The 144,179-nt window shown below is 36.8% G+C and overlaps 1 protein-coding gene, 2 long non-coding RNA genes and 2 pseudogenes across 3 annotated transcripts; 2 read left to right on the top strand and 3 right to left on the bottom strand.

Moving 5' to 3' along the window:
• Nucleotides 1–6,999: 6,999 nt before the first annotated feature.
• LOC114471675 (uncharacterized) lies at nt 7,000–8,151 on the bottom strand. Its single transcript, XR_003675007.1, has 3 exons — nt 8,066–8,151; nt 7,892–7,965; nt 7,000–7,316 (listed from the first exon to the last, which is right to left on the bottom strand). It is a non-coding gene; the product is annotated as an uncharacterized LOC114471675 (long non-coding RNA).
• Nucleotides 8,152–11,330: 3,179 nt separating this feature from the next.
• Nucleotides 11,331–13,410, top strand: LOC114471563 (kelch-like protein 10 pseudogene; annotated as a pseudogene).
• A 1,780-nt stretch (nt 13,411–15,190) lies between these two features.
• On the bottom strand, nt 15,191–32,443 carry LOC114471647 (uncharacterized). The gene is made up of 3 exons (XR_003675002.1): nt 32,396–32,443; nt 15,405–15,469; nt 15,191–15,283 (listed from the first exon to the last, which is right to left on the bottom strand). It is a non-coding gene; the product is annotated as an uncharacterized LOC114471647 (long non-coding RNA).
• Nucleotides 32,444–46,043: 13,600 nt separating this feature from the next.
• On the bottom strand, nt 46,044–135,845 carry htr4 (5-hydroxytryptamine receptor 4). The gene is made up of 8 exons (XM_028459519.1): nt 135,722–135,845; nt 116,585–116,645; nt 115,558–115,671; nt 110,219–110,419; nt 104,991–105,144; nt 101,397–101,953; nt 78,080–78,146; nt 46,044–46,617 (listed from the first exon to the last, which is right to left on the bottom strand). The coding sequence occupies exons 2-7, from the start codon at nt 116,629–116,631 to the stop codon at nt 78,083–78,085; spliced, it is 1,137 nt and encodes a 378-aa protein (XP_028315320.1). The 5' UTR covers nt 116,632–116,645; nt 135,722–135,845; the 3' UTR covers nt 46,044–46,617; nt 78,080–78,082.
• On the top strand, nt 49,435–52,263 carry LOC114470821 (uncharacterized; annotated as a pseudogene).
• Nucleotides 135,846–144,179: the final 8,334 nt, after the last annotated feature.

Raw genomic sequence — 144,179 nt, 5'->3', positions numbered from 1 at the left:
GATTACAGCTACTTTAAAGGACTGTGGCACGTAGCCTATTGATAGGGATATATTTATTGTCTCCAACAAAGATGGGCAGACTAGGGGAACAACTTCTTTAAACAGCTTAGTTGGGATCGGATCTGAAAGGCAGGTCGATGGTTTGGAGGATGAAATAATAGAGTTAAGTTCCTGAAGTCCTATATGTGTGAAACAGTTTAGGTTAGGTCTATTTACATTTAATGGTACAGCAGGCCCAGGTGAAGGCAGGGAGTGGCTAATTTTATCTCTAATCTTATGAATTTTATGGTTAAAAAATGTCATAAAGTCCTCACAGCTGAGGGCTAGAGGAATCATGGGCTCAATAGAGCTCTGACTTTGTGTTAGCCTGGCTACAGTGCTGAAAAGGTACCTCGGATTATTTTTATTTTCTTCAATTAGTGAGGAGTAGTATGTAGATGGACTATGTCGTAAGGCTGTCATGTATTTACTATGGCTTTCTTGCCAGAGTATTCGTGACTCCTCTGTTTTATTGGAGCGCCACATTCTCTCTAATTTACAGGTTGTTTGTTTGAGTGTGTGAGTTTCAGAGCTAAACCACGGAGCTTTCCTCTGACGTTTAATAGTTTTTTCCCTCAATGGGGCAATTGAGTCCAAGGTGGATTTTAGTAGACTAGCAGAGCTATCGACAAGCAGATCCAGTTGAGAGGGGTTATAATTAATATCATAGTTATTTATTGGATGGTGCACTGAGTTTAAGGCAGCAGGAATGGCCTCTTTAAATTTAGCCACAGCACTATTGGACAGATTTCTACCCGTAACTATTTTATTGCACAGTGCGAGATCCTCTAGGATAATGTTAAAAGATATTAAAAAGTGATCTGATAGCAGAGGATTTTCAGGGTAGACTTTTAGTTCATTAATATCAAGGCCATATGTTAGAACAAGATCAAGAGTATGATTTAAACGATGAGTAGCTTCATTAATAGTTTGAAAAAAGCCAACTGAGTCTATTAGGGACATAAAGGCTGAGCTCAGGCTATCACTATCTTTGTCCACATGGATATTAAAATCTCCTACTATCAGTATTTTATCAGAACTGAGGACTAAGTTTGATATAAACTCAGAGAATTCTGATAGAAATTCAGAATAAGGGCCTGGAGGACGGTAAATTATCACAAATAAGACTGGCTGGCAGGTTTTTGATTTGGTATGAGATAAATTTAGAACCAGGCTTTCAAAGGAAGTGTAACTGGCCTTTGGTTTAGGATAGATTAGGAGAGAGGAATGATAAATAGCTGCTACACCACCTCCACGGCCTATGTCTCGTGGCATATGAGTATTTAAATGACTGGGAGGAGTGGCTTCATTTAAACTAACATATTCATCTTGATACAGCCATGTTTCAGTTAAACAGAATAAATCAAAGTTATTTTCTGAGATAAGGTCATTTACTAGTAGAGATTTGGATCTCAGTGATCTAATATTTAATAGAGCACATCTAATGCTTTTATGTTTTGGTGTTTCTAGATTTGAGATTTTAATTTTTTTCAGATTTTTATAATTGATAGCTCTTTTATTTGATTTTATGTTAAAATCATTGTGAAATATGGGTCGGGGGACTGACACCGTCTCCATAAAATAATATTCATCACCATCACAACAGTTGCCATGGTGATGAACACAGCTATCATAATAGCAATGGGAGGGAAACTGTCCTAAGGCAAGCGCAGAGGGGCGTGGAGGACTCCACCTCTGTAACATGGTCTCATTCATGAGATGTCATAAATGTGACTGTACCATGTTTTCTGATAGTAGAGATGCTCCCTCCAAAGTAGGATGGATTCCATCTCTTCCTATCAGGTTCGGTTTTCCCCAGAAGGATCTCCAATTATCAATGAAGTCCACCTCGTTTTCTGGACACCACCTCGATAGCCAGCGGTTAAATGATGACATGCTATAGGCTATACATGTCATCACTGGTCAGATTTGGTAAGGGACCAGAGAAAATTACGGAGTCCGACATTGTTTTAGCATAAGCACAAACTGATTCAATGTTCACTTTGGTTGCTTCCGACTGACGACGTCGGGAGTCATTAGTGCCGACATGGAGGACTATCCTATCAAACTTACGATTACTCTTTGCCAGCAACTTTAGATTTGATTCTATGTCGCCCGCTCTGGCCCCTGGGATGCACCTCACGATGCCCGCTGACTTCGTTAGCTTCACGTTTCTCACTATGGAGTCGCCAATTATCAGAGTTTGTTCCCCGGTGAGTGTGTTGTCCTCACGGAGGGGGGAGAACCTGTTTGAGACGTGAACATGGTGGTGTCCCGAGCGGCTTTTTGACCTTCGACTATGCTTACCACGGACAGTAACCCAGTCATTGCTGGCCGGGGGGGAGGCTAAGCTAGAGCTAGCACGGTCCGCACCGGCTAGGTCCTGCTTGCTAGCTTCTGTTTTAGTGTCAGGGGTGTGGAACCGCTTCTCCAGATTGTTGATCCTCGCCTCCATATCTAACAGTACGCTACACTTTATGCAACTACCATTGTCCCTAAAGGAGGACGAGGAGTAACTAAACATCTGACACACCGGGCAGGAGAGTGGAGGGGAGGAGAGAGAAGCCATAGGTGCTAAATTTAAGCTAAGCTAAGCTAAGGACAAAAGGAAGTTTAAAGGAGATTACACTGCCTATAAGAGGCGAGATTGCTTTTTACTTAACCTTCGTACGTTTAACTGTACGGTAAAAAAATTAAAAAAAGTGTTTTCAAGGCTAAAATATCAATGACAACAAGTTTGATTAGCGTTAGCAGAACACAGTAGTAGAGCGCTGCAAGCAGTGGTAGAGTGTAAACAGGAAATGATCGATACGTCACCACGTCAGCACGTCAAAGGCCTTATGAAGGTCTAAGAACACTGCTCCAACCACATTCCCTGTGTCCAGGTCTTTTTTAATGGTGTCTATTAAATAAGAAGTCGCTATTTCTGTTGAATATTTTGGCCTAAAGCCAAACTGCTTTGGATGAAGAATATTATTCTATTCAAGATAATCGTTTAATTGATTTCCAACTGTTTTTTCTAGTACCTTGGAGAAAATTGGAAGAATTGAAATTGGCCTGTAATTACATGCTTGATCAGGGCTGATAAGACCTTGTTTTAATTTCTGTGAAATGTCTCACTAGTGGTTGACAGGTTTACCAGATGGGTCAGGGGGCCACATGAAGAATCTTTGTGCTTTCTGACAAAGTCAGAGTCTAATCCGAAAACATCTTTGGCGTTAGATGGTTTAAGATGACTGATTATTTGTTTAATACTAGACTCATTTGTTTGTGCAATAGAGAATGTATTTCATTGAGCTCTATTCATTTAAAAGATGCTGCTATTTGTTCCACTGATGTCACAAAATAGGTATTGAGAAAAGATGCCATTTGCATATGGTCAGTAATCAGTTTGTCATCAATATTTAGTTGTTTTTTGGCTCTGGCGTCTTGTTTGGAATCATTTTTAGTCAGTCTATGAATATGTTTCCAAAGACAAGCACTGTTTCCTTTGGATTCTTCCATCAAGTGCACAAAGTATGCAGTTTTAGCTTTTCTCATCTCACTTACCACTTTATTTCTAAGGCTTTTAAAAATTGCATTATCTGTGTTTAGTTTTGTTGAGATTTCTTTTTTACGAGCGAGATCTCTTTGTTTTATTAATTGACATAATTTACTAGTAATCCATGGTAATGCCTGACGTTTTTTCATAATTTTAATAGGCTTTGAATTACTTGGGCTACATTACTTGTCAGCATATTGCATTAATTGTTTTAAATGGTGCATTTTAAGTGCTGGCTCCCAATTAATATTGCACATATCATTGTCGAGATGAGGCACATCATTTTTCCTGATGCCTTTTGTTATTTTAGTACCTGAATTTTGAGTGAGACACTGCAGCCGTTTCTTAGTCAGTTTCCTTGATATTAGTGTCAAATTATGGTCAGACTCAGTCCCAGTAACAAGATTATTTGGCCTTTTTGTAAACATTAGGTCTATTTGAGTTTGACTTGTATTTGTTAGTCTTGTTAAACCCTCTGTTAATTGATGTCATTTATATTTTGATGTTATTGCTTTTAGTTTTTGTTTTCCATGTTTATCGAACCAATTCATGTTGAAATCTCCAAGCACAATAATTTCACTATCACCTTTTAACTGTTTAAGCATTTCATCCAAGTTACAATAAAAAGACACATTGAAGGATGGTGGGTTATATAGAACAACAACTTTAAAATTCATTCTTGGTGATAAAACATTTTTTAAAACTAGACATTTTAGGTTATTAGTGTTCACATTGATTTCAGTGCATGTTAGGGTTTTCTTCACATATGTTAGAACACCTCCTCCTTTTCCTGTCTTTGCGAAAACAAGCATATTCTGGGATTTTAATCATTTGAGTAGCGTTTAGCCATGTTTCACTCAGAGCCAGAAAATCCAAGTTTGAGTCTGTCAGCAAGTGTTGAATTTGCTGTCACTTTGAGACGAGGCTCCTTATATTTGGTGGCCTCCAAGAATTCCTCTCCGCTTACAATCGCGATCCCATATCACTTTAGCGTGGTTAGCAGTTTGGAAGTACCTGTGTTTTAAATCATTCTAACAATTGATGTCAACAGCAAAACGCTCATGTGTTCATGCTTAACAGTGTATGAACATGCACCTTTATAAGGTACACTTAGCACTATCATAAGGCACATTTGATTAAGGGTGAACCATGTGCCAGCCAAAAATATAGAAAACATGTATAGAAAACACCTATCTATATTCAGCAAGTATGAAAAGTCTGGTTCTGTGTGATTTTTAAATCCATTCATGGTCTGTAATCAGAGTTATGACTCTGGGATTGACTGTTAGGGCTTTTCCACCAGGCAGGAGCTGGTGCTAACTTGGAGCTAGCGCGTGTTTTGGCTCCGGGCCATTCTGTTTCCACCAACATAGCTCCAGCTCTCAGAGCCAAAAACCGGGGCTACGCTAGCCCCACATAGCTTCTGGGCTACAGCTCAGATCTGAAGTGGGCGGGTGGTAGGCAGAGTTATCCACGGTCCTCCAAAAATGAAAAGCAGCCATTTTTTTAAGCTGGCGAGCGGCTGGTCACGTTAGCGCAAATCCGACAAAAAACATTTAAAAGTGAGTCCAAAGTGAGTGAAAGAAGACAGAGCAGTGGTCAGAGGAGGAGAACATTGTTTCCTGGTTCTGTGGGTGTCTGAAGAGGGTCAGGGGAAGTGGGCGGAGCCCCACGGACTGAACAGAACTACAGCCATGGAGGAGCTGGTCCTGTAGAACTGTTAATAATCCTGGTAAGTTTTATTTCACCTGTTATTAAACTACTACCAATGTTAACTTGCTACAATATTCCCTCATTAATATTATGAACGTTACCTCTAACGTGGTGCAGGCTAGTCAGTTAGCCTCTGGCTAGCTAGGAAACCATAACAATGCTTTAATATTCCTGAAAGCAGCAGTAATATTTTATTGATCTGTATTCAGAACTGATCTTATTGTTACATAATGATAATATAATAATATTAATGTGGTAACAACGTTTCTGATCATTTCACAGTTAGATTTAAAGGTTCATCTGTAGCTCAGCTCGTCTTCATCTCAGAACAAATACACTTAGATTTATTTATTTTATGCAAACATGTACAATATGATCTGTTGGTCCATCCTAAAATATCATTTGTTTATGAACAAATGAAACTATTATTAATAACTAATATTGTTTTCTATTCCTGGACAAAACCAGGCACTTTCTTAATCAAAAAGCATTGCACACTCTTTATTGTACAATTCTTTTACTATATTTGAGATATTATCTAGAGGTTTGGGGAAATACATACATGACAAACATCCAATTGTTATTCATATTTCATAAAAAAGATCCATCAGACTCAGACTCAGTGTCACGGCCAGTATTCAGAGGCTCAAGTGCACGACAACCAATGATCCTTTGCAGTATTTAATTCAACTCAGATATAAACTCACAAACAGAACTGGGCACTAATCTTAACGTGCCAAACTCAACTAAAACTACTTATCTGCGCCCGCAGAGAATAGGGAACAGAGCTGGTGGTTTGGGTGATGGAGAGATGGTGACAGAGGATCAGGAAACAGGCTGACTGAGGTAGTGGAGGATGATGGCTGAGCAGAGCCGTGTGAGGAAATCCAGTCCAGAGGAGAAGCAGAGGCAGATGGTGGAGTTGATCCTGGGAGATTTGAAGCAGTGGTTTCTCTGGCAGATGATCTTGCAGTTTCCAAGCAAGTGGGTAGAGAAACAAAACTGGAGACACAGAGAATGAGGTGAGAGGCTGGCAGCAGAACAGCAGTCGTTCTGACTCTATAGTTGTTAACAGTCTGACACCAGAAAACACTGCCTGCAGCTTTTATGTGAGGACCAATGACTCCTGCTGCAGTTCACTCCCAGGTGTGTCTCATCCACTGATTAAGGATGTGCAGCAGCCAAGGTAAACGCCCACCTAAGGAGAAGGTACCACTACTTGGTGCTCCCTGTAGTGGCTGTGACACTCAGACATAACGCTGGATACAGAGACACACACATGGATTATTGTTAAAAACACCACATTTAAAACTCCAGATCTCATCAAACTCTAAACTGTCCAAATGATTTATAAAACAAGCCAAGGTTTATTTCCAAAAGTGTTGCAAAAAAGATTTTTAGAGAGAGAAGTGGAAAATAATTAAAGAGAACTACCTTTCAAGATGAAAAATACTAGAACAACAGTCAAAAGGATGAATATAACAATATCAGGGATGAAACATAACAACATAAATCAGTTTAAAAAGTTTTTTAAAATCATATATTGTTAGTAAATATAAGAATTAAGAGTAACAATTTCACCAAGTACATGTCATATATACATTCATGTGTATATGTGTTTGATGTGAATGTATACACTGTATATAAAACTTGTGTAGAATAAATAGTTAAAATAGTAATATAAGCTAAATATTTTGTGTGTGTGATTATCTAGAGAACCTTGTTTAGTTTTATTGTGATAAGGTAGGTTTGTATAAGCTTTGCTTCAAACTACACACTTTAAGGATTACACAGTTGAGTGTTTGTTTTTGTATTTTCTTATTGTGGAGAATGCTGGAATAAATAATAAATTAAATATTATTTTAATGCTTCTATGCAGTAAAAAAAAGGAGGAAGATGTTAATGCAGATGTTCTTCATGGAACAGTCAGCGACACGGTTCATGGACCAGAACCAGGACCAGGACTACGTCCATGGTCCATAACCTCCAGCTCATGATGAACTCCTCAGCACTGGTGTTGATTCTGGAGGAGATAAAATCAGACTTTGGTCCTTTCTAATAGAAAACTCACTATCATTTAAGTAAATGTTAATATATATTGAGTTGATTTGTAAATCTATTTTTACTTTGTGTAAATAAAGTTATTTATTTTGTATTCTACAAGGACTTTGTGTGTTGTGTACTTGTAAACACACACATGTATTTTATTTCTATTCAGATCATTTAATTACTCTTTACATCCACTTTTTTGCCCAAAGATAGAAACATAACCTGCTGTAACACTATTAGGTTTGTATTGTTTTATTTTGATACATTTATAGAATTGAAAAGTTCATATAATAATCACTTATTAAGTAGGACATTTAAATAGAATGTAATTATGATTTCTTCAATTCAAAATGTATTGAAACAAATCAAACAGCAGCAATAGATATAAAACATGTTGGATCAATAAGGTGTCATTGATCATTAATAACACAAGTTGAACAACACAAACATTTTAATAAAGCATCTCTTCAGTCACACACAGTAAGTCCTTGGTCCAAATATATACAGTATGAATGAAATGACATCAGGACTCGTTAGTTTGACACAAACTTGTTCTGATTCTGGTCGTATTGAGTCCCACCAACAGCATGGTCACAGACGTGCACAGTCAGCATTAAGAGCATCTATAAGGATAAACAAACATATCAAAATCAACTTATTGTCTTTATCTGCTGTACTTATGCAGGCTGTTGCAGATTCCTGTGACTCTGATGAAGACGTTACATTTGTTCAGCAGAATCTTTACGTAGGATAAGATGGTCTTCATACGATGTCAACAGTCAAAACATGGGCTTCATCAAGTGCTCATGGGTAAACTGTTACGTAATCAGTGACGTACTGACGTATTGTGGTGACGCAAGGACGTGGCTCCAACTTGCCGCAGCTGCAGTGGAAAACCAAACCGGTTCTTCAGCTAAACAGGAGGAGCTCTGAAGTAGCTCTGGCACCAACCCCAGCTCCAAAAAAAACCTAGGTGCTCTTCGTGGAAAAGCCCTCTGAGAGTACTTTCTTGTTCTTTTTCCATTCAACTTCAGTCCCTCTCTCAGGATTAATAGAGAAGAAACACCTTCATGACAAAGATACAAAAGGAAAGACTTATAATAGAGATATTTTACATTGTTACACTGACGCTCACACAGCGATGCAGATCCACATGGACCAATCACCTGAAGTGCGCATGAACAGAGAGTATTAATTACATCTAGGTGCGTCTAACGTGACGCAGAAGCTAAATGAAATCTAGCAGTACAAATAAAAGATGTGTAAACCTCAATATAACACACAGGAATACAGTTTAAAGCTGAATAAAGTTAGCTACACATTTCACAGTCTACCACAGCTTATAACACAGTCACGTGACCTATTAAGACCTAAAATACACCCAGAAAATATTCTAACATGTACATAAGATACAGGAAAACAAAGCAAGTTGGAGTAAACAATTACCAAACAAGTCAGATGATATTATTGGAGTCTTAAGCAAAGCTAAGGTCAGAACATTGTTGGTACTTTCTACAGTGAATGGAACAAAAGGAAGGATTGACTTTGTGGATGCTCCTCACTGAGGATGTTCTGAGTTGTTGTTGTTGTCATTTTCTCCATGTTTCTGTGTTTCCAACACAAACAACAGATGTGCTGTCGTGTCATGAGATATATGTTGTTAGTAGAGTATGGAGACTATATTAAATAATTGTTTATGTTTCTTTAATGGTGTTTATGATGTTGATTTTGTTAGATTAACACGACAGCAGAAACATATGGAATTGTCATTGGTGGTCTCGGTTTGCAACGTGCCTACCCAACCCTAGTGGTCACGGCACATCACTAGAAAAGTGCTCTATATATATATATATTAAAAAAAAAAAAACTCTTCCTCACCCTCCGCGGGCGGTCTCTCTCTCTTTGTCCTCCAAGCTCAGGTCCTCTACCAGAGGCCTGGGATCTTGAGGGTTCTTCAGTATCTTTACTGTTCCTAGAACTGCACTTTTCTGGACTGAGATGTCTGATGTATTTCCTGGGATCTGCTGGAGCCACTCCTCCAGTTTGGGGGTCACTGCCCCGAGTGCCCCAATGACCACGGGCACCACTGATGTCTTCACCCTCCAGACCTTCTCCAACTCTTCTCTGAGCCCCTGGTATTTCTCTAGTTTCTCGTGTTCCTTTTTCCTGATGTTGAAGTCGCTCGGTGTTGCTATGACAACCACAACGGCTTTCCTCTGCTCTTTGTCCACCACCACAATGTCTGGTTGGTTCTCCATTACCATTCTGTCCATCTGTATCTGGAAGTCCCACAGGATCTCTGCTCGGTCATTCTCTACCACCTTTGGAGGTGTTTCCCACTTTGACCTTGGGGTTTCCAGCCCATACTCTGCACAGATGTTCCTGTACACTATACCAGTCACTTGGTTATGGAGCTCCATGTAAGCTTTCCCTGCCAGCATCTTACACCCTGCAGTTATGTGCTGGATTGTCTCATTGGCCTCTTTGCACAGTCTACACCTGGGGTAGACTGCAAAAATAATACAAAATGATCTAAGAAATTATCTCTCATTTTTGTGGCATTTAGCAAAATGAAATAATTTTGCTAATTTTAACTGACCTGAAACAGGAGAGGTTCAGTCTGATTTAACTTCCTTTTTCAGCTGCTGGTGCCTTTCTTCATCTTTCTTCAGGCGCGAGACCAGGGGGACTAAATGTATTAATAATAAAAAAATACACATAATTAATTAATAAATAGATATATGAATAAAAGTGTCTGAAATGACTAAATAAAGAAAAAGAAGAGGAGAAATAAATTATTGAGACACAGTGTGAACCTAATGTTTGTGCTGATTATTGTTAACTGACTGCAGAGCGTCAGTAGTTCAATGAGGACGTGAACCAGTTTCCACTGAGGATCCAGTAACACTAACTGCTCTGATCATAACCAACTCCCCTTTGATTGTTAGAGCTTTTCATTTGAATCCAATTTCCTTTGCTGTGTGTTTCTGTTTGACCGTTTGTGTCGTACTTTGTACCTTCTACATTTCTTAGTTGAGTTTCTAGGTGTCAGTTTTATTTATTTTTTCCTACAAAGTATTGTCATTGTTTCCACTAGTTTGGTTTATTGCTCCATTTGGTAAATTAATAACTACGTTGTTTGGTTTTTACACCATTCTAACTGGTCATGTGACTCCTCCTTGACTCTGAGAACAAATGAGTCGTTACAAGGTTAACATTTAATTGTTTGGTTTCCCGTATGTTGCACAGTTTGGTAGTTTGTTAAAATGAAGGTGTAAAAAGTCAAACAGGAGTATTATCTCCAAGTCCTTTTTAGAGACAGATACATTCATTGTACCGTACAATGCAAAACTGTGTTGAAATGAATGACCAAAGGAAACCCTACACATGATCATTTTAATTAACACACCCAGTTCAAACAAGAAACAACATTACAGCATGCAGAGCTGAAACACACCCTATTTGGCTACTGGACGGAAAAAAAAAGAACACCATCCACCAATCAGGAGCCAGCAGATGGAATGTCAGTGTGACATCATCACACACTCTGCTGATGACATCATCAGGAGCTGGTCACACATCAAAGGACTCAGCAGCAGATTGAGTATTCATTAATGAGGGAAACCCTTCTGAGAGAAACACTATAACCTACAAACTCCTTGGACTCAGTGACTTTACGTTTTCTCTGACAACAGTTATATTTTTGATCTAATGATGGAAGTGCATCAGTTCAATGTAAAGAGTCTGGAACAAACATGCTTTGAATTCCTTAGGGATCATCTCTGCCCAGCCAATTGCATTGGGCTGTGGCAGATTTCAAAATGCTGGGGTATTTACATTTTTCTTCAACTGAAGTATGAGGCCTTTCACTTTATCTGTGAGAATTTTGAGGATGTTTCACTCTGTGAAGAGTTTTTGAAGCTTACGAAGGAGGAGCTGGCTGATATCCTGGGTCAGGATGACCTTAATGTGACCCAGGAGAGCAAAGTTTATGAAAGTGTTTTAAGATGGATAAACCACATGCCTGAGGAACGACAGGGAGACATTTCTACTCTGTTACCAAAGGTACGACTGGGGCTGATGGACAAAAGTTACGTCAGACGCAATGTGCTTAAGAATGATGTGGTGAAAACAAACCCTGAGTCCCACCTATTGGTCTCTGATACCCTTAAAGTCATGTCTCAACCTTCGTTACTCTGCTCTGAGTCTGGGATCAACAACACCTTGTTTTGCCTTCGTTTGCCAAACGCCGTCTTACTGATGTTTAGATTAGATTCTAAGACCATAGAGGCCTTTGACTACATAACTAACAGCTGGATCACAGTTCACAATCATCTCAGTCTGGATATAATGACTCACTTAAGCTTATACAGCACCGTCTTCCTTGATAGATGCTTCTACATTGTGGGTGGTGGTTTAAGATGGACCAGCCCCTTTAACAGAGTGTGGAGGTATAACCTAGTCAAACACACTTGGAAAGAGATGTCACCAATGCAGGAGTCACGGTACTTAATGAGTGTTACCGTGCTAAAGGGATGCATCTACGTTATGGGCGGCTACAAGAATCGTACCTCACTAAGAACTGCTGAACGCTACCAGCCCAACATCAACCAGTGGACGTTCATTGCATCAATGAATGAAAGGAGGAGAAACGCCAGCTGCACCACACTGAACAACAACATTTACATATGTGGAGGATGGAATAACTATAGATCACTGAATACTGCTGAGTATTACAACCCATACACCAACCAGTGGACACTGATCACTCCTATGAGAACACCTCGGAGTGGACTTGGAGTTGTTGCATATATGGACCACATTTTGGCAGTTGGAGGCAGAGATGGGTTCAGACCTCTGAGGTCTGCTGAGGCTTATAACCCAGAGACCAACACCTGGTACAATGTCTCTGAAATGGTCCACACACACAATTACTTTGACATTGCAGTGATGAACAGACGGATCTTTGTTGTCTCGTGTAAGAGAGGAAACAAATTTGTTGAGTGCTATGACAAGACTACAAATACTTGGTCTGTGGTATTTTCTGGCACAGACAGTGAGTATGATAGGGTGAGATGCTGTGTGATTTCTAGACTTCCCAACATGGCTGAGTACTGTTCCCCTCGTGAACCCATCACACCCAGGACACAGGTCTAAAAAAAGTCTAAACATGGTAAGTAAAAAGTTTTGTTTGTTAAATTATCGATAAAATTATTAATCCTCAACGTTCACAGTGTTCAGACGAGAGAGTCCAGCTGCAGACTGTTACTATTAGTTTCTTCAGATGATCTGTTGATGTAAAATACAATCACAACTTTAGCACAAAGCATTTTTTTTTAAATGAGGCCGAGCTAACGTGGGCTATTTTTCTTTTAATAGGTACAATTGTAAAGCTTTCTATTATGTCATACCATTGAACTTAGTTGCATGGCTTAATTTTGATACCAGTAGATTGTAATAACAGGGTTAGGGTTGTTCATGGTAGTTCTCTAGGGTTTCGGGTGAAACCAGTTTTCAGACTGAAAAAGAGGGGAAGCCAGCTCTGAGGTTTGTCATTTACATGTATATATTTTGTACATCTCTGTAAATATCTACATCTGTGTGCGTTTGTATTAGATACATCTGTTTTTTTGAGAAATATATTGTGTTCAAGAAATTGTTCAGTTGCTCTGAAATAAATGGGAAAGAATAGGAACATTTTAAATTGATCATGGATCTGAATCATTGACCAAGACATTATTTGGAACAGGAACAACAAGAACAAGACTCTTCAACATCATGGTGAGGAAACGGTTACTGAGGAGGTAGAATCAGAACCCTGTTAAGCCCCGTAGGGTGCTAAGATGAATATTAAAGTGTGTATCTTTGTTGTATTAAAGGCTTATTCCCTTTGTTTACATAGATGACTTCACAGCAAAGGATTGTGGCAGACGGCAGAAAAGCTGCACAGTGGGTTGTGGAAAATAAACACCAGTTTGCAGCACAGGTGGAGGTACCAGAGACCCTGCAGGTTGAGGAGGAGGAGCTGGCATATGCTCTTCAGCTTCTCAATGACTCTACACGAGGAAATGGACGACGACGAAAAAGAGTTGATTTTGGAGCCATTCAAGTTTCTTTTTTATAACATGGAGGACATGGAGCAATTTCTTGAAGAAATTGTGGACAAGAGTCAAAACCTGGTATTTTGTGAAAGAATAGATGGTTGACAATAAAAGCTTTATTAAAAAAGTGAGATTTTTTCCCTTCTTTTCTCCACTGTAACTGATGCTTGTTTATGTGGAAATGTTTTCCTCTTAATTTTATATTTGGTTGTGAGCACTATGATTCTTTTAGTTGGCTTTGTATTCTCCATGTTACTTGCTTATAACTTCAACAAAACTGATGTGATACTTTGGAACAAAATTGTCCTCAAGAATCTTTGTAACATTCACTGTTAGTGCTCACCAAGGTAAGTTTTAGTGGCTCAAATGTATTTGCATCTGGCATTGGGCTTCTTCTTTTTTTTTTTACGATAAATCATAAATGATAAAATATTGCACATTCCTAGTTTCAATAAGCATTTGTGGAGGTGATGTGTTCATCTTTTATAGTTTTGTAGTTTGGAACACTTTTATACTTGCCATATCCCGGAGTTCAATTCTTCCCGGATACTCTCCCCGGTCATATTTGAAGTCCTACAAATAATTTCAGCAGTTTGCATATTTCAGTATACAATTCATGGCTCATAGGGTGACTCACCATACCCAGGACAGTTAAATGCAGTGTCCCTAACTCTATACTAGGTCCACTTAAACCTTTTCCCCTCTGTACCAATTGTCTCATCATAAATGGCTGATCTACTTTGAAGATAGAGACAATCAAGATAAATATTAAAAACAAAAATCACTTAGTGCACATAACATTTTATTCTATCACAATAAAATTAGAATGAGTTAGAAAAAGAAACACACACACACATATATCACACAAACAACATTTTAAACATCTCTATCTGAGTCTTCTTCCACCTCACTCACATGCAGACAAATAGATGTTTTATCTGAATTAGGGCGGAGCCTTTTTGAAAAGTGTCCACAGTCTGTGCATAAGTGAGTGGATCTTGGCTCAACACTTTTTTTTCTGTTATTACCCAGTGCTTTTTCCTTCATCTCTGACAGCTGTGTTGCTTTGGTAGAGGCAGATTTATAAATAGTTTTTTCTTCTGGAGAGAGGATCCTCTGTCCCACTTTGACCCATTCCTTGAAAAGCTGTGTGACAAATGTGAAGAGAGGTCAGTATCCTGAGCATTTTTATTTCAGCTGTCCTAACATGAACACAAGACCCACTTTAAATATTTAATCCCATACATTTCTTGGCTAACACAATGTAACAAAACAATTATGGGTCCTTAAATTATGACAATAAATGATAACAGAAACAAATCCATTGCTGTTATTAATTGTTCCAATTAGTTTATTGATGCATTAACCTCAGCTCAACAGCTTGTCACAGGAAATTAAAATGTCTTAAAGAGTCACTTTAGAAATAGCCTGTATACACTTTGTTTACAGGTGATTGATAAATACCATGATCAATAAATGCAGCAGTATGGAGCACGGCAATAACACTGGATCTCCTGGAGGTAAGAGTCTTCCTACTCTTTACATCCTCCTTGGTCCCATTCAGGTCCTGCTCCTCACTGGCCTCGTAGGATTCTAAAGCCATGTTGCAGGTCCTAGTGAATGAAAATGACAACACAAATACTATGTCATGAATTCATACTAAATGTATTATTTTAATGCATCTGAAAAGGATATTGATCACTCAAATACATTAAATTAGGTCCCCAGATGAATGTGATCAGACTTACTTCTAACTTGGCTTGTGCCCCAGTGTGGCTCAGCATCTTAAATGGCCCCCATCACAGCCATGGTCACTTTTTCATTGTGATCAGAACAGAATCTGTGGTGGTGGTGGTGGAGGTAGAAGATACTCATCATTCAGCAAAACATGTTACAACTAACTGTGTTTTGTAATTTTCACAAACAGTGGCAATTCAGAGGGAAAAAGACCAAAAACATACTTGTCCTCTGGCTAGACCTTCCATTGCAGCTCTGTGAGGCTTCTATATGTATGACGGACCAAGCCCTGTATGGATATAAATACAGTGGTGATCAAATGTGTGCAATGTAGAGGAGAGACATAAATACATGCTTGGACATACAATCTAGCCATAGTACATGGATTCTTGGACATGCAATACACCAGTGGTTCTCAACCTGTGGGTTGGGACCCTTCCACTCTATTAGGGTGAACTCACACTGGCAACTGGGGCCGTTCCAAGCTCACAGCAGGAATCCCCCCCCCCACCCCCCCGTCCCTTTTCTGACACGGTAGAACGGACGTGATCACCAGCTCAACTCGGTTCCCACAGAGAAACACATCATCACGTTAATTTATGACACACGTATGGCGTTACGTCACCATTAAGCGACTCTGGGTTTGTTGTTGACAGTACATTCTGTTAATTTCATATTTTCTGTTGCGTAGGGTAACTATAAACCAAGATTTACCCAGACACGTGCTCTTTTCACGGACTGGGTTTCCCAGGGCCCCTGAACGCATCACGTTAATTTAAATAACTGTAATTCTGCTCATATTTGTTCTATCGGAGAAATTCCACCAGTTTATGAAAGATAAGAAGTTGCTCTTTACAGCCAGTGTCGGTACATTGTGGTAATTTTACTCACACGTAACGGAAACATTAAAGATGCTGCTTTGTTTTGACGAAATTGACACAAGGAACTAGTGTTGTGGTGGTCCAGACCGGTCTTGGTCTTGAGACCAAATTTTAAAGGTCTTGGTCTCGTCTCAGACTCTGAAGCATTGTGACTTGGTACAGACTCGGGATTTTCCGTCAAGACCGTTAGAGACCAGCACTAATTCCTGCTATTTTTAAACTTTTTTAATAATGTGATAATAACACAGAGAAGAACGGGATAAAACAATCCTTTATTCATTATTTAATCCACCCTGTTATAATGACCACAACCTTCCTTAATGTGACTGAGTGACGTGTGTGTGTGTGTGTGTGTGTGTGTGTGTGTGTGTGTGTGTGTGTGTGTGTGTGTGTGTGTGGCTACGGTGTCAGTTTGGACCGTGGAGAGCAAGGGAGAAATGAACTAATCACTGGTAAAACTCCAGAAAACAATCACCAGTAATAAATATTATCTCCCTGGTAAAGACAGTAGCTCTAATAACTGGTAAAATGATAAACTGATGATATTACAGTCTGTGAAGGCTGGATAGGGGACGCACTTACTCTGCTTCTGGGTCCTAGTGCCAGCCGAGCGGTGAAGCCTGTTCAGTTTACTGTGTTTAATAAGTCTGTGTGTGTTTAATAAGTCTGTGTTTAATAAGTCTGTGTGTTTAATAAGTCTGTGTTTAATAAGTCTGTGTGTGTTTAATAAGTCTGTGTTTAATAAGTCTGTGTGTGTTTAATAAGTCTGTGTTTAATAAGTCTGTGTGTTTAATAAGTCTGTGTTTAATAAGTCTGTGTGTGTTTAATAAGTCTGTGTTTAATAAGTTTGTGTGTTTAATAAGTCTGTGTTTAATAAGTCTGTGTGTGTTTAATAAGTCTGTGTTTATTAAGTCTGTGTGTGTTTAATAAGTCTGTGTTTAATAAGTCAGTGTGTGTTTAATTAGTCTGTGTGTGTTTAATAAGTCTGTGTTTAATAAGTCTGTGTGTGTTTAATAAGTCAGTGTGTGTTTAATAAGTCTGTGTTTAATAAGTCTGTGTTTAATAAGTCTGTGTGTTTAATAAGTCTGTGTGTTTAATAAGTCTGTGTGTGTTTAATAAGTCAGTGTGTGTTTAATAAGTCTGTGTTTAATAAGTCAGTGTGTGTTTAATTAGGCAAGGCAAGGCAAGGCAAATTTATTTATATAGCGCATTTCATACTCAAGGCAACTCAATGTGCTTTACATGATAAAACATTCAATTGTTTAAAATCAATAAGAACATTTAAATCAATAAGAACATTTAAAATCATCAGTAAAATCAATTAAAATCATCAGTAAAATCATCATTACATCAACAACATGACAAAAAATCTCTCTCTCAATCATATGCAGTAGAGAAAAAAAGTGCCTTTAACTTTGATTTAAAAATGTTCACATGTGATGCTGACTTCAGCTCTGCTGGCAGTTTGTTCCACTTCTTTGCAGCATAACAACTAAAAGCAGCATCACCATGTTTACTGTGAACTCTGGGCTCCACTATCTGATCTGTGTCCATAGATCTGAGAGACCTGCTGGGTTCATACCTGACTAACATCTCACTGATGTATTCTGGACCAAACCCATTCACACATTTATACACCAGCAGCAGAACTTTAAAGTCTATTCTGAGGCTGACTGGGAGCCAGTGTAAAGACTTTAAAACTGGAGTAATGTGCTCTGACCTCTTTGTTCTGGTTAAGACCCGAGCTGCAGCGTTCTGAACCAGCTGTAGCTGTTTGATGCTCTTTTGGGGGATTCCTGTCAGAAGACCATTACAATAGTCCAGTCTGCTGGAGATAAAAGCATGGACCAGTTTCTCCTGGTCTTTCTGAGCCATTAAACCTTTCACTCTGGAGATGTTCTTTAGGTGGTAGAAGATGTTTTTGTGATAGATTTGATCTGATGCTGAATGTCAGATCTGAGTCAATCAGAACACCAAGGTTTTTGACTTGGTCTTTATCTTCTAAAGATCCAGACTCAGATACTTGCTGACAGCAGTCCTCTTTTCATTGTTACCAAAGACAATCACCTCCATCTTGTCATGGTTTAGTTGAAGGAAGTTTTCACTCATCCATCAGTTTACTTTTTCTAAGCAGTCACACAACACCTCAATGGGACCATAGTCATCTGGGTTCAGTGATAGATATAGTTGTGTATCATCTGCATAGCTCTGATAATCAACCTTACAGTTCTGTAAAATTTGTCCTAAAGGAAGCATATAAAGGCTAAACAGAAGGGGTCCAAGAACAGATCCCTGAGGAACCCCACAGGACATTGGTAATCTGTCAGATTCAAAGTTTCCAATGCTTACAAAATAGCTTCGCTCCTCCAAGTATGACTTAAACCATTGCATTACTTTTCCATTTAGTCCAACCCATGTTTGCAATCTGTGCAACAAAATTGTATGATCTACAGTGTCAAATGTAGACTTAGATCCAATAGAATGAGAACAGATACTTTTCCTGAATCAGTGTTCAACCTTATGTCATTGATCACTTTGATCAGATCAGTTTCAGTGCTGTGATGAGAACCAAAACCTGACTGAAATTTATCAAATATTTTGTTGAATGTTAAGAATTGACTCAGTTGGTTGAAGACCACCTTCTCAATGATCTTGGCCATGAATGGAAGGTTGCTGATTGGTCTATAGTTAGCCAGTATAGAGGCATCCAGTGTTCTCTTTTTTAACAGCGGTTTCACAGCAGCTACTTTCAGGGATTTTGGTACGGTGCCTGATTGGAATGATCAGTTAATTATCTGATACTAATCAGTGACAATTGACTTTACAACAGTTTTAAAGAAGTTTGAGGGTATTGTGTCAAGGCAACACGTTGATGGATTCAGCTGCTGAACAGTCTCCTCTATTGTTTTTGGGTTCACTGTAATAAACTCTAACATTGTAGTTGACTCCTCCCTCAGTGGTTGAAGCTGTTCAAGCTTTTTGTGATTTTGCTGGTTTGTTCTGATGTTTGACCTTATTGATTGTATTTTTTCATTGAAATATACAGCAAATTCATTGCATTTTCCAGCTGACAGTAATTCAGGGGCTATCTGATCTGGGGGGGTTGTGAGCTTTTCAATTACAGAAAACAACGTGCGAGAGTTGTTGACATTTTTGGCAATAATTTCAGAAAAGTATTGCTGCCTTGCTTTGAACAAGCCATCATTGAATTTTCGCAGACTTATTTTGTACAGTTCTAGATGAATTTGGAGTTTTGTTGATCTCCATTTACGCTCAGCTCTTCTACAGTCAGATTTCAAATTCTGCATTATCTCAGTCCTCCTCCAAGGTGTTTTCTGTGTGTTTGGTTTTCTCTTAGTTTTGATTGGAGCCACCACATCTATGACATCACAGACGTTTCTATTATACTCATCCAGAAGATCATCAACTGTCTCAGCACTCAATGTTGGTGTCATTGCTATGGCTTCCATAAACTGTGCACTTGTGTTCTCATTTATGTACCTTTTCTTTAAACACACATAACTAGGGGGAACAGATGTTACAGTCTCTAGGTCAAAAAGACACAGAAATGATCAGATAGAGCTAAGTCTCTTACATCAACAGCAGAGATATCAACACCTTTAGAGATAACCAGATCCAAAGTGTGACCTTGAGTGTGTGTCGGACCAGTCACATGTTGTGTAAGACCAAAAGTATCCATTAAAGCATACAGTTCTTTGGCAGTATTGTCCATGTTATTGTCTACATGAATATTTAAGTCACCTGTTATTATTAAAAAGTTGTATTCAGTGCATACAACTGACAGCAGTTCAGCAAACTCATCCATGAATTCTCCAGAATATTTTGGGGGTCTATAAACGACTAAAAACAGAACTCTAGAATCACCCTTCAGTAAGAATGACATATATTCAAAGGAGATAAAATCACCAAATGTTATTTCTTTGCACTGAAATATTGATTTAAAAATGGCAGCAACTCCACCACCTTTCCTGTAAGTACGACACTTATTGAAATAAATAAAGTCTTGTGGTGAACTTTCATTGAGAATAGTATTACTGATACCATCATTCAACCATGTTTCATTAAGAAATAAAAAGTCCAAGTGATGTGTCAAAATAATATCATTAATTAATAGTGACTTGTTAACAAGAGATCTAACATTAAGAAGAGCTAATTTTAAAGACTTTACTGGAGACACTGGTGGACTTTTTGGATGACATGTTATAGGAGTCACATTTTTATCTCTATTAAGCTTTTTGTTTTTCTTTAATTTAACAATTTTACCTGTGTTACCTGTCACCACAGGAATTAAAGAAGCTGCATTAACTCCATAGGGCCCTGACTTTTTCTGGTTGTTCCTAAAAATAGAGCTATTGCAGTCTGGACCCAGCACACATCAGACCTGTGTCGCTCTAAGATGAACACAGCTGGCCTGAGGAGAAGAGTGATCCTGGGCCTGGTATCATGGAGGAGGGATGGGTGGTGCAGATTGGTTCTTTAGAGGAGATAAGATGGGACCATGGTGGGGTAAAGGGTGGGGTGTCAGTCTTGTACCAGCCAGAACCAGCTCGTTCATCTGGGCAGTTAAATCCAAGAAGGCAGGGGTAGGAGAGAAGCTGGATGAGGTGGAAGTAGGTGAATTTTGGGGTGAAGCAGGTGGGTCCTGAGATGTGGGGGTTGGGTTGACCTCTTCATTTTGGTGATTTTTATTTCTTGCTGGAAGCTCATTGACTCCATGTTCTTTCCTTGTTGTTTTGTTCTCTGATGGTACATGTTGTCCTCTGTCTTTATCAGAACTGATAGCAGTGTGACTGGTGAAGTAAAACAAGTTGGATGTGAAGAGTTTTACTCCAGCCTTGTTTAGACACAGTCCATCTGCTCTAAAAAGATGACGACGTTCCCAAAAAATAGGAAAATTTTCTATAAAATTTAGTGAAAGGGCAGCACAAGCCGAAGACAGAAATTTATTCAAAGAGTAAATCCTTGAGAATTTCAGATCTCCTTTGTGGACTGGAGGTATCTGGCCACTGATGAACACTTCAGGCTGTATACAGCTCACAGTTTTTAGCAGATGGGTGAAATCCTGCTTTAACACCTCAGACTCCTCCTTGGCTAAATCATTTAACCCAAAATGAATCACAACATTTTTCAAATGTGGGTAATCTGCAACGATATGCAAGATTTTGTCAGCCAGGTCTGATACTGTGTCATTAGGTAAACAGATCACTTTCACGTTGCTGCTAAACATCTTCTGAGCATCTTTAACAGAAACGTCTCCCACTATCAGTGTGTGAGGTTGTTGCTTTGGCCTACCATGTCGCTTTTGTTTTCCTGAAGCACTTTCAGTCTTCACAGTTCCAGAAGGTTGTGTGTTGACCTCATTAGAGCAGATCCTAGGTCATTCAGCAGTGGGACGAATCGATTACCCAGTTCTACATGAAACTGGGTTTGTGACTTGGTGATAATCCTGCCTTTAGCAGATGTCCACTTTTGTGCCTGGGCAGACAAGGGAGTTGATGTTGAGGCTGCAGTCTGCGAAGCCAGTGCAGGCCAGTCCGTCTCATTATTGATATCAGGGCGCTTTGCTCGGCCCGTTAGCCTTTGAAGTGGAAATGACTTTTTCTTAGGCTTAGCTCCCAGAGTATTCCAGGGAGGACTCACACCTGTTGGCTTATCAACGGGAACAGGATCCTCCCTAGGCCTGATAGCTTTGTTAGCACGGGCTGGTAGCGAGTTAGCTTTATCCACTCCGCTGTTTTGAAACAGCGGCACAGTCGTATCATTATCATATCCACAGTGTCCATTAACCTCAATGTTTACTTGTATTCCTCGCACTGTAGTCTCCAGTTCAGTAATCTTTTGGAGAAGACTGCTGTATTCTGTTGTGGAAAGAGCCATTCTTCTGCTAGTTAGCTTGCTACTTGTAGCTAGCTAGCTTGCTACTTAGCTTTCCAGTTGAGCCAGCAAATAAAAAAGCAGTAGATGATTACCTCAGAGCCAGAGTCAGATGGTAAATGATAGAGTTTGATGTTGAGGTATCGTATCATTTCTCAGAAGAAAAAGTTCATGTTTAGTAAATAAATTCCTCTGTGAGCTCCGCTCTGCTCTTTAGCTGCTGTCAGCTCAGCTGCCGGAAGTTAGTAGTTTCCAATGAGCAGAGTCTGTGTGTGTTTAATAAGTCTGTGTTTAATAAGTCTGTGTGTTTAATAAGTCTGTGTTTAATAAGTCTGTGTGTTTAATAAGTCTGTGTTTAATAAGTCTGTGTGTGTTTAATAAGTCTGTGTGTTTAATAAGTCAGTGTGTTTAATAAGTCTGTGTGTGTTTAATAAGTCAGTGTGTGTTTAATAAGTCTGTGTTTAATAAGTCTGTGTGTGTTCAATAAGTCAGTGTGTGTTTAATAAGTCTGTGTTTAATAAGTCAGTGTGTGTTTAATAAGTCAGTGTGTGTTTAATAAGTCTGTGTGTTTAATAAGTCAGTGTGTGTTTAATAAGTCAGTGTGTGTTTAATAAGTGTGTGTGTTTAATAAGTCAGTGTCTGTTTAATAAGTCAGTGTGTGTTTAATAAGTCTGTGTGTGTTTAATAAGTCTGTGTTTAATAAGTCTGTGTGTTTAATAAGTCAGTGTGTGTTTAATAAGTCAGTGTGTGTTTAATAAGTCTGTGTGTGTTTAATAAGTCTGTGTGTGTTTAATAAGTCTGTGTGTGTTTAATAAGTCTGTGTTTAATAAGTCTGTGTGTTTAATAAGTCAGTGTGTGTTTAATAAGTGTGTGTTTAATAAGTCTGTGTGTTTAATAAGTCAGTGTGTGTTTAATAAGTCAGTGTGTGTTTAATAAGTCAGAGTGTGTTTAATAAGTCTGTGTGTTTAATAAGTCAGTGTGTGTTTAATAAGTCTGTGTTTAATAAGTCTGTGTGTGTTTAATAAGTCTGTGTGTGTTTAATAAGTCTGTATTTAATAAGTCTGTGTGTTTAATAAGTCAGTGTGTGTTTAATAAGTCTGTATTTAATAAGTCTGTGTGTTTAATAAGTCTGTGTGTTTAATAAGTCAGTGTGTGTTTAATAAGTCTGTGTGTGTTTAATAAGTCTGTGTTTAATAAGTCAGTGTGTGTTTAATAAGTCTGTGTTTAATAAGTCAGTGTGTGTTTAATAAGTCTGTATTTAATAAGTCTGTGTGTTTAATAAGTCAGTGTGTGTTTAATAAGTCTGTGTGTGTTTAATAAGTTTGTGTGTGTTTAATAAGTTTGTGTGTGTTTAATAAGTTTGTGTGTGTTTAATAAGTCTGTGTGTGTTTTATAAGTCTGTGTGTGTTTAATAAGTTTGTGTGTGTTTAATAAGTCTGTGTGTGTTTAATAAGTCAGTGTGTGTTTAATAAGTCTGTGTGTGTTTAATAAGTTTGTGTGTGTTTAATAAGTCTGTGTGTGTTTAATAAGTGTGTGTGTGTTTAATAAGTCAGTGTGTGTGTTTAATAAGTCTGTGTGTGTTTAATAAGTCTGTGTGTGTTTAATAAGTCAGTGTGTTTAATAAGTCTGTGTGTGTTTAATAAGTCAGTGTGTGTTTAATAAGTCTGTGTTTAATAAGTCTGTGTGTGTTCAATAAGTCAGTGTGTGTTTAATAAGTCTGTGTTTAATAAGTCAGTGTGTGTTTAATAAGTCAGTGTGTGTTTAATAAGTCTGTGTGTTTAATAAGTCAGTGTGTGTTTAATAAGTCAGTGTGTGTTAATAAGTCTGTGTGTGTGTTTAATAAGTCAGTGTCTGTTTAATAAGTCAGTGTGTGTTTAATAAGTCTGTGTGTGTTTAATAAGTCTGTGTTTAATAAGTCTGTGTGTTTAATAAGTCAGTGTGTGTTTAATAAGTCAGTGTGTGTTTAATAAGTCTGTGTGTGTTTAATAAGTCTGTGTGTGTTTAATAAGTCTGTGTTTAATAAGTCTGTGTGTTTAATAAGTCAGTGTGTGTTTAATAAGTGTGTGTTTAATAAGTCTGTGTGTTTAATAAGTCAGTGTGTGTTTAATAAGTCAGTGTGTGTTTAATAAGTCAGAGTGTGTTTAATAAGTCTGTGTGTTTAATAAGTCAGTGTGTGTTTAATAAGTCTGTGTTTAATAAGTCTGTGTGTGTTTAATAAGTCTGTGTGTGTTTAATAAGTCTGTATTTAATAAGTCTGTGTGTTTAATAAGTCTGTGTGTTTAATAAGTCAGTGTGTGTTTAATAAGTCTGTATTTAATAAGTCTGTGTGTTTAATAAGTCTGTGTGTTTAATAAGTCAGTGTGTGTTTATAAGTCTGTGTGTGTTTAATAAGTCTGTGTTTAATAAGTCAGTGTGTGTTTAATAAGTCTGTGTTTAATAAGTCAGTGTGTGTTTAATAAGTCTGTATTTAATAAGTCTGTGTGTTTAATAAGTCAGTGTGTGTTTAATAAGTCTGTGTGTGTTTAATAAGTTTGTGTGTGTTTAATAAGTTTGTGTGTGTTCAATAAGTTTGTGTGTGTTTAATAAGTCTGTGTGTGTTTTATAAGTCTGTGTGTGTTTAATAAGTTTGTGTGTGTTTAATAAGTCTGTGTGTGTTTAATAAGTCAGTGTGTGTTTAATAAGTCTGTGTGTGTTTAATAAGTTTGTGTGTGTTTAATAAGTCTGTGTGTGTTAATAAGTGTGTGTGTGTTTAATAAGTCAGTGTGTGTGTTTAATAAGTCTGTGTGTGTTTAATAAGTCTGTGTGTGTTTAATAAGTCTGTGTGTGTTTAATAAGTGTGTGTGTGTTTAATAAGTCAATGTGTGTGTTTAATAAGTCTGTGTGTGTTTAATAAGTCTGTGTGTGTTTAATAAGTGTGTGTGTGTTTAATAAGTCAATGTGTGTGTTTAATAAGTCTGTGTGTGTTTAATAAGTCTGTGTGTGTTTAATAAGTCAATGTGTGTGTTTAATAAGTCTGTGCGTTTAATAAGTCTGTGTGTGTTTAATAAGTCAGTGTGTGTTTAATAAGTGTGTGTGTGTTTAATAAGTCAGTGTGTGTGTTTAATAAGTCTGTGTGTTTAATAAGTCTGTGTGTGTTTAATAAGTCTGTGTGTGTTTAATAAGTGTGTGTGTGTTTAATAAGTCTGTGTGTGTGTTTAATAAGTCTGTGTGTGTTTAATAAGTGTGTGTGTGTTTAATAAGTCAGTGTGTGTTTAATAAGTCAGTGTGTGTTTAATAAGTGTGTGTGTGTTTAATAAGTCAGTGTGTGTTTAATAAGTCTGTGTGTGTGTTTAATAAGTCTGTGTGTGTTTAATAAGTCTGTGTGTTTAATAAGTCTGTGTGTGTTTAATAAGTCAGTGTGTGTTTAATAAGTCTGTGTAATTAATAAGTCTGTGTGTGTTTAATAAGTCTGTGTGTGTGTTTAATAAGTCTGTGTGTGTTTAATAAGTCTGTGTGTTTAATAAGTCTGTGTGTGTTTAATAAGTCAGTGTGTGTTTAATAAGTCAGTGTGTGTTTAATAAGTCAGTGTGTTTAATAAGTCTGTGTGTGTTTAATAAGTCAGTGTGTGTGTTTAATAAGTGTGTGTGTGTTTAATAAGTCAGTGTGTGTTTAATAAGTGTGTGTGTGTTTAATAAGTCAGTGTGTGTTTAATAAGTCTGTGTAATTAATAAGTCTGTGTGTGTTTAATAAGTCTGTGTGTGTGTTTAATAAGTCTGTGTGTGTTTAATAAGTCTGTGTGTTTAATAAGTCTGTGTGTGTTTAATAAGTCTGTGTGTGTGTTTAATAAGTCAGTGTGTGTTTAATAAGTCTGTGTGTGTTTAATAAGTCTGTGTGTGTGTTTAATAAGTCAGTGTGTGTTTAATAAGTGTGTGTGTGTGTTTAATAAGTGTGTGTGTGTTTAATAAGTCTGTGTGTGTTTATAAGTCTGTGTGTGTTTAATAAGTCTGTGTGTGTTTAATAAGTCAGTGTGTGTTTAATAAGTGTGTGTGTGTGTTTAATAAGTGTGTGTGTGTTTAATAAGTCTGTGTGTGTTTAATAAGTCTGTGTGTGTTTAATAAGTCAGTGTGTGTTTAATAAGTGTGTGTGTGTGTTTAATAAGTGTGTGTGTGTTTAATAAGTCTGTGTGTGTGTTTAATAAGTCTGTGTGTGTTTAATAAGTGTGTGTGTGTTTAATAAGTCAGTGTGTGTGTTTAATAAGTCTGTGTGTGTTTAATAAGTCTGTGTGTGTTTAATAAGTCTGTGTGTGTTAATAAGTCTGTGTGTGTTTAATAAGTCAGTGTGTGTTTAATAGTGTGTGTGTGTTTAATAAGTGTGTGTGTGTTTAATAAGTCTGTGGGTGTGTTTATAAGTCTGTGTGTGTGTTTAATAGGTAAGTCTGTGTGTGTTTAATTAAGTCGGGTGTGTTTAATAAGTCGTGTGTGTGTTTAATAAGTTGTGTGTGTTTAATAAGTCAGTGTGTGTTTAATAAGTCTGGTGTGTGTTTAATAAGTGTGTGGTGTTTAATAAGTCATGTGTGTGTTTAATAAGTGTGTGTGTGGTTTAATAAGTGTGTGTGTGTTTAATAAGTCTGTGTGTGTGTTTAATAAGTCTGTGTGTGTGTTAATAAGTTGGTGGTAAGTGTGGTGTTAATAAGTCTGGTGTGTGTTTAATAAGTCTGTGTGTGTTTACTAAGTGTGTGTGTGTTTCATAAGTCTGTGTGTGTTTAATAAGTGTGTGTGTTTAATAAGTCTGTGTGTGTTTAATAAGTCTGTGTGTGTGTTTAATAAGTGTGTGTGTGTTTAATAAGTCTGTGTGTGTTTAATAAGTGTGTGTGTGTTTAATAAGTCAGTGTGTGTTTAATAAGTCTGTGTGTGTTTAATAAGTGTGTGTGTGTTTAATAAGTCAGTGTGTGTTTAATAAGTGTGTGTGTGTTTAATAAGTGTGTGTGTGTTTAATAAGTCTGTGTGTGTGTTTAATAAGTGTGTGTGTGTTTAATAAGTCTGTGTGTGTTTAATAAGTCTGTGTGTGTTTAATAAGTGTGTGTGTGTTTAATAAGTCTGTGTGTGTTTAATAAGTCTGTGTGTGTTTAATAAGTCTGTGTGTGTTTAATAAGTCTGTGTGTGTTTAATAAGTGTGTGTGTGTTTAATAAGTCTGTGTGTGTGTTTAATAAGTCTGTGTGTGTTTAATAAGTCTGTGTGTGTTTAATAAGTCTGTGTGTGTGTTTAATAAGTCTGTGTGTGTGTTTAATAAGTCTGTGTGTGTGTTTAATAAGTCTGTGTGTGTTTAATAAGTCTGTGTGTGTTTAATAAGTCTGTGTGTGTTTAATAAGTGTGTGTGTGTTTAATAAGTCTGTGTGTGTGTTTAATAAGTCTGTGTGTGTTTAATAAGTCTGTGTGTGTTTAATAAGTCTGTGTGTGTTTAATAAGTCTGTGTGTGTTTAATAAGTCAGTGTGTGTTTAACCCTAACCCTAACCTGAACAACTCAAAGAATCAGAATCAATAATCATTATTTATTGGTAGAAATACTTTTAAACACTTGCTGTACATTCAGCTGACATAAAAATATTGTTTTCAAATATGTAGAATAATTGTGAATTTATCAGTAGTAGTTTTAATATTTTAGTTAATTTTTTACAGGCACCTTTTTTGTCCATGAAATGTATTTAAAATAAACTAAAATCGAAGAGATGTTATTTAACTGTTGAACCTTGTCATAATTTTATTTATTTATTGTTACGGTTTGGTGTTGGTGTTGGACCCAAATGCAGGGAAAGAAGGAAGGTAGGATCATAACATATCATTCCTGGAACCACTCCATGTTTTTATTCCAAAATCCAAACTCAAAAACAGGGGAGTAATGATGACTCCCCTGTTTTCACTGATGATGACATTGAGATCTCAATGTCATCATCAGTGAACTTTATTTTTTTTTTTTTGTAAATTATTCACTGGAAGCTTAGATATTGTGTGACAAAGATATCAAAGTTTGTTGTTTTGAGAAGAGTCATATTTATGATTAAAAGTTATGATTGTATTATATTCTAAAGTTTATAATTATCTGACTCGTCTTCCTTTCTTTCTGTTCACATCATAACTTTATATTTAGTTCTACAAAATGTGTTTACAGTTAATTTTACTGATTATTGTTACACATCATCCTGTATGTGTATTATATACAGTATAAATGTGTAGATTTAACTGTTAGAGAAACTATTTTATTAAATACAAAGTAAACAACATGTAAACAGAAAAACAAAGGTAGAAATAGTTTATTTAAATTATGTAATTAGTGAGTTGTTAAAGTGCTGAGGTGCAGTGGAGGGTCTTCTTCTGCAGAGACGTGATGATGAGGGGTTTGAGTAAAACACATAATTCCATGGTAATGTTGAGGGTATAAATATACATATAAACACATTACTGGTATATTAACTCATATAAACCAAAACATATAGAAATGGGACATTTTACAGCTGTAAATGTGTAACATATTACTGGTATTATGAGAACAGGACACGTGTAGATTTCTGAGTAATTCATTATAGTTGAACAGGACTAACAGGAACTCCACATACTGATAATTGGTATTATCACATGTTCACTAACACGACACGACCTAAGAAGAGAAATAAAATAAGATTAAAATAAATAAATAGTTTACAGTCTTGTTCCAGGTTCTGCTGTCATAATATTCCCATCCTTGTACTTCCAATGTTTAAATGTTTTGTTTTTAAGGTTCATGTTACATTTTGCAAAAGGTTGCACTTTATTTCTGGCTTATTGATTTTTGTTTGTAAAATTATGACCTTTCTTTCAGACATTTCATTTATTTGGGCTTGTATTTGTGATGTTCTGTTTATGGTTACATTTAGATGAATAAATTAATACACTACACTTTGTTTTCATTCTACAGAGTTAGTGAGTATGTGTCCCAGAACACTGAAACACCATATATATATATATTTATATTATTTATACATTAGCAGCAGTACAATGTACCATTTCCATATTTTCTGGTTTATATGGGTTAATATACCAGTAATATGTGTTTATATGTATATTTATACCCTCGGAAATACCTGGACTTGATGATGAGCTGCTACACTCCGTTACTGTCCCACTGTCGGCTGAACAAAGAGAAGTCAAGGCAAATTTATCTATATAGTGCATTTCTTACTCAAGGCAACTCAATGTGCTTTACATGATAAAACATTCAATTGTTTAAAATCAATAAGAACATTTAAAATCATCAGTAAAATCAATTAAAATCATCAGTAAAATCATCATGACATCATCATCATGACCATAAATCTCTCTCATTCATACACAGTAGATAAAAAAGTTCCTTTAACTTTGATTTAAAAATGTTCACATGTGATGCTGACTTCAGCTCTGCTGCAGTTTGTTCCACTTCTTTGCAGCATAACAACTAAACACAGCATCACCATGGTTACTGTGAGCTCTGGGCTCCACTATCTGACCTGTGTCCATAGATCTCAGAGACCTGCTGGGTTCATACCTGACTAACATCTCACTGATGTATTCTGGACCAAACCCATTCACACATTTATAACCAGCAGCAGAACTTTACAGTCTCCTCTGAGGCTGACTGGGAGCCAGTGTAATGTGTTCTGGTTCAGACCTGAGCTGCAGCGTTCTGAACCAGCTGTAGATGTTTGATGAAGACCATTACAATAGTCCAGTCTGCTGGAGATAAAAGCATGGACCAGTTTCTCCTGATCTTTCTGAGTCATTAAACCTTTCACTCTGGAGATGTTCTTTAGGTGGTAGAAGATGTTTTTGTGATAGATTTGATCTGATGCTGAATGTCAGATCTGAGTCAATCAGAACACCAAGGTTTTTGACTTGGTCTTTATCTTCTAAAGATCCAGACTCAGATACTTGCTGACAGCAGTCCTCTTTTCATTGTTACCAAAGACAATCACCTCCGTCTTGTCATGGTTTAGTTGAAGGAAGTTTTCACTCATCCATCAGTTTACTTTTTCTAAACAGTCACACAACACCTCAATGGGACCATAGTCATCTGGGTTCAGTGATAGATATAGTTGTGTGTCATCTGCGTAGCTCTGATAATCAACCTTACAGTTGTGTAAAATGTGTCCTAAAGGAAGCATGTAAAGGCTAAACAGAAGAGGTCCAAGAACAGATCCCTGAGGAATCCCACAGGACATTGGTAATCTGTCAGATTCAAAGTTTACTATGTTTACAAAATAACTTTGATCCTCCAAGTAGAACTTAAACCATTACTTTAACATTTAGTCCAACCCATGTTTACAATCTGTGTAACAACATTGTATGATCTACAGTGTCAAATGTAGACTTAGATCCAATAGAATGAGAACAGATACTTTTCCTGAATCAGTGTTCAACCTTATGTCATTGATCACTTTGATCAGATCAGTTTCAGTGCTGTGATGAGAACCAAAACCTGACTGAAATTTATCAAATATTTTGTTGAATGTTAAGAATTGACTCAGTTGGTTGAAGACCACCTTCTCAATGATCTTGTCCATGAATGGAAGGTTCTGATTGGTCTATAGTTAGCCAGTATAGAGGCATCCAGTGTTCTCTTTTTAACAGAGGTTTAACAGCAGCTACTTTCAGGGATGTTGGTACGGTGCCTGATTGGAATGAGCAGTTAATTATCTGATACTAATCAGTGATAAATGACTTTACAACAGTTTTAAAGAAGTTTGAGGGTTTTGTGTCAAGGCAACACATTGATGGATTCAGCTGCTGAACAGTTTCCTCTATTGTTTTTGGGTTCACTGTAATAAACTCTAACATTGTAGTTGACTCCTCCCTCAGTGGTTGAAGCTGTTCAAGCTTTTTGTGATTTTGTTGTTTGTTCTGATGTTTGACCTTATTGATTGTATTTTTTCATTGAAATTTACAGAAAATTCATTACATTTTCCAGCTGACAGTAATTCAGGGGCTATCTGATCTGGGGGGTTGTGAGCTTTTCAATTACAGAAAACAACGTGCGAGAGTTGTTGACATTTTTGGCAATAATTTCAGAAAAGTATTGCTGCCTTGCTTTGAACAAGCCATCATTGAATTTTCGCAGACTTATTTTGTATAGTTCTAGATGAATTTGGAGTTTTGTTGATCTCCATTTACGCTCAGCTCTTCTACAGTCAGATTTCAAATTCTGCATTATCTCAGTCCTCCTCCAAGGTGTTTTCTGTGTGTTTGGTTTTCTCTTAGTTTTGATTGGAGCCACCACATCTATGACATTACAGACGTTTCTATTATACTCATCCAGAAGATCATCAGAGAAGTCCTGACGGTCATGTTGTCCTCTTCCTCCATGAGTTCTCTGTGGTGTTGTTCATATATATCAGGTAACGCCAACTCTGAACTTTTCATCCGCTAACGAGCACTTCTGATACCGCTATCATTGTGGAATGTGGATGTTTATGTGCTGTAAAGCGTCGAGCGGTACCAACGTCATCACATTTTGCGCGCGGGTCGAGTTGTGCGTGCGCATGCGCGGCCAACCGTGCTAGTCTAGCACACTGTTTGGACCACCTCTTCCAGCAGGACCATCGGGCCTTTAACCCCCCTGTGGTGCAGTTCACACCTACGCAGGCCAGACAATGGCCCCCCATGGTTTCACACATGTACAGAGCTGGTTAGGAACGGCCCTGGTTACCAGTGTGAGTACACCCTGAGAGTTTTTTTTTTTCCGATTGCTAACAAGTATTGGTTGAAACTGAAGTCACATGTTCAAAACTCTAAACACAGCCTGCATATCCATCAGTCATCTCAGCTCAACAGTTACTCTCATCTCCAAAAGTGTTTCTCACCAACAAAACACTTCATACACGTCTCAAATGAAGCTCATTCAACCACAACACTAACAAATAATCTCATCTAGTCACTCTGAGCTCACTGAACTACTAAATACTAACAACAAAGAGCATTACATTGTCAGGTACATCAGTATTTTAATACAAAATAAGATCTTTGCACAAAAAAATATAAAAATGACTGTAAACAAAAAAATAATCTATAGGGTACAATTATATAAAACACAAAATACTATAATCATTATATTTCATTTAGCTGATGTGTTAGTGTGTTAGCATTTTAAAAATGTGCTGTAAACGTTTAGTGTTTTACAGGTGAACTAATTATAATATTAATAATTAAAACTAGTGAGTGAGAAAAGAGTTGATGAATATTGTTGACTGTGGTCAGTGAATGTGTTTTGTATGAAAACAATGAAAAATGAGTCACAGTTTATTCCACATGGACTGAGAGATTTGCAGACCGTGTTCAGAGTTTTGAACATGTGACTTCAGATTAGACCAATGCTTGTTAGCATTGAAAAAAAACACTAATACACATGAAAAATAGTCACACTGACCAAAAACAAATCTAATATAATAACACTTACCCTCCTTGATCTTAATCGGTCACGTCTGAGCTGAACTCTTCACAGCTGTGATGAAGATGTGGTTTGTACTGAAAGCAGTAGAAGTTCCCCTGCTCCCCTGATTTACATGTGTAGCTCACAGCATTTTCATTTACATGTTAAAGCCTCTCCTATTGAGGGGAAAGGTCATGGGGGTCCTCCCCCCAGAAATGTTTTAACAAAAGACATGCAAATTCCTGCATTCTGGTGAATTTTAGCTGCAAGAACAAGTAAAAAATCTTAATAAAAACGTTGGTACAATAATTTTTCTGAACTCAGTCACACTTCTGTCACAACCAGTGTTGTTCTAGTTACTGAAAAAACATAACTAGTTACTGTTACTAGTTACTTCATTCACAAATGAACTGTTACTATTTTGATTACTTACCCCAAAAACTAATGAGTTACATGAAAAAGTAACTTTTAAGTTACTTTTTCTTAAAGAATGCATTATTTTTTGGGTCATCTGTGTCTGTACAGCTTCATATCAGCGCTGTATCAGAAAAGAATCCACTGTTGATCAACTCTGTGGTGGAGGAACAGTGGTTAATGAAGCTGACTTGTAATCAGAGGGTCAGAGGTTTGAATCCCTCCTACTCCTACTGTATTAACATTGCTTTGGATAAAAGCCTCTGATAAATGAAATGTTATTGTATCAAACCCTACAGTTTATAATCATTTACATTAACAGAACTAAACTCTGCTCAGTATTAATCTTTACAAATACCAATCTGACTCAAACACTAAGTATTCTATTCTTTCATTACCAGTTTATTTACCTGAGACCAGCAGAAACTGTAAATGTTAACAAGGAATTCTGAAATAAATAACACAAAACAACCTGAATATTATTCAGAATCAAAGATCAAAACTTAACGTGGCTTCAGCTTCATAAATCAGTTGTGTTTAGCTCTTAGAATGTTCCTTTACAGGCATCAAAGAATGGAATGGGCTCCAAGATCATCTAAAGAACAACACAGCTTCTCATGGACAGTCAAAGATTGACTTTAGCACAACCATGTACGTAAGCAATGAGACTAATCAGATATAACTGAGGCAGATTGAAACTAAAAAGACAGTTTGGAAGAAAAATACACAAAATCTAAATTTTTAACAAATAATTCTAATTTAAATACTAAACTTAATACACATTAAACAAATCACATACAGATACCAAATGTCACGGGTAGCAGACAGGACCCAATTGCAGGACTCAGAGGCAGGATTGTGTTACAAAGTCTTTATTTTAACCACATATAGCACCGACTGACGTGAGGAACAGGGCGATCCTCAACCTGGGGTGTGCGGCTGACCTGGACTCCAGACTGACGAGTAGGACGGACCAGACGTGAAAGACTAACAGACCAACAAGGAAGATACACACAGACAGGATATATATAGGTGATTATAGCAGATTGACTACAGGTGTGGTGCTGACAGGAACGCCCAGAACATGTGACCCTCCCACTAGCTGAAGGTGATCCTCAGCCTAGTCCCTGACACCAAATACATCAAAGCAGGCACAATAGACCCCTATATGAAAAATAATAATAAATCAATTAATAGATCTTTAACATAATTTGTGTTGCTTTAAATCAGCAGTAAATTTAATCTTTAACTAACTACAAGAAATTGATCATTTGATTTGTAAATGTAAAATATCTTCTAATTAAAAGAATACTGTAGATATACACTTTTGAAATCTATGATTTGGCCTTTATAATTTATGTGTGTCTTTATCTTTGATTTTTGCCTAATGGCAACAATTACATGATGTTTTTGGAATTATTTACTCCGATTTAAATCATTCAGAATTAAAGTGGTAATTCCGGTTTACATGGAAAACAGGTTTATTGGTCTTTAGATAATTCCGCTTTAGGGCTGGGGGTTGGGAAGGCTCTGACTGGACAGGGGGACAGGGGTTTATCAGGAAAAACATACAACAAACATTGTATTGTCGTCTATGAAACAGAAGACCACACACGAGAATTGTTTTCACCTTTATTTTGATTTAGTTTTGAAGCATCAGCTCAACAATAACACACGGCTTCAGTTTGGACCACGAAGCTGAAGGAGATATGAACTAATCACTGGTAAAACTCTGAAAACAATCACCACAAATAAATATTATCTCCCTGGTAAAGACAGTAGCTCTAATAACTGGTAAAATGATAAACTGGTGATATTACAGCCTGTGAATGCAGTACTGGGACGCATTTACTCCGGGGGGGTCCTAGTGCCAGCCCTCCGATGAAGCCTGTTACGTTTACCGAGGTCCGTGTGTGTTTAATAAGTCCGTGTGAAAGTCTGCATGTTTATGCCTTTGTCCATCCACTCTTTTCATTATTTCCATGTCTTTTAAGGCTCTTATTAAATAGTCTAGGCTGGAGTCTGGGCCGTCGCTATCTTGGATTAAGTTGTGGAGGCTCAGCTCTGTGACTTCCTTCAAAACAACAGCCTGTTCGAGGACTTCCAGTCAGGTTTTAGAGCTCAACACAGCACAGAGACTGCTTTAGTTAAAGTAACTAATGATCTACTCTGGGCTTCAGATGAAGGACGACTCTCAGTGCTGGTTTTATTAGATCTTAGTGCAGCTTTTGACACTATAGATCACTATATTCTACTAGAGAGATTAGAGAAAATTACTTGGAATCACAGGGACTGCCCTAAACTGGTTTAAGTCCTACCTATCTGATAGGTACCAGTTTGTACACGTGAATAATAGGTCTTCTGTGTACACTAAAGTAAGCTACGGGGTTCCTCAGGGCTCTGTGCTAGGTCCAATCCTCTTCTGTATCTATATGATCCCCCTTGGTAATGTTATGATAAAATACTCTGTTAACTTCCACTGCTATGCTGATGATACCCAACTGTATGTATCAATGAAGCCAAGTGAGACAAATCAGCTATCTAAACTTGAGGCCTGTCTAAAGGACATTAGGGCCTGGATGGACCAAAATTTTCTTCTTCTTAACTCAGACAAGACTGAGGTCATTGTACTGGGCCCGCGACACCTTAGAGAAACCTATGCTAGCCTAACTGCCCTAGATGGCATTACTCTGGCACAAAGCACAACTGTTAGAAACCTTGGGGTTCTATTTGATCAGGACTTATCCTTCAACTCTCACATAAAACAAACTTCAAGAACTGCCTTCTTTCATCTCCGTAACATTGCTAAAATCAGACCTATCCTGTCTCAGGGCGACGCCGAAAAACTAGTCCATGCTTTTGTTACCTCTAGACTGGATTATTGTAATTCTCTTTTAGCAGGCTGCCCGAGCAAGTCGCTTAAGACACTTCAGCTGGTTCAAAATGCTGCAGCACGTGTACTGACTAAAACTAGGAGAAGAGATCACATTACTCCTGTATTAGCCTCTCTGCATTGGCTTCCCATAAAATATAGAATAGAATTCAAGATTCTTCTTCTCACTTATAAAGCCCTAAATGGACAGGCACCAGTCTATCTCAAGGAGCTTGTAGTGCCATACAATCCCCCCAGAACACTACGCTCTCAAAATGCTGGACTACTCGTTGTTCCATTTGTCTCTAAAAGTAGTATAGGAGGAAGAGCTTTCAGTTATCAGGCCCCACTTCTCTGGAACCATCTACCAACCACGGTTCGGGGGGCAGACACCCTCTCTACCTTTAAGGTTAGGCTCAAAACATTCCTCTTTGGTAAAGCTTTTAGTTAGGAACCAGCTCATAGCTCATAATTAAGATACAATAGGCATAGACTGCCGGGGGGGGGGGGGGGGTCTGGCATGCTCGGTTGGAGAGAGGTTGGAGAGGGCGTTAAGAGAGAGGTCATTTAGGTTAGAGAGGGACCGGAGAGGGTCCCATTCCTCTCTCTAACACTCCCTCTATGTCTGCTTCTTCCCTTGTGTGTTTGCTCCTGTACTCCTTCTGGCTTTTGTCTTGCAGGTCCGTGGGATCCTCAGTGTGGAGTTACAGAGTCTCAACAACTCTGTCTCCACCCTTTCCTCTGCACACACCCAACACAGCATAACGTGGATGGCTGTTCATCATAGGAATGGGATCCACACAAGGTTCCTGATGCTTAACAGAAGGTTTTCCTTGCCGCCATGATGAATTCATGTTGGGTGTGGGATACATATGTATGTGTATATACGTATATATGCATATGTGTGTATCCATAAAATGAAGAGTCCGTCCTTAAGACTGCTCTACTGTAAAGTGTCTTGAGATACCATTGGTTATGATTTGGCGCTATACAAATAAAGATTGATTGATTGATTGATTCCAAGCAGAGGTAGAGCGTAAACAGGATCGATTTGTCACCACGTCACCATGCGTCACCTCGCATAATTTCTGACGAAGGTACACGGTTTGGTGGGATACGAATGACATGCGTCGGCCCGAGCCTTGCCTTTGATTCCCTATTCCAAACTGGATGGTCCAAGGACTGTTCGGGAGGTTTCATCGATTCACAAAACTATTTTACCAAACCCTAACCCTAGATACACACACTCGGGATTTCACAAAGTGTCAGGAGGAACTGACACCGCGTCGGGGAGATATTTGCTCCAGGCACGCACACACACACACCACTTCCAAAACTGCAGCCACCATTTCCCCTTCACCTGTATGGAGTTCAACGTGTTTGTGATGGAGAAGAAGAAGAGCTGGAAGGAAGCTGTTGACCACTGCAGAGCGCTGGTCCTGGACCCTAGACACCCTGGAGATCAGTCCAAGTACGAGCTACTCAGTGTCCAGGATGGACAGGACAAGAACTTCATCAGAACTAAGGTTTTAGAGGCCCACACCAAGCAAATAAGATCCATCCATCCATCCATCTATCCATCCATAGGTGTGGGTGGGTCTGAGGTTCTTGGGAGGGACCTAGTTCTGGATTGACGGGGTCCCCATGGAGTACCCCGGTCTCCCTCCGTGTCCTCCCCCTGGGAAACACTGTGGGGTCATATCCAAGACGGTGCCCGGCGTGGAGATGGCCGACTGGAGAGAAGAAGAACTTCCTGTGTTACAGGTTGTCAGCAACGATTTTCATGGAGACCAACAACTGAAGAGAACCTCTACACGTGACAAAGATGCTGCTGTGCATAAGAAACAAATGTTCATTTCTATTTGTTTTTATATAGTTTGGAAATTAAAGTTAGATTTAGGTGGCGAGAGACCGGAGAGGGCGGTTCAGGGAAAGATTCTGACAGGTAAAAAGTTGCTATAAAACACTTACTTTAAAACTTTTTGTCATAAAACTGAAGATAATTTGCCATTGTAAAACAGCAACAATATCTGGTAAGGTTTTCTGTTAGGGTTAGTGATTACTGATTTTTTTTTAAAAATTTCCTACTTGTCTGCACATGATGTCAAAGGTCAACACTATAAGAAGTGCAATCATTATGAGACAGTAATAAATGTTTTGTTATTGAACTAAAATACATTGATTTATTTTATTGCTTAATTGTGACCATCACCAGCCCTCCCTAAGAAAGGGTAAGAACTCTTTTATTATAGGGAGGATATAAAAAGGGAGAGCAGTGTTACACCTGGGTGGAGAGGGAGGGGGAAGGGAGCAGGGAGGAGAAACTCAAGGTAGGAAATAAAAAGGGTGGGGAGAATAGATTGTTTTACAGTGAGGGTGAGATGTGAAGTTGTAGAATATATTGTGCTTATTATGTTGTGTAATCCAGCCAGTATAGTGACAAGTGTGAAGTTTAGCTATAATGGTGGTGGCTGTGAACAGGAGGAATGAGTGAATGGTAGTACCTAAAGCAGGTATTTGGGATTAACGTGTCTAAGGTTAAGCCCAGTATGAGTTTTATCCCACATCCCACATTGTATACCAGTATATGTGCAAAAACTGCAACAGCTACTGATTTTTTTTTCAAACTTAGGAACATAAAAGGCCAATAATCTGAATCATTGGTTGGTATAGTGTTGATAGAGCTGCATTTACTAAAGGTGTGTGTCTGTGTGTAATAGTGTGCACTTACTTTACAGCAGAGTGTAGAGCTTTTAGAATAACGACCAGGAAACAACAAAAAGTTACTGCATGTTTATGTTGTTGTTTTGTGTGTTTTTGGAGACTTTCTTTGTATGTTTTGTGTTAAGACTAATTTTGTGTATTTCTGAAGTCGTTTTGTGTGTTTTGAGTAATTTTTGTGTATTTTCTGTATATTTGATTGTTATTTCGTGTATGTTTTTGGAGTAATTTTGTTTGTTTACTTTAAAGACTGCACAAAAATAGTCGAAGGGCTGCAAGTGGTCCCCGAACCGCCTGTTGTCCATGTCTGATTTACTGTGTCATTGAACGGGATTTGCATCTTGTTTCTCTTGCGTTCACACACACACATACCCCTCTGTCTGGAGGAGGAAAAGCAACGTGAGGAAATAAAAGCAACAAACGCCAACATTTTAAATTTGAATCTCATTTTGTTTAGGATGACGTCCTGAAGCAGGGGTGCCTTTGTTAGTGCTACATACAGATTTACAATTGAGCTGCTTTGAGAGACAATCCTGTGGCACAGAAGCTCATCAGGATAAATGTGTTTTCCTGACCGGTGTGTGTGTGCGCAGTGAGCGAGCAGAGTGGGTGAAAGAGGTGCTCTGAAACAACCGTAAATAATAAACTTATAACTGGATATCCAATCTCGCAGTATGCGAGACAACGTAATATTCTCAGGTATTCCAGAAACCCCCAACGATGACCCAGAGGCTCTGCTGAAAAACTTCATGTCGTCTGTGCTTAAAATCCCAGCAGAAACCGTGAAAAACATCACCTTTCACCGTGTCCATCGTCTCGGTCCACACAGAGGTAACCACCCACGCCCTATCATTGCCAAATTTGAACACTTTTAACAGAAAATCCAGGTTAAAAGTAAAGGTCGGGAACTTAAAGGTACGCAATTCGGCATGAATTATCAATTCCCTCGAGAAATAAATGAACGCCCAAAAACCTTATATCCTAACTTCAAAGAAAACCGACAGAGAGGCCGTAATTCCAAACTGGTCGTAGACAAGCTTTACATTGATGGCCAACTATTTAGGGATTCTAACATCACCCCCTGGCTCTACTAAGAAAAATTAAATAAAATAAAACATTTAATAAAATAAAATAAAATAAAATGAATAAAAGATTACAAGAAAAAAACCCAAAAAAAAAACAGGTGATTTATGAGTTAATATTGAAAGGATAATTCTCCACTCATGGTGTAGTTAAGGTAGCACTATTTGAAAGGTAAAGTGTGTGTGTATATATATGTAGGTATGTGTATGTATATCTATATATGTGTATGTACGTTAACAAAAAACAAAAAAAAAACACAGAAAAATGAAATAAAAAAAATAGCAATTCAAAATGTATGTAAATGTATGTATATATACATCTAAAATAATTGAAATAATTCAAAAGAGAAATAAAATAAAATCATGGATATGTGTGTATATATACGTAAGTGTGTGTGTGTATGCTTGCACAGATGTTGGTAAACACGTATAGGCTCGTACAGTTTCACAGGACACTCTCTACCCCCCATGTCACCTCTTTCTTCTCCAACCACTAACCATATTTTTTCTTTCACAGCCACTCAATACCCCCCCCCCCCCCCCCCCCCCCCCGTCTGACAGACTCAAATTTTAACAAAATATATAATTCGTGTTTCAATTCCAGACAAAGAGGAGTCTCGGTTCTTTTCAACAAAAGGTTTCTCTTTAACATAATCAACTCCACCATAGACCCAGAGGGTAGATATATTATTATCAAAGTGGTAATCTATAATAAATGTTTCACAATTCTAAACCTCTATGCCCCCAATAACGACGACCCTGAATTCTTCCACAGAGTTTTTTCAGTTATCAGACCTTTCTGCTGACTCATCATTAATCATTGGAGGTGACTTCAATCTGACACTCAACACATCATTAGACAGATCCAGTAAGTGCCCAAATACAAAACCATCTCGATCTGCTAAAGTATTAATGAATTACATGGATGATCTTAGAATAGGTGACGTATGGAGACTGAACAATCCAACTAAAAAAGAATACACCTTCTTCTCCCCTGTGCATAAATCCTTCTCCCGAATTGACTTTTTTCTTTCAAATAATTCCATCACACGTAAGATTTCCTCTAAAATACATCCTATAATCATTAGCGATCATGCCCCACATCCCTCACCCTGCAGTGTGACTCTAATCAGAAATGATCCTCTCTATGGCGCTTTAACACTTCATTACTTAATGACAGTGAATTTGGTAAAATGATAAGAAAAGAATGGGAGGACTTTCTATTAACAAACCATTCTCTGGAAGTGTCACCGTCCTTACTCTGGGAAACTGGCAAGACTGTCATCAGAGGGAAGATTATATCATACTCTTCTTATAAGAAAAAACAGGAACAGATAGCAGAAAAAACCATTGAAGAAAAAATGAAGAAACTTACAGAAGAACACGCAGCTAACCCTTCTGAACTTTTATGGAAAAAACTCCAAAATACAAAACTTAATCTGGACATAATTTTATCTAAAAAAAACGGATTTTATTTTACAGCAACTACGGTACAAAAACTTTGACTACAATAATAAATCAGGCAAATATTTAGCAAATCAGCTTAAACACAACAAAGAAAACTATTTCATAGCAGCAATTTCTGATAATTCAGGTCAAACTTTAAACTTACCTCAGGACATTAATAAGGTTTTTCATGATTATTATCAAAACCTATACTCATCAAACTTAAACCCTGACCCTGAAGATATGAAAACCTTCCTCAATAACTTAAACCTACCACAGCTCACCATAGAGCAGAAAACCACCTTAGACTCACCATTAACCTTACAAGAACTACAAAATGCTTTGGATAGCATGTCAACAGGCAAAGCACCAGGTCCAGATGGGTTCCCTGCTGAATTCCTAAAACACTTCTGGTCAATGCTGGCTCCACTATTTTTCAGAGTAGTAACAGAGATTAAAAATAAAGGTTATGTAGGAGGTCACATGAATACAGCAAACATTAAATTACTACTTAAACCAGACAAAAACCCCATGTTACCCTCAAGTTACCGTCCCATCTCACTTATTAACACAGACATGAAAATTATTTCCAAAGCACTCACTTCCAGGTTAGAGAAAGTCGTACAGTCAATTATATACCAAGACCAGACAGGATTTATTAAAAATAGACACTCCACAGACAATGTTAGAAGACTGTTTAATTTGATCAACATGGCACAGAACTCTAAAAAGAAAACTATAATCTTGTCACTAGACGCAGAAAAAGCATTTGATAGAGTCAACTGGTCGTTCCTCCTAACTGTCCTTGGCATATGTGGCTTTGGAGAATCATTCATACAATGGATCTCCACCCTATACTCTAAACCTAAGGCCTCAGTAACCACAAACAAAATAACATCCCAAAGCTTCACACTGCAGAGGGGAACCAGACAAGGTTGCCCACTCTCACCTTTGCTTTTTGCAATATTTGTTGAACCTCTCGCAGCAGCTGTTCATCAGAACTCTGTTATTAAAGGAATCCACTCATCCATCTCAGAACACAAAATTAATCTTTATGCAGATGACATTTTACTCTATTTAGAAGAACCACAATCCTCTTTAGAAGAATTATTTAAACTAATAAACAGCTTCTCTAAACTATCAGACTATTCCATTAACTGGTCAAAATCATCAATCCTTCCTTTAACGAAAAATTCATGGAACCCAGCAACCCAAAACCCACAACACCCCTCCCCCACAAATATAATTAAATATCTAGGCTTAAATATATCACCAAACCTAAATGAATTAATTAAACTGAACCTAGACCCACTGTTGGATAAAGTCACAGAAGATCTGAGGAGATGGAACAATCTCCACATCTCACTCCTTGGCAGAATAGCCTCAGTTAAAATGAAAATCTTACCTAAAATAAACTATCTGTTCTCTATGATCCACTGAAATCACCAACACAATGGTTCAAAAGATTAGATTCTGCAAATACAAAATTCTATTCTAGGAATAAAAAACCCAAAATAAGCCTTTCAACTCTTCAAAAAAATAAAAGCGAGGGAGGGTTGGAAGCCCCTAATTTCACGCATTATTACCTAGCAAACCAAATTCTATATTTAACAGAATGGCTAAAACCAAAAGAATACCACAACACCTGGCTAGAAATAGAACAGTTAGACTGTAAACATATTAAACTCTCTGATCTCCCTTTTATCACTGTGACCCTCAAACGTCATAACTGCTTTAAAAACCCACTGATTGCCTCCACCCTGACTGCGTGGTGGAAAGCCCTGGACATTACAAATGTTCAATTAAAAACTAACATGCTGTCTCCAATCTGGCACAACCCTGACTTTAGAAACAGAAAAACACCGCTCTATCTAAAAACATGGGAAGATAGCGGAATTATTCATCTCCAAGACCTCTTTGAAAATGATAAGCTCAGGACATATAACAATCTAACCCAAACATTTAATATAAATAAAAGTAATTTTCTTCAATACCTACAAGTAACAGAGACGATTAAAAAAAATACGGCAATAGATTTAATCACCTTACAACCTCCAGAACTGGCCATATATATGAAAAATATCTCAACAAAAACAAAAAACTCTCAAAAATATACAGAGCACTCTTAAACACTAACTCTAATCACTTACCAATCACTAAATGTGAAGCTGAACTCTCAATCACCACGAACACCGATTTCTGGACAGAAATTTGTTGTAATACCTTTAAGATGACTAAAAACACAAATCTTCAGCTAATTCAATACAAGGTCCTCCACAGATCCCACATTACCAACAGAAAATGTATAAAATGGGCTTCTCCCCAACAGACATCTGCTCTCAGTGCACCCAGGGAACAGCTGATTCATATTTACATGCCGTATGGCTTTGTTCGCCAGTTCAACAGTTTCGGTTTCTAATCACTGAAAAACTGTCCTCCATTTCGGACTACAGGATTCCTCTATCTCCAAATCTATGTCTGTTAGGAGACCTGACTATGCTTGATATTCCAGCAAACCAATCACAATCCATCCTTGCGGCACTCGCCATAGCAAAAAAAACAATATTAGTGAATTGGAAAGATAAAAAATCGTTAAGCATAAACCAATGGGGAAATCTCCCCATAAAATTTATTTCCATGGAAAAGATGTCTGCTCTCAGAAAAAATCAAATAACCTGCTTTGAGGAGCGTTGAACTCCTTTTCTAATTGCATTGAATCTTGATTTTTCATTTTTAGCCTGATGATCGAGCCTGCAAGCAACTGCCAGCACCACTCTTTACTAACACACTGATCTAACTGTAGTCCTGGACCTCCATGGGCTTGTGGGGTGGCCTTGACCTGGGTGGCTTGAGTGGGTTGCTGGGGTGTTTTGGGTGCCTCTGTGGGGGCGTGCGTCTCTTTCGGGTGCTCTCGTGGTCCCTGGGCGGTTTGGTGTTGCTCTCCTGCCCCCTTCGTGCACGTCTGGGTGGCCCTTGGTTCTGGGGGCCTGCGTGTCTCTCTGCCACTCTTTCCTTTTGCTGTCTGTCCCCCTGTCTCGTCCTCCCCCCCTCCTCCGCCTTCACTCAGCGCCTGCTCTCCCATTGGGTTTGGCGTGGGGGGCTCCTGTCGGCCCGGGATGCTGGTGGGGGGGCTGTGGCCTTTGCTTGGGGGGCGGGCATTGCTGCGCCGGGTGGGTAGCTCAGGGGTTGGCTCGTCTGGGGGCCTGGGGTGGTGGGGTTTTTGGCTTCGGGACGGGGGGTCCGGGATGGGGGTGGCGCTGGGGGTGGCTGCTCTTGGGGGCGGCGATTGCGTCCTGGGTTGTTGGGTGGCGGGGTGTTGCCGTGGGTTGCTCCGTCGGCCGGTCTGGGCGCCTTGGCCTGGTTCCCTGGGGCGCGCCTTCGCTGAGGGTGTCGCTGGTGGGGTGGGCCGAGCCGCCCCCTTCCCCCCCCTCCCCGGGGGCTCACTTTGGGGACCGCAGGGGTCGGCTTGTGTAGCTTCGGGGGGAGGGAAGGGTGAGTTGTGGGGCCTCGCCCGCGCTGGGGCCTCCCCTGGGTCGTGCTGGGTGGGTGTGTGTTTGGGGCGAGGCCGGTGGCTCCTGTCCTGGCGGATCCGCGTCGGCAATGCCCCCCCCCTTTCTATTTCCTACCGTGAGTCTCTCCTCCCTGCTCCCTTTCCCCTCCACTTAGGTGTAACACTGCTCTCCCTTTTTATATCCTCCCTATAATAAAAGATTTCTTACCCTTCCTTAGGGAGGGCTGGTGATGGTCACAATTAAGCAATAAAGAGGCATGGTAGGGCACGGTCCGCACCACCCGCCCCAGAAGACCCCCGCCAAGACCAGCCCGGCCAGCCGGCCAGGCCCGCCGGACCCCAAGGGCACCACCGAAGGACAGGGAACTCCCCCCCACCCCAGCCCACGAACAGGCCACAACCCAGCAAGACCGCACAGCCCCAGGCGGTGAAAGAACAGCAGCCCAGGCCTCGCCCCCCACCGGACAGCGCAAGCCACGGGGCAATGATCACCCCCCACCCCAACCCCCCCCGCTGCAAGGGCGACCGGCGGCCTCCACCGCGGGAGCGAGGCACCCCAACGGCACACAACCGACCCACCCACCTGCCAGCCCGCAGGTAGCAGAACAGACCTACCAAGCCGCCAATACCAACCTCAACCACCGGAACAGCTAGAGCAGCCCCCCAGCAAAGAGCACCATCCCGGAGTGCCAAGCAACCCCGCCCCAACCCTGGTGCAGAGGCCAGTGAGTGATGTGAAGTGCCCATGTAGGAGGCCTGTCTGGTAGGTAACCCAGGGACGCGCCGAGCAGCACAACCGGAGACCCCCCGCGGCCCAGAGCGGCCCGCCTGCTTTGGCCGAGCAGGAGAGAGGCCAGCCCCCACACCAGGGCCAGCACAGGACCGCATTACACCACGACATAGCACCCTCCACAGGTGAGCGGCCCCGGCCCCCCCGACGATAGAGGACGCCACCAACCACCCAGGCAGGGCCACCCCGCCAGCCACGGACCGACAGGCAGGCGAACCCATGCACCCCCAGCCAGGCACCGCAACCCCACACCAACGTTGCCAGCAGAGCACACCCCTCCCACGGAGGCCACCCCCAATCACCCACGCGCCGACATGAGACACCCCCGACGCCAGCACAGCCCAGAGGACAGCGGGCCCCAGCCACCAGCCCCACCCCGCCCAAGGCGGCGCGGCACCCTGCTGAACAGCGGCCAGTCCCCGGGCAGACGGCGGGGAAGCGAGCCCCGAGACGCCGAACCCAAAGACCCACCCCCGGGACACCCCCGCCCAGACACGGCACCGACAGGGCCCGGCGCCCCCAGCGAGCAGACCAGATTATTTTTATTTACTGAGTTGGAGCTCCACCTTCAGGTGGCATTCAAGGTCACTTTTTCAAGTAGGAGGTTGGAAAATTCAGAGTTGTTTCAAATGCAGACTGTTATATGTGATTTAAAAAAATGCAGAATTTCTCTTTTTTTTCTCTTTATTTAAAATCCGGATCTAATATTACACAGAAATGCCTAACATGAATTCTTTGGGAGAAAATGATGCATTTACATGTTATTTTTCCCTGAAGATGACTGAATATTCAGTAAATTGAGCAAATGGATGAATAGGCCAAATTTCACCATAATCTCGTTTAAAATCTAATTATCACATGAAATATCTGCATGACACGGACTAAACCATGTTTGGTATCATATCACATTTTTGTGTATGTTTTCCTGTAAAACAAATGTCTCAGTGTTTTGTGAGTTAAGCTAACGGACGTTAGTAATGTGGTGGGATCAGACATAAAGTTACCGAAACAGAGGAACACTTGGTACGACCAAAAGAAAAACAGAACCAACAAGAAATTGTTATGTTGCTGATTAGTAGAAGTGTAGAAAACATGTAGGCACCCCTACCTTTTCTATGTGTTGATCATAAATAAACTCTGTACGTATCAAATACTTTGGCAATAAAATACCCTTGTTGGCACCGTAAAAATAATCCTCTGAGCTTCAAAGTCAGGCTCCTCCCATTGCTGCCTCAGTTTAGGCTGGAGGTTAGGCTCCGCCCCTTGCCTCAGTCTAAGTTTGAAGCTCTCTTTCTAACCCCTTGGTTAGGGTAGAGCTACAGTCTCTGTTCCCAAGAGAGACATTAGTGAGGTTTAGACAATTGCAGGGACTTCTCCTCCTCAGAGTGGACCCAGTTCTGAAGACCCGAATACCTGAGGACACAGAAATGTACAAATGGTAAATGGACTTGATTTTATATAGCGCTTTATCAAATATGTAAATGAACCTGATTTAGAACCTGTATTATAACCACTGAATTCCCAAAACTTTACATTAACAGTTCATTCACACACCAATGGGACTGAGCTAACATGCTAGGTGCTAATCATCCACTGGGATACTCTTGGGGTTCTTTGTGTTGTCGAAGGACACTTCAACACATAAACACAGTGACGTGCCGTGACCACTAGGGCTGGGTAGGCAGGGCGTTGCAAATCGAGACCACTAATGACAATTTCATGTTTCTGTTGGCAAGTGTAAATTCAATTCAATTCAACTTTATTTGTATAGCGCAATTTACAACAAAGTCACCTCAATGCGCTGATCAAAATATAAAATTCATAATAAGAATGAAAAACCCAACAAGATCCACATGAACAAGTATTTATCATCTAACAAAATCAACATCATAAACACCATTAAAAAAACAAACATTATTTAATATAGCCTCCATACTCTCCAACAACATATATCTCATGACACGACAGCACATCTGTTGTTTGTGTTGGAAACACAGAAACATGGAGAAAATGACAACAACAACAACTCAGAACATCCTCAGTGAGGAGCATCCACAAAGTCAATCCTTCCTCTTGTTCCATTCACTGTAGAAAGAACCAACAATGTTCTGACCTTAGCTTTGCTGAAGGTCTGGTAGCTCAGGTGTTGGTCTCCATCTTTTAAAAGCTGTTGTTTTTCCTCAAAACAAAGTTTCTCTATCATCTCTAGTGCTGTCATCCTGACTGTAGTGTTATCCCACCCGCTAGCTAGAGAACGTAGCAGCAGCCATGCTAGATCAATTCACTAATGCACTGTGAACGTACGTATAGCATTTAGCATAGCACGGTTACGTTCAAACACAGCGTAGAGAGCTGCCTTTGGACGTAAATGGTTTTCATCTTGGGGAATTGACTGAGCATGTGTAAACACATAAAAACATGTTATGAGAACAGAGGCAGAGCAGCAATGTGTCTTTGGAAGGGGGTGTGGCCTCCTCCTGCCTTACAGTGGAGTGAGGTACTGTAGGCTATTGGAAATGGAAAAATAAGTAATTTATAATTATATTATAATTAAAACAAATAATCAAAATATCAATTCACCCTTGGGTAGGCACTGCCTACCTTGCCAACCCTGACTGCACGTCACTGTACAGTGATGTCCAGAAGCGTAGGCGGCGGGCGTACTACTCACTTTCTGGCCACCTTCCACTTTTAAACATGTTCATAAATGATTCCTTAACCCTTTAAAAGATTGAAGTTTTCCACAGTTTGAGCAACTTTTGCAATGCTGTTTCAGTGGCCCTTTTCTAAATATCGCGCAAAGTCTCGTGAGAGTTCACCTAACGCTCCACCAAGCAGCAGCCTTAGACGCCTCTCCCATCAGCCATCATTAGCATAAACCCGCCCCTGCTGCTGAAGCACACCAAACTTCTGTGGCTTCTAGCGGGCGCGATTCGGCCCCTAGCTGAAAACAAACCACATATTCAGACTCGGGGGGAATAAAACACGTCCAGTGGTGCCACATTTTACCTATTTTGCACCGCAATTGTGTGTTTTCATCTCACGGGCGCAGTTCTTACTCTACTCAGGAGAGATCCATATATTCGGACTCGGGCGGAGCAGACCTTTCCGCTGACACCTCGAACTCAGGGAACACTTTATAATAACCATCATCTATAAAGGGTAAATAATGGTAAATAGTTATTTTACTGTTAACAAACAATGAAATGATAGTTAATAATGTTTTTTAATGATTTGCAATGCTATATAATTGATGGTATATGAACAGTTTATTAATGCACAGATTATTACATATTATAAACTTTATAAAGTGTTTGTTAATGATTAACAAAGGATTAGTAAACCTTGATTATGGTTTATAAAACATCTATAAACATTACAGAGACACATGGACCAGATATTTGTTAATGGTTAATAAATGTTTTATGAAGTATCTATTATCAATATTTGGATGTTATTATAGATTTGAAAGTGAAGATTATAATCCCTTACTAATGCTTTATGAAGCATCTATAAACATGTTTTAGATAGATAATTATTACTTTACTTATGGTTAGAGACGGTGTCATGTACTGAGTGCGAATCGTACTGAGATTGTATATGCACATACGCGCACGTGTGCACTACCGGAATACATTTTTGCTAAATAAATACTTTTTGTTTTCAAAGTGAATGAACGTGCGTTTTATTTGTTTATTGGATTATGTTAGGGTTAGGGTTATAATCTCAGTATGGCGGTAAACTCAGTATGTGACACTGGGACATTTCTTAAGGTAAAAGGAAAGTTTATTTTTTGTTGGAAAAGCCTTTTCTCACTTTGAATGCATTGTTTTGTACTTTTATATTCTTACTGAACTTTGTTTGGAATTTTGAGTTGAAGAGCAATAAACATATATTGCAATGTTAAGGAATTTATGTTTTTTTTTTTCATTTTAGATATGTAAATCAACATGTATAAATTACTTTTAGTCAATTAATGGGGAGATAATCGATAGTCAAATTGAGTCGAATCGAACTGGAAAAATAAATCGTTAGATAGAAAGACGGCACCGGGGCAGTCAGGGGTAGCATCCCGAGCTGCATCTTCTGAGAGGAAGAAACCCACATCAAGCTACAGATCGACCTACAAGAGAGATACCCCCAGGGATTCCCGAGAGGGGGGGTGGAAGAGAATCCCATCGGACGGATCAAACGATAACGACACATAGCAATGGTAACACGACAACAACTATGGAATGTATATGTGGCAAGAGATGCAAGAACCGACATGGCCTGCGGATCCACCAGGCCAAGATGAAGTGTGTGCAAAAGGAGTCAGAGTCACAGCGCGCAGGAACTACGCCTGGTGAGACGCCGGAGGAGCCTGGCCCGGAGTCACCCCACAGTGCCCGGAGCCTCCATGTGACGCTGGCACCAGATGTGCATGGGACATCAGAACATCGTCGGGTGAAGTGGCCCCAAGCTAGCAAGGAGAAGGAGTGGCTCCAATTCGATGAAGTTGCAGACACCATTCTTGAAGCAACTGTTAAAGGGGAAGCTGAACGAAGCCTCAAGGCGATGACGACAATCATCATCAGCTTAGCAGCAGAGAAGTTTGGGCTAGCGGAGAAACGAACAGTAAAGCTCCCCTACATCATGAACAACAGAGCTAGCAAGATACATCATCTCAGACAAGAACTAAAGAGATTAAAGCAGCAGTTCAAGGCAGCAAGTGAAGAGGAGAAGGAACCTCTTGCAGAGCTGCGCAGCATAATCCGCAAGAGGCTGATGACCTTGAGAAGGGCAGAGTGGCACAGGAGGAGGAGGAAAGAGAGGTCCAGGAAGCGAGCTGCCTTCCTTGCAAATCCGTTTGGGTTCACAAAGCAGCTGCTAGGACAGAAGCGCAGTGGCCTTACCTGCTCCAAAGCTGAGGTCGACCACTACCTCAAGGAGACCTACAGTGATTCCTGCAGAGAGCAAGACCTGGGCCCCTGCAGGTCCCTAATTGATCCACCTGCACCAACTTGGGATTTTAACGGGAAGGAGCCCGCTTGGAAGGAGATTCAGGAAGTGGTCAAAAGGGCCAGAGCGAGCTCTGCTCCGGGGCCCAGTGGAGTACCTTATAAGGTGTATAAGAACTGCCCCAGGCTACTCCACAGGCTTTGGAAGATCCTGAAGGTAATCTGGAGGAAGGGCAAAGTGGCTGACCAGTGGAGACAGGCAGAGGGTGTGTGGATCCCGAAGGAGGAAAAGTCACAGAACATCAACCAGTTCCGAGCCATCTCGCTGCTAAGTGTTGAAGGGAAGATCTTCTTCAGCCTCGTCTCTAGGTGACTGACAGACTTCCTCCTGAAAAACTCCTACATCGACACCTCGGTCCAGAAAGGAGGGATCCCAAAGGTTTCCGGGTGTCTGGAGCACACAGGTGTGGTTACCCAGCTCATCAGGGAAGCCAGAGAGAACAAGGGCGACCTGGCTGTGTTGTGGCTGGACCTTGCAAACGCCTATGGATCCATACCCCACAAGCTGGTCGAAGAGGCACTAAACAGGCACCACGTCCCAAAGAAGGTCAAAGATCTGATCCTGGACTACTATTCCAACTTTAGCCTGAGAGTCTCCTCTGGATCAACAACTTCAGACTGGCACAAACTCGGAAAGGGAATCATCACCGGATGCACAATTTCTGTCATCCTCTTTGCACTGTCCATGAACATGCTGGTTAAGTCTGCGGAAGTTCAGTGCAGGGGGCCCCTCAGTAAGTCCGGAGTCCGACAGCCACCAATCCGAGCCTTCATGGATGACTTGACGGTGACAACGACATCTGTCCCAGGCTGCAGGTGGATTCTAAGTGGCCTTGAGGAGTTGATCTCGTGGGCTCGTATGAGCTTTAAGCCAGCTAAGTCTAGGTCCCTCGTGCTGAAGAAAGGGAAGGTCACTGGCAAGTTTAGTTTCTCCCTTGGCACCACCAAGATTCCATCACTAACAGAGAAACCAGTGAAGAGCCTGGGAAAGGTGTTCAACTGTAGCCTGAGAGACGCAGCTTCCACACAATCAACGAATCAGGAGCTGGAGACCTGGTTGGCCGCGGTGGACAAGTCTGGCCTCCCTGGAAAGTTCAAGGCCTGGATTTACCAGCATGGCATTCTCCCTCGGATCCTCTGGCCCCTCTTGGTCTATGATTTCCCCATTTCAACAGTGGAAGGCTTCGAGATGAGGGTCAGCAGGTTTCTCCGCAGGTGGCTAGGACTGCCGCGAAGCCTGAGCAGCATTGCCTTATATGGGCAAAGCAACAAGCTGAAGCTCCCTATGAGCAGCCTAAGTGAAGAGTTCATGGTGACCCGGTCCAGGGAGCTGCTCCATTACCGGGAGTCTAGTGACCCAAAGGTTGCCCAGGCTGGGATTGAGGTCCGGACGGGACGGAAGTGGAGAGCTGCTGTGGCCGTGGATGTTGCTGAGTCTAGGGTACGGCAGAGGGTACTGGTGGGCAAAGTGGCACAAGGAAGAGCTGGCCTGGGTAGTGGTAGAACTCACTTTAATAAAGCAAAGAAGAGAGAGAGGAGGGCGCTGATCCTCGAGGAGGTGCGAGCAGGACTAGAGGAGAAGCGGGCCAGCCAGATGGTGGGAATGCGGCAGCAGGGAGCCTGGATGAGATGGGAGCAAACGCTGGAGCGTAGGATCACATGGACCGAGCTGTGGAAAGCTGAGCCCCACCGAATCAAATTCTTGATCCAGGCGGTTTATGACGTGCTGCCTAGCCCATCCAACCTTTGCATCTGGGGGAAGGCAGAGACACCGGCTTGCCCCCTCTGCCAGAGGAGAGGAACTTTGGAGCACATCCTCAGCTGCTGTGCGAAAGCCCTGGGTGAAGGGCGCTACCGCTGGAGACACGACCAGGTCCTTAAGGCAATAGCTAATTCCATCTGCTGCGGGATTAGCCACAGCATGAGCCTTCGCCCAGTGAAGAAGAGCATCACTTTCGTCAGAGCTGGGGAAAAGATTGCAGTGACCACCCAAAATACCTCAGAAGAGGAGAGGAGTGGCACAAAGGGTAGCGCTACCTGGGCACAAGCTGGGGCTTGATCAACCCCAGTTGGGTCGCCTGGAGGAGGGGGTCTGATTGTTGAAAGACCCGAAACCCCCTGTGATCCCAGGTTACATCACTGATGATGTGTCCAGGGGCACCACAAGGTGTATTTGAGAACTGAACTTTGTTTGGAATTTTGAGTTGAAGAGCAATAAACATATATTGCAATGTTAAAGAATTTATGTTTTTTTTTTTTCATTTTAGATATGTAAATCAACATGTATAAATTACTTTTAGTCAATTAATGGGGAGATAATCGATAGTCAAATTGAGTCGAATCGAACTGGAAAAATAAATCGTTAGATTAATCGATGCATCGAATAAGTAATTGCTAGATTAATTGTTTAAAAAACTAATGGTTTATCCCAGCCCTATTTATGGTTAATAATTAGTTTATAAACCTTCTACAGTCCTTATCTAGATGGTTATTGTAAAGCTTTGTAAATGGTTAATAAATACTGTAGAGCATCTATAAACATTAGTTGGATGGTCACTATAAAATTGAATTGATGTTCATAAAACTATAACAATTGCTTTATACCTGCTTTATAAACCATTTAAATTTATGTTAATGAATATTATAAAGTTGCAACTAATTTGTGTAATATTTATAGCTAATTAATTATTAACTAACTAACCCCTAACCAGAACACCAAGTCATGATAGCGTGGAACCAATGGCTAATTAGTTATAAATATTACAAGATTTAGTTGAAACTTTATAATAAACATTAACATATATTTAAATGGTTTATAAACCATGTATAAAGCAACTGTTAAAGTTTTATAACGATCAATTCAACTAATGTTTATGAATGCTCTTCACACCATTTATTACAAAGTATTATAAACATCGGTTCCAACTTTATAATAACATCCAGATAATGATTGTAGACGGTTTATAAAACAATTATTAATTATGAGTAAAGTATGAATTATCTATCTAAAACATGTTTATAGATGCTTTATAAAGCATTAGTAAGGGATTATAATCTTCAGTTCCAACTCTATAATAACATCCAAATAATGATAATAGATACTTTATAAAACATTTATAAACCATTAACAAATATCTGGTCCATGTGTCTGTAATGTTTGTAGATGTTTTATAAAACATAATCAAGGTTTACTAATCCTTTGTTAATTATTAAACACTTTATAAAGTGTATAATATGTAATAATGTGTGCATTAATAAACTGTTCATATAACATTGTAGGGAACCAAATCCTCCAAGTTGATCTTTGACCTACGACACTAGTTTCACCAGTCAATGGAGTCAGAAGGTCTGTCTCCTACTGTGAAATGCAAACTTGCCCCACAGGAGGATCTTCTCCCTCTTCCTGTCCGAACAAAGGAACAGAAGAATCCAAGAACAGTTTTCCTCCTATATCACCTCTCTGCTACATTACGATCAAAAGGAAACAATCAGTCAATGTTTACATGCTAAGTTTTCAAACTCTGGGCTCCGCCCCCCTGCAGATGTTGTCACCTCCAGAACCCAAACCACTGGTCACACAGGATGTTGGAATAACACTAGCTCTCCTGCTCAAATGAGAACAAAGAACATGTACTTGTTTGAACAGTCACAAAAGACAGGATTATTGGTACGGTCCTGCAGAAATTGAAATTGCAAATATTGTCTGTCATATGCCACTCTTTTCATGTAATTCAATAACCAACAGAATGTTATTTTAAAATGTTTATCAGTTAAAAGGTGCTTGAAATACTAGAAAACATCACAAACCTTAGTTCAAGGTACTGAATGTTAACCATATGTTAAAGAAAATTCCTTAACATGAATTTAGACATTCAGGTTTATAAAGTACTAACTATGGTATTTTTCAGCTGTGTCTGGTATCTAACTGTTTCATTATAGATGATATATTAAGATATGATGTTGAAAAGATGTTTTGAAATATGTGGAATTAATTATTAGACATTCTTCTATGTTTAGGAACTCCCTCTGTTGTCTATGTCATTCCACTACACGCCCACACTTGAGACACACCCACAAGCTGAAAGCAGAGACATTGACCAATCATCGATATGATCTCACAATGATCAACCAAGACGCCTCCTCCAAAAGGCGTCTCCAAATTCTTTTAAAAAGACGCGCTGCCCGAAACTTTAGTTTTGGACGCGGGCGTTCAAGCTCACACGTGTTCCCTCATGTTTCCAGTCTTTCATTTCATTTTTATTTTATTTGTAGTTGCATCAGTTAGACTTTTTAAGAACCTTGCTCGCAGTGAAAGCCTAAGACGCAAAAGAACGTGCCTGAAAGCCGACCTTCCAACATCTGAATCGTGGACCAAACCGTGGTCCCTCTTAGTCTGAAACCGGCTGCGATCATCCCAGAAGAGGTTGTGGATCGGCCAATAGAAACCCTGCTATTTAACAAAACAGAACTCACGCCAGCACAGCTATACTGCTACACGGACGTTGTTCCTGCAAACCCAGAACGTCTCCAGGTCCAACCAGACCACATCTCAAGGTATGGACCAGTGAACAATGGACCAGCAGAACTGACTCACTTAAACTACAATACAACCCCATACTTACACTCCACTCACAATACACCACATATACAGTATGTTTGTCTGTCTTCCCTCTTTGTTATGATTTAATTCTTTGATTTTACAACTACATGTAATCCTCACTTTTATTAGCTTAGAAATGCATTTCATCATGGTTTAATCACTGCATTGTTCTCGTTTCTTACTGGATTATGCAAATAAAAGGTTAAACGTAATCTTTGATTCCTCTGATTCATTAAAGCTGTGATGATGGTGTAGATTTGCTGTTAGAATTCACTTCCCTGATTTAATACTTTGTTTAGTCTAAAGAAAAACTTAGACATATTTCCTCTTTTTAAGAGGTGGCACCCAGTAATTCGTTGAGCTAATATTAATAATCATAATTAATATTCTCATTCATATAACCCGTTATTAACTACCCTTATCATCCTACAACATCAATTATAGCATTACAAATCATTAAAAAAACATTATTAACTATCATTTCATTGTTTGTAAACAGTAAATAACTATTAAATTGACAATAGCGTTAGTTCAGGCTGGCCGCGGACATCAAGCCAGCCACACCTCCAATCAATCAACAGCAAAGATTGGCTCCCTATTGGTCAAAGCATACAGGAAGCACTACTTAAACCACGACAGCTGCCTTTTACCTTCTCAGCAAGCATCTCGCAACCCACCTCCACCCCAACTCCTCCAGGTCAGTATGTATCCAACTAACTGGGTGTCATTTTTGTCATTAACATATGCTTTGATCTGTTCCAGGGGGTTTCTGCTAACCGCTCTCCTTGCTTTAGCCTTTAGCCGGGGCTCAGGGAAGGTCAGGGAGGAGTGCTCTCCCTACCTCCGGCTTTCCACGTAAGCTCGTGGAATGGGCAAGGAGGTCCCAGAACAGACCCATACCCCCAATATACGATTGCATGCATTTCCATGTAAAGCGCTCAAAGCAGCTATATAAATCCTAATGCACATTGATTTTGAATATAGCGGTCCTGACTGAACTAAAGGTTAATTAACTATTTACCATTATTTACCCTTTATAGATGATAATTATTATAAAGTGTAACCCAAACTCATGACACAAATTTGTTTCTGCTTTACACGGACTTTAAACATCCATGATCAACTTTTGTGCTTCATTAAAATATGCTTGTGTTAGATGTATTAATATAAATATTAATGTGAAATATACATAACCAAAACCAACTACAAGCAAACCACACGAAAATGATGTAAATCATGAAGATATGTTCCAGTACCAGACAGCATTCTACAGAGTACTACTAAGAGACCAAGCACCCATACTACTGCTATACTATAAGTTCTTTGTCATCGTTACCATGGACACCAGATTTCAACTGGTAAATGCATCATGCAAACAAAAACTAGGTGAGAAATTATATCATGCTAAGAAAAGTGCTACAAAATAGACAGAAGAAAAGCCACAATTACACTAATATAATGCACCAAAAGCCACCATATAGCAGCATTTTTGCTACATTTTCCGGTGGGGGGGGGGCATGCTCCTCAACCCCCCAGTGGCGCGCAACAACGGCATTGCCGCAGTGATTTTTCACCGCAAGTTTTAGCTTTTTACTTTTTTTTAGCCTACTACTTTTTTTTTTCCGGGACATCACTGTAGACAGGCGTAGAATGGGATCAAACCCACAACCTCTAGATTAGTAAACCAACTCAACCACCTGATCCATGGTCACCCTGGGTTATGATTACCATCTGTGGTTCGTCTGCCTGTTCAATAAAGCAGGTAACTAGCTAATCCTCTGCTAACTAGCTTAGCCTCAGGTAACTAGCTGATCCTCTGCTAACTAGCTTAGTCTCAGGTAACTAGCTTATCCTCTGCTAACTAGCTTAGTCTCTCTTTGCTGCTCCACTGACTGCAGACATTAGGACCATTCAGAGAGCTAGGACATTGTTCTCACTGATAGCTCTGAAAATGGCGCTGAAATCTGCAGCAAACGCTCGCTCTGATGTCATCGTCAGGACATTTAAACACGTTTAAACACACACGTTTAAACACAACACATTTAAACAAAATACAAAATACCCCCAGCCTGTGAGTCAGATAGCTAAATAATAGGTGACATGTAGGAGGTAGCAGCACCTTTGGATGAGAGATCATCCATGCTGAGCAGAGCTCAGAGGGAGCGAGGAAAGGCATTTATGAGACACAAAATGGCGCTACGTACAGAGAGTTGACGTTCCCAGCAGCGCACACTGGACCAGAGCATGTGTGGAACTCATGGATAGTGTGACGATTGTGAGATAAAACCACAAAAAACGGGGTAAGTAGTGACACTCTGTATGTCCGGGAGGAAGAGGAAGTTACGTGTGTGCAGACTGACGGGAGAGAAAGTTGGAGGAATGCCAAAATACAGTAAGAAATACATTCAACTCTGACCCAGATAGATAAATAATTGTTATGGTTAGTTCTGTGCAGTGCCCTCCCACTTGTTTGTGTTTGTTTTTGTCTGTCCTCCTCTGTGGTTTCCTGTAATCAGCGGCAGGTGTGGCAGCCAGGTTCTCCTCATCAGCTCATCAACCTCCAGTGCATAAAGACCAGACTCTACCTCCACTCAGTGCCGGATTATTATCTACCCCAGTGGTATCGAACTCTCAGATCTCGGCTCTCAGTGAAAGTATTCTTCCCTTGGTCTTTGTTCTCACCTCCTCGTGTCTCCTTATTCTACCGCATTCAGCGATGCTCACCTCCTGCCTGCTACTCTTCTGCTCCACACTCACCTCACATGTTTTGGGACTTCAGGATTGTGACGGGGATCTCCACTCACCTCACCGCTCACTGAAGAAGGAAAGACTCGGCACATTCACATCACTTGTAAATTAAATCACCTGTTCACTGTTAACTCTGTCTCTGTGTCGTGCATCTGGGTCCAAAACATTATACACACCGTGTGTATCACAACAGAATAATCCGGCCACCATGGACCCAGCCGTTTCAGAGACACCGGCCAACAACAGCTCTCTGCGTGATGCCCTCTCCTCTCAAGGTGCGTTGCTCGGTCAACACGATCAGACTCTTCGCGGACTCATGGAGGCATTACAAGTGATTTCCACAAGCCTCAGCAGGGTAGAGACACAATTAAAGGTAGTCCAGCCACCTGCTCCTACTCCGTCGACCCGAGCTGCCCCTCCTCTTAGCTCACCAGTTGCAGTCGGGGTGCTGGTGAGTAAAACCGCTGTTCTTAGTTCTCCCCGTAGACGCCTCAATTTAGAGGTCAGTATTTTTGTTGAGGGTAAACCCCTAACCCTGCTAGCCATTGTGGATTCAGGAGCAGATTCTAATTTTTTAGATAGTGAGTTAGCTCGGCGAGCCCCTCTGGTGCCCCTCTGCCTACGAGTCAGCTGTATCGACAAATCGGCACCTGAACGTCAGGCTATGGAGACTTACATCACAGAGTCTCTTAACTCGGGCATTATCCGACCTTCGTCGTCTCCACTCGGTGCAGGTTTTTTCTTTGTTGGCAAGAAGGACAAATCGTTAAGACCATGCATCGATTACAGGGGCCTTAACCAAATAACCGTCAAGAACAAGTATCCGTTACCACTCATCAGTTCTGCCTTTGAACCCCTCCATGGGGCGACAGTGTTCACCAAACTGGATCTCCGTAACGCCTACCACCTTGTTCGCATTCGGGAGGGGGACGAATGGAAAACTGCCTTTAAAACACCAATCGGACATTTCGAGTACCTGGTCATGCCATTTGGGTTAACCAATCCTCCAGCCATTTTCCAGGCGTTGGTGAATGATGTTCTCAGGAATCTGTTGAATCAGTCAGTCTTTGTGTATTTGGGTGACATCCTGATTTTCTCGCACAGTCTCGAGGAACACATTGTCCATGTCCGCAAGGTTCCACAGAGACTACTGGAGAACAAACTGTTTGTGAAGGCGGAGAAATGTGAATTCCACTCATCTTCTGTGTCTTTTTTGGGATACATTCTAGAGAGCGGGCAGGTGAAGACTGATCTGGCGAAAATCAAGGCTGTCATGGAAAGGAACACACCGACTTCTCGCAAACAGCTACAATGGTTCCTAGGATTCGCCAACTTTTACCGACGTTTCATCAGGAACTACAGTCAGGTTGTAGCACCCCTCACTAGACTTACCTCACTCTCCATTCCCTTTGCTTGGTCTCCAGGGGCCGAGGAGGCTTTTCTGGGCCTCAAGGAGAGGTTCTCGTCGGCACCCATCCTCATTCAACCCGATCCCAAGTGCCAATTTATTGTGGAGGTGGATGCATCAGACGTAGGGGTGGGCGCGGTCTTGTCCCAAAGATCACCAGGGGACCATAAACTACATCCATGTGCCTTCTTCTCCCGCAAACTGTCCCCAGCAGAACGTAACTATGACGTTGGTAATCGGGAACTACTGGCAGTTAAGTTAGCTCTGGAGGAATGGCGGCACTGGTTGGAGGGAGTGGAGACACCATTTGTGGTTTGGTCGAATCATAAGAACCTATCTTACATTCAGACAGCAAAAAGACTAAACTCGAGACAATCCTGGTGGGCTTTGTTTTTTACCCGCTTCCAGTTCACGGTCACCTACAGACCAGGTAGCAAGAACATTAAACCGGACGCTCTGTCTAGACAGTTTGCCGCTGGTAATGGGACCCCTAGCAACCCTGACACTATTCTCCCTTCGTCGTGCCTGGTGGCTGCTGTCACCTGGGAGATTGAGTCGGTGGTGAGATCAGCTCAAGATACACACCCCGATCCAGGTGGGGGTCCTCCTAACTGTCTCTTTGTACCAGAATCTGTCCGTTCCCAGGTTCTCCAGTGGGGTCACTCATCGAGGTTTGCCTGCCATCCAGTGGTGTCTCAAAACTTGGACCTGCTTAAGAGGCACTTCTGGTGGCCTACTATGAGTTCGGACGTCAAAGAGTTTGTGCTAGCCTGCACAGTGTGTTCCCGTGGTAAAGCCTCTCACCGCCCCCCTGTGGGGCTCCTCCGTCCGCTCCCAGTGCCTGGCCGTCCATGGTCTCACATTGCTCTGGATTTCATAACAGACTTGCCTCCCTCTGAACGTAAAACTGTTGTACTCACCTTTGTTGATCATTTCTCTAAGGCTGCCCATTTTGTTGCACTACCTAAACTGCCATCGGCCACAGAGACTGCTGAACTGTTGACTGTGCACGTTTTCCGTCTGCATGGGATTCCTTTGGATATTGTTTCTGATCGGGGACCACAGTTCACTTCTCAGGTCTGGAAAGCGTTTTGTCGGGCACTGGGGGCAACTGTGAGTTTGTCGTCAGGTTACCACCCCCAAACTAACGGTCAGACGGAGAGAACCAACCAGGATCTGGAGGCGGCCCTCCGATGTGTCTGTGCCCGGAAACCAACTTCCTGGAACCAACACCTGGAATGGGTGGAGTACGCCCACAACTCCCTCACATCCTCGGCCACAGGTATGGCACCTTTCCAATGTTCCTTGGGTTACGTGCCCCCGGTGTTTCCCATTCAGGAAGAGGACATAGCCGTTCCCTCTGTGCAAGCTCACCTTCGGCGGATCCGTAGGGTCTGGAATGAGGCTCGGGCGGCTCTTTTGTGGACCAGAGAGCGCAACCAGAGACTGGCGGACCGCCGCAGAGTTCCTGCACCTGCCTACATCCCAGGGCAGAAGGTTTGGTTGAGCTCAAAAGACATTCCACTGAATGTGGCTTCCAAGAAGCTGGCTCCTCGGTTTATTGGCCCGTATGAGATTGTAGAGGTCATTAACCCCTCTGCTGTCCGCCTCAGACTTCCTCCTGCCCTCAGGATTCATCCCACGTTCCATGTGTCACAACTCAAGCCGGTGTCCTCCAGTGACTTGAGCCCTCCTGCCGTCGCCCCTCCGCCCCCCCGGCACATCGACGGCCATCCTGCCTTTACAGTGAGGAAGATTATGGGTGTTCGTCGCAGGGGGCGTGGCTTCCAGTATTTGGTGGACTGGGTGGGGTACGGCCTTGAGGAGAGGTGTTGGATCTCCAGAGCCCTCATTCTGGATGCGTCCCTCATCCGGGACTTTTACCGTGCTAACCCGGGTAAGCCTGGTGGACCGCCTGGAGGCGGTCGTTGGGGGGGGGTACTGTTATGGTTAGTTCTGTGCAGTGCCATCCCACTTGTGTGTGTTTGTTTTTGTCTGCTCCTCCGATGTGTCCTCCTCTGTGGTTTCCTGCAATCAGCGGCAGGTGTGGCAGCCAGGTTCTCCTCATCAGCTCATCAACCTCCAGTGCATAAAGACCAGACTCTACCTCCACTCAGTGCCGGATTATTATCTACCCCAGTGGTATCGAACTCTCAGATCTCGGCTCTCAGTGAAAGTATTCTTCCCCATGGTCTTTGTTCTCACCTCCTCGTGTCTCCTTATTCTACAGCATTCAGCGATGCTCACCTCCTGCCTGCCTGCTACTCTTCTGCTCCACACTCACCTCACATGTTTTGGGACTTCAGGATTGTGACGGGGATCTCCACTCACCTCACCGCTCACTGAAGAAGGAAAGACTCTGCACATTCACATCACTTGTAAATTAAATCACTTGTTCACTGTTAACTCTGTCTCTGTGTCGTGCATCTGGGTCCAAAACATTATACACACCGTGTGTATCAGAACAATAATAATAGTTTTATCATCAAAAGCCCTGTCTCAGTGTTTTTTTGTTTTATATGAGGAAACAATGTTCAGATGTTAGAGTTGTCACTAAAGCAAAAAAATAGCTTTAAAGTCACTGATGTTTTTTTTTAGAAAAAGGCTTTTTTCTCAGCTTTTTGCTCTGAAACTGAAGATTTGTGTAAAACTTGCTCTATTCAACAGCTGATTACAAAAGAATGAAACGAGCCAGAAACAATTTTTTTTTGATGAAAGTTGAGGCTTCAATCTTTCAGAATCTGGTGATTTCAGATATTCATAGTAGAAAATATTCTGTGGGTCTTTAAAATCAGTCAAAATGCTCAAAAACGGCTGGAACTGAAAGAGTTACTTAGAAAAATCACTCTTTAATTAGCCGTGGAGCAATATTTCTTATTGAACTATTTTACACAACATCATTAATATAAAAAAAATTATATGCAGGCGACATGTGACTATTCAACAACCTGTGATGACCGCAACTGGTGGTCCAGGGGCCAGGTGCATGACTTACTATAGCTAACTAAGCTAATACTTTAGCTCTGTTGACTTTCTGTCCTTTCCAGTCATTGGTCTCTTCTGCTTCCTGTTGCTGTTTGTTCGTCCAATCAATGACCTCCATCCTGTTGTTTAGAATATAAAACCATAACATGTTTCCAGTGGTTTTCTACAGGCTTTGATTAGAGTGTGTAAACGTCTGCATGTTTGGAACAAACTGCTCAGGTTTCTGACTGACACAAACTCACAACGGAAACAACAGCCACGAGTGGAAAGTGCTCACAAACCAGCTGAGTCAGCAGGTTTCAGTAATAACAAATCAGCGTTCCTGTCGTCGGATAAAGTTTCATGTTTGAACATCATCTGCTCTGTGGTTCTGGGAATGTGTGTGTGTGTGTGTGTGTGTGTGTGTATCTGAGGCTGAACTGAGCTTTCATTATTTATTTTAGACTTTTATTGAAAATGAAGATTAAAAAACTATTGTTTTTGTGTAATTACCTGCCGTGAAAACGCAGTGTGTGTGTCAACATGATTACACTGCCTTTAATCTCTAATCAACATCATCAGTTGCGCACACACAGACACACACACACGACAGGTTTAGATGATGGTGTATTAGCTGAACTGGTGATCAGTTTATCTGGTGTCAATCCTGTCATTATCTGACCTGACATGTATTGGTAAACTCTAGTGTTGTGGTGGTCCAGACCGGTCTTGGTCTTGAGACCAAATTTTAAAGGTCTTGGTCTCGTCTCAGACTCTGAAGCATTGTGACTTGGTACAGACTCGGGATTTTCTGTCAAGACCGTTGTAGACCAGCACTAATTCCTGCTATTTTTAATCTTTTTTATAATGTGATAATAACACAGAGAAGAACTGGATAAAACAATCCTTTATTCATTATTTAATCCACCCTGTTATAATGACCACAACCTTCCTTAATGTGACTGAGTGACGTGTGTGACACTCATACGTGTCTGACTACGGTGTCAGTTTGGTCCTAGTGCCAGCCGAGCGGTGAAGCCTGTTCTATTTACTGTGTTTACTGAGGTCAGTGTGTGTTTAATAAGTGTGTGTGTGTGTTTCATAAGTGTGTGTGTGTTAATTAAGTCTGTGTGTGAATAAGTGTGTGTGTGTTTATAAGTCTGTGTGTGTTTAATAAGTGTGTGTGTGTTTAATAAGTGTGTGTGTGTTTAATAAGTGTGTGTGTTTAATAAGTGTGTGTGTGTTTAATAAGTGTGTGTGTGTTTAATAAGTGTGTGTGTGTTTAATAAGTGTGTGTGTGTTTAATATGTGTGTGTGTGTTTAATAAGTGGGTGTTGTGTTAATAAGTGTGTGTGTGTTTATAAGTGGTGTTGTGTTTAATAAGTCTGTGTGTGTGTTTAATAAGTCTGTGTGTGTGTTTAATAAGTGTGTGTGTGTGTGTGTGTGTGTGTTTAATAAGTCAGTGTGTGTTATATGTGTGTGTGTGTGTGTTTAATAAGTGTGTGTGTGTTTAATAAGTGTGTGTGTGTTTAAGTCTGTGTGTTTAATAAGTCGTGTGTGTTTAATAACGTCCGTGTGTGTTTAATAAGTGTGTGTGTGTGTTAATAAGTTGTGTGTGTTTAATAAGTCAGTGTGTGTAATAAGTGTGTGTGTGTGTTTAATAAGTGTGTGTGTGTGTTTAATAAGTGGTGTGTGGTGTTTAATAAGTCTGTGTGTGTTTAATAAGTCTGTGTGTGTGTTTAATAGTGTTGGTGTGTTTAAATAAGTCTGTGGTGTTTAAAGTCTGTGTGTGTTGTTTAATAAGTCTGTGTGTGTTTAATAAGTTGTGTGTGTGTTTCATAAGTGGTGTGTGTTTAATAAGTCTGTGCGTGTGGTTTAATAAGTCAGTGTGTGTTTAATACGTCTGTGTGTTTAATAAGTGTGTGTGTGTGTAATAGTCTGTGTGTGTGTGTTTAATAAGTTGTGTGTGTTTAATAAGTGTGTGTGTTAATAAGTCTCTGTGTGTGGTTTAATAAGTGTGTGTGTGTTTAAATAAGTCTGTGGTGTTTAATAAGTCTGTGGTGTTTAATAAGTTCGTGTGTGTTTAATAAGTCATGTGTGTGTTAAAAGTGTGTGTGGTGTGTTTAATAAGTTCTGTGTGTGGGTTAATAAGTGTGTGTGTGTTACTAAGTCTGTGTGTGTTTAATAAGTGTGGTTGTGTTAATAAGTGTGTGTGTGTGTCTTATTAAGTCTATGTGTGTTTAATAAGTCTGTGTTTGGTTTAATAAGTCTGTGTGTGTTAATAAGTCTGTTGTTGTGTTTAATAAGTCTGTGTGTGTTTAATAAGTCTGTGGGTGTGTTGTGTGTTTAAGTCAGTGTGTTTAATAAGTCTGTGTGTGTTTAATTAAGTCTTGTGTTTGTGTTTAATAGTCTGTGTGTGTTTACTAAGTCAGTGTGTGTTTAATAAGTCTGTGTTGTTGTGTTTAATAAGTCTGTGTGTGTTTAATAAGTCAGAGTGTGTGTTTAATAAGTGTGTGTGTTTTAATAGTCTGTGTGTGTGGTTTAACTAAGTGTGTGTGGTTTAATAAGTCGTGTGTGTTTAATAAGTATGTGTGTTGTGTTTAATAAGTGTGTGTGTTTAATAAGTGTGTGTGTGTTAATAAGTCTGTGTGGTTTATAAGTCAGGTTGGTGTGAATAAGTGTGTGTGTGTGTTTAATAAGTGTGTGTGTGTTTAATAAGTGTGTGTGGTTTAATAAGTCTGTGTGGTTTAATAAGTCGTGTTGTGTGTTTAATAAGGTGTGTGTGTTTAATAAGTCGTGTGTGGTTAATAAGTCTGTGTGTGTGTTTAATAAGTCTGTGGTGTGTTTAATAGTCTGTGTGTGTTTACATCAGTCCGTTTGTTTGTAATAAGTTGTGTGTGTGTTTAATAGTCTGTGTGTGTGTTTAATAAGTGTGTGTGTGTTTAATAAGGGTGTGTGTGTTTAATAAGTCTGTGTGTGTGTTTAATAAGTGTGTGTGTGTTTAATAAGTCTGTGTGTGTTTAATAAGTGTGTGTTTAATAAGTCAGTGTGTGTGTTTAATAAGTGTGTGTGTGTGTGTTTTAATTAAGTTGTGTTGTGTTTATATAGTCGGTGTGTGTGTTTAATAAGTCTGTGTGTGTTTTAATAGTCGTGTGTGTGTGGTTTAATAAGTGTGTGTGTGTTTAATAGTCGTGTGTAAGTGTGTTAATAAGTCAGTGTGTGTTTAATAAGTCTGTTGTGTTTAATAAGTCTGGTGTTTAATAAGTCTGTGTATGGTTAATAAGTCTGTGTGTGTTTAATAAGTTGTGTGTGTTTAATAAGTCTGGTGTGGTTAATAAGTCTGTGTGTGTTTAATAACTCGTGTGTGTTAATAAGTGGGTGTGTTTAATAAGTCGGTGTGTGTTTATAAGTCTGTGTGTGTTTAATAAGTCTGTGTGTTTAATAAGTGTTGTGTGTTTAATAAGTCTGTGTGTGTGTTTAATAAGTGTGTTGTTTTCATAAGTGTGTGTGTTTAATAAGTGTGTGTGTTTAATAAGTGTGTGTGGTTAATAAGTCTGTGTGTGTGTTTAATAAGTGTGTGTGTGTTTAATAAGTCTGTGTGTGTGTTTAATAAGTGTGTGTGTGTTTAATAAGTCAGTGTGTGTTTAATAAGTCTGTGTGTGTTTAATAAGTCTGTGTGTGTTTATAAGTGTGTGTGTGTTTAATAAGTGTGTGTGTGTTTAATAAGTGTGTGTGTTTAATAAGTGTGTGTGTTTAATAAGTCTGTGTGTGTTATAAGTGTGTGTGTGTTTAATAAGTCTGTGTGTGTGTGTTTAATAAGTGTGTGTGTGTTTAATAAGTGTGTGTGTGTTTAATAAGTGTGTGTGGTTAATAAGTCTGTGTGTGTTTAATAAGTCAGTGTGTGTTTAATAAGTGTGTGTGTGTGTTTAATAAGTCTGTGTGTGTGTTTAATAAGTGTGTGTGTGTTTAATAAGTCTGTGTGTGTGTTTAATAAGTGTGTGTGTGTGTTTAATAAGTGTGTGTGTGTGTGTTATAAGTCTGTGTGTGTGTTTATAAGTGTGTGTGTGTGTTTAATAAGTGTGTGTGTTTAATAAGTGTGTGTGTGTTTAATAAGTCTGTGTGTGTGTTTAATAAGTGTGTGTGTTTAATAAGTCTGTGTGTTTAATAAGTCTGTGTGTGTGTTTAATAAGTGTGTGTGTGTTTAATAAGTCTGTGTGTGTTTAATAAGTCAGTGTGTGTTTAATAAGTGTGTGTGTGTTTAATAAGTCTGTGTGTTTAATAAGTCTGTGTGTGTGTTAATAAGTGTGTGTGTGTTTAATAAGTCTGTGTGTGTTTAATAAGTCAGTGTGTGTTTAATAAGGTGGTGTGTGTTTTAATAAGGCGGTGTGTGTTTAATAGTGTGTGGTGTTTAATAAGTCTGTGTGTGTGTTTAATAAGGTGTGTGTGTTTAATAAGTCTGTGTGTGTTTATTGTGTGTGTGTTAATAAGGTGTGTGTGTGTTTAATAAGTGTGTGTGTGTTTAATAAGTCTGTGTGTGTGTTTAATAAGTGTGTGTGTGTTTAATAAGTCTGTGTGTGTGTTTAATAAGTCTGTGTGTGTTAATAAGTCTGTGTGTGTGTTTAATAAGTCTGTGTGTGTGTTTAATAAGTGTGTGTTTAATAAGTGTGTGTGTGTTTAATAAGTCTGTGGGTGTTTAATAAGTCTGTGTGTGTTTTAATAAGTGTGTGTGGGTGTTTAATAAGTCTGTGTGTGTTTAAGTGTGTGTTTAATAAGTCGTGTGTGTTTAATAAGTGTGTGTGTGTTTAATAAGTCTGTGTGTGTTTAATAAGTCAGTGTGTGTTTAATAAGTGTGTGTGTTTAATAAGTCTGTGTGTGTTTAATAAGTGTGTGTGTGTTTAATAAGTGTGTGTGTTTAATAAGTCTGTGTGTGTGTTTAATAAGTGTGTGTGTGTGTAATAAGTCTGTGTGTGTTTAATAAGTCTGTGTGTGTTTAATAAGTGTGTGTGTGTTTAATGTGTGTGTGTGTGTTTAATAAGTCTGTGTGTGTTTAATAAGTCTGTGTGTGTGTTTAATAAGTCTGTGTGTGTGTTTAATAAGTCTGTGTGTTTAATAAGTCTGTGTGTGTTTAATAAGTGTGTGTGTGTTTAATAAGTCTGGTGTGTTTAAAGTGTGTTGTGTGTTTAATAAGTCTGTGTGTGTTTAATAAGTCTGTGTGTTTAATACGTCTGTGTGTGAATAAGTCTGTGTGTGTTAATAAGTGTGTGTGTTTAATAAGTCTGTGTGTGTGTTAAGTCGTGTGTGTTGTTTAATAAGTCTGTTGTGTGTTTACTAAGTGTGTGTTTTAATAAGTCTCTGTGTTGTGTTTAATAAGTGTGTGTGTTTAATAAGTCTGTGTGTGTTTAATAAGTGTGTGTGTGTTTAATAAGTCTGTGTGTGTTTAATAAGTCTGTGTGTGTTTAATAAGTCTGTGTGTGTTAATAAGTGTGTGTGTTTAATAAGTCTGTGTGTGTGTTTAATAGGTCTGTGTGTGTTTAATAAGTGTGGGTGTGTTTAATAAGTCTGTGTGTGTTTAATAAGTCTGTGTGTGTGTTTAATAAGTCTGTGGGTGTTTAATAAGTCTGTGTGTGTTAATAAGTAAGTCGTGTGTGTTTAAAAGTCTGTGTGTGTGTTAAAAGTCTGTGTGTGTTTAATAAGTCTGTGTGTGGTTTAATAAGTGCTGTGTGTGTTAATAGTGTGTGTGTGTTTAATAAATGTGTTGTGGTGTGTTTAATACGTCTGTGTGTGTTAATAAGTCTGTGGTGTTTTAATAAGTCTGTGTGTGTGTAATAAGTCTGTGTGTGTTTAATAAGTCTGTGTGTGTTTAATAAGTCTGTGTGTGTTTAATAAGTCTGTGTGTGTAATATGTGTGTGTGTGTGTTAAGTCTGTGTGTGTTTAATAAGTGTGTGTGTGTTTAATAAGTCTGGTGTGTTGATAAGTCTGTGTGTGTTTAATAAGTTGGGTGTGTTTAATAAGTCTGTGTTGTTTAATAAGTGTGGTGTTTAATAAGTCTGTGTGTGTTTAATAATTCTGTGTGTTTTAATAAGTCTGTGTGTTTAATAAGTGTGTGTGTGTTTAATAAGTGTGGTGTGTGTTTAATAAGTCTGTGTGTTTAATAAGTCAGTGTGTGTTTAATAAGTCTGTGTGTGTGTTTAATAAGTCTGTGTGTGTGTTTAAAGTGTGTGTGTGTTAATAAGTCTGTGTGTTTAATAAGTGAGTGTGTGTGTTTAATAAGTCTGTGTGTGTGTTTAATAAGTCTGTGTGTGTGTGTTTAATACTGTGTGTGTGTTTAATAAGTCTGTGTGTTGTTGTTACTAAGTCTGTGTGTGTTTAATAAGTCTGTGTTGGTTTATAAGTGTGTGTGTTTAATAAGTCTGTGTGTGGTTTAATAAGTGTGTGGTGTGTTTTAATAGTCTGTGTGTGTTTAATAACTCTGTGTGTGTTTAATAAGTCTGTGTGTTTAATAAGTCTGTGTGTGTTTAATAAGTCTGTGTGTGTGTGTTTAATAAGTGTGTGTGTGTTTAATAAGTCTGTGTGTGTGTGTGTGTGTGTTTAATAAGCTCTTGTGTGTTTAATAGTGTGTGTGTTTAATAGTACTGTGTGTTTTTAATAAGTGTGGTGTGAATAAGTTCTGTGTGTGGTTTAATAACTCTGAGGTGTGGTTAATAGTCTGTGTGTGTTAATAAGTGTGTGTGTGTTTCATAAGTTGTGTGTGTGTTTAATAAGTGTGTGTGTGTTTAATAAGTGTGTGTTGTTTAATAAGTCTGTGGTGTTTAATAAGTCTGTGTGGGGTTTAATAAGTCTGTGTGTGTTTAATAAGTCTGTTGTGTTTAATAAGTCAGTGTGTGTTTCAATAAGTCTGTGTGTGTGTTTTAATAAGTCTGTGGTGTTTAATAAGTCTGTGTGTGTGTTAATAAGTGTGTGTGTGTTTAATAAGTGTGTGTTGTGTTTAATAAGTCTGTGTAGGTGTTAATAAGTCTGTGTGTGTTTAATAAGTCTGTGTGTGTTACTACTGTGTGTGTTTAATAAGGTGTGTGTTTAATAAGTCTGTGTGGTTTAATAAGTCTGTTGTGTTTAATAAGTCTTGTGTGTGTTTAAGAAGTTGTGTGTGTTTATAAGTGTGTGGGGTGTTTATAAGTCTGTGTGTGTTTAATAAGTCTGTGTGTGTTAATAAGTGTGTGTGTGTTTAATAAGTTGTGTGTGTTAATAAGTGTGTGTGTGTTTAATAAGTCTGGTGTGTGGTTAATAAGTCTGTGCGTGTTTAATAAGTCTTGGTGGTTTAATAAGTCGTGTGTGTTTTAATAAGTGAGTGTGTGTTTAATAAGTCTGTGTGTTTAATAAGTCAGTGTGTGTTTAATAAGTCTGTGTGTGTGTTTAATAAGTCTGTGTGTGTGTTTTATATGTGTGTGTGTTTAATAAGTCTGTGTGTGTGTTTAATAAGTCTGTGTGTTTAATAAGTCTGTGTGTTTAATAAGTCAGTGTGTGTTTAATAAGTCTGTGTGTTTAATAAGGTCTGTGTGTGGTTTAATAAGTCTGTGTGGTTAATAAGTGTGTGTGGTTTAATAAGTCTGTGTGTGTTTAATAAGTCAGGTGTGTTTAATAGTCTGTGTGTGTTAATAAGTGTGGTGTGTTAATAAGTCTGTGTGTGTGTTAATAAGTTGTGTGTGTGTGTTTAATAAGTATGTGTTGTGTAATAGTCTGTGTGTGTTTAATAAGTGGTGTGTTTAATAAGTCTGTGTGTTTAATAAGTGTGTGTGTTTAATAAGTTGTGTGTGTTTAATAAGTCTGTGTGTGTTTAATAAGTCTGTGTTTAAAAGTCTGTGTGTTAATAAGTGTGTGTGTTTAATAAGTGTGTGTGTTAATAAGTGTGTGTGTGTTTAATAAGTGTGTGTGGTTTAATAAGTCTGTGTGTGTTAATAAGTGTGGTGTGTTTAATACGTCTGTGTGTGTGTTTAATAAGTCTGTGGTGTTTTAAGTCTGTGTGTTGTTTAATAGTGTGTGTGTGTTTAATAAGTCTGTGTGTGTTAATAAGTGTGTGTGTTTAATAATGTGTGTGTGTTGTGTTTAATAAGTCTGTGTGTTTAAAAGTGTGTGTGTGTTAATAAGTGTGTGTGTTTAATAAGTGTGTGTGTTAATAGTGTGTGTGTGTTTAATAAGTCTGTGTGTGTGTTTAATAAGTGTGTGTGTGTTTAATAAGTCCGAATGTGGTTTAATAAGTCTGTGGTGTTTAATAAGTGTGTTGTGTTAATAAGTCAGTGTGGGTTTAATAAGTCTGTGTGTGTTAATAAGTCTGTGTGTGTTTATAAGTATGTGTGTGTTTATAACTTGTGTGTGTTAATAATACGTCTGGTGTTGTTTAATAAGTCTGTGGTGGTTAATAAGTTGTGTGTGTTTAATAAGTCATGTGTGTGGTTTAATAAGTGTGTGTGTGTTTAATAAGTCTGTGTGTGTTTAATAAGTGTGTGTGTTTAATAAGTGTCTTCTGTGTGTGTTTATAAGTGTGTGTGTTTAATAAGGTCTGTTGTGTGGTTTAATAAGTGTTGTGTGTGTTTATAAGTCTTGTTGTGTTAATAAGTCTGTGTGTGTGTAATAGTGGGTGTGTTTAATAAGTCTGTGTGTGTTTTAATAAGTCGTGTTGGTTTTAATGTCTGGGTGTGTTTAATAAGTCTGTGTTTGTGTTTAATAAGTCTGTGTGTGTTAATAAGTCTGTGTTGTGTTTAATAAGTCTGTGTGTGTTTAAGTCTGTGTGGTTTAAGAAGTCAGTGGTGTGTTTAATAAGTGTGTGTGTGTGTTATAAAGTCTGTGTTTGGTTTAATAAGTCTGTGTGTGTTTAATAAGTCTGTGTGTGTTTAATAAGTGTGTGTTTGTGTTTAATAAGTCTTGTGTGTTTAATAAGTCCAGTGTGTTTAATAAGTCTGTGTGTGTTTAATAAGTATGTGTGGTTTAATAAGTCAGTGTGTGTTTAATAAGTGTGTGTGTGTTAATAAGTGTGGTGTGTGTTTACTAAGTCTGTGTGTGTGTTTAATAAGTGTGTGTGTGTTTAATAAGTCGTGTGTGTTTAATAAGTCTGTGTGGTGTTTAATAAGTGGGGTGTGTGTTTAATAAGTATGTGTGTTGTTAATAAGTCTGGTGTGTTAAAAGTCAGTGTGTGTTTAATAGTGTGTGTGTGTTTAATAAGTGTGTGTGTGTTTAAAGTCGTGTGTGTTTAATAAGTCTGTGTGTGTTTAATAGTGTTGGTGTGTTTAATAAGTCTGTGTGTGGTTTAATAAGTCTGTGTGTGTGTTAATAATCTGTGTGTGTGTTTAATAAGTGTGTTGGTGTGTGTTTAATAAGTGTGTGGTGTTTAATAAGTCTGTGTGGTGTTTAATAAGTCAGTGTGTGTTAATAGTCTGTGTGTGTTTAATAAGTGTGTGTGTGTTAATAAGTCTGTGGTGTTTAATAAGTGTGTGTGTGTGTAATAAGTCTGTGTGTGTGTAATAAGTCAGTGTGTGTGTATGTGTGTGTGTGTGTTTAATAAGTGTGTGTGTGTTTAATAAGTCTGTGTGTGTTTAATAAGTCAGTGTGTGTTAATAAGTGTGTGTGTGTTTAATAAGTGTGTGTGTGTTTAATAAGTCTGTGTGTGTTAATAAGCAGTGTGTGTTTAATAAGTCTGTGTGTGTTTAAGTCCTGTGGTGGTTTAATAAGTCTGTGTGTGTTTAATAAGTGTGTGTGTGTTTAATAAGTCTGTGTATGTGTTTAATAAGTCTGTGTGTGTTTAATAAGTGTGTGTGTGTTTAATAAGTGTGTGTGTGTGTAATAAGTCTGTGTGTGTTTAATAAGTCTGTGTGTTTAATAAGTCTGTGTGTGTTTAATAAGTGTGTGTGTGTTTAATAAGTCTGTGTGTGTGTGTAATTAAGTGTGTGTGTTTATAAGTGTGTGTGTGTTTAATATGTGTGTGTGTGTTTAATAAGTCGTGTTGTGTTTAATAAGTCTGTGTTGTGGTTAATAAGTCTGTGTTGTTTAATAAGTTGTTGTGTGTGTTAATAAGTGTGTGTGTGTTTAATAAGTCAGTGTTGTGTTAATAAGTCTGTGTGTTTAATAAGTCTGTGTGTTGTTTAATAGTGTGTGTGTGTGTTTAATAAGGGTGTTGTGTTTAATAAGTGTGTGTGTGTTTAATAAGTCAGTGGTGTTTAATAAGTCTGTGTGTGTTTAATAAGTGTGTGTGTTTTAATAAGTCTGTGTGTGTGTTTAATAAGTGTGTGTGTGTGTTAATAAGTGTGTGTGTGTTAAAAGTGTGTGTGTGTTTAATAGTGTGTGTGTGTTTAATAAGCTAGTGTGTGTTTACTAAGTCAGTGTGGTTTAATAAGTGTGTGTGTGTTTAATAAGTCTGTGTGTGTGTTAATAAATGGTGTGTGTGTTAATAAGTCAGTGTGTGTGTTTAATAAGTGTGTGTGTGTGTGTGTGTGTGTTTAATAAGTGTGTGTGTGTTAATTAGTGCAGTGTGTGGTTTAAAAGTGTGTGTGTGTGTTCTAATAAGGTGTGTGTGTGTTTAATAAGTGTTTTGTGTGGTTTAATAAGTCTGTGTGGTTTAATAAGTGTGGGTGTTTAATAAGTCTGGTGTGTTAATAAGTCTGTGTGTGTTAATAAGTGTGGGTGTTTAATAGTCTGTTGTGTGTTTAATAAGTCAGTGTGTGTTTAATAAGTGTGTGTGTGTTTATAAGTCTGTGTGGTTTAATAAGTCTGTGTCTGTGGTTAATAAGTCTGTGTGTTTAATAAGTCTGTGTGTGTGTTTAATAAGTGGTGTGTGTTTAATAAGTTGTGTGGTGTTTAATAAGTGTGTGGTGTTTAATAAGTGTGTGTGTGTTTAATAAGTCTGTGTGTGTGTTTAATAAGTCTGTGTGTGTGTTTAATAAGTGTGTGTGTGTTTAATAAGTCTGTGTGTGTTTAATAAGTCAGTGTGTGTGTGTTTAATAGGTGTGTGTGTGTTTAAAGTGTGTGTGTGTTAATAAGTCTGTGTGGTGTTAATAAGTGTGTGTGTGTTTAATAAGTCTGTGTGTGTTTAATAAGTCTGTGTGTGTGTTTAATAAGTCTGTGTGTGTTTAATAAGTCTGTGTGTGTTTAATAAGTCTGTGTGTGTGTTTAATAAGTCTGTGTGTGTGTTAAATGTGTGTGTGTGTTTAATAAGTCTGTGTGTGTGTTTAATAAGTCTGTTGGTGTGTTTTAATAAGTCTGTGTGTTAATAAGTGGTGTGTGTGTTTAATAAGTCTGTGTGTGTTTAAAAGTGTGTGCTTTTTTAATAAGTCTGTGTGTGTTAATAAAGTGTTGTGTGTGTTAATAAGTCTGTGTGTGTTTAATAAGTCTGTGTGTGTGTTTAATAAGTCTGTGTGTGTTTAATAAGTCTGTGTGTGTTTAATAAGTGTGTGTGTGTGTTAAAAGTGTGTGTGTGTGTTTAATAAGTCTGTGTGTGTTTAATAAGTCTGTGTGTGTTTAAAAGTGTGTGTGTGTTTAATAAGTCTGTGTGTGTGTTAATAGTTGTGTGTTAATAGGTGTGTGTGTGTTTAATAAGTCTGTGTGTGTGTTTAATAAGTGTGTGTGTTAATAAGTCTGTGTGTGTTTATAAGTCTGTGTGTTGTTTAATAAGTGTGTGTGTGGTTATAAGTCTGTGTGGTTTAATAAGGTGTGTGTGTGTTTAATAAGTCTGTGGTGTGTGTTATAAGTTCTGTGTGGTTTAATAAGTGTGGTGTGTGTAATAAGTCTCTGTGTGTGTGTTTAATAAGTCTGTGTGTGTTTAATACGTGTGTGTGTGTTTATAACGTCTGTGTGTGTGTTTAAAGTCGTGTGTGTTTAATAAGGTGGGTGTGTTATAAGTCTGTGTGTGTTTAATAAGTGTGTGTGTGTTTAATAAGTCGGTGTGTGTTTAATAACTCTGTGGTGTTTAATAAGTCGTGGTGTTTAATAAGTATGTGGTGTTTAATAAGTGGTGTGTGTGTTTAATAAGCTGTGTGTGTGTTTAATAAGTGTGTGTTGTTTAATAAGTCTGTGTTGTTTAATAAGTGGTGTGTGTGTTTAAAAGTCTCTGTGGTGTTTAATAAGTGTGTGGTTTAATAAGTGTGTGTTTAATAAGTCAGTGTGTGTGTTTAAAAAGTCTGTGGTTGTTTAAAACTCTGTGTGTGTTTAATAAGTCTGTGTGTTTAATAAGTGGTGTGTGTTTAATAAGTCTGTGGTGTGTTTAATAAGTGTGGTGTGTTAATAAGGTGTGTGTTTAATAAGTCTGTGTGTTTAATAAGTCTGTGTGTGTGTTTAATAAGTCTGTGTGTGTTTAATAAGTATGTGTGTGTTTAATAAGTCAGTGTGTGTTTAATAAGTCTGTGTGTGTGTTTAATGTCTGTGTGTTTTATAAGTCTGTGTGTGTGTTTAATATGTGTGTGTGTGTGTTTAATAAGTGTGTGTGTGTGTTTAATAAGTCTGTGTGTGTGTTTAATAAGTCTGTGTGTGTGTTTAATAAGTCTGTGTGTGTGTTTAATAAGTCTGTGTGTGTTTAATAAGTGTGTGTGGTTTAATAAGTCTGTGTGTGTTAATAAGTCTGTGTGTGTTTAATAAGTTCTGTGTGTGTGTTAATAAGTCTGTGTGTGTAATAAGTGTGTGTGTGTTTAATAAGTCTGTGTGTGTTTAATAGTCTGTGGTGTTAATAGTGTGTGTGTGTTTAATAAGTTGGTGTGTTTAATAAGTGTGTGTTTGTGTTAATAAGTCTTGTGTGTGTGTTAATCAGTCTGTGTGTGTTAATAAGTCTGTGTGTTTAATAAGTCTGTGTGTGTTTAATAAGTGTGTGGTGTTTAAAGTTGTGTGTTTAATAGTCAGTGTGTGTTTAATAAGTCTGTGTGGTGTTTTAATAAATCTGTGTGTGTTTAATACGTCTGGTGTGTTTAATAGTCTGTGTGTTTAATAAGTCTGTGTGTGTTTAATAAGTCTGTGTGTGTTTAATAAGTGTGTGTGTTAATAAGTCTGTGTGTGTTTAATAAGTGTGTGTGTTTAAAAGTCTGTGTGTTAATAAGTGTGTGTGTTTAATAAGTCTGTGTGTTTAATAAGTGTGTGTGTTTAATACAGTCTGTGTGTGTTTAATAAGTTGTGTGGGTGTTAATAAGTGTGTGTGTTTAATAGTCTGTGTGTGTTTAATAAGTGGGTGTGGTTTAATAAGTGTGGTGTGTTTAATAAGTGTGTGTGTGTTTAATAAGTCTGTGTGTGTTTAATAAGTGTGTGTGTTTAATAAGTGTGTGTGTGTTTAATAAGTCTGTGTGTGTGTGTTTAATAAGTGTGTGTGTGTTTAATAAGTCCGAATGTGTGTTTAATAAGTCTGTGTGTGTTTAATAAGTCTGTGTGTGTGTGTTTAATAAGTGTGTGTGTTTAATAAGTCTGTGTGTTTAATAAGAAGTGTGTGTGTTTAATAAGTCTGTGTGTGTTTAATAAGTGTGTGTGTTTAATAAGTGTGTGTGTGTTTAATAAGTCTGTGTGTGTTTAATAAGTCTGTTGCGTGTTAATAAGTCTGTGGTGTGTTTTTAATAGTCTGTGTGTTTAATAAGAAGTGTGTGTTTAATAAGTCTGTGTGTTTAATAAGTGTGTGTGTTTAATAAGTCCAGTGTGTGTTCATAAGTCTGTGTGTGTTAATAAGTTCTGTGTGTGTTAATAAGTCTGTGTGTGTTTATAAGTCTGTGTGTGTTAATAAGTGTGTGTGTTTAATAAGTCAGTGTGTGTTAATAGTCTGTGTGTTTAATAAGTCTGTGTGTGTTAAAAGTGTGTGGTTTAATAGTCTGTGTGTTTAATAAGTGTGTGTGTTTAATAAGTCGTGTGTTAATAAGTCTGTGTTTAATAAGTCTGTGTGTGTTTAATAAGTGTGTGTGTTTAATAAGTCTGTGTGTTTAATAAGTGTGTGTGTTTAATAAGTCTGTGTGTTTAATAAGTCTGTGTGTTTAATAAGTCAGTGTGTGTTTAATAAGTCTGTGCGTGTTTAATAAGTCTGTGTGTGTTTAATAAGTGTGTGTGTTTAATAAGTCTGTGTGTTTAATAAGTCTGTGTGTTTAATAAGTCTGTGTGTTTAATAAGTCTGTGTGTGTGTTTAATAAGTGTGTGTGTGTGTGTTTAATAAGTCTGTGTGTGTGTTTAATAAGTCTGTGTGTGTTAATAAGTCTGTGTGTGTTTAATAAGTCTGTGTGTGTTTAATAAAGTCTGTGCGTGTTTTAATAAGTCTGTGTGTGGTTTAATAAGTCTGTGTGTGTGTTTATAAAGTTGTGTGTGTTTAATAAGTCTGTGTGTGTTTAATAAGTCTGTGTGTGTTTAATAAGTCTGTGTGTTGTTTAATAAGTCTAATGTTTATGTCTCTGTCCATTCACTCTTTTCATTATATTCATGTATTTTAAGGCTTTATTACATAATATCAGCTGTAGTCCAGGCCGCTGCCATCTTGGATTATGTCGTCACCAGTGAGTCATCACCACAGAGTTACACTATCACAGAATGAGTCAAATAACTGTAAAGAGTTTTAATATTAGTCTATTTTATTTATAAAGTGGTGTTTTTTGTGTCTTTAGACTCTAATTACATTTATGTCTATAATATGTTCTCCACAATATAAACAGGTTCATAATATAATTATTTTTATAGTTTCTGTTTCCACTGTATCAGAATAATAATAATAATTCTCAACAATAACTATTGATTAATTTGTCACATGACTGTTCCAGAGTTTGTTTTATTTAGTTTCACATCTACCTGTAGATCTATGTTTTTTACACTGATGACAACTTAGTTTGTAGTTTTATTTCAGAAAGTTTACTTTTACAGTTACAGTTGGAAACCTTTGTTAATTAAATATTCTAGTTATATTACAGTAACTAAATTAAACTATATCACTAAGTGAATTAATAAAATAACCTGTAAAGGCTTTTTCAAACTAAAAAATGATCTTATTAAATCTGTGACGTGTTAAACCTGAACAACTCAAAGAATCAGAATCATTATTTATTGGTAGAAATACTTTTAAACACTTGCTGTACATTCAGCTGACATAGAAATATTGTTTTCAAATATGTAGAATAATTGTGAATTTATCAGTAGTAGTTTTAATATTTTAGTTAATTTTTTACAGGCACCTTTTTTGTCCATCAAATGTATTTAAAATAAACTAAAATTAAAGAGAGATGTTATTTAACTGTTGAACCTTGTCATCATTTTATTTATTTATATATTTTTTTTAAATTGAAAAAAATTATGTTTATGGTCTTGTCTTGGTCTCGGTGCATTCTGGTCTCGGACAAGTCTTGGTCTCGGATAGTGTGGTCTTGAACACAACACTAGTAAGCTCCGCCCACAGATAACAACATGGACTGAATACACACAAAGTCTTTGATCGACTAACGCCCAATCACACAGATTTCCCTGAACGCATCATCACCTGCTGGACAGCATCGGTGAGAAGAATCAATAAAATCTACTGAGCTTTGATTTCACTTTTTATATCTTTTAAACTCTTTGATTTCACTTTTTATATCTTTTAAACTCTTTGATTTCACTTTTTATATCTTTTAAACTCTTTGATTTCACTTATCCAATCAAAATCGTCGATCCAATTAAAAGCTCAGATACATTTGTATCAGCAAGAATCAGTTGGAAAATCAGGTTTAAAAATAAACAGAATTACTACAATAATGTGAGTGGATTTTAAAACACCTCATTTTAAGAAGCACACAAAAGTAAACGCACAAAATGTCACCAGAAACAAACAAAAAAAACACAGTGAATGAGAGAAAAAAATACACAAATTAACAACAAAGACACAAAACATTATAGTAAATAAAGAGAATAATGATGAAATCAGTACGTGAGTTTATTAACGTAAATAAATAAAGTCAGTGAGGTTTAGAGGAAAAGTAAAAGCCTGTCTTTGTTTCCTGCTGTGAACTTTGTGTGATTTCAATCTGTGGCTTTTAACAGTTTTATCTAAATTTGACCTCACGTTTAAAGTCTGACAAACATTTTAAAATAGGTAGTGTGTGTGTGTGTGTGTGTGTGTGTGTGTGTGTGTGTGTGTGTGTGTGTGTGTGTGTGTGTGTGTGTGTGTGTGTGTGTGTGTGTGTTAGAACACTCACTTGTTACACAGGCACTGGTCTGGTGTTGCAGAACCAGAGCAGGAACTTGGAGACAGAGGAGCAGCCACTGGAGAGACGGGAGGACAAGGAGAAATGGAGAGCAAGGAAAGCAAAAAGGATGAAAGGAACAGGATGTGTGTGTGTTTGATCTATTAATAATAATTAAGTGTTTCCTAACGTAGATATTAAATATCGGTCCAAAATCAAAAATAAAAAAAACTCTGATACGTGATTTGTTTTTATTAGATTTATTAAGTTATTAAGGTTTTTTTTTTTTTTTTAAGTTTTCCAATGTGTTTCATTTATTCTGTTCAATAAGCCTTTAACATGATCTTGGAAATCTCATTCAGTTTTTGCACATGAGGTCAAAGGTCAAGAAGTATAAACTCTGATTCCTTGTAAGATTTTTTGTGGAAACATGGTGTCAATCTCCAAGGTAGAAAGTGCCGTGTTAGCTACTAAAGCTAATGCTGCTAAAGCTAATGCTGCACACAAGCTGAAAATGCAGGTTTTTCCTGCTTTTCAAACAGTGATCAATCAGCTGATCAGTGCTGTTTCACTTATCAACCTGTTAAATGTAATTAAAATAATGGCTTTATAAAAATAATCATGGACCTGGTTAGTGAATGGTGAACCTCGTCCCATCAATACTAATAATATTAATATATTTTATTTATTGGTGCTTTTCAAAAACTCTAAAAGACTTTACAGTTGTTAAAACAATTACACAAGTTAAAAAAATAATAATGGTAAATACAGAAAATACAAAATCATAAGTGAAACGCTTGGGAGGAGTTTTATGGAATCATAACAGTATCATAATGAAGGCATTATTGCAAGGGTTTTACGAATGCACATGCTTCGTTTCACAGTTGTATTTCAGATTCACAAATGCACACGACCTGTTTCGCAAATATATACTTTATGCAAACTTGTAATACAAAATCTGAAATGCACACGCTCTACTTCACAAATATTATTTTGAGGCACACACGTAATATAAATCTACAGATAATGTGAATCGCTGAATGTGTATTTACAAACTGCTTCTGTGCTGTGAAACCTCTGTCCTGACGTCGCAGGTCAACGAACGTCACCATTGGCTGATCAAACTGATTGACAGATTAAGCAGCCAATCAGGTGTATTTGCTTTCAGCCAATCATATGGCTTCTTACATTTTCTCTACACTTTTAAACCAATTGCAGAGCTACTGATATGTGTGCATGTGCAGTGTTCAAACAAGAACAAGGCGCGCTAAACTCTAGATGACCCAGTCGTGGCTGATCAGGCCCTGGCTTGTTTCCAGACGGCTAACTAGCTACCATGACTCCATGGCTTTCCTCTTTTGATTCATTTTGATTTTAGATCCAATCCCAACTCCACTATTTAAAGATGTTCTTCCACTAATCAGCACTAATATGATGAACTACATTAATACATCTATAGTAACAGGTTATGAACCACAGGCCTTTAAAACCACTGTAATCAAACCTCTCCTTAAAAAACAACCATTGATCCAATTATAGATCAATATCTAATCTACCTTTTGTTTACAAAATTCTTGAAAAAGTCATCACAGGTCAACTATGTGATCACCTTCATAGGAACAATTTATAGAGAGCTTTCAGTCTGGCTTTAGAGCCAATCACAGCACAGAGACTGTCTTAGTAACAGTAACCAATGATCTCCTCTTAGCCTCAGACAGAGGGTTGGTCTCAGTTCTGGTGATCTTAGATCTCAGTGCAGCCTTTGATACAGTGGATCATCATCTACTGCTGCAGAGACTGGAAAGTGTTTTTGGGTTTAAATCCTACCAATCAGACAGAACCACTTTGTTCATGTTAATAATCTGTCCTCAGCCAGAGTTAATCATGGAGTTCCACAAGGTTCAGTTTTAGGACCAATACTCTTTACATTATATATGCTTCCACTAGGTAACATTATCAGAGAACATAATATACATTTCTATTACTATGCAGATGATACACAGCTTTATCTCTCAATGAAATCAGATGAAACTCATCAGTTATTAAAACTCCAGGCTTGTCTTAAAGATAGATAGATAGATAGATAGATAGATAGATACATAGATAGATACATAGATAGATAGATAGGTACTTTATCAATCCTCAGAAGGGGAAATTCAAGTACCCAATAGCAGACAGTGAGCCATACATTCCATTCACATACTCATAAATACACAAATAAATAAAAGGTTAAAAAGTTCCTTAAAGAAAATTGTAATAAAAGTGCTCATTAACAGGACTCAAACTTTAAACTTACCTCAGGACATTAATAAGGTTTTTCATGATTATTATTAAAACTTATACTCATCAAACTTAAACCCTGACCCTGAAGATATTAAAACCTTCCTCAATAACTTAAACCTACCACAGCTCACCATAGAGCAGAAAACCACCTTAGACTCACCATTAACCTTACAAGAATTACAAAATGCTTTGGATAGCATGTCAACAGGCAAAGCACCAGGTCCAGATGGGTTCCCTGATGAATTCCTAAAACACTTCTGGTCAATGCTGGCTCTGCTCTTTTTCAGAGTAGTAACAGAGATTAAAAATAAAGGTTATGTAGGAGGTCACATGAATACAGCAAACATTAAATTACTACTTAAACCAGACAAAAACCCCATGTTACCCTCAAGTTACCGTCCCATCTCACTTATTAACACAGACATTAAAATTATTTCCAAAGCACTCACTTCCAGGTTAGAGAAAGTAGTTCAGTCAATTATATACCAAGACCAGACAGGATTTATTAAAAATAGACACTATACAGACAATGTTAGAAGACTGTTTAATTTGATCAACATGGCACAGAACTCTAAAAAGAAAACTATAATCTTGTCACTCTTGTGGTCCAGGTAGACACCCAGATATTTATACGTGGTGACCATCTCAATGCCCTCCCCATCAATTTGAACCGGTAGATGGTGAGGTTTTCACCTGCTGAAGTCCACAATCATCTCCTTCATTTTGGCTGTGTACAGCACCAGTCCATTTGACCTGCTCCACTGTGTGAAGTCAGAAATGATCCTCCTAGACTCCTCCTCATCCCCTCCCTTCACACATGCCACCACAACCGTATCATCTGAGTATTTCTGCATGTGGCGTGATGCAGACCTATGACCGAAGTCAGATGTGTAAAGCGTGAAATGAAAAGGGGACAACATGACTTCCGGTTTGGCTGATGGAGTAGAGAGACGTAACAGGACCAAGCTCACCAAGCTGACCACAACATAATACTGTATATTTAAAATTACATCTAACAAATCAGCCTAAGAACACTTTATGGAGAATAAATCTTGCTATTCTGAACAGTGAAGATGTAATAATAATTCTGACTGTATGGAAAACAACATGAAAGGTAGCCCCAAACCTACCATAATGTGGGACACAGTTAAAGCAGTAATGAGAGGAAAACTTATAGCAAAAACTGTATTTTTAAAACGAAAGAAAAAGGAAAATTATGATGAACTACAGATTACTCTAAGGGATAAAGAAAGACAACAGCAGGAGGGTCTTAATAAAGAACGAGACATACAGAAAAGGGAAATTAAAAAACAAATTGAGGACATTCAGAATGAAGACAGAAAAAAAACAGATATATATAAAGCAAACATTTTTACGAATCAGGACCAAAGGCGACCAAGAACCTGGCAAAACAACTTAGAGCAAAACACATACGGAACTCAATACATAAAATTAAAGAACCCGAAACTAAAAATGAATTACTTGATCCAGAAGAAATTCATGAAATATTCAAAAATGACTACAAATCCTTATATTTGGAGGGAAAACAAGTTGATGAAATGGAAATAAAGAAATATCTATCTGCTCTTCACCTCCCTTCATTGGGAACTTTGCAAAACAATAAATTATTAGCCCCTATAACACTAAAGGAAATACATAGAGCCATCACACATTTGAAAAATAATAAAGCCCCCGGGAGTGATGGTTTTCCAAACTAGTGGTATAAAATCTTTAAGGAGACCCTTGCACCGGTTATGTTGAAATCCTTCAACTGGACACTAGATAAAGCAGAAATTTTACCATCTTGGAAAGAGGCTACCATCTCTGTTATTCCCAAGGAGGGCAAAGATCAGGAATACTGTGAATCTTACCGCCCAATATCAATGTTGAATGTTGACTATAAAATATTTACATCAATTTTATCAAAAAGAATAGAACACTTTCTACCTGATTTAATAGACGAAGACCAGGCAGGCTTTATTAAAGGGCGCCAAACTCAAGATAATATAAGACGAACTCTAAATATAATAGAACATATTAACAAAGAACAAAGCAGTGATGAGTCTAGACGCTGAAAAAGCCTTCGATAAAGTGAACTGGAAATTTTTAAGCAACGTACTAGAAAGAATGGGCTTCAACACCAAATTCAACAAGTGCATTCAGGTGCTGTATAGTGAACCAACTGCTAGAATTAAAATAAACACCTTACAAATAGTTTTAGACTGTACAGAGGAACTCGCCAGGGTTGTTGCTTAAGTCCTGCTCTTAGAGCCCCTGGCCCAGGCCATTACACAACATAAAGATATACAGTAAATGGAATCAATTTAGCTAAAGAGGAACACAAAATTGGACTTTTTGCTGATGATGTAATTTTATACCTTCAAAACCCTAATGAGACACTCCCTAAAGTGATGGAAACGTTAAATGATTTTGGCTCTCTCTCAGGTTACTCTCTAAATATCTCTAAAACACAAATACTCTCAATCAACACGTCTATAAAGAAGGCGATACGGAAAGAATACAGACTGAAAAAAATATCAGGGAACTTGGATTACACAAGACACAAACAAACTTTATGAAACAAACTACAATATGACAAATGACAAAATACAAAATGACTTTACATCTGAACAAAGACAGGAATGGACTGGCAACACCAAACCTGAAGGAGTATTACTGAGCTGCTCTCCAGATTATCAGGCTAAATGGAAACAAATAGAGTTAAACAATCCCAACACAAACCCTGATAGGTGAGACAGAAATAAAATTAATGGGTGCTAATGGTATCGTAGAACACACACTGAAATGATGGAAAATGATAAGGAAAAAATATAACTTGGAAAATGACTCTAAACTACTAATCTGGCCTTCCCAAACACCAGCAAAAATAGATGATACTTTCAATAAATGGAGAGATAAAGGGACGACTGCCTTATGCATAATGATGGAAGACAGAACACCTAAAACATTCAAATCATTTGACAAACTTAAAAAAGAATTTGATTTAGAAAATGGCGATTTCTATAAATATCTACAGATACGAAACTTTTTTGACACTGAAATCAGGAAAAAGCTTTAAACAGGAAACGATTTAGTAGAAATCATAATAGAATCATACAAAGCCACTGCCTTTAAAACTGTATAAAAGCCTAAAACAAAATGGATCCAACACTTTTTATATAAAACAAAAGTGGGAGTTAAATATGACGATATCTGAGGATGAGCAGTACAGCATGTGTGACACGCAGCACATCTCCACCAGCTCCAGGAGATGATGAGAATTTAGCATCTTTATAACACCACAAATTTTAAAAAAAGAACATTGAAATGTGAACAGCTGGAGGAGCTGTGGACAGTAGTATGATGACCACTCACATCTGTCCAAAAATAAATGCCTTTTGGAGGAAGTTATACAAGTAATGGAGAATAACTACAATAGAATAATTACATTATAATAATTACAATAGAATAATTACATTATAATAACTACAATAGAATAACTACATTATAATAATTACATTATAAAAATTACAATAGAATAATTATATTATAATAATTACAATAGAATAACTACATTATAATAATTACATTATAAAAATTACAATAGAATAATTATATTATAATAATTACAATAGAATAACTACATTATAATAATTACATTATAAAAATTACAATAGAATAATTACATTATAATAACTACAATAGAATAATTACATTATAATAACTACAATAGAATAATTACATTATAATAATTACAATAGAATAATTACATTATAATAACTACAACAGAATAATTACATTATAATAACTACAATAGAATAATTACATTACAATAATTACAATAGAATAATTACATTACAATAACTACAATAGAATAATTACATTACAATAATTACAATAGAATAATTACATTACAATAACTACAATAGCATAATTACATTACAATAATTACAATAGAATAATTACATTACAATAACTACAATAGAATAATTACATTATAATAACTACAATAGCATAATTACATTATAATAACTACAATAGCATAATTACATTATAATAATTACAATAGAATAATTACATTATAATAACTACAACAGAATAATTACATTATAATAACTACAACAGAATAATTACATTATAATAACTACAATAGAATAATTACATTATTATAACTACAACAGAATAATTACATTACAATAATTACAATGGAATAATTACATTATAATAATTACAATAGAATAATTACATTATAATAGTTACAATAGAATAACTACATTATAATAATTACAATAGAATAATTACATTATAATAATTACGATAGAATAATTACATTATAATAGTTACAATAGAATAATTACATTATAATAGTTACAATAGAATAATTACATTATAATAGTTACAATAGAATAACTACATTATAATAATTACAATAGAATAATTACATTATAATAAATACAATAGAATAACTACAATAGTATAATTACATTATAATAATTACATTATAATAATTACATTATAATAACTACAATAGAATAATTACATTATAATAGTTACAATAGAATAACTACATTATAATAATTACAATAGAATAATTACATTATAATAAATACAATAGAATAACTACAATAGAATAATTACATTATAATAATTACATTATAATAACTACAATAGAATAATTACATTATAATAATTACAATAGAATAACTACAATATAATAATTACAATAGAATAACTACATTATAATAATTACAATAGAATAACTACAATAGAATAATTACATTATAATAATTACAATAGAATAACTACAATAGAATAATTACATTATAATAATTACAATAGAATAACTACAATAGCATAATTACATTATAATAATTACAAGAGAATAACTACATTATAATAATTACAATAGAATAATTACATTATAATGACTACAACAGAATAATTACATTATAATAACTACAACAGAATAATTACATTACAATAATTACAATAGAATAACTACAACAGAATAATTACATTATAATAACTACAACAGAATAATTACATTACAATAATTACAATAGAATAATTACATTATAATAACTACAATAGAATAACTCCAATACAATAATTACATTATAATAATTACAATAGAATAACTACATTATAATAATTACAATAGAATAATTACATTATAATAACTACAATAGAATAATTACATTATAATAACTACAATAGAATAATTACATTATAATAGTTACAATAGAATAATTACAATAAAATAACTACAATAGAATAATTACATTATAATAATTACAATAAAATAACTACATTATAATAATTACAATAGAATAACTACATTATAATAGTTACAATAGAATAATAATAAATTACTAATACTAGAATAATTACATTATAATAACTACAATAGAATAATTACATTATAATAACTACAATAGAATAATTACATTATAATAGTTACAATAGAATAATTACATTATAATAACTAAAATAGAATAATTACATTATAATAACTACAATAGAATAATTACATTATAATAACTACAATAGAATAACTACAATAGAATAATTACATTATAATAATTACAATAGAAAAATTACATTATAATAATTACAATAGAATAACTACAATAGAATAATTACAATAGAATAATTACAATAGAATAACTACATTATAATAATTACAATAGAATAACTACATTATAATAACTACAATAGAATAATTACATTATAATAACTACAATAGAATAACTACATTATAATAATTACAATAGAATAATTACATTATAATAATTACAATAGAATAATTACATTATAATAACTACAACAGAATAATTACATTATAATAATTACAATAGAATAATTACATTATAATAATTACAATAGAATAATTACATTATAATAACTACAACAGAATAATTACATTATAATAATTACAATAGAATAATTACATTATAATAACTACAATAGAATAATTACATTATAATAACTACAATAGAATAATTACATTATAATAACTACAATAGAATAATTACATTATAATAACTACAATAGAATAATTACATTATAATAACTACAATAGAATAACTACATTATAATAATTACATTATAAAAATTACAATAGAATAATTATATTATAATAATTACAATAGAATAACTACATTATAATAATTACATTATAAAAATTACAATAGAATAATTACATTATAATAACTACAACAGAATAATTACATTACAATAATTACAATGGAATAATTACATTATAATAATTACAATAGAATAATTACATTATAATAGTTACAATAGAATAACTACATTATAATAATTACAATAGAATAATTACATTATAATAATTACGATAGAATAATTACATTATAATAGTTACAATAGAATAATTACATTATAATAGTTACGATAGAATAATTACATTATAATAGTTACAATAGAATAATTACATTATAATAGTTACAATAGAATAATTACATTATAATAGTTACAATAGAATAACTACATTATAATAATTACAATAGAATAATTACATTATAATAAATACAATAGAATAACTACAATAGAATAATTACATTATAATAATTACATTATAATAACTACAATAGAATAATTACATTATAATAGTTACAATAGAATAACTACATTATAATAATTACAATAGAATAATTACATTATAATAAATACAATAGAATAACTACAATAGAATAATTACATTATAATAATTACATTATAATAATTACATTATAATAACTACAATAGAATAATTACATTATAATAATTACAATAGAATAACTACAATATAATAATTACAATAGAATAACTACATTATAATAATTACAATAGAATAACTACAATAGAATAATTACATTATAATAATTACAATAGAATAACTACAATAGAATAATTACATTATAATAATTACAATAGAATAACTACAATAGCATAATTACATTATAATAATTACAAGAGAATAACTACATTATAATAATTACAATAGAATAATTACATTATAATGACTACAACAGAATAATTACATTATAATAACTACAACAGAATAATTACATTACAATAATTACAATAGAATAACTACAACAGAATAATTACATTATAATAACTACAACAGAATAATTACATTACAATAATTACAATAGAATAATTACATTATAATAACTACAATAGAATAACTCCAATACAATAATTACATTATAATAATTACAATAGAATAACTACATTATAATAATTACAATAGAATAATTACATTATAATAACTACAATAGAATAATTACATTATAATAACTACAATAGAATAATTACATTATAATAGTTACAATAGAATAATTACAATAAAATAACTACAATAGAATAATTACATTATAATAATTACAATAAAATAACTACATTATAATAATTACAATAGAATAACTACATTATAATAGTTACAATAGAATAATTACATTATAATAACTACAATAGAATAATTACATTATAATAACTACAATAGAATAATTACATTATAATAACTACAATAGAATAATTACATTATAATAGTTACAATAGAATAATTACATTATAATAGTTACAATAGAATAATTACATTATAATAACTACAACAGAATAATTACATTATAATAACTACAATAGAATAACTACAATAGAATAATTACATTATAATAATTACAATAGAAAAACTACATTATAATAATTACAATAGAATAACTACAATAGAATAATTACAATAGAATAATTACAATAGAATAACTACATTATAATAATTACAATAGAATAACTACATTATAATAACTACAATAGAATAATTACATTATAATAACTACAATAGAATAACTACATTATAATAATTACAATAGAATAATTACATTATAATAATTACAATAGAATAATTACATTATAATAACTACAACAGAATAATTACATTATAATAATTACAATAGAATAATTACATTATAATAATTACAATAGAATAATTACATTATAATAACTACAACAGAATAATTACATTATAATAATTACAATAGAATAATTACATTATAATAACTACAATAGAATAATTACATTATAATAACTACAATAGAATAATTACATTATAATAACTACAATAGAATAATTACATTACAATAATTACAATAGAATAATTACATTATAATAATTACAATAGAATAATTATATTATAATAACTACAATAGAATAATTACATTACAATAATTACAATACAATAATTACATTATAATAGTTACAATAGAATAACTACATTATAATAATTACAATAGAATAATTACAATACAATAATTACATTATAATAAATACAATAGAATAACTACAATAGAATAATTACATTATAATAATTACATTATAATAACTACAATAGAATAATTACATTATAATAATTACAATAGAATAACTACATTATAATAATTACAATAGAATAACTACATTATAATAATTACAATAGAATAACTACAATAGAATAATTACATTATAATAATTACAATAGAATAACTACAATAGAATAATTACATTATAATAATTACAATAGAATAACTACAATAGCATAATTACATTATAATAATTACAAGAGAATAACTACATTATAATAATTACAATAGAATAATTACATTATAATGACTACAACAGAATAATTACATTACAATAATTACAATAGAATAATTACATTATAATAACTACAATAGAATAACTCCAATACAATAATTACATTATAATAATTACAATAGAATAACTACATTATAATAATTACAATAGAATAATTACATTATAATAACTACAATAGAATAATTACATTATAATAACTACAATAGAATAATTACATTATAATAGTTACAATAGAATAATTACATTATAATAATTACAATAAAATAACTACATTATAATAATTACAATAGAATAACTACATTATAATAGTTACAACAGAATAATTACATTATAATAACTACAATAGAATAATTACATTATAATAACTACAATAGAATAATTACATTATAATAACTACAATAGAATAATTACATTATAATAGTTACAATAGAATAATTACATTATAATAGTTACAATAGAATAATTACATTATAATAACTACAACAGAATAATTACATTATAATAACTACAATAGAATAACTACAATAGAATAATTACATTATAATAATTACAATAGAAAAACTACATTATAATAATTACAATAGAATAACTACAATAGAATAATTACAATAGAATAATTACAATAGAATAACTACATTATAATAATTACAATAGATTAACTACATTATAATAACTACAATAGAATAATTACATTATAATAACTACAATAGAATAACTACATTATAATAATTACAATAGAATAATTACATTATAATAATTACAATAGAATAATTACATTATAATAACTACAACAGAATAATTACATTATAATAATTACAATAGAATAATTACATTATAATAATTACAATAGAATAATTACATTATAATAATTACAATAGAATAATTACATTATAATAACTACAACAGAATAATTACATTATAATAATTACAATAGAATAATTACATTATAATAACTACAATAGAATAATTACATTATAATAACTACAATAGAATAATTACATTATCATACTACAATAGAATAATTACATTATAATAACTACAACAGAATAATTACATTATAATAACTACAACAGAATAATTACATTATAATAACCACAATAGAATAATTATATTACAATAATTACAATAGAATAATTACATTATAATAGTTACAATAGAATAACTACAATGGAATAATTACATTATAATAATTACAATAGAATAATTATATTATAATAACTACAATAGAATAATTACATTACAATAATTACAATACAATAATTACATTATAATAGTTACAATAGAATAACTACAATAGAATAATTACATTATAATAACTACAATAGAATAATTACATTATAATAATTACAATAGAATAATTACATTATAATAACTACAATAGAATAATTACAATATAATAACTACAATAGAATAATTACAATATAATAACTACAATAGAATAATTACATTATAATAATTACAATAGAATAATTACATTATAATAATTACAATAGAATAATTACATTATAATAGTTACAATAGAATAATTACATTATAATAACTACAATAGAATAATTACATTATAATAACTACAATAGAATAATTACATTATAATAACTACAATAGAATAATTACATTATAATAACTACAATAGAATAATTACGTTATAATAACTACAATAGAATAATTACATTACAATAATTACAATAGAATAATTACATTATAATAATTACAATAGAATAATTACATTACAATAATTACAATAGAATAATTACATTATAATAGTTACAATAGAATAACTACAATGGAATAATTACATTACAATAATTACAATAGAATAATTACATTATAATAACTACAATAGAATAATTACATTATAATAAATACAACAGAATAATTACATTATAATAACTACAATAGAATAATTACATTATAATAACTACAACAGAATAATTACATTATAATAATTACAATAGAATAATTACATTATAATAACTACAATAGAATAATTACATTATAATAACTACAACAGAATAATTACATTTTAATAACTACAATAGAATAATTACATTATAATAACTACAACAGAATAATTACATTATAATAATTACAATAGAATAATTACATTACAATAACTACAATAGAATAATTACATTACAATAATTACAATACAATAACTACATTATAATAACTACAATGGAATAATTACATTATAATAATTACAATAGAATAATTACATTATAATTACTACAATAGAATAATTACATTATAATAGTTACAATAGAATAACTACAATGGAATAATTACATTACAATAATTACAATAGAATAATTACATTATAATAGTTACAATAGAATAATTACATTATAATAGTTACAATAGAATAATTACATTATAATAACTACAACAGAATAATTACATTATAATAACTACAATAGAATAACTACAATAGAATAATTACATTATAATAATTACAATAGAAAAACTACATTATAATAATTACAATAGAATAACTACAATAGAATAATTACAATAGAATAATTACAATAGAATAACTACATTATAATAATTACAATAGATTAACTACATTATAATAACTACAATAGAATAATTACATTATAATAACTACAATAGAATAACTACATTATAATAATTACAATAGAATAATTACATTATAATAATTACAATAGAATAATTACATTATAATAATTACAATAGAATAATTACATTATAATAACTACAACAGAATAATTACATTATAATAATTACAATAGAATAATTACATTATAATAACTACAATAGAATAATTACATTATAATAACTACAATAGAATAATTACATTATCATAACTACAATAGAATAATTACATTATAATAACTACAACAGAATAATTACATTATAATAACTACAACAGAATAATTACATTATAATAACCACAATAGAATAATTATATTACAATAATTACAATAGAATAATTACATTATAATAGTTACAATAGAATAACTACAATGGAATAATTACATTATAATAATTACAATAGAATAATTATATTATAATAACTACAATAGAATAATTACATTACAATAATTACAATACAATAATTACATTATAATAGTTACAATAGAATAACTACAATAGAATAATTACATTATAATAACTACAATAGAATAGTTACATTATAATAATTACAATAGAATAATTACATTATAATAACTACAATAGAATAATTACAATATAATAACTACAATAGAATAATTACAATATAATAACTACAATAGAATAATTACATTATAATAATTACAATAGAATAATTACATTATAATAATTACAATAGAATAATTACATTATAATAGTTACAATAGAATAATTACATTATAACTACAATAGAATAATTACATTATAATAACTACAATAGAATAATTACATTATAATAACTACAATAGAATAATTACATTATAATAACTACAATAGAATAATTACGTTATAATAACTACAATAGAATAATTACATTACAATAATTACAATAGAATAATTACATTATAATAGTTACAATAGAATAACTACATTATAATAATTACAATAGAATAATTACATTATAATAACTACAACAGAATAATTACATTATAATAACTACAATAGAATAATTACATTATAATAATTACAATAGAATAATTACATTACAATAATTACAATAGAATAATTACATTATAATAGTTACAATAGAATAACTACAATGGAATAATTACATTACAATAATTACAATAGAATAATTACATTATAATAACTACAATAGAATAATTACATTATAATAAATACAACAGAATAATTACATTATAATAACTACAATAGAATAATTACATTATAATAACTACAACAGAATAATTACATTATAATAATTACAATAGAATAATTACATTATAATAACTACAATAGAATAATTACATTATAATAACTACAACAGAATAATTACATTTTAATAACTACAATAGAATAATTACATTATAATAACTACAACAGAATAATTACATTATAATAATTACAATAGAATAATTACATTACAATAACTACAATAGAATAATTACATTACAATAATTACAATACAATAACTACATTATAATAACTACAATGGAATAATTACATTATAATAATTACAATAGAATAATTACATTATAATTACTACAATAGAATAATTACATTATAATAGTTACAATAGAATAACTACAATGGAATAATTACATTACAATAATTACAATAGAATAATTACATTATAATAACTACAATAGAATATTTACATTATAATAACTACAACAGAATAATTACATTACAATAATTACAATAGAATAATTACATTATAATAACTACAATAGAATAATTACATTACAATAATTACAATAGAATAATTACATTATAATAGTTACAATAGAATAACTACAATGGAATAATTACATTACAATAATTACAATAGAATAATCACATTATAATAACTACAATAGAATAATTACATTATAATAAATACAACAGAATAATTACATTATAATAACTACAATAGAATAATTACATTATAATAACTACAACAGAATAATTACATTATAATAATTACAATAGAATAATTACATTATAATAACTACAATAGAATAATTACATTATAATAACTACAACAGAATAATTACATTATAATAACTACAATAGAATAATTACATTATAATAACTACAACAGAATAATTACATTATAATAATTACAATAAAATAATTACATTATAATAACTACAATAGAATAATTACATTACAATAATTACAATACAATAACTACATTATAATAACTACAATGGAATAATTACATTATAATATTTACAATAGAATAATTACATTATAATTACTACAATAGAATAATTACATTATAATAACTACAATAGAATAATTACATTACAATAATTACAATACAATAACTACATTATAATAACTACAATGGAATAATTACATTATAATAACTACAATAGAATAATTACATTATAATAACTACAACAGAATAATTACATTATAATAACTACAATAGAATAATTACATTACAATAATTACAATAGAATAATTACATTATAATAGTTACAATAGAATAACTACAATAGAATAATTACATTATAATAACTACAATAGTATAATTACATTACAATAACTACAATAGAATAATTACATTATAATAACTACAATAGAATAATTACATTATAATAGTTACAATAGAATAACTACATTATAATAATTACAATAGAATAATTACAATAGAATAACTACAATAGAATAATTACATTATAATAACTACAATAGAATAATTACATTATAATAATTACAATAGAATAACTACATTATAATAACTACAATAGAATAATTACATTATAATAATTACAATAGAATAATTACATTATAATTACTACAATAGAATAATTACATTATAATAGTTACAATAGAATAACTACAATGGAATAATTACATTACAATAATTACAATAGAATAATTACATTATAATAACTACAATAGAATAATTACATTATAATAACTACAACAGAATAATTACATTACAATAATTACAATAGAATAATTGCATTATAATAACTACAATAGAATAATTACATTACAATAATTACAATAGAATAATTACATTATAATAGTTACAATAGAATAACTACAATGGAATAATTACATTACAATAATTACAATAGAATAATCACATTATAATAACTACAATAGAATAATTACATTATAATAAATACAACAGAATAATTACATTATAATAACTACAATAGAATAATTACATTATAATAACTACAACAGAATAATTACATTATAATAATTACAATAGAATAATTACATTATAATAACTACAATAGAATAATTACATTATAATAACTACAACAGAATAATTACATTATAATAACTACAATAGAATAATTACATTATAATAACTACAACAGAATAATTACATTATAATAATTACAATAGAATAATTACATTATAATAACTACAATAGAATAATTACATTACAATAATTACAATACAATAACTACATTATAATAACTACAATGGAATAATTACATTATAATATTTACAATAGAATAATTACATTATAATTACTACAATAGAATAATTACATTATAATAACTACAATAGAATAATTACATTACAATAATTACAATACAATAACTACATTATAATAACTACAATGGAATAATTACATTATAATAACTACAATAGAATAATTACATTATAATAACTACAACAGAATAATTACATTATAATAACTACAATAGAATAATTACATTACAATAATTACAATAGAATAATTACATTATAATAGTTACAATAGAATAACTACAATAGAATAATTACATTATAATAACTACAATAGTATAATTACATTACAATAACTACAATAGAATAATTACATTATAATAACTACAATAGAATAATTACATTATAATAGTTACAATAGAATAACTACATTATAATAATTACAATAGAATAATTACATTATAATAGTTACAATAGAATAACTACATTATAATAATTACAATAGAATAATTACAATAGAATAACTACAATAGAATAATTACATTATAATAACTACAATAGAATAATTACATTACAATAATTACAATAGAAAAATTACAATGGAATAATTACATTATAATAGTTACAATAGAATAATTACATTACAATAACTACAATAGAATAATTACATTATAATAATTACAATAGAATAACTACAATAGAATAATTACATTATAATAATTACAATAGAATAATTATAATAATTACAATAGAATAACTACAATGGAATAATGACATTACAATAACTACAATAGAATAATTACATTATAATAGTTACAATAGAATAACTACAATGGAATAATTACATTATAATAATTACAATAGAATAATTACATTATAATAATTACAATAGAATAACTACAATAGAATAATTACATTATAATAACTACAATAGAATAATTACATTATAATAACTACAATAGAATAACTACAATAGAATAATTACATTATAATAATTACAATAGAATAATTACATTATAATAATTACAATAGAATAATTACAACAGAATAATTACATTATAATAACTACATTATAATAACTACATTATAATAACTACAATAGAATAACTGCAATAGAAAAATTACATTATAACTACAATAGAATAATTACATTATAATAATTACAATAGAATACTTACATTATAATAATTACAATAGAATAATTACATTACAATAACTACAATAGAATAATTACATTATAATAATTACAATAGAATAATTACATTATAATAACTACAATAGAATAATTACATTATAATAACCACAATAGAATAATTACAACAGAATAATTACATTATAATAACTACAATATAATAATTACATTATAATAACTACAATAGAATAATTACATTATAATAATTACAATAGAATAACTACAACAGATTAATTACATTATAATAACTACAATAGAATAATTACAATAGAATAATTACATTATAATAACTACAATAGAATAATTACATTATAATAACTACATTAGAATAACTACAATAGAATAATTACATTCTAATAACTACAATAGAATAATTACATTATAATAACTACATTAGAATAACTACAATAGAATAATTACATTATAATAACTACAATAGAATAATTACATTATAATAACTACATTAGAATAACTACAATAGAATAATTACATTATAATAACTACATTATAATAACCACAATAGAATAATTACAATAGATTAATAAGGCTACAGTGCATCTCTCTTTGACCTTTAGTAATTGATCATTTCAAATGAAAATACATCCTGATTCTAATTATTTACGTTCTTTAATTTTCATTCATTTCATTTTTATTTTTTATACTTTCAGGACGTGTTCCTGTGTTTTTTTGTACAGACCATATTTGTCCAATCAGGCTTTGGACCAACAAACACTGATTAAAACAGGATGAAACAGATCTTTTTGTGGTGGAAGTTTCCAGTAAAATGTCCTGAAGTTTGAAGCATTGTTTGAGACTTGGACCCAAACACTAAAGAGTTTCTAAACAGTTCCATGTTCCTTCAGATCCAGCTCTAGATCCTGTTTGGAACATTTATGTGGTTTCACTTGAACTAACCTCTGTGCAACATGACGACCATAAACACTTCAATGTTTGGTAAAGAAATGTTCATCATCTCAGAGAAGAAATAGATCACATCTTCAGGTCTGTGTGTGTGTGTGTGTGTGTTAGGTAAAAATTTACATTTTATATAGAAAATTTATAAAAACTAGAACAATAGAAACTGAAAATAAATATAAAACACATGTAATGGTAACAATGACTGCGTTGCAGCTCGACTTTGTTTAATGTAATTTTTTTTTAGTTTTACTTCTTTCTGACCCTTTTCATTCATATTTTTATTTTTTCAATGTGGAGGAAAAAAAAATAAATAAATAAATATATATATATAATCACATTTACTCTCTAAGTTCCAAACAGACTTTAGTTACATTCTGCTGCACGTGAACCATCTTGAAATGTTTATGTTCACTGAAACATTAAAACAAATATGATAAAGTTATTCTCCCGTTGTTAAACCTTCTAAATCTCTTTATTAGTAGATTTATGTCTAACAATGAACCATAATCACTTAGAGTGAACTCACACTGGTAACTGGGGCCATTCCAAGCTCACAGCAGGAATCCCCCCCTCCCTGTACCCCCTCCCTGACACGGTAGAACGGACGTGATCACCAGCTCAACTCGGTTCCCACAGAGAAACACATCATCACGTTAATTTATGACACACGTATGGCGTTACGTCACCATTAAGCGACTCTGGGTTTGTTGTTGACAGTACATTCTGTTAATTTCATATTTTCTGTTGCGTAGTGTAACTATAAACCAAGATTTACCCAGACACGTGCTCTTTTCACGGACTGGGTTTCCCAGGGCCCCTGAACGCATCACGTTAATTTAAATGACTGTAATTCTGCTCATATTTGTTCTATCGGAGAAATTCCACCAGTTTATGAAAGATAAGAAGTTGCTCTTTACAGCCAGTGTCGGTACATTGTGGTAATTTTACTCACACGTAACGGAAACATTAAAGATGCTGCTTTGTTTTGATGAAATCGACACAAGGAACAGAGAGAACCAAGTGAGTGAGAAAGAAAGATTAAAACAGACCAAATAACGGTGGATTTATTAAAAATGAAAGACTCTCTGATGATAAAAACCACCATGAATGGAGGTTCAAATGGATTTAAAAACAAAGGAGGAAACTGAGCCTATAAAGGTAAGATCAGTTTAATTTATAGATCAATAAATGTCGTTCTGATTTTGTGGAGCTAGTCTTTGTGTACATTAATATAAGTGTAAATAGATGATTTTAATGTGTGAGACAGTTTAGGACAGAGTATTTGTGTGTTTGTTTAAACTGTGTGTGTGTGTGTCCATCTGATCATATTTATCTCCATCACTTTCAGTTTTCCTTTTGATGAACATGACATTATCTAACTCTTCTTTTATTTCTTCTTCTTTAAGTCCATACAGAGTGGCCACGCCCCTCCCTGGACATTAAAACCATGAGCTGATCTAGTTTCATCATCAGGTCTAGACCCATCACTTCTACAGACAACAGACAGAATGGGATGCACTTATTTATTGAAATGTATATTAAATGATTATTTAATTTTCTGTCATTTTATTTTTAGGAGATGTTTTTGTTTCAATAATTTAGAGACTTAAGGAACAGATTGTTATAATGTATAATAAAGGTGATTTACTGAGTCAGCACTAATTTCAGATTGTTTTTAAGTCTTTGTATAAAAATATTTTAACAGGACAACAATGATGTGCAGAGATGCAGTAATGTTGGCTTCATACAATAATAATAATAATAATAATAATAATAATAATAATAATAATAATAATAACAATAATAATAATAATAATAATAATAATAATAATAATAATAATAACAATAATAATAATAATAATAATAATAATAATAATAATAATAATAATAACCACTGATGGTGACGTTGAGATCTCAATGTCATCATCAGTGAACTTTATTTTTTTTTTATTTGTAAATTATTCACTGGAAGCTTAGATATTGTGTGACAAAGATATCAAAGTTTGTTGTTTTGAGAAGAGTCATATTTATGATTAAAAGTTATGATTGTATTATATTCTAAAGTTTATAATTATCTGGCTCGTCTTCCTTTCTTTCTGTTCACATCATAACTTTATATTTAGTTCTACAAAATGTGTTTACAGTTAATTTTACTGATTATTGTTACACATCATCCTGTATGTGTATTATATACAGTATAAATGTGTAGATTTAACTGTTAGAGAAACTATTTTATTAAATACAAAGTAAACGACATGTAAACAGAAAAACAAAGGTAGAAATAGTTTATTTAAATTATGAAATTAGTGAGTTGTTAAAGTGCTGAGGTGCAGCGGAGGGTCTTCTTCTGCAGAGACGTGATGATGAGGGGTTTGAGTAAAACACATAATTCCATGGTAATGTTGAGGGTATAAATATACATATAAACACATTACTGGTATATTAACTCATATAAACCAAAACATATAGAAATGGGACATTTTACAGCTGTAAATGTGTAACATATTACTGGTATTATGAGAACAGGACACGTGTAGATTTCTGAGTAATTCATTATAGTTGAACAGGACTAACAGGAACTCCACATACTGATAATTGGTATTATCACATGTTCACTAACACGACACGACCTAAGAAGAGAAATAAAATAAGATTAAAATAAATAAATAGTTTACAGTCTTGTTCCAGGTTCTGCTGTCATAATATTCCCATCCTTGTACTTCCAATGTTTAAATGTTTTGTTTTTAAGGTTCATGTTACATTTTGCAAAAGGTTGCACTTTATTTCTGGCTTATTGATTTTTATTTGGAAAATTATGACCTTTCTTTCAGACATTTCATTTATTTGGGCTTATATTTGTGATGTTCTGTTTATGGTTACATTTAGATGAATAAATTAATACACTACACTTTGTTTTCATTCTACAGAGTTAGTGAGTATGTGTCCCAGAACACTGAAACACCATATATATATATATTTATATTATTTATACATAAATGTCCCATTTCCATTATTTTCTGGATTATATAATAACCAACCACATGTGTCCTGTCCACAAAATACCAGTAATATGTTACACATTAGCAGCAGTACAATGTACCATTTCCATATTTTCTGGTTTCTATGGGTTAATATACCAGTAATATGTGTTTATATGTATATTTATACCCTCGGAAATACCCGGACCTGATGATGAGCTGCTACACTCCGTTACTGTCCCACTGTCGGCTGAACAAAGAGAAGTCCTGATGGTCATGTTGTCCTCTTCCTCCATGAGTTCTCTGTGGTGTTGTTCATATATATCAGCTAACGAGCACTTCTGACACCGCTATCATTGTGGAATGCGGATGTTTATGTGCCGTAAAGCGTCGCGCGGTACCAACGTCATCACATTTTGCGCGCGGGTCGAGTTCTGCATGCGCGGCCAACCGAGTTTGGACCACCTCTTCCAGCAGGACCATCGGGCCGTTAACCCCCCTGTGGTGCAGTTCACACCTACGCAGGCCAGACAATGGCCCCCCATGGTTTCACACATGTACAGAGCTGGTTAGGAACGGCCCTGGTTACCAGTGTGAGTACACCCTTAATTTCCTTTATAAAAGGAAAAGCTTTTTCAGTCACAGTAACAACTTGTGCTACTTTTGGTTGCTCTAAAAACCTAATAAAAGTTAAAGATGTCGGTGTAAAAAAATGAAAACAGTTGTAAACACAGGGGGCAGCAGTTCCAACTCTGAGGTTTGGTAGTAAACAATGAAGCAGAGAAGAAGAGCTCTCCAAAGGGACCTTTACTCTCCCTTAAACAGTGCGCTGACATGCTCTGGTGGCTGAAATTAGAGTAAATCAAACACTGTTGAAAACACACAAAGCCTTTTTTTCTATTCCCAGGGTAAGATTTCTTCTCTAAGTTCAGAACCACATGCTGCAGATTTGTTGTTTGGTCAATCCAAACAACAATAATATTTGTTTTTTTTTTTTTTGTTTTTTTAATGCAAAATTCATTTTTTTAAATTATTTTTAAACTGTTAAATTGTGCAAACACTTTCCATATTTTCAAACTAGTTCTATTCTATTAGTTTCAATGAAACATTGTTTGTGGTTTGTAAAATAAGAACATGGTTGATTTGTTATGAAATATAATGATAGTAAAATAATTGATGTTCTTTTGAAGTTTGTTTTCTTTCTACTGAATAAACTGAAAATGTGTATGAAGTGTGTGTGTTTGAATGAAGTGTGTGTGTGTCACACAAAGGTGGATGAACTCACTTGAGGACGTGTGTGGAGCCGTTGATGTGGGTGGCCGTGCACTGAGGGCCGGGGCCCAGGACGGAGGGCCTACGGTAGCGTTTCCTGCCACAGCAGAGAATGATGAGGAAGGCACGACGGAACGACTTGTTGAGGAAGGCGTAGAGGATGGGGTTGAGCATGGAGTTGATGTAGCCCAGCCACAGGCAGGCGGCCCACAGTTGCTCCGGTACCGTGTAGTGGATGAATGGGTCCACCACATTAGTGATGAAGAACGGGGCCCAGCACAGGCAAAAACATCCCATAATAATACACAGCGTCTTTGCCGCTTTGGTCTCCGTCCTCATGCGGTGGTTTCGTTGGTGGGTGGCAGAGTCCGAGGCCCCACCTGCTCGCTCCAGAACGCTGATTTGTAGAGCATGAGCACGGGCCGTGACGTAGATCCTCTGATAGGCCAGAACCATGAGAACCAGAGGAATATAGAACGCCACCACGGAGCAGGTGAGGGCGTACGGTTTGTTGACCATGAACACGCACGAAGTGGAGTTACTGCCCTCGCTGCGACGCCGCTGCTCGATCTAGAAAACAATGACGAGTTTAGAACGAGTAGTACGTTAGTATGAGTAGTACGTTAGAATGAGTAGTACGTTAGAATGAGTAGTACGTTAGTATGAGTAATACGTTAGTATGAGTAGTACGTTAGAATGAGTAGTACGTTAGAATGAGTAGTACGTTAGTATGAGTAGTACGTTAGTATCAGTAGTACGTTAGAATGAGTAGTACGTTAGTATCAGTAGTACGTTAGAATGAGTAGTACGTTAGAATGAGTAGTACGTTAGTATGAGTAGTACGTTAGAATGAGTAGTACGTTAGTATCAGTAGTACGTTAGTATGAGTAGTACGTTAGGATGAGTAGTACGTTAGAATGAGTAGTACGTTAGTATGAGTAGTACGTTAGAATGAGTAGTACGTTAGTATGAGTAGTACGTTAGGATGAGTAGTACGTTAGTATGAGTAGTACGTTAGGATGAGTAGTACGTTAGTATGAGTAGTACGTTAGGATGAGTAGTACGTTAGAATGAGTAGTACGTTAGAATGAGTAGTACGTTAGAATGAGTAGTACGTTAGAATGAGTAGTACGTTAGTATGAGTAGTACGTTAGTATGAGTAGTACGTTAGAATGAGTAGTACGTTAGTATGAGTAGTACGTTAGGATGAGTAGTACGTTAGAATGAGTAGTACGTTAGGATGAGTAGTACGTTAGTATGAGTAGTACGTTAGTATGAGTAGTACATTAGCATGAGTAGTACGTTAGAATAAGTAGTACGTTAGTATGAGTAGTACGTTAGAATGAGTAGTACGTTAGAATGAGTAGTACGTTAGAATGAGTAGTACGTTAGAATGAGTAGTACGTTAGGATGAGTAGTACGTTAGGATGAGTAGTACGTTAGGATGAGTAGTACGTTAGTATGAGTAGTACATTAGCATGAGTAGTACGTTAGAATAAGTAGTACGTTAGTATGAGTAGTACGTTAGAATGAGTAGTACGTTAGAATGAGTAGTACGTTAGAATGAGTAGTACGTTAGAATGAGTAGTACGTTAGTATGAGTAGTACGTTAGGATGAGTAGTACGTTAGTATGAGTAGTACGTTAGTATGAGTAGTACGTTAGGATGAGTAGTACGTTAGGATGAGTAGTACGTTAGGATGAGTAGTACGTTAGTATGAGTAGTACGTTAGTATGAGTAGTACGTTAGAATGAGTAGTACGTTAGAATGAGTAGTACGTTAGAATGAGTAGTACGTTAGAATGAGTAGTACGTTAGAATGAGTAGTACGTTAGTGTGAGTAGTACGTTAGAGTGAGTAGTACGTTAGAGTGAGTAGTACGTTAGTGTGAGTAGTACGTTAGTATGAGTAGTACGTTAGTATGAGTAGTGCGCTAGTATGAGTAGTACGTTAGTATGAGTAGTACGTTAGAATGAGTAGTACGCTAGTATGAGTAGTACGTTAGTATGAGTAGTACGTTAGAATGAGTAGTACGCTAGTATGAGTAGTACGTTAGTATGAGTAGTACGTTAGAATGAGTAGTACGTTAGAATGAGTAGTACGTTAGAATGAGTAGTACGTTAGAATGAGTAGTACGTTAGAATGAGTAGTACGTTAGAATGAGTAGTACGTTAGTATGAGTAGTACGTTAGTATGAGTAGTGCGTTAGTATGAGTAGTACGTTAGTATGAGTAGTACGTTAGAATGAGTAGTACGTTAGTATGAGTAGTACGTTAGAATGAGTAGTACGTTAGGATGAGTAGTACGTTAGTATCAGTAGTACTTAGAATGAGTAGTACGTTAGTATCAGTAGTACGTTAGTATCAGTAGTGCGTTAGGATGAGTAGTACGTTAGTATGAGTAGTACGTTAGAATGAGTAGTACGTTAGAATGAGTAGTACGTTAGTATGAGTAGTGCGTTAGTATGAGTAGTACGTTAGAATGAGTAGTATGTTAGTATGAGTAGTACGTTAGTATGAGTAGTGCGTTAGTATGAGTAGTACGTTAGAATGAGTAGTACGTTAGGATGAGTAGTACGTTAGGATGAGTAGTACGTTAGTATCAGTAGTATGTTAGGATGAGTAGTACGTTAGAATGAGTAGTACGTTAGTATGAGTAGTACGTTAGGATGAGTAGTACGTTAGAATGAGTAGTACGTTAGTATGAGTAGTACGTTAGGATGAGTAGTACGTTAGTACGAGTAGTACGTTAGGATGAGTAGTACGTTAGTATCAGTAGTATGTTAGGATGAGTAGTACGTTAGAATGAGTAGTACGTTAGTATGAGTAGTACGTTAGTATGAGTAGTACGTTAGAATGAGTAGTACTTTAGTATGAGTAGTATGTTAGAATGAATAGTACGTTAGGATGAGTAGTACGTTAGGATGAGTAGTACGTTAGAATGAGTAGTATGTTAGGATGAGTAGTACGTTAGTATGAGTAGTACGTTAGAATGAGTAGTACGTTAGGATGAGTAGTACGTTAGTATGAGTAGTACGTTAGTATGAGTAGTACGTTAGGATGAGTAGTACGTTAGTATGAGTAGTACGTTAGAATGAGTAGTACGTTAGGATGAGTAGTACGTTAGTATGAGTAGTACGTTAGTATGAGTAGTACGTTAGGATGAGTAGTACGTTAGTATGAGTAGTACGTTAGTATGAGTAGTACGTTAGTATGAGTAGTACGTTAGGATGAGTAGTACGTTAGGATGAGTAGTACGTTAGTATGAGTAGTACGTTAGTATGAGTAGTATGTTAGGATGAGTAGTACGTTAGTATGAGTAGTACGTTAGTATGAGTAGTACGTTAGGATGAGTAGTACGTTAGTATGAGTAGTACGTTAGTATGAGTAGTACGTTAGTATGAGTAGTATGTTAGGATGAGTAGTACGTTAGTATGAGTAGTACGTTAGGATGAGTAGTACGTTAGTATGAGTAGTACGTTAGTATGAGTAGTACGTTAGTATGAGTAGTATGTTAGGATGAGTAGTACGTTAGTATGAGTAGTATGTTAGGATGAGTAGTACGTTAGTATGAGTAGTATGTTAGGATGAGTAGTGCGTTTTAATCACCAGGTGATGGATGCCGATGCTGTTCCATCCCTGCATGATGGGCAGGAAGGAGATGAACGAGGGGATGAACCAACAACCACTGATCATCAGAGCCACACGTTGAGGAGTCATCTTGTTATGGTATACCAGGGGCTGGCAGCAGATTGCATAATACCTGCACAAAAATGATTAAAACCACTTATTTATCATATCTGTTACTGAAACTACATGTATGACCTCTGATATATATATATATATATATACACATATATATTTAAACCTGATCACAGCGACAATATCCTGCATCCATCATATATATATACACATATATATGTATGTATAGCAGACATGAGAAGAACCCCCAAAAACTACTTCACAAAAACAATCCTCTAAAACACAGGACAAAAAAAATACACAAGATAAGATAAACAAACAAAATGACTAGAAAAACACATAGAATGCCAACAAAACACTGATATAGAACCTAAAAAATGTTAGAAATACACAAAAAAAAGGACAGAAAACACCACAAAAATACACAAAATGAATAAAAAAAGGTTCAAGCTCATTTAATGATTGGTTAAGTGTGAGTAACACACACACACACACACACACACACACACACACACACACACGGACTGAAGTTTAAATTAAAATCCACTTTTGCAGTTTTTAATAAAACCATTCAGTTTTTTGTTTGTGGTCTGTGTGAGTTTGATAACACAGAGAAAATTGCTCTGTTTTAAATTGTCTACATTTGTGAAAAGGGGAAAGAAAATACACTCCCCTTCTTTGGTAACTCCACCCATGGAATCCACCCCCAACCTGATGAAAACTTCTGCAAAAGTCCGCCATTGTTTTTCTCTCTAGTGAAGGAGTGATGGCTATCGGTAAAACTACATACAGAACTTTCCTGCTGCCGGTGCCACGCCTCCACAATAAGTGTACACTGTAGTGTCAGCACTATTTGTTCATGCTGAGGTGTACTCCGCTCTGTGGTTCGGCGTGTTGGAGTACTTGTTCCATCGCCTCATATCGCTGATCTGGCGTGTTTGTGACACAATACAACGCAGCGGTTGGAGAAAACTAATAATGATCACCTAAATGCACTGTTCCTGTAGTTAGAAGAGCAATAGAGGAGGAGGAAGTGGGATTTTCTATTTTCCTGCTGACGAACGCTGGCAGAGCTGACGCTTTGCTTTAGACCACACCAGGTTGGAAGGAAAGGTCTGGCACCTCTCACCTCGCTCACGCGTGGTAGGTGCTGTCCTTCGCTGCTGCACGGTGTGAAGCTCTGAGCTCCAGCGGTCTACTCCCTCCAACGCTGCTGCTCCGGCGTGAACGTTGGCCTTCAGCGGCCTCTCACTATGGTGACAGCCCTGCTGCTAGCTCTGTGCCGCAAGACCAGAACTCATGAACCCCAGCTCACCATAGCTGCCATCCCAGAACATGTCCCTCAATGCTCTCCGGGCTCCTGCTCACGTTGGTCTCCCTCCTGGGCCCACGCCACAATGATCAGCCCAGCTCCAGCTCCTATACCACCGTATACGAGCTACGGAACTCCAGTAACCCAGCTGCTGTTCAGAAGCAACGTTGTCCCCGACGTCTTGGAAGTCCCTGCGCATGTTGGCCTACATCCCTGCTAGCACTTGTGCTAGCCGCCATGTGATAGCACAAGCTAAACCACCTGCTCTCCCGCCTGCGTCAAGCAGCAATGAAAGATGAGGCCCCTCCAACCGAGGGAACAGGATGCGTCATAACTCACCTTTGTCCATGTGGTGAAAAGCGATCAAATCCCCAGCCTCCTGTCAGCACTGTTTTGCGTTCAGCGCCCGGTGCCTCCACAGGAGACTGGCGTGGCTTCTGAGAACATGCAGTGAGAACACCATCCACACACGGCGCGGCCGTGGTGGATGCAGCGAAGACGGTTCCCATGGAAACTGCTGTTGTTCACGGCTCCAGCTGGGGCTCTCAGCTAAACCTAGCAGATATCTCTCCACCTGACGAGGATGTGAGAATATGATGGGGACTCCTCCAACCCACTCCTCTCCGGAATGGACGAAGGGGACGAAGTGTTCGTCACTCTGGCCAGAGATGGACTGTCTGCCTCCACTGCCTCTCGGGAGGACATGGAAGGCTCCACACCCGTCTCTCATCCTCCGAGTCTTGAGACTGTGGAACTATGCAAACGCGCTGCCGCACACTTGCCATGGAAACCACAAACTGTCCCCTTCTTCCCCGAGCTGCTCGAGGAAGTGGCTCGTCCTTGTCAAGCCCGCCCGTTCACCAAGATGGCCCCAGTTGCAGGCTCCGCCATCCTCGATTGCGAGGCCATGGAGGCCCGCGGACTGCTCAAGATGCCACTGGTGGGGCTGCTTGTCGTGGTACACCTGCTCCCACGCCAGTCTGCTGTGTCTCTACGTAGACCCATGCTGCCGTCAAAAGAGGACCGTCTCCAGTCAGACCTGTGCCACAGGACCTATGCGGCCAAGGCCATAAATGTCCTCTCCCTCCTCAACGCCTATCAGGCTGAACTTTATGAGGATTTTGCTTTGTCCCAGGACCCAGCGATAATAGAGGAGATGTCCACAGTGACGGATTTGTGCCTCCGTACCCAAGCCTGCTCACTATAGACTATGGGGAAGGTCATGGACAATATGGTGATCCAAGAGCGTACTCGCTGGCTTGACCTTGCGAAGCTGACAGACGCTGAAAAATGCAACATTCTTGATGCTCCCATCGTTCCTGAGGGAACATTGGCGCTGCAAAGCAAAGAAAAGGGAGAATGAGACTATGCGCCTATGCCTCCCTAGGAAGCCTCTGCTTACGTCTTTGCCTGTGCAATGGAGTACGGCCACACAGCTTAGTTCCCAGGGTCCGCTGTTCAAGGCACCAAGACCCTCCGCCCCGCCTCTGCAACCTCAGCGAGGCCCGCCTGCCTAGCCCAGAAAGTTTCCGGCCCCACCAGTGCAGCAGTCGCAGAGCACGCATGCGCGGAGAAAGAAAAAGATGACCTGACCTCTTTCCTCTCTCACCCCAAGGCTGAAGCTGACTGTTCCTCGTTCACCAGCTCCAGCTGTTCTGTTAGATATATATATATATATATGTAAATGGGGTAAAGCAGTGTGATGGCTTATGCAACGAGGGACAGAAGTGGGGGGTTGTCTACAACCTGGCACAACTGTGAATGACTGGACATCATCCCATTACAGCCCATTAGAGCTAAGTGTGTAGATGGTGGATCGTGTTTGAATATAATGTTGGTGTTCTACTATATAATCTTAGTTTTTAGTTTCTATTTTTAGGTTTAGGGCTTTGTTCCTAGTGGTTAGTTTAATGCTATTATACAGTATATGCTTTAGCATATAAGTAAGTGTTGAGTTTATTTTTAAAGGTGTACAGCAGGGGTCACCAACGTGGTGCCCGCGGGCACCAGGTAGCCCGCATGGACAGTGTTAGGGGCCCTCAGGAGCTCTAGTCACCAATGAGCTCCATCTAAAATCTGATTAACTTTCAAGGATTCAAACTCACAAAGATAAATACATAGAGAGATGTAGTAAGAACTTAACTAGTAAAGTCAAATACAGCTGATAGTTTTCTTATTGAATGAACCATGTTTAAATGTTTATTTTCACTGAAGAATTGTGACGAATATTTTTGTTGCAGATCTGGTGCTGCTCAGTGGTATGTTATATGTTAGTATAATATGATATATACATAAAAAATTTTTTTATATATATATATATATATATAAGGTTTTTCTTTTTTTTTTTTAAACGCAAGTTGGATTTTCTATATAATTTAATGAAAATGAAACAAAGCATAAATTAGGAGAAATAATAAAGTTATTCTTAGCCTGTTTTATTATCTTAACCAAGTAAAACTGTGAACATTTAGTATTTAAGACATTCATTTCTAACTGGTAGCCCTTTGGACTATTCAGTAGCTATGACGTAGCTCACAGTTTCAGAAAGGTTGGTGACCCCTGGTGTAGAGAGTAGCAGCCTCCCGTACTAAGACTGGGAGCTGGTTCCAAAGGGGAGGAGCCTGGTAGCTGAATGCTTTGCCTCCTGTTCTACTTCCAGAAGACCATCAGACTGAGAGCAGAGTGATCTACTTGGACGATAGGGCACTAACAGGTCTCTATAGATATACAGGAGCTAGATCATGTAGAGCTTTGTATGCTAACAGGAGGATTTTAAACTCTATTCTAGATTTTACAGGAAGCCAATGATGAGAAGCCAACACTGGAGAAATATGTTCTCTCCTGTTAGTACCTGTAAGTACGCGCATTCGCGGGCGTTTCACGCCCCGCTCTCCCATCTGCCAAGGCTTGGCCTTCTGATGACCGGGAGAGATACTGTAGATAAGTTCCATAGGGCAGATGGCTGTTGTCCCCTCCTGCATGTCCACAAGCACGTGATGTGCTCATCACTCACGCCTTTAGACCAAAGACCAGAGGCAATCCTAAATGTGAAAGCGTTGTCTGCCACAATAAACAGGGTGATAACAAGACCCGTTATCTCCACTCGAAAGGAGGCTTCGGCCCTTTTCCGGTCGGAGACGGCACTCCTCCCGTGGTCACTCTGTCCCCCAGAACAAGCAGTGCATGCTTGCTCTGGGGGATATGGCGCTGTCTCTCTGGGGTCGACGGCCGGCCGCCGACAGGAGGCTCCACCGCACTACGGATGGATTCCCCTGTTGCCTGTGGCCCGCCGGCGCCAGGGGGCTCTACCACTAGGGCACCATCTCGCCGCTCTCGAACTCTCTGGCTGCATGCAGCTAGCCTTCGGGAGACAACGCCACCGCACCGCAGATGGCACCTCTCACAGTGAGGGCTCCAGAGCGCTCTTTCCCTTGGTATTACGGACGCTATTGAAGGGATACAGACTGCAGTTTGGTCTGTCCCTTCAGGTTTTGCTGGTGTAATACAATCCTGGGCCTGAAGAGATTAACCCTAACCCCCGCACGCACGCACGCACCTTTTTCTAACACATGTTTAATGTCAGAACAGTTTTTATTAAAACAAACATTTTTAGTTATATTTTTTTCATACAAAATATTATTTGTAATAGTATTTTTTTTAATGTAATGAACATTTTTTGGGCGTAACAGACATTTTTTGTAAACTCAATTTTTGTCATGTTGGTAATTTTTTGGCGGAACAGAACGTTTTCCTATTCCAATTATTTCTGTCATGATAGGCTTGTTTTTGTTGGTGTAATGAATATGTTGTTGTGTTTTGTCACCTGTCCAGAGCGATGCAGCACAGGTGGAGGATGGAGGCCGTGGTGAGGAGAACGTCCAGAGACGTCCTGACCAGGCAGAAGGTGTGTCCGTAGACCCAGTGCTCATGGACCAGTTCTATGGCTCCAAACGGCATCACCAGAACCGACACCAGCAGGTCGACAAACGCCAGAGACACTATGAAGTAGTTGGTCTTTATTTTCCTGCAGGAACCAGAGCTTTAAAATCCAAACATGGACCAGTTGATCTTTAGTGTTATTAATACTATCATTAATATAGTAATAGTTAATACTAATAAACCACCATTACTGACATGGGTTTGATAAATGCTGACAAAAGTAATGATAGACTGACTTCAAACACATGTAACCCTCCTATTATCCTCTAATATTAATAACACATTTAAGGCAAGGCAAATTTATTTATATAGCGCATTTCATACACAAGGCAACTCAATGTGCTTTACATGATAAAACATTCAATTGTTTTAAATCAATAAGAACATTTAAAATCATCAGTAAAATCAATTAAAATCATCAACAAACACATGACATCATCATCATGACCATAAATCTCTCTCAGTCATACACAGTAGAGAAATCCACTATCTGACCTGTGTCCATAGATCTCAGAGACCTGCTGGGTTCATACCTGACTAACATCTCACTGATGTATTCTGGACCAAACCCATTCACACATTTATAACCAGCAGCAGAACTTTACAGTCTCCTCTGAGGCTGACTGGGAGCCAGTGTAATGTGTTCTGACCTCTTTGTTCTGGTTCAGACCTGAGCTGCAGCGTTCTGAACCAGCTGTAGATGTTTGATGAAGACCATTACAATAGTCCAGTCTGCTGGACTATTGTCCAGCTCACCCCTACAGCCAGAAGCTGTAGGGGTGAGCTGCCATTTAGGGCGACCGTGGCTCAGGTGGTAGTGGGTCGTCTTCTGATCGAGAGGTTGGGGGTTCGATAAAGCTCTATATAAATCATGTCCAAGTCCATTTCATTTCCTGTTTTCTAGTGTTTTTGTGTATAGGCTTATATAGGAGTTTATTTATTATTTTGGCCTTGGTTCACCCTGACGTTTATGCTTCTGTTTTTGTGTTTAATTGTTGGGCAATAAATGATCTTTGCCTTATTCAATTCTCTGTGTTTCTTTGAAATGTGTTTGTTCCCACCCTAGACTAGGGACGTAACAGTTACCAAAGACAATCACCTCCATCTTGTCATGGTTTAGTTGAAGGAAGTTTTCACTCATCCATCAGTTTACTTTTTCTAAGCAGTCACACAACACCTCAATGGGACCATAGTCATCTGGGTTCAGTGATAGATATAGTTGTGTGTCATCTGCGTAGCTCTGATAATCAACCTTACAGTTGTGTAAAATGTGTCCTAAAGGAAGCATATAAAGGCTAAACAGAAGAGGTCCAAGAACAGATCCCTGAGGAACCCCACAGGACATTGGTAATCTGTCAGATTCAAAGTTTACTATGTTTACAAAATAACTTTGATCCTCCAAGTAGAACTTAAACCATTACTTTAACATTTAGTCCAACCCATGTTTACAATCTGTGTAACAACATTGTATGATCTACAGTGTCAAATGTAGACTTAGATCCAATAGAATGAGAACAGATACTTTTCCTGAATCAGTGTTCAACCTTATGTCATTGATCACTCATTTAAAGGAGCATAGAGCAGGATTTTAAAAAAACAAAAAAAAACATTCATTTCATGTTCTTTTTAATGCTAATGGCTAAGGGTGTAATAATACATGTATTTGTATTGAACTGTTTTGGTACAGGACGTTCGGGTACAGGGTTGTGTACAGGGTGAGTGCCCGGAACGGAATGGAATTTGCGTGTTTAATTCTGCCTGCAGCTACATGTGCAGCCCGTGTACGTCATGGCTAACGCTAGCGAGAAACCAGAACTGGAGGCCCCTCCCATGTCGCTAAAGTCTCCTGCTTGGGAACACTTCAGCTTCTGGGTGAAATACTGCAACAGAGAAAGACCAGTGGATAAAATGAGGGCAGTGTGGTCACATTGCTCAGCTGAGATCATGTATGTTTCTGGCAACACCTGAGTGTGAACATCACTGTGATTAGAAAGAAAACGTCCTCAGTGTAAACACAGCTGACTCAGCATTTAAGCAGCCTCTTCCTAGTAATTCAGATCTGACCAAAGCTGTAACAACTGTCATCAGTCTTTATATCAGCAGATAAAAGCTGTTAACAAGCTGTGAAGAGATTATTTTATTATATTTTATGTATTAAGTATTGTATTTTTTTTAAACTTTATTTTCATATTCTGTATAATGTTAAATACATTGTTGGTTTACTAAAGTTTCGAATAAACAAGCAAATTTAGTTTTGCATTTTGTTCCATATTGTACCGAAAATGAACCGAACCGTGACCTCAAAACCGAGGTACGTATGGAACCTCTTATAAAAGTAACTTTTTGTCATATTTGCTCAAGCTGTCACTATGTAAGAACAGCTTTACATCAAAATAGTAGTTTGTGTGAAAAAAAAACAGGCTCATTGAGACTCATTTTTTTCTCAAAGAAATGTCCGTTTGTTTTAGTGATAAACACCAATTTTATGAACAAACAACTGTTAATGTCAACATCAGATCAGCGCACGGTAACAAGAGAAAGTGAAACACAAGCAGGGGCACAGTGCACGCATAGACCCATCAGATGTGTTTATATCATCTGTAGCGACTCCAAAGCAGCCTTGTCGCTTGAAGGAGATGAATGGGTTTTGTACCTGTCAGACGCGCTGTTGCTATGGCGAAGAAGCACACTGAGTCTTGAAGTTGAGTTTTCCTTTTGTCTTTTAATTTAACAGCGGCTTTCACCGTTAACTGGATGGGTTCGTGTACAGCTTACGACAGGGGTTTGCAACCTTTACGCTCAAAGGAGCCATTTTGCTTCCTCTCACCTGGATTAAAGTCCTCCTGGAGCCAAAAATTATCTTCTCAAAGAAGACAATACAGTGTATTAAATTGTACTATTCTATACAGTTAAAAAAAAAGGAATAAGTTAATGTATTTTAAGGGCTACAAAAAATAACTTGAATTTGATAACACATGATCAAGTTGTTCAATGCTACATGCTAATTGCTCATTTCTTGCTACATATCAAGCAGCATATTTAGCCGGCATGTTGGCAGTTAAATAAGTCTTTAACTACACAAATAAAATCTCTATTTTCTTCCAGAATAGTCTTTTTGTTGATTTAGTTATCTGACCATGGATTTAAAACTTAAGGTTAACCACAGGTGTAGGAAAGTTGATGGTCTGTAGAGAGGTTGCAAAAGGTGAAGTAGGAAGGTGGCCGACTTATTGCACAGCGTGATTTATTTTAGGTTAACAAATCGGTTTATCATAATGTATTTGAAGTTAATGTCATTATTCATCAATACACTCTGTAAGAAATAACAATTCATAATTTAGTTAATTTTATAAAGCTATAGGGGGCCATTGCAAAAGAGTCAAAGAGCCACATGAGGCTCCAGAGCCGCAGGTTGCAGACCACTGCCTTACGATATGTAGAAGCATGAGAACAAAGTGAAGCGATCAACAAAAAATACGTCTACTCAGCTCTCCTCTCTCATCTGACAGCTGGAAATACATACCTTTTGAACTAGCCGCCCTTAACCACCCATCATGTGACCCCGCCTCCCGTGCGTTACCACAGCAACCAAACATCGCGTCACACATACACCAATATCCTATATTATGGCTCCTATATAATCCATGTATAAAAGATGAGGATAATCCATGTTATTGAGCAGAAAAAGTAATGTTTCAATCAATCAATCAATCAATCTTTATTTGTAAAGATTAAGATTAAGATTAAATCGGGCTTTCGCCTTTAATTGGCCATGTAATGTTAGTACATTATTGGAATTTGTCTTCTGCACTTAACCCATCCCTGAGGAGCAGTCGGCAGCCATTTTGCGGCGCCTGGGGAGCAGTTCGGGGTTAAGGGACTTGCTCAACATCCCACAGTGACGGCCCCGGTGAGGCTTGAACCGGCAACCCTCCGATTACAAGCCCAGCGTCCTTAACCACTAGGCCACCAAATCAAACCAATGGTATCTCAAGGCACTTTACAGTAGAGCAGTCTTAAGGACGGACTCTTCATTTTATGGATACACACATATGCATATATACGTATATACACATACATATGTGTACATATGGTTTATTGCTTTATAATTGTCCTCCATCCACCGTGGAGCAGCTGTGGCTGCAGCAGGAAATGAAGAACGCTGCACGTAAACCACACCATGTGACCACCACCAGTTCTAAACATCTGTCTGAACCCGTTAGGGTTGGGTCTGGTACCATCCTCTAGTTACAGTAACTACAGTGACACTAACCACCGTGGTGTCACCATGGAGACTGATTTATACATCCTGCACTAAGACTTTACTTTGCCTCCAGAAAATGATTTTTAATACCAAGTTTAAGTGTTTATTTGTTGAATCCATAAATAATAAACCTGGATAATGAAATGTTATCTAGCGCCACCATCAGAATAAACTGTAACATTACAATTAAAATATCTTCAATTGTTTTCATTCAAATCTTCTCATATTAACTGACAACATTAATGAGCACTAGAGTATGCACCCTATTGGTTGTGGTGATGATATGACCTTTGACCTTTCCTGCAGTGCCACCATCAGGTCAAACTTTCCCTTTAACAGGTATTTAACAGTAATCAGGTGCAGAAGGAGGAGGAGCTTATGAAGGGCTGAGAGGAGGCACATCATCAGACATGTGTGGATGCAGATTTCTGCTAGTCCTGTTTTGATGTTCATGTAGGGTTTGGGTTTTGTAACTTTTTATAGTTTAGAACCCAGGATAGTGTCGGCTCAGACTCCTCCCTACTTTTGTTCAGTTTAGCCAGAATCTCCAGTTTATTCTAGTTCGTTGTGTTGCTACTTTTAATATTTTTGTTAATAAATACTTTGATAACGTTTGCTTTCTGTGTGGCGTCCTGTTTATGTTGCGACCCCTCAAGCCTTGGTGTTACATCCTGGAGGAGGTCGTAACTGATGAACATTCATAGAACCATAGAGTCTATGTTACTAATCTACATTACATTCATCTACGTTAGCTGGTTTCAACTAACCAAACATTCCCTGAACAAGAGTCATTGATCACCTACGATCACAAAACCCTCATTTAAACCATGTGATTACAGCCTCACAACGTGTGCGTGCATATGAAAGGGGCGGAGATTGCAGCGTCTGACCAATCAATGGAAAGAAGTGGCAGACTGAGCGTCTTTACAATGAACAGTTTATAATAAATATAAATCTACCTGAGCTGTCTGTCCTTACACACCGACACCATGACCAGCAGGTTCCCAAGGACGCTGAGGAGCATCACCACCGACAGGAAACAGATCAGTGCCATACGCTGTGGAACGCCTTCACTGTAACACACACTCACATCATATACACACACACATTGTGTATACACACACACTCTAATTTTATTTTCTGTATTTCAGCTGTTTTTGTAAATTGTAATGTGTGTTTTGTTGTTCTTTTGATTATTTTTGGTGTTTTATGTATTTTTGTGTCACACTGTGTGTTTACTTTGGGGTGCTGCACAGAATCAGAACAATGGCCACATGTGGCCCCCGAACCACAGGTTACGAATGTCTGTGTTTAAACTAAAACAGACTGAAAGCTCATTGTGAGCTTGATTTGACCTTCTTTTAGACACAGTATCATGTGACATGGCTAATGGGCGTCTGATTGGCTCTAAGGAGCAGACATGACTCAGCAGTTATTTCCACTGCCGTCCTCACACATTAAACATATTTCATCTGTTCTCTTTTCTTTAGACCTTGATGACACTTTATTATTATTATGATGATGAAACAATAGGTGAATAATAACAATAGTCTAAAGGGAACTGTGAAGAATGACGTGTAAACACTGAATCCATTTAAAACATCTGGATTTGTTTAAAACCTCTGGATTTCAGATGAAAACCTTTTAGATGGAAGCAGTAAAATAAACGTTGTGCTGCTCATTGACACAATCTAAACAAACCAGAGTCTCAGCTTCAATCAGACAAACTTTATTTAAACATGTTTAGGATTAAATTATAATTAATATAACATTTACAAATACCAACGTTTTCAGTGTTTTTTATTTTCTTATGAAAGTTTTCTGATTGTTTTTGTCTAAAATAAATCCATCGTCAGTGATTGAAAGAGCTGTGGATTAGTGTAGCTGTGTGTGTGTGTGTGTGTGTGTGTGTGTGTGTGTGTGTGTGTGTGTGTGTGTGTGTGTGTGTGTGTGTGGGATTTATTGATGAAGACGTTAAAGTCTCACCTCTCACTGAAAAGCTCCTCCATCACCTCCATGAGGCCCTCAGTCATGTAACCATCAGTCCCTGTACACACACACACACACACACACACACACACACACACACAGACACGCACACACGCACACACACACACACACACACACACACACACACACACACACAGACACACACAGACACACACAGACACACACAGACACACACAGACACACACAGACACACACACACACACACACACACACACACACACACACACACACAGTTAATGACATCTGTTTATAAACAACTATTATTATGAACAAACACAAGAATAATAATAATAATAACTCATGAGAACAATATATTATATATTTTCAATTGTAAAATACAATAATTGCACAAACATTTAACACGTTTGTACAATTTAACCATTTTGTAATATTTCTTTAAAGATCCACTTTACGTTTTAACTCATTGTAGCTCCAGAAGCTAAGCTAACCGTCCATATATGGGCTCCTGCACAGCTGCTCTTCTCCTAAAGGTGGCAGTAATGCTACATTTTTGGTGCCAAATGCCATTAGCAACCATAGAAGAAGAAGAAGAATTAAAACTACTCTTCTTCTATCGTCAGATCCGCTGCATTTCTGAGAACATGATAGGTTAAGAGTTTTTTACATGAATAGATCAATAAAATGATTAATCCTTGACCTTAGGTCATTGATCTCCACCACTGTATGACTGTACAATAAAACAGTCTGAGGCATTGTACTAAATATGTAAATATAACAGCTGATCAATATGTGCCACTCATTAATCATCTGACTGAGCTTTACATGTTGTTCTGAGAAGTTAAAGCAGCGACTCATTAAACTAGTATTTTAATACATAATAAGCTATTATATTTATATATATATATGAAATATTATAGTTTTCTATATCGCCAAAATAGAAAACGCGATACATCTTGAATCTTGATATATCTCCCAGCCCTAATTCCTAAATTATAAAACAGCCTAAATTGAAACATAAATGTGTTTATGAAGCACATGTGTTTATTTAATATATAAATAATATAAATATAAATAATAAGTCAACACGTTGTATATTTACTGTTCATTTCACATTGTTTGTCGTTAAGTTAGACATTAACATTTTATTTTATTATATATTTATATTATAATTTCTCATGTGGTTCTCTGGTATTCACTAATGACTTATTAAACACATTTATTACAGACTTTACATTATTTAACACTTTATAAACAGTGTATATTTGTGGAGCTTGTGATTGGATGATTTTTCATGGTGACTTACGTGTTTCTTCTGCTGTGGTAGACGTTAAAATATCAGTTATTAATCTAACAGAACGTGTAACTGTGTCACATCCTGATGGTCTTTATGAAGATAAACTCTATGTTATATTTTATAACGTATTTACACCAGAACGTCTTCATTTATCATCTCTGTTCTGTTGTTTCTGGGTTTGTTGCTGATGTCAGCACTAATATTATGAGAACTGTCACTCAGGTCATTTCTGGTGAAGTTCTCACGAAGCTAGTGACGGCGTTCTTCTTTGAATTATTATTACATTAAAATACAGGATATTTACAGGAAAATACTAATAAGGGAAGATGGCGGGAAAGAGTTTAAAATACGGGAGTTTCTCGGCTAAAACAGGTACCTGACAGGTATGGTTATAATGGACGATCCCACTGGTATAAATAGGGCTCCAGAGTGATTCCATTTAGAAGCATTTTTGTGATTGGGATTCTAAAATGGACATAGGAGCAGCTGTGCCAGATGTAAATATGCACATATTCTGTCATCATTGTAGGCTTTGTCACATTCATTTCTAAATTCTTCATGTGGTGTGAAGGCAGACATTTAGTGTGTATCTGTTTTTACAGTGAGATGGCCTGGATGTATTTGTGTGAGTCTTCTTCAGTAAAAGTTATTTATGACATAACAGGGCTAACATTAGCTTTTCTAGAGACAAAACTCATCTATTACTGTAATGATGAAAGATGTTCCGTTCGTTGCCGGAAAAGCAAAGAGAAAAAGAAAGATGTTGGTAAGAGTTGACCATCAACCCACAGTGTGACTGGTTTATGGTCTCATACCATTAACGACAGTAGCAGATTAAAGAACAAAGTCTGAAAAACGCAGCTGGAAAAAAACAATAAAATCACAATAATCCAATCGTAATAAATCAAAATAATAAAATATTTAAAGTAACGAAATAAAATAAGCAGTAAAGCCCTGGTGTCAACGTAAGATAAATAAAACATTACACGAGTTAAATAGGAACATTTTCACGGAGATAAAACATGCTGAGTCATGTTTACTAATTGTTATTAGAATCATAAGTGAGTAAATATTATGAAAGGAAACGTTTGTAAACCTGAGGTAAATGAAAGCGTGTCTCTGACTGCTCATTATAAGCTAGCGCTAGGCTAACACAAGGCTAATGCTAAGCTAACAGGAGGCTACAGTTCAAACTGAATGTTTTCCTCATGAAGCAGAGCCACTTCGTTTCTCAGTGAAGAACACAGTGTTACTTCCTGTCAGCCTTTTATTCACTTCCTGTCAGCCTTTTATTCACTTCCTGTCAGCCTCATACACCTTATCCTGAACATCACTGCTTTCCTTTGAGTTCCACCAGTTTTCACTGGGAATAGAACCAGCAACACAAAGCTGATGTACCATCAGTGAACATTATTGATTATTGATCACATCATAGATGAGCAGGTAAATGTCAGGAAACTGGCACAAAAGGAAATTTTTGATAAAGAGACAAGTGTCACAGAGGATTTTTACACAATTTGTTCCCAACACGTGGCCTTAGTCGATCCAGGAAGTGACGAGAAGACAACGTGTATCTTTAAAATGACACCAACCAACCACGTGATCGTTCTAAAGCTTTGTTACTACTTCCTGTCAGAAATGTGCTTTATATCAACCTTTAGCCTCAAACATACTGTATGTAATGTCCCTTTAAATGTGGGACGTGGAGCTTATCAGGAAAACTATGAAGGTGGATGCCAGCTTAGGTGTTACCATGGCAACCATCGTTACATTAACACAAAACCAGAGAAAGGAGGAAAGTTTGGAGAAAGCTTATGTGAGGCTCGGCACGAATACTGAAGACTGACCTATAGCCATGTAACCCTAAGCCTAATTCTTTTTCTTTTTAAAAGTGCAACTAAAAATGAATTTTGTGGCTTAACAATTAGACTTTAAAAAAAAAAAAGTCATTGCATTGTATTTAGGTCAGATATCAGTTTGGACCAGCAGAGGGCGCTGGTAACACAGTGGTTGATTGACGAGAAAATGGTTGAGCAGGTGAAGGACAGAAGGATCCAGCAGAGTGATTAATGCATGGACTACTCATACAGACCAAATAATAACTAGTGACTACTGTCGCTCACTCTATATAAACATATTTATAAATATATACTGTTTGAGTGACAGTCGGATGAATTCCTTCTTTAAACTAAAACATTCACCAGACCTTCATTTAAAGCCAATAAAACATTTCTCATAGTCTCAGTGATTAGATGGAGAAATACATAAATAATATTTATTATGTTTATAAGGAACAGTGTTGGTAACGTTATTTTAATAAAGTAATTAGTTATAATTAATCACTACTTGTTCAAAAAAGTAACTGCGTTAGTAACTAAATTACTCTATAATAAAAGTAACTCATTATCAAGGAAATTAACTATTTGTGTTATTATTAAAAAAAAAAAAAAAAAGTTACTATATGTCAAATAATTCATATTTTTTAGATGTGTGTGTCGTTGTGAGGTGTTTTATTAAATTATAGTTGTTTACAACAGATGTGGACAAAGTCTTCACTCCTGGATATAATGAACACTTCACATGTACGTTCTTGTTTTTATCATAATTAATATAAAGTAGTGTTTGTATCGTCACCTTAAAAATGACAACTTTTCATCAGATTGTTCCACGCTCACCATCTCTGCTGAGTCATCACATCTGTAGTGTGTGTGTGTGTGTGTGTGTGTTCTGGCACGTCGCCTTAGCCAATCATAATCTCTCACCTTGTTTTTAACCCGCCTCCTCACAACAGTCGATTCAGAAGCCGGGGAAGCTTTCTGATAACATTTTATTTAATCAATGAACGCATTTAACGTTCAGTAACGATAACGGCGTTGTAACGGCGTAAAAAGTGATTAGTTAGATTACATCGTTACTGAAAAACAAACGCCGTTATTTTAAACACCGTTATTCCAAACACTGATAAGGACACACACACACACACACACACACACACACACACACACACACACACACACACACACACACACACACACACACACAGAGTGATGATATAACATAACATGACATGCATGGTGCTCGGTGCACAGCAGATAGCCGTCAACTCGGGTCCCAGCTGAGGTCGTCCTCGGGACCCTGGGTTCTAATCTTTGGTTTCAACCCTCCCAAAGGGCTAAGCCAGTTTCACACAAATTTCACAACTCGTGTTTGTCTTTGTAGGTTCATACATGAACTTTATTTGACCACGCCCAGCAGACCACCCCTGGCTGTCTGCTGGGCGTGGGCCTTGGCTCCTCTGCTGAGGTCTCGGGTGGGGGGCTCTCTGGGTTCGGGGGGGTTGGATGTTGACGGGGGCTTGGGGTTGGGGGTTGGGGTCGGTGGCGGGGTGCGCTGGGTCCTCGGCTCCTTGGGGCTTTATCGAGTGTTTATGTTGAGGGCGGTGGCTGCCTCTAGGCTTGGGGCCTTGGGGGCCTCTATGGTGCTGCTCGGCCGTGGGGGGGTAGCCTGGGGCTGCTTGGTCCCCGCTCAGTTTTGCCGGTCTGGTGCAGCGCTTGGGTGTACAGTAGTGGTTCTTACACATACATTGGTGCACTGGCATGTCTTAGACTGTGGGATAAAACTTTAGACACGTTGATCCTAAATACCTGTTTTATTTATTACCACTCACTGCTTCCCTCTGTCCACACACACCACCATTATACCTAAGCTTCACACTGGTCACCTGACTGGATTAATTACACAACACAGTAAACACAATATACACAACTATAACTACACGTCTCACTCTCACTTTAAAATAATCAACTCTTCCCCACCCTTTACATTTCCTACCCTGACTTCCTCTTCCCTGTTCCCTTCCCCCTCACCCAGGTGTAACACTGCTCTCTCTTTTTATATCCTCCCTTTAATAAAGTGTTTCTTACTCTTCCTTAGGAAGGGCTGGTGATGGTCACAATTATAAAATGAAATAAATTCATGTATTTAATTGCAACAACAAAACATGCATTAAAAATAATGCATTTCTTGTAGTGTTGACCTTTGACATCATGTGCAGACAAAGGAAAACAAAAGTCAGTTTTTGTTGCAACCGACACGTTTTGAGTAATGAACATTATTGTCATATTGTATATTTTTGTCCAAACCGATATTAAAGATGTAACTGAAATATTGTCGTAATGTTTATTTATTTTGTTACACATTTCTGTCCAGGGCTTTGAAATAACACCCACCAAATACAGGTAAAAATGACCCTTGGCAGCTAACATTGTAGCGTTACTAGCCATTTTGGCTGGTGAAGAATGAAACATTACTACGTCTGTGTGAATCGCAGGCTGCAGAAAGTCTTTGTTGCCAGATTGGGCTGTTTTCCGCCAAGAAATGTGAGGGTTTTTGTTTGTGTTTAGAATTTAAAATATAATGTGTATCTGGCAACTCTGCTTGTTGTAGTAATCCTTCATTTCCCATGAACACTATGTCGTGACATGTCATTCAACAATTGGCTACATGCTTACATTAGCATGATTGTGGTTATCGGAAAAGACAAACATAACGGCGCAAAACAAACAATAGGATCTGAAAGAAGTTGTAAAGTGAGCTGGGAAAAACAAACATGTGGAGATATTTATCTGAACTGCTAAAAAGGAAGGCTGCTGCTGACTCAGGGGAAAATGAAGATGAGAGAGAATCTGAAAAAGGTTCGTGAGTGGCTGGTATTCCACCATTTGGTCACCTTTAAAATGTGCACTATACAGTTTGTTTACATTAAGCATGCATGCTAGTAAAACATGTTTTCTCTACAGTATTATGTCATTCTTAGTAGTGATTAGTGATTACTTCTTTCTAACTTCAAACACTGTACCAGGGATCCATTTTGAGTTAAGTTTGTTATCAAGTTATGAGAATATACTTTATAAAAGGTTCACTTCTCTGACACACCCAAAGTTCCATATTATATCTTTTAGATTGTTTTCAAATTAAATGTTTATATTTTTACCATTTTAATGTATTTCTGCAATCAACTAAAATAAAAACTATTTAAAGAAACGTGAACGTTTCAATCTATTCTGTGGCTCATAATTTAGTTTATTTTAGCTGGAAAATATTTGGCTGGTGTAAAATCTGGTTGGATGCTAACTTTAAGAATCTACTAACCATGCTGACTGCTGATCTAAAAAGTTAATTTAAAACCCCGTTTATGTCCATTTATGTCTCTCATAACAAACTTTGTCATCACACATTTTTGCGTACAGAGACAATGACGTCGTTAGCTTTTATCCTTTAACCTTTAACCTTTATCATTTAGCCTTTTAACCTTTAGCCTTTAACCTTTAGCCTTTTAACCTTTAGCCTTTAACCTTTAGCCTTTTAACCTTTAGCCTTAAGCCTTTTAACCTTTAGCCTTTAACCTTTAGCCTTTAACCTTTAGCCTTTTAGCCTTTAGCCTTTTAACCTTTAGCCTTTAACCTTTAGCCTTTAACCTTTAGCCTTTTAACCTTTAGCCTTTTAGCCTTTAGCCTTTTAACCTTTAGCCTTTAACCTTTAGCCTTTTAACCTTTAGCCTTTAGCCTTTAACCTTTAGCCTTTATCCTTTAGCCTTTAACCTTTAACCTTTAGCCTTTTAACCTTTAACCTTTAACCTTTAGCCTTAAGCCTTTTAACCTTTAGCCTTTAACCTTTAGCCTTTATCATTTAGCCTTTAACCTTTAGCCTTTAGCCTTTTAGCCTTTAGCCTTTTAACCTTTAGCCTTTAGCTTTTATCCTTTAACCTTTAACCTTTATCATTTAGCCTTTTAACCTTTAGCCTTTTAACCTTTAGCCTTTTAGCCTTTAGCCTTTTAACCTTTAGCCTTTTAACCTTTTAGCCTTTTAACCTTTTAGCCTTAAGCCTTTTAACCTTTAGCCTTTAACCTTTAGCCTTTAACCTTTAACCTTTAGCCTTTTAGCCTTTAGCCTTTTAACCTTTAGCCTTTAGCTTTTATCCTTCAACCTTTAACCTTTATCATTTAGCCTTTTAACCTTTAGCCTTTTAACCTTTAGCCTTTTAGCCTTTAGCCTTTTAACCTTTTAGCCTTAAGCCTTTTAACCTTTAGCCTTTAACCTTTAGCCTTTTAACCTTTAGCCTTTTAACCTTTAGCCTTTTAACCTTTAGCCTTTAACCTTTAGCCTTTAACCTTTAGCCTTTAACCTTTAACCTTTAGCCTTTTAGCCTTTAGCCTTTTAACCTTTAGCCTTTAGCCTTTTAGCCTTTAGCCTTTTAACCTTTAGCCTTTTAACCTTTAGCCTTTAGCCTTTTAACCTTTAGCCTTTTAACCTTTTAGCCTTAAGCCTTTTATCCTTTAGCCTTTAACCTTTAGCCTTTATTCTTTAGCCTTTAACCTTTAGCCTTTAACCTTTAACCTTTAGCCTTTTAACCTTTAGCCTTTTAACCTTTAGCCTTTAGCCTTTTAGCCTTAAGCCTTTTATCCTTTAGCCTTTAACCTTTAGCCTTTTAACCTTTAGCCTTTTAACCTTTAGCCTTTTAACCTTTAGCCTTTAGCCTTTATCCTTTAGCCTTTAACCTTTAGCCTTTAACCATTTAGCCTTTAACCATTTAGCCTTTAACCATTTAGCCTTTAACCATTTAGCCTTTAACCATTTAGCCTTTAACCATTTAGCCTTAGCTGCTGTGACTAGCACGGCTCTGATCATGTGATTCCAGATCTGAAGTGTCTCACAGTCACAGTGTTTGTCTCTGATTTACATCAATGTTTGGCTTCCTGCTCCTCGTTTGTGTGTGTGTGTGTGTGTGTGTCATGACACACCACCGTGAGACTCCATCAAAGGTCATGTGCTCAAGGTCATAAATAGCTATGACACACGCACGCACGCACGCACGCACACACACACACACACACACACACACACACACACACACACACACACACACACACACACACACACACACACACACACACACACACACACACACACACACAGTTATTAATAGAGCCAATATGAAATGCTGACGTCTAACTTCACGTTAACGCTATATCATCTCCATGGTAACATGGAAAAATACATATAAATAACAGAAAAAGATGACAAAATGACTCCAAAACACACAAAACAAGAGAAAAAAAAATATACTACTGAAAAACATAAAATTAAGGAATAATACACAAAATGACTGTTGTTTCCTGAGTTAATGATTGTTATTCTTCCCACTGTCACTGATTTGTTGAGTTTTTTCTTATTAATTTTATATTTTGTGAGTGCTTCGAGATGCTTTTGTTTAAATCTTTAATTAAAGTCTCTGAGTCTAAGTATTTAGTTGATGATTTATGAGTAAACCAGGGAAAGCACATATTATTTTATATCTGTTGATATTTTACCTAGCGTTGGACACCTTGTTTACTTCCTGTTTACTTCCTGTTTAGCTGCATCTGTTCATGTTGACCTCACAGTCGCCTCCTGGGAAAATATGTTTGATATTGGACAGAATCACAATTTCACTGTATGTGTGGTGTGTAGGTGTGTGTGTGTATAAGTGTAGATTTGTGTGTAGGTGTGTGTGTAGGTGTTTACACACTCTGAACCTAGCTTTGATGTACAACAGCTGAGAGAAGCTCTTCAGTGATACAGTAAGGCTTCATTTACACACACACACACACACACGCACGCGCACACGCACACGCTCACACACACACGTCGTTGTTATACAGCAGGAAATTAAACTAGAAACAAAGAGTAAATCAAGTCATTTTCACTGGTTTCAGGTTATTTAACATCAGCATCATCAGATCTGATCATAGAGATGTGCCATAATGTATTTATTTATTAAGACAGTTTTAATCAGTAAGTCCATCTGATAACCTAGCCCTGCCCCTTTACCCTTTGACCCCATGATGTCATACATTTTCAATGTGAGAGAGAATGAAACTAAAGATGAATCTTTGTGTTACAGACGATAATGTTCTTCTTCCTCTGAGATAAAGGAACTCCAAACAGAGACCACTACACACGTTAGTTAGCTTAGCACGTAGCCACCAGTCCCACATGTTAAGTTAGCTTAGCACATAGCATCCAGTCTACACACAGTGTTGAATTGTTTAGTGAGTGAATAATGATGTTTACATCATCAGAGCTGCCAAGCCTCACGCTTTGAGTGTGACAGTCACACAATTTGACACATTCTCAAACCACACGCAACACGACATTTCTCACGCTTATTTTTCCCCATTCATTACTCTTTTTATTTTTCATGATAATGAACTTTGGGCCTCATGACTTGCCGTAGCTCGAGTAACTCTGATTGACTGACAGAGATAACCAATCCAGACCAATCCATGTCTGCTTGTGCCTAAATTTAACCAACCACGGCAGGCATCACACAATAATTAACCAATCAGAAGCAACGTAAGACTGGTGTTGATGAGCTGGTCTCTAACGACACCTCACCCAACACGCACCGACTCATCAACATGTTTTCAGAAAGAAAGTGTTTCTAGAACAAACAACGTCTGAGATGGTTTGTAGCTACTCAATTATGTTCACTGTTTATATCACAGTGTCCTAAATGTGATTTACTTTAAAAACTACTTTCATCAACTCAGAGCTGCCCTGAAAAAATCATCACTACATCATTTAATCACATTTCAGCCTTAATGAAGGAAAAAGTCAAAATGTAGTTATTGTGCTGCTAGTGATTAATAAAAGGGTCTTTGTGGCTCCACTGACTTTGACCTATTATTGTTTTTATTGTAAAACTATTGATAAAAAATAAATGGTTTATATCACCTATTGTCATTTAGAGTAAAAATATATAGATATGAATATTGGTCCATATCACCCAGGCCTAATGTAACCAAAGCAGTAACGTTTTATCTTGTAAAGGATATGATTGTATAAACTGTGTGAAATGAGGCGTTCAAACACTGTTTAAAGTATGATTTTATTAATATGAGTGTGTTACCTCAATAACTAATAGAAATCACTAGACTGATATGATGCCTTGTTATGTAGCAGTGATGCTAATGCTAATGCTACACTACTTTAGTTAAACAAAGTAAAAATACTGTGACTATAAGAACATGTCAGACCTTTAGTTTGATGTTAATTATACTTAGAACTAGTTTGATAAAATGTTTACATACAATTAAAAAATATTTGAAAATGATCTCGTCTTAAATGATCTTTTTTTCTTTTTTTCTATTTAGGGCCATGATTTTAAGTAAGTGAATTGATTTGTTTTATCGGTAAATAACTTTAAAATAGTCTAAATGATTTGAATGAAAACAATTGTGATTTTTTTTTTCCCATTTTGCCCACTCCTGTGTGTGTGTGTGTGTGTGTGTGTGTGTGTGTGTGTGTGTGTGTGTGTGTGTGTGTGTGTGTGTTAGACATTAACTAAATGAATTAAAACTTTTAATCAGCTACTAGCAGTGTTATAAACACTGCTAGTAGCTGAATTACACTTGTAGGTTATATCATCATAAATACATAGTAAATGAAACAAATGTCTGATCTAATGTTCATTTGAACTGTACTTATGATTATTATTGTATGTAATAGTGTATTTCTATAGACATTGAGTATGCTGCTTAGACATTGACTCAATGTTTTTTACATGATTATCTACCTATAAAAGCAAGGGAGGTCTGTGTGGGTGAGGGAGTGTGCGTGTGTGTGTGTGTGGGTGTGTGTGGGTGTGTGTGTGTCAAGATAGCCCGAGTGTGTGTATCTGTTATTTTGGAGTAATTTGGTCATTTCAAAATGTTTATTTTAATTTTATTTCACTTCTGAACGGCCCCGAAATGAAACCTATTCAACTTTTGACCTCAAGGTGTGAGGGGGCGCTAGAGCACCATCTATATCTATCGCCACTTCCGGTTCCGGGTTCATGACGTTTGTTTGGGTTTAAAAGAAAAAAAAGGTCAATATTAAAAATGTTTCTGTACCACTAAAAGTCATTTAAGTTTATATTTCATGGTTATTTAATATTATTCCCGTGATTCTCATAATTCCCATTATATTCTTTTTCATTATTAATATATATTTTTACTATAATTACTGGTGTTCTCATTGTATTATTAGCATTGCTATATTATCATTATATTACCTTAAAATTATTTATAATTGTTTATTATTAATATTTTTTTTAGTGAATTATTATATTATTTTGTTATTGCAATTATTAACATTATTATTACAACATTACTTTTATTACTATTAATATTATATCAACATATTTATTATTATCAGGGCTCTACACAAACTTATCCAGTGGTGGCACTGGTGGGACCAACTGTCTCTGTTAGTCGAGGGGTTGTACAGCATAGACATATATGTTGATGAATAGTTGACTTAACTGGTTACCGTAGTTACCGTGTCTCTCTAAACAACCTGCGACGGATTATGTGCAAGAAGCGCATGTGTGTGATAGATAACGCACGGAGGAGATGCTGACACACACACACAATTTATAATAAAAATATACTAAATGAGTAAAATAAAACTAAAAACTAAACAATATTTATACAAAAAGTACACAAAATTACTCCAAAATACATACATTACAGAAAAATACACCAAACAACAAAAAACATATGAAAATGACTCAAAATACACAAAACTAAATATTTATACAAAAATACACAAAAAAACAACAGAAATGCACAAAACTACACTAAAAAAGATACAAAAATACACAAAAATATTCCAGAATCACTGCAATGGCAACAAAAAACTATTATACAAAAAATGCACAAAAAGAAAACAGAAAGATACAAAAATACACATAATGACTCCAAAAACATACATTACAGAAAAATACATCAAACAAAAAAAAATAAAGAAATATAAGAAAAACAATAATTATACAAAAAATGCAAAAAAACACACCAAAAAGATACAAAAATACACAATTACAGCCCTTATGCCCCCACATGAATGCATACTTCTGACAGACACTAGTGTTTTTAATGACGTCCTTTCTGTTGCAGACAAGGAGAGCTGAGGTAAAGGTAGCACTGCCTCTGTCATCATCAACATCTGTGATAAACACCTACAACATGAGACATGTCCCCAGATCAATGATAGGAAATATTGATTAGGTTATAGCATTAGGAGGACACAGTGCAGGGAGAGCTGCTGGTATGGAGGTGATGACATCATTCTGAAGGTAGAAATCAACGTTAAAACAAAGTCATGTTAAAAAATGACAAATTTTTTTTCACCAGAACTCATCATGTCACTAAAGTCTCACTCTTATTTTCTGAAACTTGGCAGCCCTGTATTCCTCACATCAGTAACTTTGAAGCTGTGATGAAGATGAAGGTTTTTAAAATGACATTAAACAACATTGTGATTAACAAACAAACAAACAAGCTCTGATTTCTGATTAATTAAGAAAACATGAGTTAAATCTCCTCAGACTTTTGTTGTTTTACATTTTAAATGATTTTACAGCAGCTTTTTGCCATTTTTCAACTGTGAGGTCTTCATTATCACAGTTTGTCCTCTGTTCTCTTCATTTCTGTCACTTTAATAAACTTTAACACTTTAGTGACATCACACACCACAGACGTGTTCACATCATTAATAATGTTGTGTTGATTTATGTTTTTATTGTGATAACAGTAGTTTTATTTATAAAATTATAGATGTAGATCATTTAGTGAAACACACTGAGAGGTTGATCTACATTAAAACATCTACTGACGTCTGTAGTAAAGTTCACTGAATACAAACCTGTAGATAATATAAAGGAGGAGATGATCATTTAAATTAATACACTTTTATTGTTTTATATTATTATACAGTTAAATCTATAGATCATACATCTATGAAGTTATGATGTCACAGTGAATTGTGACGCTGTTCTTGAAAACAATGGGTTGTGGGTTCACGTCCCGCTTCAATGTTTTTTTATGACATTTTTTATGACGTATAGATGACTCTGGTGATAATATTACATTAAAAATCAATATAAATGATTAGATATGAAGCATCAGTCACTGTGTTTATATCCAGTGTAACAGGAGGACTCTCTATGCAGACATCCTATGATGCTGACACGTCTCCTCAGACACATTTTATTATTATTATTCACCACTCGTCACGTCACTGAAGAGATAAAGTGATGAAGTGATCATAAAGTGTTATTAATTACAGGTGATTTAATCACTATAATCACTGAAGACTGAACACATCTTTAGAACAGGATCATATTCATCAAACACTGACTTATTTCACCATCAGGGTGAATAAATCACTATTTTCCGTTTGGTTGTCATGGCAGTTTGAGTATTCTTTGATCCATTGATGATGGTTTTTTATCACGTGTACACATCATTAACCCAAGGTTTACATACTCAGGGTTTATTAACACACTTCATACCAGCTGTAATGAATCAGATACACAGAGTTTATCATGGAGGGTATGTTGACCTAGAGTTTATGGATAGACTCAGAGTTTGTTATCAATCAATCAATCAATCAATCAATCTTTATTTGTATAGCGCCAAATCATAACCAATGGTATCTCAAGGCACTTTACAGTAGAGCAGTCTTAAGGACGGACTCTTCATTTTATGGATACACACATATGCATATATACGTATATACACATACAGATGTATCCCACACCCAACATGAATTCATCATGGCGGCAAGGAAAACCTTCTGTTAAGCAGCAGGAACCTTGTGTGGATCCCATTCCTATGATGAACAGCCATCCACGTTATGCTGTGTTGGGTGTGTGCAGAGAAAAGGGTGGAGACAGAGCCGCTGAGACTCTGTAACTCCACACTGAGGATCCCACGGACCTGCAAGACAAAAGCCAGAAGGAGTACAGGAGCAAACACACAAGGGAGTAAGCAGACATAGAGGGAGTGTTTGAAAGAGGAATGGGACCCTCTCCGGTCCCTCTCTAACCTAAATGACCTCTCTCTTAACGCCCTCTCCAACCTCTCTCCAACCGAGCATGCCAGACCCCCCCCCCCGGCAGTCTATGCCTATTGCATCTTAATTATGAGCTATGAGCTGGTTCCTAACTAAAAGCTTTATCAAAGAGGAATGTTTTGAGCCTAACCTTAAAGGTAGAGAGGGTGTCTGCCCCCCGAACTGTGGTTGGTAGATGGTTCCAGAGAAGTGGGGCCTGATAACTGAAAGCTCTTCCTCCTATACTACTTTTAGAGATGAATGGAACAACGAGTAGTCCAGCATTTTGAGAGCGTAGTGTTCTGGGGGGATTGTATGGCACTACAAGCTCCTTGAGATAGACTGGTGCCTGTCCATTTAGGGCTTTATAAGTGAGAAGAAGAATCTTGAATTCTATTCTATATTTTATGGGAAGCCAATGCAGAGAGGCTAATACAGGAGTAATGTGATCTCTTCTCCTAGTTTTAGTCAGTACACGTGCTGCAGCATTTTGAACCAGCTGAAGTGTCTTAAGCGACTTGCTCGGGCAGCCTGCTAAAAGAGAATTACAATAATCCAGTCTAGAGGTAACAAAAGCATGGACTAGTTTTTCGGCGTCGCCCTGAGACAGGATAGATCTGATTTTAGCAATGTTACGGAGATGAAAGAAGGCAGTTCTTGAAGTTTGTTTTATGTGAGAGTTGAAGGATAAATCCTGATCAAATAGAACCCCAAGGTTTCTAACAGTTGTGCTTTGTGCCAGAGTAATGCCATCTAGGGCAGTTAGGCTAGCATAGGTTTCTCTAAGGTGTCGCGGGCCCAGTACAATGACCTCAGTCTTGTCTGAGTTGAGAAGAAGAAAATTTTGGTCCATCCAGGCCCTAATGTCCTTTAGACAGGCCTCAAGTTTAGATAGCTGATTTGTCTCACCTGACTTCATTGATACATACAGTTGGGTATCATCAGCATAGCAGTGAAAGTTAACAGAGTATTTTCTCATAACATTACCAAGGGGGATCATATAGATACAGAAGAGGATTGGACCTAGCACAGAGCCCTGAGGAACCCCGTAGCTTACTTTAGTGTACACAGAAGACTTATTATTCACGTGTACAAACTGGTACCTATCAGATAGGTAGGACTTAAACCAGTTTAGGGCAGTCCCTGTGATTCCAAGTAATTTCTCTAATCTCTCTAGTAGAATATAGTGATCTATAGTGTCAAAAGCTGCACTAAGATCTAATAAAACCAGCACTGAGAGTCGTCCTTCATCTGAAGCCCAGAGTAGATCATTAGTTACTTTAACTAAAGCAGTCTCTGTGCTGTGTTGAGCTCTAAAGCCTGACTGGAAGTCCTCGAACAGGCTGTTGTTTTGAAGAAATTCACAGAGCTGAGCTGCCACAACTTTCTCAAGAATCTTTGAAATAAAAGGAAGATTAGATATAGGCCTGTAGTTTGCTAAAGTGCTGGAATCAAGAGTAGGTTTTTTGAGAAGGGGTTTGATTACAGCTACTTTAAAGGACTGTGGCACGTAGCCTATTGATAGGGATATATTTATTGTCTCCAACAAAGATGGGCAGACTAGGGGAACAACTTCTTTAAACAGCTTAGTTGGGATCGGATCTGAAAGGCAGGTCGATGGTTTGGAGGATGAAATAATAGAGTTAAGTTCCTGAAGTCCTATATGTGTGAAACAGTTTAGGTTAGGCCTATTTACATTTAATGGTACAGCAGGCCCAGGTGAAGGCAGGGAGTGGCTAATTTTATCTCTAATCTTGTGAATTTTATCGTTAAAAAATGTCATAAAGTCCTCACAGCTGAGGGCTAGAGGAATCATGGGCTCAATAGAGCTCTGACTTTGTGTTAGCCTAGCTACAGTGCTGAAAAGGTACCTCGGATTATTTTTATTTTCTTCAATTAGTGAGGAGTAGTATGTAGATCGACTATGTCGTAAGGCTGTCATGTATTTACTATGGCTTTCTTGCCAAAGTATTCGTGACTCCTCTGTTTTATTGGAGCGCCACATTCTCTCTAATTTACGGGTTGTTTGTTTGAGTGTGTGAGTTTCAGAGCTAAACCACGGAGCTTTCCTCTGACGTTTAATAGTTTTTTCCCTCAATGGGGCAATTGAGTCCAAGGTGGATTTTAGTAGACTAGCAGAGCTATCGACAAGCAGATCCAGTTGAGAGGGGTTATAATTAATATCATAGTTATTTATTGGATGGTGCACTGAGTTTAAGGCAGCAGGAATGGCCTCTTTAAATTTAGCCACAGCACTGTTGGATAGATTTCTACTTGTAACTATTTTATTGCACAGTGCGAGATCCTCTAGGATAATGTTAAAAGATATTAAAAAGTGATCTGATAGCAGAGGATTTTCAGGGTAGACTTTTAGTTCATTAATATCAAGGCCATATGTTAGAACAAGATCAAGAGTATGATTTAAACGATGAGTAGCTTCATTAATAGTTTGAAAAAAGCCAACTGAGTCTATTAGGGACATAAAGGCTGAGCTCAGGCTATCACTATCTTTGTCCACATGGATATTAAAATCTCCTACTATCAGTATTTTATCAGAACTGAGGACTAAGTTTGATATAAACTCAGAGAATTCTGATAGAAATTCAGAATAAGGGCCTGGAGGACGGTAAATTATCGCAAATAAGACTGGCTGGCAGGTTTTTGATTCGATATGAGATAAATTTAGAACCAGGCTTTCAAAGGAAGTGTAACTGGCCTTTGGTTTAGGATAGATTAGGAGAGAGGAATGATAAATAGCTGCTACACCACCTCCACGGCCTATGTCTCGTGGCATATGAGTATTTAAATGACTGGGAGGAGTGGCTTCATTTAAACTAACATATTCATCTTGATACAGCCATGTTTCAGTTAAACAGAATAAATCAAAGTTATTTTCTGAGATAAGGTCATTTACTAGTAGAGATTTGGATCTCAGTGATCTAATATTTAATAGAGCACATCTAATGGTTTTATGTTTTGGTGTTTCTAGATTTGAGATTTTAATTTTTTTCAGATTTTTATAATTGATAGCTCTTTTATTTGATTTTATGTTAAAATCATTGTGAAATATGGGTCGGGGGACTGACACCGTCTCCATAAAATAATATTCATCACCATCACAACAGTTGTCATGGCGATGAACACAGCTATCCTGATAGCAATGGGAGGGAAACTGTCCTAAGGCAAGCGCAGAGGGGCGTGGAGGACTCCCCCTCTGTAACATGGTCTCATTCATGAGATGTCATAAATGTGCCATGTTTTCTGATAGTAGAGATGCTCCCTCCAAAGTAGGATGGATTCCATCTCTTCCTATCAGGTTCGGTTTTCCCCAGAAGGATCTCCAATTATCAATGAAGCCCACCTCGTTTTCTGGACACCACCTCGATAGCCAGCGGTTAAATGATGACATGCGGCTATACATGTCATCACTGGTCAGATTTGGTAAGGGACCAGAGAAAATTACGGAGTCCGACATTGTTTTAGCATAAGCACAAACTGATTCAATGTTCACTTTGGTTGCTTCCGACTGGCGACGTCGGGAGTCATTAGTGCCGACATGGAGGACTATCCTATCAAACTTACGATTACTCTTTGCCAGCAACTTTAGATTTGATTCTATGTCGCCCGCTCTGGCCCCTGGGATGCACCTCACAATGCCCGCTGACTTCGCTAGCTTCACGTTTCTCACTATGGAGTCGCCAATTATCAGAGTTTGTTCCCCGGTGAGTGTGTTGTCCTCACAGAGGGGGGAGAACCTGTTTGAGACGTGAACATGGTGGTGTCCCGAGCGGCTTTTTGACCTTCGACTATGCTTACCACGGACAGTAACCCACTCATTGCTGGCCGGGGGGGAGGCTAAGCTAGAGCTAGCACGGTCCGCACCGGCTAGGTCCTGCTTGCTAGCTTCGGTTTTGGTATCAGGGGTGAGGAACCGCTTCTCCAGATTGTTGATCCTCGCCTCCATATCTAACAGTACGCTACACTTTATGCAACTACCATTGTCCCTAAAGGAGGACGAGGAGTAACTAAACATCTGACACACCGGGCAGGAGAGCGGAGGGGAGGAGAGAGAAGCCATAGGTGCTAAATTTAAGCTAAGCTAAGCTAAGCTAAGGACAAAAGGAAGTTTAAAGGAGATTGTACTGCCTATAAGAGGCGAGATTGCTTTTTACTTAACCTTCGTACGTTTAACTGTACGGTAAAAAATTAAAACAAGTGTTTTCAAGGCTAAAATATCAATGACAACAAGTTTGATTAGAGTTGTTAAACCTCTTTATGGAACACACCTCTGTGCAATAATCAGCATGTTGATATAATGGATTATTTCTGCTCACTAACACACATTTACACACATTTATCAACAATATTTGAGAGAAATATGTCTATTGTTTATAAAACATGTTTTAAATCTTTGAGTTCAGCTCATGGACAACAGGAGGAAAAAGTGTTGGGTTTATATTTTTGTTCAGTGTTTATAAATAATAAATAATAAATAAATAAATAAAGTCTAATCACATGGCTCTGCTGCTCCTCAGCTGAGGCTCATGTGTTGTTTACATAAACCTTAACTCACTGATTCAACTCAGGTGTTAGAAATCTAGTTATCTGTGTTAGCTTAGCTGCTAATAATCACTTCATTTACCTGCAAAAACACTCATTACATGTTTTACATGTTTTATATGTTTATATTTGTACATGTTTTATATGTTTTATATGTTTTATATGTTTATATTTGTACATGTTTTATATGTTTTATATGTTCATATTTGTCCTCATTCACTCAGCAGAAAAATCCTGAATAAATGTGACATTAAAGTCCGCGAGACGGAACACACACACACACACACACACACACACACACACACACACACACACACACACACACACACACACACACACACACACACACACACACACACACACACACACACTAAACTCACCATCGTGTGATCAATGAAGGGTTAAATCTTATTCTCTGATCCAGACTCACATCGTTCTGTCCTCGAGCTCCGACATCACAGCGTTACAGCAGCTGGTGGATCAGGATCAGAACCAGGATCAGGATCAGAATCAGGATCAGAATCAGGATCAGAACCAGGATCAGGATCAGGATCTACAGAAACCAGGGTCCGTGCGTAAAGCAGCGGTGGAGCTCCTGGAGAGCAGAGGAACGCACACACACATACACTCACAGGCTGTGTGTGTGTGTGTGTGTGTGTGTGTGTGTGTGTGTGTGTGTGTGTGTGTGCGAACATCGAGCTGCTCCGCTGTGGCCCCGCCCCCTCCTCTGCAGGTTCGGGACCCAAAAATGGTCCGCGGATTATCGTGGTAAATAAATAAATAAAATAGAATCATGTTCAATTGTATTATTTGATAATGAAATGTATCCTTATTGATATGAAATGAAGTTGTTACTTTTTGGCAACAATTAAATGTGTTAATTATAATAAATAAATGTTGAGCTCAGCACATTTAGTGAGAGATTAAATCTCATTTATTCTATTGGTGCCAGTTATTGATCAGTTTTAAATAAGAATAATTACATTTATGGAATTTATGGAAACAATGATGCAGAACATGATCATTAAAATGTAATCAGATCAATGAGAATAAAATACAGACAATGAGACTCAGAGACTTTATTTATTCATTTTGTCTGCTGTCAAACATCAACACTACATAGTTTAATGTTTTATAGATGTTTTATTAGTTCAGTGAAATAAAATAATGTATTTAATTTAATAATAGTCACCATCCCTATAACAAATACATTATAATAATAAGAGAGAGCAGTGTTACACCTCAGTGAGGGGGAAGGGAACAGGGAAGAGGGAGTCAGGGTAGTGAAGAGTTGACTGTTTTAAAGTGAGATGTGATGTTATAGTTGTGTATAGTGTGCTTATTGTGTTGTGTAATCAGTCTGGTGACATGTGTGTAAATGTAAGGCGGTGACTCAGCAACTAGCTTAAGTGGTTAAACCTAAAACTGTCTACAGGGTCTAAAGTTAAGCCCAGTATGAGTTTATACCCTAACCCAACCGACCAATGTTTGGCCCCGGGCCAGAAGAGGCCGGCAGACATAGCGGGGGCCAAGGAGCCCCAGGCCACTACCCCCACCCCCACCCCCCACCCCCCACAGCTGAGCAGCCCCCCCAGGCACCCCAATGATCCCACACCGCGCCCCACGTACACAGCGCACCCGCCATCGACCACAACCCCCACCCCCGAGGCCCCCCACCAATGTCCACCCACGCCCCAGCACCCAGCCCCACCCAGGGGAGTGTTTACATCTTTGTGTATTTTTGTGTGTTTGAAGTTATCCATGTGTAGTTTGGTTGTTTTTTGTGTTTTTTGAGTCATTTTGTGCGTTTGCTTTAGGGCCACTTTAAATTAGCCTGAGGGCCATGTATGGCCCCCGAGCCTCCTGTTGTTGTGTGTTAAAGTGAACGTTGTGGCTGATGTGTGTGTGTGTGTGTGTGTGTTTCTGTGATCAGCACTAATGAGCGTCTCAGGAAGAATCAGATCAATCAATGTGAGTGGGATAATCAGATCAATGACCTGATAAAGACACTAAGTTAATTTCACTCAAACACGTGCACGTTTCCCAGAACATGTTTTTCTCCTCAGACGATATTATCGTTAAATTCACTTTAACAAACCATGACTCAGCACAAACACAGCCTGCTTTTTCATGGAAATTGATTTTTACGTCTTATTTGAATGTTTTTTTAGAAACAGTTTAAATGTTGACGTCAGTTTATCTTCAGCGTCTGAACACGCCCTCATTTCATATTATTATTCAGCCACAACATTAGGTACACGTCAAAAAAACACAAAACAGCAACAATCTGACTCCAAAAGAACACAAGAAAAGATCTTCTGATCCTCCACATGGTTCACTGTGAGTTTATTATTCATTCATAGTTATATATACAGTATGTTTACAGGTTGTTTCAGGTTAAAGAGGATTTTTAATCAGATGTGATTTTGTGTTTTTTTTTTTTTAGACGTTTTGTGTATTTTCTCATCTTTATGTCATTTTTGTAGTAAATTTTTTACCTTGAATGTGACCAATGGTAACATTTTGTTTGTGTTTTTGTTCAAAACTACACACTTTAAATACAGAGTGGGCGGGGCTTCCTGGAGGCGTCTTTAATGACTTTAGTGAGGATTGTATTTGTGATTAAGATCAGTTAAAAGTTGATTCTTTATTTAAGTTGTTTGTAACCAAGTTTGATGAAATAATGTGACTTTCCCTAAATATTATTTAATAATAATAACTCATCAGCTGTATTTTCTGCAGTTGTTTGAATCTGTTTTTATACTTTCTATCATCCTTTCATCTTTCTGTCTTTTGTGTTTACATTAACTTGTTTTTCATGTTTTCTGTTTTTTTATTCATTTTGTGTATTTTTGTTTTTTTTGTCCTTTTTAAATTGAACTCGTTTTGTGTGTTTGTCTAATTTTGTATATTTGTGTGGTTGATTTGTTTCCTGTGTTTTGCGACTGTCGTATTTTCTACATGGTTTTTTAGTTTGTTTTTAAAGTTTTTTTTAATCCTCTTGTGTGTTATCACTGTTTTTATGTCGTGCTTTTTCTGTTGTTGTGTGTTTGCTACTGAAAGTTAATTTGTATTTATGTTGATGTCTTGTGTATTAGTGTGTTTAAGAAAACTTAAAGATGAATGTTTGGGTTAGCTTAGCACAGGGTTAGCTTAGCACATTGCGGTGCTGGCTGCGCAGGGTTAAATGGTAAATGGCACACACACACACACACACACACACACACACACACACACACACACACAATGAAATCCTCCTCTGGGTCTTTTCATCACACCAAAAAACAGCAAAGAGAGAGAGAGGGTGTGTGTGTGTGTGTGTGTGTGTGTGTGTGTGTGTGTGTGTGTGTGTGTGTGTGTGTGTGTGTGTGTGTGTGTGTGTGTGTGTGTGTGCGTGTGTGTGCGTGTGTGTGCCATTTTTCATGTATCTGTTTAGAGGGCCCACAAACATTAGACAAAGGGCCAAATGTGGCCCCCTGGCCACATGTTGCTAATTTCTGCTGTGCATTAAGACATTCTCTGCTCCTGATTGGATGTGAAACATGTTTCACTAAAGGAAGTAGAACCAAAGGTCACATGGAGGACATGATCCTCTTAACTCAACTTATTGTAACTTCTTCTCTTAATGTCTGTGATGTTTCTGATTATTTTATACTGTTTTAATCCTAGTTTTATGTATTTGTTTATGTTTTTTATGGACTCCTATGCCTGCTAATAAAGATGATGATGATGAACTTATCTACACCACTTATCTTAGCCGCTCTGTCTGCAGCGTCTCCGGTCGGTCCTCGTGCTCCTTGTGCTAACGCTAACATTGTGGTTGACAGTGACACAGAGCAGATCAGTGTTAGAGGATGTTTGATAATAAACAGATAATAATAGTAAGATGATCATTCTGTTTGTTTATACACGTTATAATCATCTGTAGTTACATCACATGATCACATGGGGGCGACGTTACTGAGTCTTTGTGAAGCTTTGTGTGATTATATTAATAATCTTTTTATCTTCATTAAGTACGAAGCACAGCACAGAGTGGAAGGTTATGTCTGTCTGTGTCTGTGTCTGTGTGTCTGTGTGTGTCTGTTTCTAAACTAGAGTTAACTAGAGCTAAACTAAAGGTAAACTAAAGGTAAACTAGAGCCAAACTAGAGCCAAACTACAGCTAAACTAGAGGTAAACTACAGCTAAACTAGAGGTAAACTAGAGCTAAACTAGAGCTAAACTAGAGGTAAACTAGAGGTAAACTAGAGGTAAACTAGAGCTAAACTAGAGGTAAACTAGAGGTAAACTAGAGCTAAACTAGAGGTAAACTAGAGGTAAACTAGAGCCAAACTAGAGGTAAACTAGAGGTAAACTAGAGGTAAACTCTTATTCTTTGAACTATTTCCAGTTTGTTGTTTTGCTCTGATACATCTGATTGAAACATCAGGATGGATTGGTGGAGAGGTAGAGCTGGGTGTCATCCGCATAACAATGAAAATGAATGTTGTGTTTCTGTAATATATGGCCGAGGGGAAGAAGATAGATGATGAAGAGGATTGGACCAAGGACAGAGCCTTGGGGAACGCCGGAGGAGAGTGGAGAAGGCTGGGATGTGAATGTTTTCAACTGAATGAACTGGGTGTGGCCAGAGAAATATGAAGAAAACCAGTCCATTGCCTGATAAACCAATGGATGCCAGTCTATGGAGGAGGATGGAATGGGAGATGGTGTCAAAAGCTGCACTCAGGTCGAAGAGGATGAGGATGGATAGGAGTTCAGAGTCGTTGTTTATTTTGAGTAGGGCAGTTTCAGTGCTGCGATGGGGGCGGAAACCGGACTGGAACTGCTCATACAGGTTGTTATTGGAGAGGTGGGAGTGGACTTGTGATGCAACTGTTTTTTCCAGGACTTTTGAAAGGAATGGTAGATTGGAAATGGGATGAAGGTTATTGAAGTTGCTGGAGTCTGAACCAGGTTTTTTGAGAACGGGAGTTATTGCAGCAGATTTGAGAGCTGAGGGGACAGAACCAGATTTAAGGGAGGAGTGGATGATAGAGGTCACCAAAGGTGACAGGGAGGGGAGACAGGCTTTGATCAGGGGTGTAGGGAGGGGGTCAAGTTGACAAGTGGATGGTTTGGATTTCCTAATGAGTTCAGGTATGTCAGCAGAGGAGGGAAGGTGAAAACATGAGTGGCTGAGGGAACAGGAGGGAGTGGACTGCAGGAGGTGTGACTGGACAGTTTTTGATGAATATGATCAATTTTTGTATTGAAAAAGTTCATGAGTGAATTGCAGAGGTCACTGGAGTAGAAGTGTGAGGGGAGAGAGTCTGGTGGACGGAGGGAGTTGTTAATTAAGGAAAACAGAGTCCGGGTGTTCCCATCACCAGCACTGATGAGAGTAGCATAGTACTGGTCCTTAGCTGTGTTGATTGAGTCCTTATATAGAAGAGTGTGGTGGTGGTGGTGGTACATGTCCTTGTGAACAGTAAGGCCGGTTTTATTGTAGAGACGTTCTAGTTGTCGTTCTTTAGCTTTGAGGAGGCGGAGCTGGGGAGTGAACCAGGGAGCAGAGTGGGTGAATGATACAGTCCAGGTTTGAAGGGGATGGAGTATGGAGACTGTTGTTGTAGAGGGAAACCAGTTCATCTGTGGTAGAGGTGGTCCTGATGTTGGGGAGGGTTGTAATATTAATGTTCTTGATGTTACGGAATGAAATGGTTTTAATTTTGGAGATGGACAGATTTAAATTAAAAGATACATACATATGGTCAGAAATGGGGAGTTCATTTGAGGAGCAGTTAAAAGGGGAGACCCCGGAGCAGCAGAACAGGTCAAGGATATGGTCCTTTGAGTGGGTAGGGAAATTTATAAACTGCTGAAAACCAAAACTGTCCAGGTATGATGTGAAGTCAGTAGTGAGTAAGTGGTTCAGATTGTCCATATGGATATTAAAAAGCACAATGACAATGGACGAGAGGGTGAGAAGTGAGGAGAATTCATTGATGAAATCCTTATTATTTTTGGGTGGACGATAAACAGTGGCTATTATAGTCGGTGTGGGGCCGGTTATTGGCAAAGACACTGATTCAAATGATGTGAAAGATGGGATGGAGAGAGGTGAGACCTTCCACTTCTCCCTGTAGATTATTGCAAGACCTCCCCCCCGACCGGAGAGGCGGGGCTGACAGAGGTAAACAAACCCAGGTGGTGTAGCTTCATTAATCTGAGAGAAGTCATTCTTTCCATCAGACATAAAAAATCCAGTTTATGGTCGAGGAGGAGGTCACGGAGGAGAAGTCCTTTTCTCGTGAGGGAGCGGATGTTAAACAGTCCAAAGTGAACGCTGCTGCGGTCGGGAGTGGTGCTAATGTTAGCCGACCTAGCTAGGTTGGCTAACACACCATAGTCCGCTTTCCTGCCATAGCTTCTCGGACGACGGCGGGATGTGGACCAGAAGGAGTTGATGGCCGAGGAGTCCTCGATGTGGAAGCTCCGGCGAGACCCACGGTGAATGTATTTGCTGGACAGGGCGATCAAAGTGAGGACAAGCCACCCACCCACCCACTCACCCAGCCACCCACCCACTCACCCAGCCACCCACCCACTCACCCACTCACCACCCAGCCACCACCCACCCACTCACCCACTCACCACCCACTCACCCACTCACCACCCACCCACCCACCCACCCAGCCACCCACCCACTCACCCACTCACCACCCAGCCACCACCCACCCACTCACCCACTCACCACCCACTCACCCAGCCACCCACCCACTCAACACCCACCCACTCACCCACCCACCCACTCACCCACTCACCACCCACTCACCCACCACCCACCCACCCACTCACCCAGCCACCCACCCACCCAGCCACCCACCCACTCACCCACCCACCCACTCACCCACTCACCACCCACTCACCCAGCCACCCACCCACCCAGCCACCCACCCACTCACCCACCCACCCACTCACCCACTCACCACCCACCAGCCACCCACCCACCCAGCCACTCACCACCCACTCACCCAGCGACCCACCCACCCAGCCACCCACCCACCCAGCCACTCACCACCCACTCACCCAGCCACCCACCCACCCAGCCACCCACCCACTCACCCAGCCACCCACCCACCCAGCCACCCACCCACTCACCCAGCCACCCACCCACCCACCCACCCACCCACTCACCCACTCACCACCCACTCACCCAGCCACCCACCCACCCAGCCACCCACCCACTCACCCAGCCACCCACCCACCCAGCCACCCACCCACTCACCCACCCACCCACCCACCCACCCACTCACCCACTCACCACCCACTCACCCAGCCACCCACCCACCACCCACCCACTCACCCACTCACCACCCACCACCCAGCCCGTCTGTTGATCCTCATGATGGCAAAAACTTTACCGGTGAGTAGCGGCAGCAAGACGCACCAGCGTATACACTCGTGACCAATCAGGTGAGAGAGGAGATAATCGTCCAATCAACAGTTCAAAATACAGAGAAGAATTTAACTACAGTGATAAATAAAGTTTACATTATTATTATTATTATTATTATTATTATTATTATTACACACACATGGAGTATTCAAGAATCAAATGTCATGTTTTATATAAAATGAATGATTGTAATATTTTGTGCAGGAGGAAGATAAAGTGTGTTTTAATGGATTATTTCAGATAAAACAATATTTCTCTGACAGATGATGGTTAAATACTTTTAGGATGAATATATAATATGTCAGGGTTGAAGGTTCTATTATATAATAATATATAATATAATGCTCTCCATCTCTCCTCATATATAACACACACACACATACTGTATGTGTGTATATATGTGTGTGTGTTGTGTGTTTTTGATATTCATTGACAGTAGCTATCACTTTATTTGTTGTTTTGTGTTTTTTAATGTATATTTATATATTAAAGGTCCCATAGAGCAGGGACCCTCCAAAATAAAGGTCCCAGAGAGTGGGGACCCCCCACTGTAGCTGAAGGTGGTTGAACACAGACATGAACATTGAAGAACAGTCATGTGGAGACAGGACCATCTATAAGGGGGAATAAAGGGGAGATTTTTGGGGTCCATCCATAAAGTCAGTAAAATGATGGTCTATTGTTCTATGAATCTGTGATAACCACATTTATTTATTCATCTGAATAATATCCACTGTTATCCAGGAACGTTTATTATTATTATTATTATTATTATTATTATTATTATTATTATTATTATTATTATTATTATTATTATTATTATTATTATTATTATAGTCATCTTAAAGATGGAAATCCTGGTTTTAATCACTAATAAAATGGATCAAAGTTAATTAATTCATTTCATTTGCCTTTATTTAGTCTGAGTAACCACATTGAGATTCATTATCTGGGAACTTGGGTCCTGACCCTAAGGTTGAGAACCGCTGGTATAAAGAATAGATGTGTTCCTAAACATGCAGATGTTTCACGTTCCACATTTACTGATGATTAATAAACTTTCCTCTGGAAAACATTTTCATTTGTGGAATTTTGTTGTTGTTTTGTGTGTTTTTTTATGAGTTTTTCTTGTCCTTTTGTGAGGTTTTGAAATAATTGTGTGTATGTCTTTGTTTTTGTACATTTCATATTCCTCTCTAACGCTGTTGTTGCTATGGCGATCTTTTCCCTCCTGTTGTGATTCTTTGTGTATCTGATGTGTGTAACAGTTGTGTTGTTGAACTTCTCTGATTCTAGTTTAAAGGCAGCAGCAGCTCATCACATGGTTAGCAGCAAATGAGCTGAGACACACACACACACACACACACACACACACACATTCCCGTCAGTGCCAC

Source organism: Gouania willdenowi, chromosome 10 (genome assembly GCF_900634775.1).
Source record: "Gouania willdenowi chromosome 10, fGouWil2.1, whole genome shotgun sequence".
NCBI classification, from domain to species: Eukaryota; Metazoa; Chordata; class Actinopteri; order Blenniiformes; family Gobiesocidae; genus Gouania; species Gouania willdenowi.
This window is presented reverse-complemented; position numbering and strand designations above follow the sequence as displayed.

Coding starts and splice junctions, on each gene's coding strand:
- htr4 (XM_028459519.1), bottom strand. CDS start 116,631: ATGACTGAGGGCCTCATGGAGGTGATGGAGGAGCTTTTCAGTGAGAG. Junction 110,420..115,557: donor TGTAAGGACAGACAGCTCAG/GTAGATTTATAT, acceptor TGGTTCCTGCAG/GAAAATAAAGACCAACTACT. Junction 101,954..104,990: donor GCATCGGCATCCATCACCTG/GTGATTAAAACG, acceptor ATTGTTTTCTAG/ATCGAGCAGCGGCGTCGCAG.